The sequence below is a fragment of the Lissotriton vulgaris genome, chromosome 12 (genome assembly GCF_964263255.1).
Source record: "Lissotriton vulgaris chromosome 12, aLisVul1.2, whole genome shotgun sequence".
NCBI classification, from domain to species: domain Eukaryota; kingdom Metazoa; phylum Chordata; class Amphibia; order Caudata; family Salamandridae; genus Lissotriton; species Lissotriton vulgaris.
The window spans coordinates 153,174,277-153,286,748 of record NC_141700.1 but is presented as its reverse complement, the minus strand read 5'-3'; the positions used below and the strand labels follow the sequence as shown (position 1 = coordinate 153,286,748).

The 112,472-nt window shown below is 46.7% G+C and overlaps 1 protein-coding gene across 3 annotated transcripts; it reads left to right on the top strand.

Annotated features, from left to right (window-relative positions):
* Positions 1-33,937: 33,937 nt before the first annotated feature.
* Positions 33,938-96,481, top strand: GPATCH4 (G-patch domain containing 4). 3 transcript variants are annotated; one of them, XM_086947647.1, is made up of 8 exons: positions 33,938-34,046; positions 68,299-68,478; positions 75,647-75,720; positions 77,273-77,365; positions 81,429-81,536; positions 91,474-91,577; positions 95,093-95,143; positions 95,820-96,481. In XM_086947647.1, the coding sequence occupies exons 2-8, from the start codon at positions 68,400-68,402 to the stop codon at positions 96,349-96,351; spliced, it is 1,041 nt and encodes a 346-aa protein (XP_086803773.1). In that variant the 5' UTR covers positions 33,938-34,046; positions 68,299-68,399; the 3' UTR covers positions 96,352-96,481. The 3 variants fall into 3 exon arrangements, with proteins under 3 accessions (XP_086803773.1, XP_086803772.1, XP_086803774.1); XM_086947646.1 differs by having other exon boundaries at positions 33,992-34,637; XM_086947648.1 differs by lacking the exon at positions 33,938-34,046 and adding an exon at positions 48,629-48,840.
* The last annotated feature ends 15,991 nt before the right edge of the window (positions 96,482-112,472 follow it).

The window sequence follows — 112,472 nt, the reverse complement described above, 5'->3', positions numbered from 1 at the left end:
GGGGCACGAGGGGTGAATGGAGAGTGGGTAGTAGAAAGCTGGAAAGGGCGAGTATTGGTACAGAGATGGAGGGAAAAAAGCACCGAAAGAGGCCACTAAAAGATACGCCGCAGACGATCGGCAAAAGCCGAAAAAGGGAGCTAAAGGGGCCACACCAGCAAGTTCAAACACACAACAGCTGATGTTTAAATGTAAATAAACGAGGGGCGAAACGAAGATGAAAGGGAGAGATTCAGAATGTGAAACGATTCAGAATGTGAAACGAAGAAAGCAGACTTCAAAAGGAGAGTGGAGGGACAGAGAAAGAAAAGATAGAGATGGAGGGAGAAGAAGGGACGAGGACAGACCACGGCAGCGGAGAGGGGGAGGCAGACACAGAGAGGGAGGTGGTGTGGGAGAAAGAGGGAGTGAGAAGGACAACCAGGGAGTGGGATAAAACTGCGGGAGTCTCCGCTAGTGATGGAGAAACAAAGACATCCCCAAAGAAAACAAGCTCTCGGCATTGCTGTGGGGTGGGGGGTGAGTGGGTGGGGAGCAGAGCCTTTGATGTCTGATGCGAGGCACAAATGGTGGAATGGTGGTGTGCTTTCAAGTCGGATGGGGGGCGGGGGAGCAGGGGAGAGAGCGGGAGGGAACGAGCATATGGGGTGTAAGTGAGAAGTGAGGCCGAGCGCGCGCTGGCGAAGCTTCGCGCTTGAATGCCTCACATGCATTGGGGAGAATCCGCAATCCAAAACCTCTTGGTAGGATTTGCTTGTGGCCCTCTATATGCCTCGACAGCAATGCGCATGCGCATTGGCAGGTCGAGACCTAAAAATGAAGCTTATACTGTTGTTGTTTTCATGAATGTTCTCATCCTCCAATGGTTCGGTTTTGGAAGTTGGAGTCAGTGCAGAGTCGAACACAAAACCAAAATATTAAACCCTTTGGTCCAAAACATCGAGAGGGCAGGGCTCTTCTTAAACGGATTCTATTAATCACCCTGCTGGTTATGTGGGTATCTCTGACCATATGGTAGGGTATTTGAGGATATTTTATTCAACAATAAAGAAGAACATTGTTCGATGAAACTGGATCCTCCAACGACCGAATAGGTGTATCTTCTGATGTTCTTCCAGTCTAATTCATCCATATTTAAGTATATCTGATTAGACCATTCATACTTTAAGACTGTTACTTCCCAAATGAGGACAATTGCTATATAATTATATCAAAAGCTGATAATACAATTTACTGTTTTCTTGGATTAAAGCATTCAAGCTATAGATTTAGATGTGACAAGACCTTGGAGAGCAAGGGTAATTTCAACAGATGAAAAGCTGCCTATAGGAAAGATTTTGACATCTAATGTCTGGCTTGAATGACAGTTCGAATGCTGCAAAAAGGTGAACATCCCCTCCTGTATTACATCGCCTTATTTCTACTCATCCCTATTCCCAATGTGTGGTAACCACTCCTCCTATATTCTGTGGGACTAAGAGTAGTCTATTTGCTTGAAGGAAAGGAATATGAAATAATCTGTGCAATCCATTCATATTTTTAAAAAGAAAGAAGAGAGCTGGGTATTGAGACAGGAAGTGATTAGATCTATTGAATAAGGAAGAAAGTTGATTGAATACTGGAGGGTGCAATCTTCAGTCTATGGAATCTTGTAGTTGTCTGGAGTACCAGTCTGCTACAACATTTAACCTCCATGGAAGATAAACCGCTCGCCCCGAAAGGTTGTGCTGAAGACAATAATCCCAAAGATATCTGGCCAGATCTGCAAGAATCTTTGACCTTGTACCTCAAAGGTGATTGATATATCTGACCACAGTCAGATTGTCCATACGAATAAGAATGGTGCAGCTGACTGTTTTTGATGAAGGACTGGATGACAAAGGAACCTGATAGCATCTCTAAACTGTAGATATGCAAGAAGGACTCCTTCCGAAACCATACATCTCCAGTCGAGAACTGGCAACATATTGCCCCCAACCTGTCCGACTTGCTTTGGATTCTAATACAAGATGTGGGAGAAAATTGTTCTCCCGTTTCAGGCATCTAGATTTTGGAGCCACCAAAAAAGTTCCTCTTTGGACCCTTGATCGAGGGAAATGGGATCTGAGTAGGCAAGACCTCTGCAAAGATGTTGATTTTTTTTTTTTTTCAAAAACAAAGATGTTGAATTTTTAAGCGTTGATGGGCCCGATAATGAAGAGGGCCAAAAAAGATGGCTTGAATTAAAGAACCCAAAAGGCCAACAAGCCGGGTTAAAGACCCGAGGGCAAAAAACAGGATAGAGATTATGATGAATCTCCTTTTTTATCAAATATACCTTATGAGATGAGAGCTGAAGAATAAAGTGGTAGGTGTTGATGAGAAAATCTAGAAACTCCAGTGAGGGTAACAGGACTGACTTCTGAAGGTTTACCTGAAAACCTAAACGAAAGAGGAGATCCTGACAAAGATGAAGGTGAGATAACAGAAATTCCTCTCCTAGGCCATGATGAGAATATTGTTGAGATAGATGATAATTCGGATACCTTGGGCTCTGACAAAAGCCACCACCGGACGTAGAATCTTGGTGAAACACCAAGGGGTTAAACACAGGACGAAGGAAAGTACAATGTAATGTTAAAAATTACTTTCCCATTGAAGCTGGAGATATTTCCTGTGAGAAGGATGAATGGGGACTGTGAGATAAGCGTCCTGAAGGTCAAGTCTGACCAACCAACCGTTTTGAATAAGAATATCTCTGAGATGTACTATTGTTTCCCTCTTGAAAGGCTGGTACACTAAAATGTTGTTGAAATTCTTTAGATATAAGACCAAACGAAACGTTCTGTTCATTTTCTGCATGAGAAAAATATTGCTGAGAAATCCCAAAGTACCGAAGGGGTGTTGTTGTACTGCCTGTTCGGAAAGCACAGACAGAATATTGCTGCGAAAGAGATTATTTTGTTCTTGGGAAAAACGCAGGGGAAGAGGAAAGTAATGTTGAACCAGGGTTTGGTAGATCTCGATTAGGTACCCCTGAACTGACTGTATGACCCAGGGATCTGTGGGAAGAGAAATCCATGACTCTAGAAATAATGCCAGTCTTCCTTCTTTGGGAGGAAACAAAACAGGTGATGGACAGAATGTGGATCAATGTCACACATTCACCCCAGTCCAAAGATCTGGGCCCAAATCCATCGTTTTTTTGCACTCCACACCACCCTGGGTTAGACAATGGCGATATGCAAATCAGCTCTGACCCTGTGCCCCATGGGAACAGTCCAGTCCGAACTACAAAAGCCATGTCCTTCCCAGAACGGAATCAAGCATCCGAGGACCGGACCGGTTTCGAGGTAACACCTCTCATCAGCCCGGCTAGCTTGACTCCAGTGGTGTGGAGTGCCTGGGACCCACGTCTGAGCATCCCCAGCGCACTTATGGCGGTATTGCAAACAAAGCAGGTGATGGACAGAATGTGGATCAATGTCACACAATCACCCCAGTCCAAAGATCTGGGCCCAAATCCATCGTTTTTTTGCACTCCACACCACCCTGGGTTAGACAATGGCGATATGCAAATCAGCTCTGACCCTGTGCCCCATGGGAACAGTCCAGTCCGAACTACAAAAGCCATGTCCTTCCCAGAACGGAATCAAGCATCCGAGGACCGGACCGGTTTCGAGGTAACACCTCTCATCAGCCCGGCTAGCTTGACTCCAGTGGTGTGGAGTGCCTGGGACCCACGTCTGAGCATCCCCAGCTCACTTATGGCGGTATTGCAAACAAAACAGGTGATGGACAGAATGTTGATCAATGTCACACATTCACCCCAGTCCAAAGATCTGGGCCCAAAGTGAGTGTACTGGGGTAGCTCAGACGTGGGTCCCAGAGCCTCCACACCACTGGAGTCAAGCTAGCCGGGCTGATGAGAGGTGTTACCTCGAAACCGGTCCGGTCCTCGGATGCTTGATTCCGGTCTGGGAAAGATATGGCTGTTGTAGTTCAGACTGGACTGTTCCCATGGGGCACAGGGTCAGAGCTGATTTGCATAAAGCCATTATCTAACCCAGGGTGGTGTGGAGTGCAAAAAACGATGGATTTAGGCCCAGATCCTTGTACTGGGGTGAATGTAAGACATTGATCTACATTCTGTCCATCAAATTGTTTTTTGTAATTACCTCCCTGAGTGTACTGGGGTAGCTCAGACGTGGGTCCCAGAGCCTCCACACCACTGGAGTCAAGCTAGCCGGGCTGATGAGAGGTGTTACCTCGAAACCGGTCCGGTCCTCGGATGCTTGATTCCGGTCTGGGAAAGATATGGCTGTTGTAGTTCGGACTGGACTGTTCCCATGGGGCACAGGGTCAGAGCTGATTTGCATAAAGCCATTATCTAACCCAGGGTGGTGTGGAGTGCAAAAAACGATGGATTTCGGCCCAGATCCTTGTACTGGGGTGAATGTAAGACATTGATCTACATTCTGTCCATCAAATTGTTTTTTGTAATTTTCTCCCTGAGTGTACTGGGGTAACTCAGACGTGGGTCCCAGAGCCTCCACACCACTGGAGTCAAGCTAGCCGGGCTGATGAGAGGTGTTACCTCGAAACCAGTCCGGTCCTCGGATGCTTGATTCCGGTCTGGGAAAGATATGGCTGTTGTAGTTCGGACTGGACTGTTCCCATGGGGCACAGGGTCAGAGCTGATTTGCATAAAGCCATTATCTAACCCAGGGTGGTTTGGAGTGCAAAAAACGATGGATTTAGGCCCAGATCCTTGTACTGGGGTGAATGTAAGACATTGATCTACATTCTGTCCATCAAATTGTTTTTTGTAATTTTCTCCCTGAGTGTACTGGGGTAGCTCAGACGTGGGTCCCAGAGCCTCCACACCACTGGAGTCAAGCTAGCCGGGCTGATGAGAGGTGTTACCTCGAAACCGGTCCGGTCCTCGGATGCTTGATTCCGGTCTGGGAAAGATATGGCTGTTGTAGTTCGGACTGGACTGTTCCCATGGGGCACAGGGTCAGAGCTGATTTGCATAAAGCCATTATCTAACCCAGGGTGGTGTGGAGTGCAAAAAACGATGGATTTAGGCCCAGATCCTTGTACTGGGGTGAATGTAAGACATTGATCTACATTCTGTGCATCAGATTGTTTTTTGTAATTTTCTCCCTGAGTGTACTGGGGTAGCTCAGACGTGGGTCCCAGAGCCTCCACACCACTGGAGTCAAGCTAGCCTGGCTGATGAGAGGTGTTACCTCGAAACCGGTCCGGTTCTCGGATGCTTGATTCCGGTCTGGGAAAGATATGGCTGTTGTAGTTCGGACTGGACTGTTCCCATGGGGCACAGGGTCAGAGCTGATTTGCATAAAGCCATTATCTAACCCAGGGTGGTGTGGAGTGCAAAAAACGATGGATTTAGGCCCAGATCCTTGTACTGGGGTGAATGTAAGACATTGATCTACATTCTGTCCATCAAATTGTTTTTTGTAATTTTCTCCCTGAGTGTACTGGTGTAGCTCAGACGTGAGTCCCAGAGCCTCCTCACCACTGGAGTCAAGCTAGCCGGGCTGATGAGAGGTGTTACCTCGAAACCGGTCCGGTCCTCGGATGCTTGATTCTGGTCTGGGAAAGATATGGCTGTTGTAGTTCGGACTGGACTGTTCCCATGGGGCACAGGGTCAGAGCTGATTTGCATAAAGCCATTATCTAACCCAGGGTGGTGTGGAGTGCAAAAAACGATGGATTTCGGCCCAGATCCTTGTACTGGGCTGAATGTAAGACATTGATCTACATTCTGTCCATCAAATTGTTTTTTGTAATTTTCTCCCTGAGTGTACTGGGGTAGCTCAGACGTGGGTCCCAGAGCCTCCACACCACTGGAGTCAAGCTAGCCGGGCTGATGAGAGGTGTTACCTCGAAACCGGTCCGGTCCTCGGATGCTTGATTCCGGTCTGGGAAAGATATGGCTGTTGTAGTTCGGACTGGACTGTTCCCATGGGGCACAGGGTCAGAGCTAATTTGCATAAAGCCATTATCTAACCCAGGGTGGTGTGGAGTGCAAAAAACGATGGATTTAGGCCCAGATCCTTGTACTGGGGTGAATGTAAGACATTGATCTACATTCTGTCCATCAAATTGTTTTTGTAATTTTCTCCCTGAGTGTACTGGGGTAGCTCAGACGTGGGTCCCAGAGCCTCCACACCACTGGAGTCAAGCTAGCCGGGCTGATGAGAGGTGTTACCTCGAAACCGGTCCGGTCCTCGGATGCTTGATTCCGGTCTGGGAAAGATATGGCTGTTGTAGTTCGGACTGGACTGTTCCCATGGGGCACAGGGTCAGAGCTGATTTGCATAAAGCCATTATCTAACCCAGGGTGGTGTGGAGTGCAAAAAACGATGGATTTAGGCCCAGATCCTTGTACTGGGGTGAATGTAAGACATTGATCTACATTCTGTCCATCACATTGTTTTTTGTAATTTTCTCCCTGAGTGTACTGGTGTAGCTCAGACGTGAGTCCCAGAGCCTCCTCACCACTGGAGTCAAGCTAGCCGGGCTGATGAGAGGTGTTACCTCGAAACCGGTCCGGTCCTCGGATGCTTGATTCCGGTCTGGGAAAGATATGGCTGTTGTAGTTCGGACTGGACTGTTCCCATGGGGCACAGGGTCAGAGCTGATTTGCATAAAGCCATTATCTAACCCAGGGTGGTGTGGAGTGCAAAAAACGATGGATTTAGGCCCAGATCCTTGTACTGGGGTGAATGTAAGACATTGATCTACATTCTGTCCATCAAATTGTTTTTTGTAATTTTCTCCCTGAGTGTACTGGGGTAGCTCAGACGTAGGTCCCAGAGCCTCCACACCACTGGAGTCAAGCTAGCCGGGCTGATGAGAGGTGTTACCTTGAAACCGGTCCGGTCCTCGGATGCTTGATTCCGGTCTGGGAAAGATATGGCTGTTGTAGTTCGGACTGGACTGTTCCCATGGGGCACAGGGTCAGAGCTGATTTGCATAAAGCCATTATCTAACCCAGGGTGGTGTGGAGTGCAAAAAACGATGGATTTAGGCCCAGATCCTTGTACTGTGGTGAATGTAAGACATTGATCTACATTCTGTATATCAAATTGTTTTTTGTAATTTTCTCCCTGAGTGTACTGGGGTAGCTCAGACGTGGGTCCCAGAGCCTCCACACCACTGGAGTCAAGCTAGCCGGGCTGATGAGAGGTGTTACCTCGAAACCGGTCTGGTCCTCGGATGCCTGATTCCGGTCTGGGTAAGATATGGCTGTTGTAGTTCGGACTGGACTGTTCCCATGGGGCACAGGGTCAGAGCTAATTTGCATAAAGCCATTATCTAACCCAGGGTGGTGTGGAGTGCAAAAAACGATGGATTTAGGCCCAGATCCTTGTACTGGGGTGAATGTAAGACATTGATCTACATTCTGTCCATCAAATTGTTTTTTGTAATTTTCTCCCTGAGTGTACTGGGGTAGCTCAGACGTGGGTCCCAGAGCCTCCACACCACTGGAGTCAAGCTAGCCAGGCTGATGAGAGGTGTTACCTCGAAACCGGTCCGGTCCTCGGATGCTTGATTCCGGTCTGGGAAAGATATGGCTGTTGTAGTTCGGACTGGACTGTGCCCATGGGGCACAGGGTCAGAGCTGATTTGCATAAAGCCATTATCTAACCCAGGGTGGTGTGGAGTGCAAAAAACGATGGATTTAGGCCCAGATCCTTGTACTGGGGTGAATGTAAGACATTGATGTACATTCTGTCCATCAAATTGTTTTTTGTAATTTTCTTTGGGAGGAAGGCCGAAATTGGAAGCACTTACCAGAGTATTAATAATAATAATAATAATAATAAAACAGCTTATAGAGCGCCTGGTAACACCTTCACGGCGTGTCCCCGCGCTAGTGAGGAAAAAAACTAGCCAAAAATAACAGAGACTGCCCACCCTTACGTGTACCCTACATCCTATACAGATGAGTTTTTAACAATGCTCTAAATTTGACTTCAGCTCCTTCTAGTCTCATCTCCAAAGGGAGATTGTTCCAGCTCCGTGCCGCAATCACACTAAAAGAGCGCCCACCCATTCTTGCTTTCTTCACTCGAGGAACCACCAGCAAGCCCGTTCCTCCCGAGCGAAGAGCTCCCGAGGGTTCATATGTATGCACCAAGTTTTGCAGGTAAGAAGGAGTCCTATTCCATACAATGCGATGGCAGATCAGGAGGCATTTATAAAGCACTCTCTTCCTGACCGGCAGCCAGTGCAGAGTATCCAGGGCCAGACTGGAGGCTGCTCTCCTAGGCCGCCGCAGAACCAACCGTGTGGCAGAATTTTGCAGGACTTGCAGCCGCCCCAAACTTTTCTCGGTGGCCCCCAGGAATAGAACATTCCCATAGTCCATCCGGGAGGTCACCAGGGCCTGAGTCATGGTCCGTCTGGCTGGCAAGGGCAGGAGGTCAAGCGTTTTATTTAAGATCTTCAAGACTCCAAAACACTTCCCAACTAACCGGCGGATATGCCCTTCATAAGAAGGGGTAGGATTGACCCATACCCCCAAGTTTTTAGCCTCCTCACAGGGTACCGGGGTGGGACCCAAACATGGCGGCCACCACTCGGCTGACCAGCTGCTGGTCTCCCCGCCCACCACCATCACCTCCGTTTTAGAGCCATTCAGTTTTAGGCAATGGGAGTCCATCCAATTCGCCAGAGCCTGCATACAGGCCTTAAAATTGGACGCTGTCATTGCGGGGCCTTGAGATAGGGATAACAGCAGTTAGGTGTCGTCGGCGTAGGATACCAACTCCACTCCATACGCCTGGACGACCCGGGCCAGGGGGGCCATATATAGATTAAATAGAGTGGGGCTCAGGGCAGAGCCCTGAGGCACACCCTGGTCAAGTGCCAGCTCACTAGAGCGGGCAAAGCCCTGCTGGACCTGGAAGTAGCGGCCCGTGAGGAAGGACTTTAGCCAACCCCAAGCAGACCCGGTGACACCACCATCGCTAAGACACTATAGCAGGAAAGAGTGCGCTACAGTGTCAAAAGCGGCACGAAGATCTAGCATAACCAGTGCCATGGTGCGCCCTGCATCTGCTCCCTGTCTCAACGTTTCAGTGGCTCTCAGAAGGGCCGTCTCAGTCGAAAACCCCGACCGGAAGCCCGACTGAGAGGGATGTAAAATCTCAGCCTTCTCCAGGTGCTCCACCAGCTGACGGTTTACAACCTTCTCAGCCACTTTGGCCAAATAAGGGAGAAGAGAAATAGGTCTTAGATTTTCAAGAACCTCCATACCCACATTAGGCTTTTTCCTAATGGGCAGGACTATAGCCTTCTTCCAGTCTGCTGGGAGCTGCTGGGAGGTAAAGGAGACCTGAAGTACAAATCTGAAAAGGGGTTCAAGTATATCCAAGCCCTCAGCAAGCACCCTAGGGGGCGCGGGGTCCTGCGGGGAGCCTGATTTTACACTACGACAGATGCTGCGCAGTTCTTCAGATGGAGGAATGCAGAAGTGCTCCAACCTCTCTGCCGATCCTCTCCATCCCAGTGATTCCATGAACTGAAGGCTACTAACCGGCTGTTTGGAGAAAGAGGCATAAATACTCTTTACTTTGCCAGCAAAGAATTCAGCCACTCGGTTACATTCCCCCACAGAATCGGTAGACTGGAAATTCACGCCAGGTACCAGGGATATTTCTTTAAAAATTTTAAACAGCTCCTTCGAGGAGTTCTCCGCCTCCTCTATCCGGATGTGATAGTAGGCAGCTTTGCCCCTCGCACTTGCTTTTGATATTTCCTCATAGCTAATTTGTAGCAGACCTTACTCCCAGAACAGGATGTTAACCTCCAACTGCGCTCCAGCCGTTTGCATTCCGATTTTACCAGCTGTAAATCTGGTGTGAACCATGGAGCAGTCCTAGCTCTTCTACCACAAGTCTTGGAACTGCTCAGTGGAGCCGTGGAGTTCACGGCGTCTAGGATGCGCTGATCAAGCTTAGAGTTCACACACTCAACATCAGTGCCATCCAGCAGACCCCCTATTTGTATCAGCCTGTTAAAGCTATTTTGTTCTCCTTTGTTCCTTTAGCCTCTGGACCGGAAACCTCTGGCGTGGTATGGATGGAACTGAGGCTTATATCCTGTCTAGGAGTCCAATTGGCCTTGCTGGTTGAAGGAGTCTCTGTTAAAGGAGCAGCCAGCAAATCGACTCCAACCTTTGCCAGCACTTGCAAAAACCAGAGGGAAAAAAATGTTTTAAAGAGCTATTTGAGCTTTGTCCATAGTGGCAAAAGTGGAAACATATTTACCTCAATCTTTAATAAAAAAGTTAGAAAATAAAAGACATTTAGCGCTGAGAAGGACCCTCCTCTTTAGAAGCCAAGAAAACTAATTTGGGGTAAAGTTTTAGTAGAAGGCTATTTCTACTCTCCAAATACATATGTGCATTGGCATTTCTTAAGTTACAAATAGTCTGTTGGGCGCAATTGGAGAGGTTATCAGGGTCTATAATAGTACCCTCCATCTAGGCTTCATCTGCTAAATAAAAAAAATTCTGGTGAGAGGACACACTAAATACAATATTCTATCCTGGTAGTTAGACCAGGCTCTGTCCACTCCCTTTTTTGCCAAATTTGGTAAAAAAACATAAGCATGGTATGGTCAGTAATAGGCATATTGGTTATATTATTAGGGAGGTAAGGACGGCGGCATTCAGATTTTAATTTATTTCTTGATGACTTATCAAGGGCATTACACAAATAAATAGAAACATATTCTGCCACATGGTCAGCAGGGAACCACTCGGTCGAATTAGAATGATGAATTTGTAAGGGATATAACTTAGGATCACTGAGGTGGTCCACTAGTTCTTGAGACACAGGGTGAAACGCACCACCGTCAACAGGAGAAATGTTACGCCTTTTCTACGGAGACCCAGAAGCTTAAGGATCGTTAGACTCAACCAAATTGTCAATGGCATTAACACCATCAACATCAGTGTCTCTCAAATGGGGAATAATGAGGGGGAGGAGGGATGCCCCGATTTTGAAACCTCTCTGGTATGAGGACCAACTCTTATTGAAATACCCTTTGAAGAACTAGTGAGGGCAGATCATAGTATTTGAAACATCAAACATTAAAACAGAAACAGCTTGCTGAACAGAATCTATGATAGAAGATTACAAATTATCTGAAAACTGTTGGTAGTCCTCCTCTTCAGACATATTGAAATATGTTAGACCTGGCAACATTGGCATGGGTCTCCCTTCCTTCATGATTATAGAAGATTACAAATTATCTTTCAACTGTTGGTAGTCCTCCTCTTCAGACATATTGAAATATGTTAGACCTGGCACCATTGGCATGGGTCTCCCTTCCATTTTTCGCTTTTGTCTCCTCTGAGTTGGCTGGTGTTAGAATGATGCTCTGGGTGCTGTGCCAGTGCTATTCAGTGCCACAGCGTGAATGCAACCAATTGTAAATTGACTGTATGAATTGGTATAATCCTAATTGGCCCAAGGAACATGATAGGAAAGTTGAATTTAGTATGCCTGAGTTCCAAACATTAAAGTGCATATTTTAGTGATGAATATTTTTATATTCTGTGTTTACAACTACCACTTTTGGGAAGTAGGTATTTTCTGGCCTAAGCCTTCCCGTGTGCTCCGCTCTTATGTGTTTTGGCTGTCTGGTTTTGGAGGGTCAGGGCAGGCTGAGACCGACCTGGATTGAATGAAGAGATCTGAAGTTGGAGTTTGGGGAGCGATGACCCTTTGATCTGAGCAGGGCTGTGCCTGGCAAAGTGAATGATGGCTCCACCTCCCACTGTGTGTCTGAGGGCAGACCCTCTCCCTGAAAGGCAGGATGCAGCCTCATAAATAAAGTGCTACAGGACGATACCAACAGGTTCTGGCTGAGTTCAGTGATTTGTGACTTTTTTGAGAACAAAGACTTTTGGGGTATAAAGATCTGTGCTAAAACCCCTGCACGGTGTGTGACTTTGGGATGTCAAGACAAACCTCTGTCCGTGTAACTAGATGGAAAGGACTCTGAAACTTTCATCCTTCTTGCTAAAGCAACTACCCAAGGGCCTGATTTGAGCTTTCCTCCTGCCGAAGTCTCAGGGACATTAGACTTCACCCATCAGCCGTCCGATTTCCTATTTGAGGGGGATTCTACTCTCAGTTGAGACCTCTGTTGAGAATTCCAGAGCCTCTGGTTCTACTGCTGGGAACTCGGGCTGAAAGTCCTCGCAATCGCTATTGTGGGCTGCCGCAGCTGAGGAACTGTTGCCACTGAGAGCCTGCATTTGCCTGTGTTACCAAAGTCATCGTGATCGCTATTGTGGGCCACCACAGCTGAGGAGCTGTTACAGAGTGACTGACCGGGTCAGGGCATACCTTAAGGAGGAGGTCTCCAAAATGTTTGCTTTAGGGGTGATTGAGTCCTCTAGCAGTCCCATGGTCCTAGTGACAAAAGCTGCAGCCCCTGGTGCCACCCCAGAACTTCGGTTCTGCGTGGACTACCGAGGTCTCAATTCAGTCACGAAGACTGACGCGCACCCCAGTCCCAGTGCTGATGAGCTCATAGATCGGCTACGTGCTGCACGGTACCTCAGAACGTTTGATTTGACGTCTGGGTATTGGCAGATCGCCTTGACTGATGGGGCAAAGGAGAGGTCAGCATTCTCACACTAGATGGGCACTACCAGTTCCGAGTGATGCCCTTTGGGATGAAGAATGCCCGTGCCACCTTTCAGAGGTTGGTCAACAGGGTGTTGGTTGGGCTGGAAGATTTCAGTGCCACCTACCTGGATGACATTTCAGTGTTTAGTTCCTCATGGGAGGACCCCCTGCACCACCTCTGGGAACTGTTGATGGCACTGTGAAAGGCAGGCCTCACAATCAAAGCAAGTAAGTGCCAGATTGGGCAGGGTTCTGTGGTGTGCTTAAGAACCCAGGTGGGGAGCGGCCAGGTGGCGCCCCTACAGCCCATGATTGAAACCATCCTGGCTTGGTAGCCCCCAAAGACCCAGACACAGGCGAGAGCCTTTTTATGACTCACAGGTTATTACAGGAGGTTTGTCAAAGGGTATGGCAACATTGTTGCACCCTTGACTGAGCTGACTTCCAAGAAGAAGCCAAAGATTGTGAACTGGACTGACACCTGTCAGAAAGCTTTTGATGCCCTGAAGACTGCCATCTGCATGGCACTGGTACTTCAGGCGCCCAACTTTTCAAAATAATTTGTTGTCCAGACAGACGCTTCCGAGCATGGTGTGGGAACCATTGTGTCACAGATCAATGAGGAGGGCCTAGACCAACCTGTAGCCTTCATTAGTAGGAGGTTACTTCCACAGGAACAGAGGTGGACTGCAATTGAGCGTGAAGCATTTGCTGTGGTCTGGGCACTGAAGAAGCTGAGACCATACCTGTTTGGGACTCACTTCTGGGTTCAGACAGACCACAGGCCCCTCAGATGGCTGAATCAGATGAGGGGAGAGAATCCAAAGTTGTTGAGGTGGTCCATTTCCCTACAGGGTATGGACTTTACGGTGGAACACCACCCTGGTACAGAACACGCCCATGCTGATGATCTGTCCAGATTTGTCCGCCTTAGTGATGAAAACTCTCAAGTGGGTGGGCAGTTTCCCCACATTTCAGCTGAAGGTGACGTGTGTTAGACCTGACATCATTGGCGTGGGTCTCCCTTCCATTTTTCACTTTTGTCTCCTTTGTTTGGCTGATGTTAGATGATCTGGGTGCTGTGCCACTGCCATTCAGTGCCACAGTGCGAATGCTCACTATTGTAAATTGACTGTATGAATTGGTATAATCATATTTGGTCCAAGGAACATGATAGGAAAGTCAAATTTAATATGCCGGAGCTCCAAACATTAAAGTGCATCTTTTAGTGACAATTTTTATATTCTGTGTTTAAAACTACCACTTTTGGGAAGTAGGTATTTTCTGTCCTAAGCCTTCCCCTGTGCTCTGCTGTTATGTGTATTGGCTGTCTGGTTTTGGAGGTCAGAACAGGCTGAGACTGACCTGGACTGAATGGAGAAATCTGAAGTTGGAGTATGGGGAGGGGTGACCCTTTGATCTGAGCAGGGCTGTGCCTGGCAAGGTGAATGATGGCTCTACCTCCCACGGTGCGTCTGAGGGCAGACCCCCTCTCCCTGAAAGGCAGGGTGCAGCCTCATAAATAAAGTGCTCCAGGACGACACCAAACTGGTTCTAGCTGGGGTCAGTGATTTGTGACTTTTCTGAGAACAAAGACTTTTGGGGTATAAAGATCTGTGCTAAAACCCCTGCACTGTGTGTTACTTCGGGATGTAAAGACGAACCTCTGTCCGTGAAAAGGACTCTGAAACGTTCATCCTTCTTGCTGAAGCAACTACCCAAGGGCCTGATTTGAGCTTGCCTCCTGCGAAATTCTCAGGGACATTAGACTTCACCCATCAGCAGTGGCGTATCGAACCATGAGGGGGCGCCCCTGCAGGGTACGTGAAGGGACCCCTCCGGACTCAATCTAGAGCTCCCCAGCAGTAGTGCGGTGCAGACGGGGCCCCCCGGAGGGTGAGGGCACCCGCACCGCGGGGGCTGCAGGGTCCTGTGGTACGCCCCTGCCCATCAGCTATTGGGATTCCTATTTGAGGGGGATTCTACTCGCAGGTGAGGCCTCTGTTGAGAATTCCAGAGCCTCTGGTTCTACTGTGGGGAACGCGGGCTGAAAGTCCTCGCAATCGCTATTGTGGGTCACCGCAGCTGAGGAGCTGTTGCCGCTGAGAGCCCGCATTTGCCTATGTTACCAAAGTCATTGTGATCACTATTATGGGCCGCTGCATCTAAGGAGCTGTGCCGCTGAGTGCCCCCATTTGCCAGCCTACAAGAATCCTCGCAATCGCTATTGTGGGCCGCTGCAGCTTAGGAGCTGTGACGCTGCGTGCCCGCATTTGCCGTCCTACGAGAATCATCGCAATCGCTATTGTGGCCCGCTGCAGCTGAGGAGCTGTGCCGCTGAGTGCCCGCACTAGTCACCACTTCGAGGATCTTGTTATCACCTGCGTGTGCCCGCCTTTAACTCCCGTCTCAGGATTATCGTGAGTGCACGCCACGGACCGCTACAGCTGAGAGGTGTGGCCGCAGCAAGTCCCCCTGTCATCACCTCGGGTTCCTTGTGAGGCTACGTGCCGTGCCCCTTTAAATCTCAGGTACAATGTGCATCGCCGGGTCACGTGGACCCCGGCCTAGAACTAAGCTCGTTCCCCACACTTTTTGAATCCTCTATTCATCTTGAAGTGAATCTGTAATTATGTGCATTGTGGTTTCTTGATCGCTTTTGAACCTTGTGTCAAGCCTATATAAAGATACTTATTTTTCTATAGCAACTTGTGTGGTGTCCCTTTGTAGTGTCTTCACTGCGTTATTGTGTATGGTCATAAATGCTTCACACACATAGGCGGAAGGCAGTTGGAAGGCGGTGCGCGAGCACGCGACACGGGCACAGCAATGAAAATAATTAAGGCCACATTGGAAAACATTAATACATGCAAAGTATAAGTGTATGCCACGTCAATAATGATGAAATCTCAGAAACTGGAAAAAAAGGTATTTAACTTGACTGTAAGCAGCACAAAAGAGGACTTGTTACCAGTCGACATAATTATTGGTTCACTCAACATCTGATTGGTGTGTGCTTTATGATGTCATACTGTAAGTTTCTTTTCATTTGTTTTTCTGGGAAACCTAGTTTTTGCTCGAGTACTCTTTACTAAAAGCAAGAAAAGACAGCATATTAGGAGCCTATGTGCCTTGTAATAAAATTTACAACTGAATACATACAATTTTGTTTACAGTCGCATTTTGTATCACATCCAAGCCTTTACAGACTCTTAAAACAACAAATGGCTGGTATTTTTATATTTAAGAAGGGTGGCAGCTCTAGATACCGCATACATCACAAACAAGGTGGAATTTGAGGCCTAAGGTTGCAACATCAGCTAGAACCTGAGTTTCATATAGCCAACCACTACATTTCAGTAAAACAATGATATCACTGTTAATGGTGAAAAATGCATCTTTAGGTCCTTTTCCTAAAATTTGTGCCGACAGGAACATTAAAATACCAGTCAGGCCTGTATACAAAAGGCTAGGTGGCAACCCTACTTATGAGACAACGCTAGCCAGCAGAAAATAAACCAATAGTTGAAGAGAGATGACCCAAAGCCCATCCTAAAGATTTTGTGTTGTATGGTATTTCGTGTTTAGGTCGAGCCTGGGCAGCGCATGCGCTGCTCTGCAAGGCGTGCAGTACTAGGGTATGCCATAGAACCTCCGCTAATTTCACAGCCATCTTTTCAATTGGCTCCTGTTACTGTTCTTGCGAAATAGTTGCTTTTACTTTGTAAATAGTCCTAATAGTTCCTCCTTGGTACCGCCTTGTCTGCATTTGTAATCTCCCTTAACAAACTGGGCTTTTTACTTGTGTCATTAAATGGTCTGCTTTATAAGTTGGTGAGCACTATTTTCTTTAATGATGTTCCCCTATTCCACCCACAACATCACAGCAGATAGCACGCCTTTAGTAATGTATTTATTTATTTATTTATTTATTTATTTATTTATATTACAGTACGGTTCGCTTTAACTATAGCGGCCGCTCTTATTGAATAATTTAATTTACAGTGCGGTCCGCTTTCACTTTAGCGGCAGCGCTTATTTCATGATTGCTTTTACAGCGCAGGCCGCTTTTACTTTAGCGGCTGCGCTTATTTATTTATTTAATTAACAGTGCAGGCCTCTTTCGCTTTGACTCGCTCTTCGCTTTGGCCGGAGTGGTCGCTCCCAGTGCCCCTGGCGTCCACTGGTATCGTTGTGCAACGCTTTTTGTCAATTTCACCTCCTTATTATTGCCTACAGCTCTGCCTGACTGCCGCTTTGCTTTTTATGCGCTTTGGCTTTCTGATAGTTAAATAATCGGCTGTGTTAGCGCGTTCTCCCCAAGCGCTCTGTTGTGCTCCCCCCTCCTCCATTTTGTTTGTTGTTGTCGCCTTGTGCAACCCGCCCCGCCTCCCAGCTGAGCCGCCCTCCCACAGACTACAAACAGCGCTTCCCTACCGAGAAGCGCTGTGACTCGCTCTTCGCTTTGGCCGGAGTGGTCGCTCCCAGTGCCCCTGGCGTCCACTGGTATCGTTGTGCAACGCTTTTTGTCAATTTCACCTCCTTATTATTGCCTACAGCTCTGCCTGGCTGCCGCTTTGCTTTTTATGCGCTTTGGCTTTCTGATAGTTAAATAATCGGCTGTGTTAGCGCGTTCTCCCCAAGCGCTCTGTTGTGCTCCCCCCTCCTCCATTTTGTTTGTTGTTGTCGCCTTGTGCAACCCGCCCCGCCTCCCAGCTGAGCCGCCCTCCCACAGACTACAAACAGCGCTTCCCTACCGAGAAGCGCTGTGACTCGCTCTTCGCTTTGGCCGGAGTGGTCGCTCCCAGTGCCCCTGGCGTCCACTGGTATCGTTGTGCAACGCTTTTTGTCAATTTCACCTCCTTATTATTGCCTACAGCTCTGCCTGGCTGCCGCTTTGCTTTTTATGCGCTTTGGCTTTCTGATAGTTAAATAATCGGCTGTGCTAGCACGTTCTCCCCAAGCGCTCTGTTGTGCTCCCCCCTCCTCCATTTTGTTTGTTGTTGTCGCCTTGTGCAACCCGCCCCGCCTCCCAGCTGAGCCGCCCTCCCACAGACTACAAACAGCGCTTCCCTACCGAGAAGCGCTGTGACTCGCTCTTCGCTTTGGCCGGAGTGGTCGCTCCCAGTGCCCCTGGCGTCCACTGGTATCGTTGTGCAACGCTTTTTGTCAATTTCACCTCCTTATTATTGCCTACAGCTCTGCCTGGCTGCCACTTTGCTTTTTATGCGCTTTGGCTTTCTGATAGTTAAATAATCGGCTGTGTTAGCGCGTTCTCCCCAAGCGCTCTGTTGTGCTCCCCCCTCCTCCATTTTGTTTGTTGTTGTCGCCTTGTGCAACCCGCCCCGCCTCCCAGCTGAGCCGCCCTCCCACAGACTACAAACAGCGCTTCCCTACCGAGAAGTGCTGTGACTCGCTCTTCGCTTTGGCGGGAGTGGTCGCTCCCAGTGCCCCTGGCGTCCACTGGTATCGTTGTGCAACGCTTTTTGTCAATTTCACCTCCTTATTATTGCCTACAGCTCTGCCTGGCTGCCGCTTTGCTTTTTATGCGCTTTGGCTTTCTGATAGTTAAATAATCGGCTGTGTTAGCGCGTTCTCCCCAAGCGCTCTGTTGTGCTCCCCCTCCTCCATTTTGTTTGTTGTTGTCGCCTTGTGCAACCCGCCCCGCCTCCCAGCTGAGCCGCCCTCCCACAGACTACAAACAGCGCTTCCCTACCGAGAAGCGCTGTGACTCGCTCTTCGCTTTGGCCGGAGTGGTCGCTCCCAGTGCCCCTGGCGTCCACTGGTATCGTTGTGCAACGCTTTTTGTCAATTTCACCTCCTTATTATTGCCTACAGCTCTGCCTGGCTGCCGCTTTGCTTTTTATGCGCTTTGGCTTTCTGATAGTTAAATAATCGGCTGTGCTAGCGCGTTCTCCCCAAGCGCTCTGTTGTGCTCCCCCCTCCTCCATTTTGTTTGTTGTTGTCGCCTTGTGCAACCCTCCCCGCCTCCCAGCTGAGCCGCCCTCCCACAGACTACAAACAGCGCTTCCCTACCGAGAAGCGCTGTGACTCGCTCTTCGCTTTGGCCGGAGTGGTCGCTCCCAGTGCCCCTGGCGTCCACTGGTATCGTTGTGCAACGCTTTTTGTCAATTTCACCTCCTTATTATTGCCTACAGCTCTGCCTGGCTGCCGCTTTGCTTTTTATGCGCTTTGGCTTTCTGATAGTTAAATAATCGGCTGTGTTAGCGCGTTCTCCCCAAGCGCTCTGTTGTGCTCCCCCCTCCTCCATTTTGTTTGTTGTTGTCGCCTTGTGCAACCCGCCCCGCCTCCCAGCTGAGCCGCCCTCCCACAGACTACAAACAGCGCTTCCCTACCGAGAAGCGCTGTGACTCGCTCTTCGCTTTGGCCGGAGTGGTCGCTCCCAGTGCCCCTGGCGTCCACTGGTATCGTTGTGCAACGCTTTTTGTCAATTTCACCTCCTTATTATTGCCTACAGCTCTGCCTGGCTGCCGCTTTGCTTTTTATGCGCTTTGGCTTTCTGATAGTTAAATAATCGGCTGTGCTAGCGCGTTCTCCCCAAGCGCTCTGTTGTGCTCCCCCCTCCTCCATTTTGTTTGTTGTTGTCGCCTTGTGCAACCCGCCCCGCCTCCCAGCTGAGCCGCCCTCCCACAGACTACAAACAGCGCTTCCCTACCGAGAAGCGCTGTGACTCGCTCTTCGCTTTGGCCGGAGTGGTCGCTCCCAGTGCCCCTGGCGTCCACTGGCATCGTTGTGCAACGCTTTTTGTCAATTTCACCTCCTTATTATTGCCTACAGCTCTGCCTGGCTGCCGCTTTGCTTTTTATGCGCTTTGGCTTTCTGATAGTTAAATAATCGGCTGTGTTAGCGCGTTCTCCCCAAGCGCTCTGTTGTGCTCCCCCCTCCTCCATTTTGTTTGTTGTTGTCGCCTTGTGCAACCCGCCCCGCCTCCCAGCTGAGCCGCCCTCCCACAGACTACAAACAGCGCTTCCCTACCGAGAAGCGCTGTGACTCGCTCTTCGCTTTGGCCGGAGTGGTCGCTCCCAGTGCCCCTGGCGTCCACTGGTATCGTTGTGCAACGCTTTTTGTCAATTTCACCTCCTTATTATTGCCTACAGCTCTGCCTGGCTGCCGCTTTGCTTTTTATGCGCTTTGGCTTTCTGATAGTTAAATAATCGGCTGTGCTAGCGCGTTCTCCCCAAGCGCTCTGTTGTGCTCCCCCCTCCTCCATTTTGTTTGTTGTTGTCGCCTTGTGCAACCCGCCCCGCCTCCCAGCTGAGCCGCCCTCCCACAGACTACAAACAGCGCTTCCCTACCGAGAAGCGCTGTGACTCGCTCTTCGCTTTGGCCGGAGTGGTCACTCCCAGTGCCCCTGGCGTCCACTGGTATCGTTGTGCAACGCTTTTTGTCAATTTCACCTCCTTATTATTGCCTACAGCTCTGCCTGGCTGCCGCTTTGCTTTTTATGCGCTTTGGCTTTCTGATAGTTAAATAATCGGCTGTGTTAGCGCGTTCTCCCCAAGCGCTCTGTTGTGCTCCCCCCTCCTCCATTTTGTTTGTTGTTGTCGCCTTGTGCAACCCGCCCCGCCTCCCAGCTGAGCCGCCCTCGCCCCTCCCCCTCCACCATCCATATATGACAGGAGTTCCCGCGTGCAGCGTTCACGTGCAGCGACCGTGCCCAATTCGCGCCGAAGGTGCGCCAAAGGTAAGCCCGTCTACGCCCGTCCGCGCCTGGACCGCGCCCAGCGCCAGACCCCCTGCCCCTCGCGCTGCCCAGCCCTCCCGCATTACCTACGATGCCGCCACCCTCCTAGCCCTTAACCCTGGTCGCGCCCCCAACTGCGTCCAAGCCGCTCCTGGACATACCCATGGACCTTTCTCTTGCCACTCCTGCAAATTCATCGGCACCGACAACATCCCCGCTACGACCACACCACAGATTCCCGACCCCAATCACCTACAATGCATCCTTCTCAACACCCGATCGGTCCACAGACACTCCATTGACCTATGGAATCTACTAGACACCATCTCTCCAGACGTCGCCTTCCTAACAGAAACATGGATGAACGCTTCCTCCGCCCCAGACATCACCATTGCCATCCCTGAAGATTATAAGATCACACGCAAGGACCGTACCGGCCACACAGGAGGAGGAATCGCTATCGTCCATAAAAAATCCATCCGCATCTCAACCAGCTCTGACGTCAACCTCGCCAACTCTGAACACCTTCACTTCCAGATCCACATCGACCCCAAGACCACACTCAGAGGCACCCTCCTCTACAGACCACCAGGACCCCGCGCAAAATTCAGTGAAGACATCACGGACTTCATCACTCCACACGCGCTCCCCTCCAAAGATTACATCCTTCTGGGAGACCTCAACTTTCACCTTGAAAAGAACAACGACCGCAACACCACCACCCTCTTGGACAACCTCGCCAACCTCGGACTTAAACAACTGGTCACTTCCCCCACCCACATCGCAGGTCACACACTTGACCCCATCTTCACCTCCAGCAATCATGTCTCCTTGAGCCATACTACGGATCTCCTCTGGACTGACCACAGCTGCGTTCACTTCACCTACAAGAAGCCGAAACCCATCAACCACCTCCAACCAACTCTGCAAAGAAACTGGAACAAAATCACCATCGACCAGATCTCCTCATCGCTCCTTCTAAACACCCCAGCCCACTCTTCTAACCCAGACCAAGCCGCCGCCAACTTCACCCTATGGTTATCCAACACCGCCGACACCTTAGCACCACTGAAAAAACGTCAAAGCAAACCTGGCAGCAAGAAGGCCTCATGGTTCAACGATGATCTTAAGAAGTCCAAGAAACTCTGCCGCTCCCTTGAAAAGGCCTGGAAAAAAGACCCAACCACCAGCACCAAGGACGCCTTCAAAAACGCCACCCGCATACACCACCAACTAATCCGAAAGGCCAAGAAAACAGCATTCAAGGATCGATTAGACAACAACGCCCACAACAGCAAGGAACTTTTCAACATCGTCAAGGAATTTACCAATCCCTCGGCCAACTCCAACGACATCACCCCCTCTCAAGCCCTCTGCGACTCCCTAGCCTCATTCTTCCACAACAAAATTGCAGACATCCACAACAGCTTCGACAACCAACCCGGAGACCAACCCACCCAACCATATGATGAACATTCTCCCCCCTTGAACACCCTTAACGACTGGAACCCAATCTCCACTGAGGACACCATCCGCCTGATGAACTCCATCCACTCAGGATCCCCCATAGACCCATGTCCTCACCACATCTTCAACAAAGCAGACTCCGTCATAGCACCGCACCTCCGAGACGTCATCAACTGCTCCTTCAACTCCGCCACCTTCCCGGAAAGCTGGAAACACGCTGAACTCACCGCCCTTCTGAAAAAACCCACAGCGGACCCCACCGAACTCAAAAATTACCGCCCCATATCACTCCTTCCTTTCCCGGCCAAAGTCATCGAGAAAGCTGTCAACAACCAGCTCGCCGCTTTCCTTGAAGCCAACAAATCCCTCGACTCCTCACAATCTGGCTTCCGAGCAAAACACAGCACTGAGACCGCCCTCATCGCAGCAACAGACGACATTCGAACTCTACTGGACAATGGAGACACAGTCGCCCTCATCCTCCTCGACCTCTCCGCAGCCTTCGACACAGTCTGCCACAGCACCCTTTTACAACGCCTCAGAAACATCGGAATACAAGGAAAAGCACTTGAATGGATCACCTCGTTCCTCACCGGAAGAACCCAGAGAGTCCGCCTTCCACCTTTCAAGTCCGAGGCCTCTGAAGTCATCTGTGGCGTACCACAAGGATCCTCACTCAGTCCCACCCTCTTCAACGTATACATGAGCCCCCTCGCGGCCATCGCACGCCAACACAACCTCAACATCATCTCTTACGCGGATGACACTCAACTGATCCTTTCTCTCACCAATGACCCCAACACCGCAAAACTAACCTACACGAAGGAATGAAAGAAGTTGCCGAATGGATGAAACACAGCGGTCTGAAACTGAACTCAGATAAAACAGAAGTCCTCATCTTAGGTACATCCCCCTCTGCATGGGACGACTCTTGGTGGCCGGAAGCCCTTGGAAAAGCACCCATCCCGACAGACCACGCACGGAACCTAGGCGTTATCCTGGATTCTTCACTTTCAATGAACAGACAAGTCAGCGCCGTATCCTCATCCTGCTTCAACATTCTTCGCATGCTCAAAAAAACATTTCGCTGGATCCCCACCGAAACCAGAAAAACAGTCACCCATGCTCTGGTCACGAGCCGACTGGACTACGAAAACACCCTCTACGCAGGTACTACCGCTAAACTCCAGAAGAAACTCCAACGAATCCAAAACGCCTCAGCCAGGATCATATTAGACATCCCGCGTAACGAACACATCTCTGGTCACCTGAAAGACCTCCACTGGCTACCCGTCAATAAGAGGATCACTTTCCGACTGCTAACCCACGCACACAAATCACTCTACGACATCGGACCAGAATGCCTCAACTCACGACTGTCCTTCTACACCCCCTCCCGCCAACTACGTTCTTCCAGCCAAGCCCTCGCCACTGTACCTCGCATCAACAAGACAACCATGGGAGGCAGATCCTTCTCATACCTGGCTGCTAAAACATGGAACTCACTCCCCACTTACCTTCGCCTTACCCAGAACCACCTAGCATTCAGAAAGCAACTTAAAACGTGGATATTTGACAAGTAATCCTCTTCCCCTCCCTAAGCGCCTTGAGACCCTCTGGGTATGTAGTGCGCTATATAAATTCTTTGACTTGACTTGACTTGACTCTTTCACATTAGCGTTGGTGCTTATTTTTTTATTTAATTGGCCTGCTACCAATACTTTTGTAGTGAGTGGACGGGCACAGAGAGGACTCTTTGAGCCGCACTTCTCCAGCCAATTGAGCCAAACTATTAATTTTGCAGCACGATTTGACTATGTGCGTTTGCTAAAAATAGGCTCTAAGAAGAGTTCTGAAGAGAACTCGTGAACTATTCCAGTAAGGTAATTGGTGAGCATGTGCTGTAAAAAACTGTATTTCATTACATTACTTAAGTGTTTTTCATAGTACCCAGTGATCAAATTACCAATCAACCTCAGATAGGTTTGTAGGCCCTGTAGTAATACAGAAATTGCAGAATATATTTGTGCAGGCCCTATTCCAATTCCAATTATGTGGATACAAGGTTTGCTCCTGTGCAGTGAAACAGCGGATGTTACGTCATTTACACAGGAATGATACCACATGCTCATGAGTGCAATCGATGATCTTAAACCTGACGTCCTTTTCTTAACAGAGACCTGGTTGCAGGATGAAGCTGACCCAGCCATTACCCAGATCCTGCAACCAGGGTACCTAATACACAGAGTGGACCGCAAATCAGGCAGAGGCGGTGGACTAGAAATCATCTTTAACACCTTGGCTGCTAGGTGTTTTCCCCTCCTGTGCTGTTACTTGAGATCCCCCATTGTTCATGACGAGCTCAGCTCGTCATCAGCACAGCTCAACCGTGCATCATGACGAGCTGAGCTCGTCATCAGCATCGAAAGGGTTAAAGACAATTATTTTTGCCGGTCTTCTATGGAAGATCTACCTGATACTGAAAGCATGTAGTTCTCCCTAGAACTCTCATCTACTAATACCTTTACCGGCTTGCTCCTATACCGCCCCCCGGACCCATAGGTCAGTTCCTTAATTCACTCCCAGCTTTCATTGCTGATTCTGCCCTAACCTCCGCTAACTTTACTGTACTAGGCGACCTTAATATCCATCTGGATGACCCGTCTGACCACACGGCTAAAGACTTACTAGCGAGCCTCTCGGCGCTCCAAATTGTACAAAAAGGCTTTGCCCCTAACGCACATCAAGGGCCATCTTCTTTACCAGTGCTCAGCAATGATCAGGCTCTTTCGGCAGGATCTCCCATTCCGCTCCCTTGGACTGATCACCTACTAGTCCCCTTGGTCTGGGAAACTGCTGTCCCTCCCCCTGCGCAGAACTTCGCTCCACGGTTCGAAAGGAAATGGGCAAATCTGTCCCCCAGCCGGTCTGCAATTCTAGTTGCCACTACTCCCGGCGCCGATTCAGATCCAGAAAGGGCAAATAATAATTTTAACTCCTTGATCCAAAATTCACTTGACACTCTTCTTCCAAAAAACGTTGGCTCCTTGGTACTCCCTCAAACTAAGAGAACTCAAACAAATCTGCAGGAAACTCGAAAGGAGATGGAGACAGAACTTAGCAGTTGAAAGGAAAAATGACAATAGAGAGGCAATGAGAAATTACAAGGCTGAAATTAAAATCGCTCAATCCTCCTTTCATGAGGAGAAGATTAGCGCAGCCGCGAATTCACCTAAAGAAATCTTTCGTATTGTTAAATCCCTCACCACCATACCTCAAAAAGTTACCAGTTCAGAAGATGCACAAGCTTGTTGTGCTAATCTGGCTAAATACTTTCATCAAAAAATCCACATGATATCCGAATCCTTCCCTCCCCACCAGAGTGGGTCCACAGTCTCCAGCAACAAGAGTTCCCTCCCTAATCCACTGTGTTCACTAGCCGAGTTTCCTTTTCTAGATGAAACAACGCTGACTACACTCATTTCCAGGGTCACTTCCAGTTCACCTATGGACCCAGCCCCTCCACAACATCTCACTTTAGTCAAGGAAGTCATCTGTCCAACAATTCTGAAGACCCTAAATGCGCCTATCATCATGGGATGGGTACCCTTAGCCTGGAAATGTGCTCAGGTTAGAGCCCTTTTAAAAAACAAACAAATTTAGATCCCTCTAACCTGGCCAATTTCAGACCCATATCCCTTCTTCCTTGGCTGAGTAAGTTGAATGAGAAACACATCAACTCCACCTTACTCCAATATCTGTAATTAAACAATCTTCTTCATGAGTTCCAGACAGGGTTTCGTCCAAAGCACGGGACAGAGACCGCCCTACTGGCAGTAATGGAAGAGTCCAGGAGGGTGGTAGACCAGGCGGCTCAGCAGCAATTATCTTGCTGGATCTCAGTGTCGCTTACGACACTGTTGATCATACCATCCTGCTTGAGCACCTGAAGAACCTTGGAGTGAGGCACAGGGCTCTGGCTTGGTTCAAGTCCTTTTTAGAGTACCGGTTCTTCCAAGTCATTAAGGACATGGCCACATCTAATCAATGGCCTATCACCTGTGGGGTTCCTCTGGGTTCTTCTCTGAGCCCCACACTATTTAACACCTATATGGCCCCACTGGCAGGGATAGTTCTTCCATTTGGCATTCAAATCATCACCTACGCAGATGATACCCAACTGGTGGTGACATTAAACCACCCGGAGGGTTCAACTTGCGCTTTGGGCAACTGCCTAGAGGCGGTAGCCGAATGGATGGAACTATCTCATCTTAAGCTAAATGGGGACAAGGCAGTGCTAATGTTCCTGGGCAAACCATCCTCACCTCCTATGACATTATCCTGGCTGTCCTGTCTTGGCAGCATGCCCATCCCTAAGCAGCAGATTAAGAGCCTTGGCATTTGGCTTGACAGTGCCCTATGTTTCAACCATCAAGCTGCCAAGCTCTCAGCTACCTGTTTTGGTCTGATGAGGATGCTACGGAAAATCTTACCTTTACTTCCTTTTCAGGCGCGCAGGATTATGGTGCAAGCCCTTATCCTGTCCCGATTGGACTACGGGAACGCTCTATATTTGGGCGCTCCTTGTGCTACTATAAAAAAACTTCAAGTAATCCAGAACTGTGCAGCCCACCTACTCTTTCAGATCCCTCGTAGGCAGTCTGCGACTCTCGCTCTGAAAATGCTTCACTGGCTTCCCGTTCAGTCCAGAATACGCTTTAAGGCCATGTGCCTAGCCCATGGAGCTATTCGGAAAACTGGTCCCGCCATTATCTATTCACTGGTGGCTCCATACTTACCCTCTAGGAGTCTCCGCTCTAGTGATGCCTTCCTGGCTACTACAAGGAAGGTACGCAGAACTAGATGGGCGGTCGCTCCTTCTCACTGGATGCTTCCAATCTCTGGAATTCACTTCCCTTCACTTTCCGCAGGGAATCCAACTTACAAATCTTCCGTAAGCTGCTTAAAACTCACCTCTTTAACGCTACTTAACAATCCGGCTATGTTTCCGCCCGTTTGCTCATAAGCGCTATGAGGCCTCCGGGTAGTTACGCGCTATAGAAATTATATTTCATTCATTCATTTGCTTGGTTGTCAGTGCCATATAATAGATATAGGCGCTCACGTAAAAAGACTCCTGAGGGATGTGCTTATGTGTGTGCAAGACATGAGGGAGAGCACAATAAGCATTGACATCAGGGCAGAGGGCACCCTTCGGAGTGTGCAAACGTATGGTAAGACCTAGGGATCTTCCATGCACCCTCCACACAGGTTTTTGTACTGTAGGTGGTGAGTGGTGTGGCTCACTGGTTAGAGGCGGCAGACCTGTAAGCAGAGAACGGCCCGGGACCAGAGTTCAATTCCCGACACGGCAGGGTCTTGGACCAGGGTCAACGGACTCGATAATTGTCGCCTCAGTGCCTACTGTAACCAGGGAACACACTCGGCAACTCTGGGCATTAAGCTTACCTCATCTCCACAACGGCCCCCACAGACGCCGGGGATGCCTGGTTTCACCCTGGAGATACCCAGTAAGGGACCATCTCACAGGGAAAACCAGGACGGGTTCCCCAGCGGTCTATAGCGCCAGGACACTCTGGTAGAGTAACAGTGCGCTTTACAAGTATCCCACACATAGGCCCTTATACCCTTTGATGAGTACAGAGTACTGGCACTTTTTAGGTTTTGACTGGCCATGCGCTTTGCGCATGTGCCAAAAAACCTCTTGAGTTGTGTGTGTGGCTTTGGGTCGGCCCTCGTCATTGATTGGCTGGCTCCGTAAACGGAGCCTTGCCATTGGACGAGGGGCCTGTCCGTCAATGCCGGACCAGACACGGGGGCGTTCCCGAGATTCTTTGGCTTTTGCCGACGTCACGCGACGCCGGGAACGCCCCCGAATCTGTCCCGGCATTGAGCCGGCACCCTTTCCTGCTTGCGTGAGTGCTTTGCCGTCCGTGTCCCCTCCCGACCCCCCCGTGTCCCCTCCCGCCGTCCGTGTCCTCTCTCGTTGCAGACTGCAGGCTGCAGGAACACGGAGCACGGAGCTTCCCCCGCCGCCGAATACACGCAGGCAGGCAGCAGGAGTCTGGAGGCTAAAGGCTGGATGCTGAGTCGCTTCTCACTAAAAGCGAAGGTGAGTGAGATGGTGTCCTCCTCTCCCCACCTCTCCTCGGCTCCTCAGCTCCTTGCCTCGGCTCCTCTGCTCCTCTGCTGGCCTTTGCTCCCCTGCTCCTCGCCTCCGCCTCCTCGCTCCTCGCTCGTTCGATGCTCTGACCCTGCACAGCAAGTATTGAAGAAAACAAGGGCTACCGACAGCCGTCCGTGTCCTCTCCCGCTGCAGACTGCAGGCTGCAGGAACACGGAGCACGGAGCTTCCCCCGCCGCCGAATACACGCAGGCAGGCAGCAGGAGTCTGGAGGCTAAAGGCTGGATGCTGAGTCGCTTCTCACTAAAAGCGAAGGTGAGTGAGATGGTGTCCTCCTCTCCCCACCTCTCCTCGGCTCCTCAGCTCCTTGCCTCGGCTCCTCTGCTCCTCTGCTGGCCTTTGCTCCCCTGCTCCTCGCCTCCGCCTCCTCGCTCCTCGCTCGTTCGATGCTCTGAGAGAAGACTGAGCCACCCTGTGGACCGCTGCATGTCCGTTTCTCCTCCTGATTGGTTGACCCTGGGGTAAGTGAGAGGGTCAGGCCCAACATCGTGCCGCAAAAAAATCAACTAACGGCCTGTTGGGCAGCTGCACCTGTTGCGTGGTTGGACTCCAGACTCTGGTCACAGTGATTCCTAATGCATCTTGTTGCTGTTAGCATGCCTGCCCTCGTACGACACAAATAAATAACTCTTCCCCCCAGCTACCCAGCAGACGGGAAGCCACTCGAAGATGCAGGCAGCGATGGGAGCCCCTGCCTGTTGGCTTCTCTCGTGAAACGCTGGTCACTGTTGATGTAAATGACGCAGTTTCTGCCTCTCGGGGAAGTCCTCCCTCGAGGTCACACTGGCTTGGAGTGCCGATCGTTCCTTCCTGCACCCGAGTTTCAAATAGTTTAACTGGGTGCGAGGCAAGAGTGGACTGTAGGGGCGTCCAGCCCCATAAGTAAATATTGAGCCAGGTTCGAGGGCAGGACCGCAGATAATCTTAGTCTGAACCTGTGTAAACGGTTTTGTAAAAACGCTGAGGCACATGCTGCGACCTGCAGGGGGTGACTCTCTGCGTTACAGCTGGGCCTGGTGCACTGACAGAGCAATTAGCAGCTCACTGACAAGACGGGGGCATTTACATGTATGAGGTTCACATTTTAATCAACAACTGTGCACCTTGGTTGAAAATACATACAGTCACCCATCAGCGCAAAGCAGCACACCAACTCACTGCTAAATGAAGGAAGGAGAAAATGTAGATCAGCGTGTCTTTCCCCTACTAAAAAACGCTGTAAAAAAGACAAAAAAATATTCACTTCAATTTAGCACCAAAACAGACAATTTATTTTATACAATGCACACCTGTCAAATTACTAGCAATGTACGGGTGTCATGCAAGATTTGTTTTAAACACTAGCAAAATGTGCATCTCACCCACAGATTCACTGTCAGGCCTGCTCCTCACTGTAATTTGATGAGAAACACTTCTCTCACAGCTGTGATATAACTCTTACATACACAGCACTATGAGTTAGTGAAACCGAACTGTCACTCCATTGTCCTTTGATTTATAACAGCACCACAACCACCAAGCAATAGGCTGAAACAGTGCCCACACCACAGCGACCCAGTACAGTGAATAGGTTTGTATAGCAGTGTTGCACTTTCAGGCTTCAGTAAACGTCCTGATACATAGCTTAGTTGACTCACTTCCAGGCACTACATGCTGCCTTGAATACCAGAGTTTCAAACTGGGTTGCAATGTCTTTGCCGAGGTAGCTCAAGGGAAGCATTCAAGGAGTAAAATGTGTTTTAAGGAGCACCTGCAGATTCTGCACATATGTCATGCAAACAGAGCATGACTTTCAACGCATTCCACGCAGCAACACTGCGTAATTTGAAGTATACAAACATGTTTCCCCTGGATGCATTGCGACCACGCATAAAGCTGACGTTATCTGGTATTTTGTTAGGTTTTCATTGCACATCTTAAGAGTAGCGGCTGTTGTTTCTTGTTGTTGTGTAGGCGGACACTCTCTGTCCAATGTTCAATATTTTCTGTTAAATCCTGCATTAATTTAAGTAGTTTCTACATTGTCCTGTGAGGTTTATGCTGCAATGAAAACCTGCAGCCGGGCTGGTGAGTGTGGCAGGGCCTGCCTGTTGCTGCGGCTCCAGCTTGCCAGGCTCACAAAAGCAGTAATCGCCTGAGACTGGGTGACAGTAAATTCTCCCAGTTGCACTTGCTATGCTATAAAATGTGCTTTTTAAGCTGGCGAGCAGTCTTGAATGATCATATCAATGAAATCATCTTCTGAGCGGCTGCAGTGCCTGCCTGCCCTCTGTTACTGAGAACTGTAGTCATGCAGTCTGCCTCCAATGAGTGCACTGCCATTTATGGTGCAAGCGCCCCCGCGTGGCTTCAGGTGGTGTCAGGGTCGCAAGCACGTGCCTGCAGGTGGTGCTTTCAGCGCTGTTGGGCAACCTTTCACTGTACACTGCTATAATTTTGTTGCCGTTCGTATTACTTGTTAGATGTCTCAGTGTGAGAGGCCAAGGAGTGTATGATCATGACATCTCCAATCCATGCTTTATGTTTCTGAGTAAGTATGATGTACCCTGGTAGTTAGTGGAGGAAGATAAGAGAAGTGTTGCCAATTCTATTTTGGGTTGAAATAATTATAGCACCAGTGCGTTTAGGTCTAATAGCGGTGGTTTTAATGCACATAATCATTACTTTCAGTAAGGGCATACTACCATTTCGCACTGGTCTCTTTATTTCCGTACTGCAGTGCCCATTATTAGCAATGTTCAAAAAGGCTACTGTACATTTAATGTGTAAGTGCAAGTACGAGAGAACGGTCACTGCTGCGAGGTCAAAAACTGAATGGGCATAGTCTGTCGTATTTAATATGAAAGGTGGGTTCAAACAATAACTTTCAGTGTCAAAGGATTGCACTACTGTGCAGGACATCACATTGTGTTGCTTTCAAGGAAGCCCGCTGCATGTCTTTTCCCATGCCTGATACATACGAGTCTGACACTACTTAACCACCAGCTTAGAAGTAATGTCTAATCAGGGAATCTCGAGTTTACTGTATGGTACAGCCCTTTGTTTCTCCGGGAAGTATGTGCTATATTTGTACAGTTCCATCCTACAGACCTTCCAATCAATGTTTTTTCTGCAAGAGCCCCTTATCTGGAAGGTCGTAGGCAGCGTCCTCTGTATTCCCACCCTCAGGCCATGCATCTGTGTTCTTCGGTTCATGGTTCAAGGTGTAGCGCTAACATGACCATCACAGATCTGTAATGGGGCTTTCAGCCTGCTAGGAAGGTCTGTCTAATAAAACTGGTAAAAACTGTCTGACTACGGGTGTTGCCCTACACCTCAAACCAGAAGTCCACTTAAAGTTATGGCACGAAGCACGCAGATGTCTAGAAGTGCTGGGACCTCTGTAAATGAGTTACAAACGCGAGAATCTGAAATTGTGTCCTTCCTAGCCATTTCTTTGGCACAAGAGGCTGACCTTGGTTGTTCTGGGTGTGTGGGTGTGTGTGGCTCTGGGTGTGTGTGGCTCTGGGTGTGTGGCTCTGGGTGTGTGGGTGTGTGTGGCTCTGGGTGTGTGGGTGTGTGTGTGGCTCTGGGTGTGTGGGTGTGTGTGTGTGGATCTGGGTGTGTGTGTGGCTCTGGGTGTGTGTGTGGCTCTGGGTGGGTGTGTGGGGGGGGGGCTCTGTGTGGCTGTGTGTGTGGGGGGCTCTGTGTGGGTGTGTGTGTGGGGGGGGCTCTGTGTGTGGGGGGGCTCTCTGTGGGTGTTTGTGTGTGTCATTTGCGAGAGAATAAGCTATTGGCATTGTAAATGACAATGACATTTATTTATGTTTAAAAAAACATAAAGAAAAATAATGTCAAGAGCAATGCCAATAGCTCTAACTTTAACAAAGGCAAAACCATTGCATTGTAAATGCTTGTTTATTTTGAGAGGGAGAGTACCAGCACTTCTCAAGACAGACGTTTTACTTTTAATAGGAGAGTACCAGCACTTCTCAGAAACAAGCAGGTACTCTGGTACTGAGTACCTGTACTTCAATGTTCCCATTTTAAGTACTCAAGAACCCTATATTTTGTTTAAACTAATAGTGAAAATGTATTTGTGATATGTGCTGTATAAGTGGTGAGGGGTTTAATTTCAGCATCAACTGAAAACATCACAAACATTGAACGATGCCCATGGTGTTATCCAAAAACCTGTCAAGTGACTCCTGTAAAATCTGTACATTCGGTAAGACCTGCATTTCTAGTCAGGATCGCTCTGCAGCTTGTGATGTCAAACTTTTGAATGGGAAGAGAAAACATGCGTGCAATCTGTCGTAAAAGCCAGAAGTAGATGTAAGTGCCACACATCAGTCACTGTCAGAGCTTAATTTTTTAAAGCAATAATCTTAGTTATTAAATATAAATAGGTGCAGTGGCTCAAAAGTTTTGCTAGGAGGCCACTGAAACTGCCAAATTCCGCAACACTAAAGCTGTCTTGTCCTGATTCCAACTCAGGCCTTCTCCTTCCCCCACCTAACACTACCTGTTTCTGAACCTCCGTCTTCCAGGTTCTTTTTCAGCCCAGCTTTCTCTCTTTCTCACAGTTTCCTTCCTTTTTTTTCTTCATCTTGCCTTTTACCTCTCATGCCATTCTGGGTCAAAGTCTGATGATGAAAATAGTTTCCAGTTCCCCCCAAAAAAATCTAAACTAGGAATGGTTGTAAACCAGTAACCCTCTCCTAGGTTTGGGTGTAAGGTTACCATAGGACTCCAAGTTAGCACAAAAACCTTTAGCCAGTTCTTAGCGTTTATTTAACAATGCATTCTGGGAGTTGTAGTCCTGGTTTACCTTGGTTGAAGCAATTTAACTGCATTTTCAGATTATTAACATGTCTAGAGAATGTAATTGGCTGGACTGAGGTGTCCCGGTGATGTGGAGCTATGTGATACCCGTTACTGTGTCATATGGAGGGAATTGAGGCTAATCTGAAAAAACACTTCTAATATAGCCACCAAACGCCCTACTCCGATAACTGTGTGCAGAACTATCAAGTTTCCCAGGTACGTGCATATCTCATACAGTCGAGGTATTTGCTTTCCATTACGGGACATGTAGAACTGTTTAAACAATTATAAATTCCGAAGTACAAGTCCCAGAATGCAAAGAGAAAAGCATGCACTAGAAGAGCTACTCAGGCATGGATGGACATGGAAAACTTGAGAGTTTGTGTGTGGTATTTACATCCATGGACATCATTTAGGGAGCCCAGCTGCGACCCCTGGCACTTCCTTTGCGACTCCTGGACTCTGAGGTAAACATCAGTACCACGAACACAGGACAGCTTGTGTTTATGGAAGTAGAATGGGGATCCACTGTCATTGTTTTCGGGCAGTTTTTTTAAATTATACTTTTAATGAATAATATATTATTTACTATTAGTAAATAATATCATATTATTCACTATTAGTGTAATAAAAAAATGGAGTACAATTAATTGGAATATTACTCTAAGGGGCTGATGAGGTAAGTAAACAAGCATTTGCAGTCCTGCCAAGCGTCACGCAACAGGTGTGACACTCACGCATTTCAGTGCGGTGATCCGCATCACCGCACTGAATGAATTTGTCACACATTTTCGCCACCTGTGCCAGCGCGCCAGCAGCTCCTGTGCCCGGGCTCTCTCTACAGTTCTGAGAGTGCTGCTCAGCCCCGTGCCTAAACAGTTAACCACCAGACACTGCAGCTGAGCTCCTCTCTGAGCTCGTGAGCGGCGCCGCGCTACAATGTATCTCTCTGCTCTGCCAGAGTCCGACTGTGTTCACTGTTGCCCTGGAAACGAAACTCTAGAGAATGCGATTTGGTGCAGTCTGCAGGGGGGCCGGCGCCCGGGCTGCCCGCTCAGTCGATACAGCCTCAGAGCTGTCAATCACTGTGGCGCACCACAGGGGCCAGGAATAATCTGGATGTGCCGGCCTGGGGTGGGCCGTCACGTCCGGAGGAAGCAGGAAGTTCAGAAGCGGCGGGGGATTAGAGTGCCGGCAGGTAGCGGCGCACGCAGTCTCTCAAGCATGCATCATGGCCACCCGCCGCGGCCCCCTGTGCAGCCCCGCTAAACACAGCTCCCAGCTGAGACCTGCTAAAGCCATTTCCTGTGGTCTGCAGTTCCAGCTAGCAGTCAATGTATCAGCCAAAAGGTGGCGCGGCTTCCTGTGTTGCTATTTTTTACTATCTGGCGCCATCCCACCCACCCCTATTAGTGTCACTGATTACCTTTTGGCGACCGCCTGGGGCAATTATCTGCCGAGGATCACATGGGCATTACTATCTTTAATTGGCGTCCTCAGCTAGAGTGGAACGCTGGTCACGTGGTGAACAGACTCTGATTAAGTTGCACGGTCTGGACTCAGGCAGGAATCAATCATTATGTTATGTCCCCCTTAATTTCCTGCCAATTGACCTGAAGCTGCTGCCGATCGGCAGAAGTTTGATTGTCCTCCCAGTGCCCTCGACATTTCAAGGGGCAGCCACAGCAACAGGATGGTGTAGCACAGAGTTGTGACACTATCGGCTTTGCTTTCCTCGAAGTGCAGGCGCCTTCTTTTTCCAAAATTTTAAGTTGGTTCGATTTCTAAGGTAGGAAACATTTTTCTTTAATAATAGAGTGTTTAACTGTTTGTTGAAGCTGTTGTCTTCTTGAAGTTGTGGTGCAGGGTCCCGCATGTTCAGCACGTCAGGCTTCCCTCTCCTGATGGTGTTCAGTTTGGTTTCACTTTTATTTCTTGCAGACAGTGCAGAGGCTCGTGTGTTCTTTCTATCTGTAAAGCCCAATCACCGTGTGGAGGCCGCAGCTCGGGCGGGTGGCAAATGGTCCCTTAAACACGTCCTCACCTGTTCTCAGCCTGCAGTGCTGCAGCAAGCCCTAGCAGGCCGGAGTGAGGTACTGCCTAGAAGTGTCACCCATCTACAGCCTCCGGACACACAAACATTAGGACTCATCTCCGACCAGGAGGCGGCCCAAGTAGGTATTGTGAGAAGTTGGCCCGATATGCAGCGTTCGCTATTCTAGCGACCGCTATGTATCGTTCCAAACGACCCTTATGATGTTTGGTTGTAAGTCAACCTATAGACCAGCTATCCTAGTAGCGTGGATACGAGCAGTCTAAGGCTAAAGACTCAAGAGGGCGTGTTAAGCCAGCTGTTTACCACACATGTACCCCTTGAACACCAAGTGAAAGGACACCACACAAGTGTTATGAAAATAAACAGGATATTTATTAAGATTCACAACAGCCCTGTACTCTTTATGAGGACAGGGTACTAAGCACAAACCAAATCTCTTAGGAAAATACTTCAAGTGCACAATTAAAACAAGTGTCCGAGGACACGGAAAGTTTAGAGGTCTCGGGCGGACCCGATAAGGCAAGTCGGAAGCGAGGGACTCAGGACCCTAGAGTAAAGAGGCTATGCAGGCACCGAAATGCCGAGTTACCTAGCCACGAGGGCTGCGGCTGCACAAGTCTTACAGGTGTCGGGGTCTTCGCTGACGAGCCAGGAGCCGGAAGAAAAGGAGTTGCTGGCCGGCGACCAGTGATGAATAGTTCGTAGAGATCCAAGCCTGGATCAGAGATCGTTGATACCTGAAAGCAGAGGGGACCAAGTTCGTACTACTAGCCAGTAGTCAGAGGGTACCAGGAGGGCACCGGTTGGCCGTCACCTCGACTAGGTGAGTGGGCGACGCTAGGCTCTGCAGTCTCACGGACCAGGAGGCGTTGTCGGCGACCCGGATGGAGGTGCGAGCTGTCCCACGAAGGATGATGCTGTCGGCGTCGCTGGGCCCAGGATTGGGGCAACAAGCCTTGGCAGATTTCAGGGCCACGTGGTGGGCCTAAAATGGCGTCTTGAGGGGACCAGGAGGGTCCGGGGTGCTTCTCTCAAAGATAGAAGCAAAGGCCAGTCTGGAGCAACCAGACCAGCAGCGTTGGTTGTCGGATGTCGTCACAGGAGGGCACAAGCCAGCGGCTAGTGACCGGACAACGTGTTGAGCAGCGAGCAGAAGGGCCCCACGCAGATCGTGGAGATGCTGGGAGACTGCACTTCGGTGCTGGAGCGGCTCAGGGTCGGGGCTTCTCGGACCCCAGAGCACTCACCAGGGAATTACTTCGATGGTCGTGCTGGTTAAGAGCGTGCAGGTTTTGATGATGGCCGGTCCCTCGAGGTCTCGTCGCACCCACAGATCACAGCTGAGCTGATGACGTGGGTAGAGGTCAGAGGTGCCAGGGAAGCCGGTTCTCGTCGAGCTGGGCCGTCGGATTCCTTGAGGAAGGACTTGCAGCAAACCGCAGAGTTCTTAGATGGTGCCCGCTGATGCAGGGTGACTACTCCTTAGTCACAAGGGAGAAATCTTGAGAAGAGTCTCGAATGTCCTTTCGTAAAAAGTAGTTCTTGATTCAAAGATGATCTAATTTGGAAGGGTCCCCGCTCCGGCCTTTATCCTAAAGAAAGGGGTGGGTACATGACTAGGTCCTGCCCTAAGGGTGGGACCAGGAAGGGGGGTAGTTACACCCCTCTCCCCTGCCGGACTTTCCCCAGGCCAGGGCTGGCGCCCCTGGAACTGGTTCTGACCGGCAGATGCGTAGTGAGCACCGGGGTGCCACTCCGCAGTCACCTTCTCGCAAAAGCCCTACCTACCCAGAATACACAAACCCTGTCTGGGACGGTGCGAACACCGCCCTTGACAGGAAACCCTTTGTCCAAGCGCTCCTCGCTGGAAGGACTCCCAGCAGCAGGAGGTCAGACTCGTGTCTGTGGTGGCAGCATCCATTTTGTGGAGCTGAGGCTTTAGTTAACTTTAACCGGGGTTCACAGTTACGTACATGTCGTATCCCTCTAGAAGGGCGGAATGCTAACCTCGCCGCCAGAATTGGTGAGGGGGCCGCATCCCGATTCGTATGACACCTTACTCGACATGTCTTGATAACGCGACACCGAAGTTACCGATGTGGTACGCGTTATCATGGAACAGCCTTTGGGTCTTTGTTCCGCAAGCTGCAACCGGGCTCGGCTCGGGCCAGAACCTAGTTCACACGAGCCCACGCACTCTGCCTTCAGGATTGTCAAGGCCTGCCATAGGAGTGACTGATAGGAACTCGGGCGTCCATTGTACGGTTAGATATAGGGCCACTATACCTAAAGCAAAGGGTGGTTACACGGCTTTGCCCCAGCTGTCATGCAGCCAGTTGTGTCAAATTTAGGAGGCCAGCCAGGGGTGGCATAATACATGCTGCAGCCCCTGGCGGCCCTGGGTACACCTATGCCCTGCGTTACGGGGTCTGATAGGGTGGCCCAGTACCAATTGGAAATGCACCTAGGGTACATGGAATCCATTTTACAGAGAGAGCAGTAGGCCTGGGGTCCTGATTGGCAGGGCCCCAGGTCGTCTATGTCAAAAAACCAGCTAAAACACAGGGCAAAAAGTTGGGGGCAACCATAGTCAGGAGGTACCTTCCTACACAACCCCCCCCCAAACGAAAGGAGATAAGGCTATCCTTGTCCAGGTAAGCCTCTATTACCTAAGTGGCCATATAAGGAAGGACCAGCTCTGGCTTGGTTTCCCCCTGTGTCATGGTCCACTAGGCAACCCCTCACCCTAAGGGTATCTGAGGGTCTCCACCATAGGGAATCTCTGTCTCTGGTGTGTCTTGGGAAAGAAGAAGGCTGATGCTGGGATGGAGTACTGAAGTGAGGCTCCTCTACCTTTGGGCTCAACTTCCTCCAATCACCATCCATCATGTGTGCCTTTCTTTCTTTAGCTGAGATGCACTGAGCTCTCAGGGTCAGCCTCTGGCTACCTAAAGCTGGAGGCTGAGTCCCTCTGTTTGGCTTACTGGAGGGACAGGTCAGGTCTGGGGTTTTTAGGCCCCATGTTTGGCTGTGCCCAACAGTGTCCAGCTGTGGGAGTTCCCTAACTACTTTTAAGGGGGATCCCTCAGGAGTCTGTTTTATTTTCACTTGGCTAGGTTTACCAGCTTCAGTGATCCTAATCTGCTGATTAAGGGGTTCTTTTGGACAGGGGGCCCTTTGGGGTCCACCACTGGCCTCCCTGATCTCTTCAGCCCTGGGCTGACTGAGGCAGGGTAGAGAGGTGCAGGTTACCTGCTCCAGACTGGGTCCCACCTGGGAAGGGTCCACTGTCATCAGGGGCTCTGCCAGGCTAGGCCTGACTACCTCTGGGGCAGTTCCTTCAACAGGGGTAGAGTCAGTTCCCTGAGGAGGCTGGCTCTCACCTAGTGTCTGGGAGGGGGAAGACTCTTCTTCCTCCTCAATGCTCTCTGTTTGAGTGGAGTGATCCATTGTTTCAGGCTTCACAACCTCACTATCTGTCTGAGTAGAGGCTGAGACCATTTCAACCTTGCCAACCTTTTCAGGAGGGCACTCAGTTTGTGTTTGGGCTGTGACTGTCACAGCCCTCCTATCCTGTTCTGAAAAGTCTGTCTGAGCCTGGGCAGTGGCTACCACTGCCCTTCCAACCTTTTCAGGGAGGAATGATGCTTGGACTGGGGCTGTAGCTATTACTGCCCCACTAACTTGTCTGGATAGGCCTATCATTCTGGAGTGAGTTTCCTGCTCCACCTCAGCCCATGCCGAGAGTTCCAGGTCATTCCCCAGTAAGCAATCTACAGGTAGGTTATCTGTCACTGCCACTCTCATGGGCCCTGTGACATTACCCCAGCTGAGCTTGACTACTGCCATGGGATGCCTTCTCTTCACTCCATGAATGTCTGTCACCTGATAAGTAAAACCAGGGGTCAGTTGAGCAGAGGGGACCAGATGGTCACTCACCATGGTGAGGCTGGCCCCTGTGTCTCTGAATGCCTCAACTTTCTGACCATTCACTAAAACTTCTTGTCTATACTTTCCCAAAATGTGGGGTCCAGTAGTGAAGTTGGCAAACCCCATGCCAGTCTCACAGACAAAAGTGTGGTCGGGGAACCTGGCTAGGCCATAGTCCTCCTGATTGCCCAAAGTAATGCCCACCACATTCTTGGGGGCACTCCCACCACCTGGGGGATTACCACTAGTGGTAACAGGAGGTTTAGGAGTATTACCTGGGGGTATATTTCCCTTATTACCATTTTTAGGGCAACTGGCATCACTTTTGTAATGACCCACCTGTTTACAGGTATGGCAATAAGGTTTCTTCTGTTCTGAAGGAGTGTTCTGGGACCCACCACCCTTGTTGGAGTTTTGGGGCCCTTGGGAAGTCTTCTCTGTGGATTTATCCCCACCCTTCTCTTGAGGCTTGGTTGATTCCTTTTTCTGGTCACCACCCTGGTTTTTAGGCCTAACCCTGGTTCGGACCCATTTGTCTGCCCTCTTACCCAATTCCTGTGGAGAGGTCAGATCAGAGTCTACCAGGTGCTGATGTAATAACTGGTTCTGACAATTATTTAAGATTTGCTCCCTCATAATTAGATTATACAATCCTTTAAAATCAGTAACCTTACTACCCAGTAGCCAGCCTTCAAAAGCCTTAGTGGCACAATCAACAAAGTCAGTCCAATCTTGAGACTGAGTTTTCTGGGTGTCGCTGAACAGCATCCTGTATTGTTCAGTGGTTAAACCAAACCCATCAACCAGTGTATTCTTCAAGATTTGGTAATTGTTAGCATCCTCAACTCTAGTAGTGAGGAGCTTATCTCTACCTTTACCATCAAAGGAGAGCCACAAGATAGCTGCCCACTGACTTTGGGGAACACCCTGCACAGTGCAGGCCCTCTCCAAAGCAGTAATCCATTTGTGGATGTCATCCCCTTCTTTAAAGGGGGGCACTATCTTATTCAGGTGCTTTGTATCAAAACTCCTTTCCCTATTGCTAGGTTTATTGCTGCCACCAGTGGGCTGTAGCCCACATAATTCTTGCTCTCTAGCAAGGGCAAGTCTCTCTTTGGCCAGGGCAAGTTCTTCCCTTTCAATCCTCAGTTTGATTGCCCTTTCTTCAGCTTCATACACTCTCCTCTTAGGGGAAGACATCCCTCTGTGAGAAGAGTTGAGAGAGCCATTGGTTCGAAGGGATCTGTTAGAGCCTCTTGATAGAGACCTAACTCGTCCATTCCCAATGTTAAGCTGACCTGAGAGTGGGCCCAGGAGTCCCCTAGTACCAAGCTCATGTCTGCTTAAGTTGGACCTGGTTAGTCTATTGACTTCTACCTGTCCCTTATCTGCCTCATCCCCTGACAACTGGTCCTCATCCTCATCCTCAGCATCATCTGCTTCCTGGAGGGGATGGTCCTGGCTATCAAAGGGTCCCTGTAAGGAGGGCAAACTTCCTTCTGGATTAGAAGGGTCTGGGTTACCAGCCCTACTGGCATCATAAGCCTCTAAGAGACCAATCAGAAAGGAAGTGGTGGGGTTAGACCCCTGTTTTAGTTTCCTGAGAGTACACACTTGTCTCATCTCATGGAAGCTAAGAGCAGCATATTTTGAAGTAAGGACCTGTGGAGGGTCCACTGACACAAGGGGATACTCAGAGTTTCCTCCTTTGTCTGACATGCTGATTCTAGTGTGGTGTAAGTGATGCACCTACCTACACTATGTGTTTACCTACTGATCCCTTGCTAAGAGTTGCAGCCAAGGTGTGCTAGCCTTGAGGAGCTGCAACAGCTGGTTCAGTAGAACTCAGAGTATTCTAAGCTTAGTTATATGTACTAACAGTACTTATGTGATCTTTCAACAAGATATTCTTAGGATACGTGTGGTAAAACAACAGCAAGCTCAAATCCCAACCGCTGCTCACCAATGTGAGAAGTTGGCCCGATATGCAGCGTTCGCTATTCTAGCGACCGCTATGTATCGTTCCAAACGACCCTTATGATGTTTGGTTGTAAGTCAACCTATAGACCAGCTATCCTAGTAGCGTGGATACGAGCAGTCTAAGGCTAAAGACTCGAGAGGGCGTGTTAAGCCAGCTGTTTACCACACATGTACCCCTTGAACACCAAGTGAAAGGACACCACACAAGTGTTATGAAAATAAACAGGATATTTATTAAGATTCACAACAGCCCTGTACTCTTTATGAGGACAGGGTACTAAGCACAAACCAAATCTCTTAGGAAAATACTACAAGTGCACAATTAAAACAAGTGTCCGAGGACACGGAAAGTTTAGAGGTCTCGGGCGGACCCGATAAGGCAAGTCGGAAGCGAGGGACTCAGGACCCTAGAGTAAAGAGGCTATGCAGGCACCGAAATGCCGAGTTACCTAGCCACGAGGGCTGCGGCTGCACAAGTCTTACAGGCGTCGGGGTCTTCGCTGACGAGCCAGGAGCCGGAAGAAAAGGAGTTGCTGGCCGGCGACCAGTGATGAATAGTTCGTAGAGATCCAAGCCTGGATCAGAGATCGTTGATACCTGAAAGCAGAGGGGACCAAGTTCGTACTACTAGCCAGTAGTCAGAGGGTACCAGGAGGGCACCGGTTGGCCGTCACCTCGACTAGGTGAGTGGGCGACGCTAGGCTCTGCAGTCTCACGGACCAGGAGGCGTTGTCGGCGACCCGGATGGAGGTGCGAGCTGTCCCACGAAGGATGATGCTGTCGGCGTCGCTGGGCCCAGGATTGGGGCAACAAGCCTTGGCAGATTTCAGGGCCACGTGGTGGGCCTAAAATGGCGTCATGAGGGGACCAGGAGGGTCCGGGGTGCTTCTCTCAAAGATAGAAGCAAAGGCCAGTCTGGAGCAACCAGACCAGCAGCGTTGGTTGTCGGATGTCGTCACAGGAGGGCACAAGCCAGCGGCTAGTGACCGGACAACGTGTTGAGCAGCGAGCAGAAGGGCCCCACGCAGATCGTGGAGATGCTGGGAGACTGCACTTCGGTGCTGGAGCGGCTCAGGGTCGGGGCTTCTCGGACCCCAGAGCACTCACCAGGGAATTACTTCGATGGTCGTGCTGGTTAAGAGCGTGCAGGTTTTGATGATGGCCGGTCCCTCGAGGTCTCGTCGCACCCACAGATCACAGCTGAGCTGATGACGTGGGTAGAGGTCAGAGGTGCCAGGGAAGCCGGTTCTCGTCGAGCTGGGCCGTCGGATTCCTTGAGGAAGGACTTGCAGCAAACCGCAGAGTTCTTAGATGGTGCCCGCTGATGCAGGGTGACTACTCCTTAGTCACAAGGGAGAAATCTTGAGAAGAGTCTCGAATGTCCTTTCGTAAAAAGTAGTTCTTGATTCAAAGATGATCTAATTTGGAAGGGTCCCCGCTCCGGCCTTTATCCTAAAGAAAGGGGTGGGTACATGACTAGGTCCTGCCCTAAGGGTGGGACCAGGAAGGGGGGTAGTTACACCCCTCTCCCCTGCCGGACTTTCCCCAGGCCAGGGCTGGCGCCCCTGGAACTGGTTCTGACCGGCAGATGCGTAGTGAGCACCGGGGTGCCACTCCGCAGTCACCTTCTCGCAAAAGCCCTACCTACCCAGAATACACAAACCCTGTCTGGGACGGTGCGAACACCGCCCTTGACAGGAAACCCTTTGTCCAAGCGCTCCTCGCTGGAAGGACTCCCAGCAGCAGGAGGTCAGACTCGTGTCTGTGGTGGCAGCATCCATTTTGTGGAGCTGAGGCTTTAGTTAACTTTAACCGGGGTTCACAGTTACGTACATGTCGTATCCCTCTAGAAGGGCGGAATGCTAACCTCGCCGCCAGAATTGGTGAGGGGGCCGCATCCCGATTCGTATGACACCTTACTCGACATGTCTTGATAACGCGACACCGAAGTTACCGATGTGGTACGCGTTATCATGGAACAGCCATTGGGTCTTTGTTCCGCAAGCTGCAACCGGGCTCGGCTCGGGCCAGAACCTAGTTCACACGAGCCCACGCACTCTGCCTTCAGGATTGTCAAGGCCTGCCATAGGAGTGACTGATAGGAACTCGGGCGTCCATTGTACGGTTAGATATAGGGCTACTATACCTAAAGCAAAGGGTGGTTACACGGCTTTGCCCCAGCTGTCATGCAGCCAGTTGTGTCAAATTTAGGAGGCCAGCCAGGGGTGGCATAATACATGCTGCAGCCCCTGGCGGCCCTGGGTACACCTATGCCCTGCGTTACGGGGTCTGATAGGGTGGCCCAGTACCAATTGGAAATGCACCTAGGGTACATGGAATCCATTTTACAGAGAGAGCAGTAGGCCTGGGGTCCTGATTGGCAGGGCCCCAGGTCGTCTATGTCAAAAAACCAGCTAAAACACAGGGCAAAAAGTTGGGGGCAACCATAGTCAGGAGGTACCTTCCTACAAGTATCATGTCGATATTTCTGGTCCTGGTTCTCCAAATTCTCTGATGCTCCATATTCCCTGATGCTCCATTATTGCCCACTGTGAAGCCCAGTGCCTGTTTATCGCCCTCGTTGGTGGTAGTGCCATATTATTGTCGTGTCCGGAATACCCTCACAGACACTTTGGTATTGTTCTCTTTTAGGCCTTATTAGCCCATTTGAAGACATTATAGCCTCTCTGATTCGCTCCTCTGCCCTCTCAGATGCGCTATTACCACCCAATCTGAAGCACCACTTTAATTCTCTCGGGCGCCGTTATTGTCTTATCTAATTTACTGTTATTCCTGCCACTGGTGCTCTGTTATTGACACCTCTGAGGCCCTATCATTGTCCTTTCTGATGCCATATTAAGCCCCCTGATGCCCTCTTAACACCCCCATTGATGCAGTATTATTGCCATGTTCGAAGTATGATTCCCTTATGTATTGCCCTGTTGAGAAAACTCCAGGTGGCTCAAAACACGGCCGCACGGCTGCTACGCAATGTTCCCAGGAAAGCATCCGCGCTCCCAGCCCTTCGCGATTTGCATTGGCTAGAGATTAAAAATAGAACCAAGTTTAAGGCTTTATGCTATATTTTTAAGATTAAACAGGGCTCTGCCCCCAAATACCTTCAAAGTCTTATTCATGGCTGTACTCCTAGCCGTACCCTTAGATCTGCAGGTAAGGGAGACTTTGTCGTTCCTAGATTCAGGCTGGCGAAGATGGGCGGCCGCTCCTTTTCCCATCTGGCCACCAAATGTGGAATACCTTGCCTGTGAGGCTGAAGTTGGAAACTGATTTGGTTAAGTTCTGCAAGGGATTAAAAACTTGGCTTTTTCAGCAATAGTTCTTCTCAGCATCATTGATTCTCTGAACAGCAGTCCCTTTCTTAAGTCTTGTGGTTTTCTTCTCCAGTCTTTCACTTGGCGCCGGGAAACCCATTGCGGGTAGCTGTGCGCCTTACAAGTTCAAATAAATAAATAAAAATAAATAATTAACCCATTCCATGTTCTATTATTGTCCTGCCTTATGCCGTTTTCTACTGCTCTATCTCTGTGTTAATGCCCCCTGTGATGCCTGATTGCTGCCAACTCGGATGTTACTATTGCCCTCTCTATTGTACAATTAATGCCTCCTCTGATGTCTCATTATTGGCCGCTCTACTCCCTATTAATGCTCCCTCTGATGCCTTCTTATTGCCCCCTCCAATGTTGTTATTACCCTGGCTGAGGTTGTGTTATTTCCTCCTCTGACACCCTGTTATTGCCCCTCCCAGGCTCTGGTACAATGGCCTGTGTCTGGTATGTTTATGTTGTCGCCTCGGGCACGAATTTCAATGAAGGGGGGGAGGGGGGCAAGAGAGGAGTAAGGAGTTTTTAGGTCTCGCGACCTATCGATGTGCGCAAGCGCATCGAGCGGAGCGAGAATTCAAGTGGCGAAAACATCATGAAACCAAAGGGCTTTCAGCCCCGCGGTTTTCATGCAGTTCCCGTGTACATGCACGCGCATCGCATGCAAGCCCAGCCTCTCCCGCCCCCATCCGGCATCAGGCTTCTCCTCCCCTAGCAGCACTCCTCCCAAACCAGCAACTCCCCCCTCCCACACCAGCACCTCCCCTCTCTCTCCCCGCAAACACAGCCTTGCCCTCTCCCACACCAGCACCTCCCCCCTCCCACACCAGCACCTCCCCTCTTTCTCCACGCAATCACAGCCTTTCCCTAGCAGCACTCCTCCCACACCAGCACCTCCCCCCTCCCACAACGCAATCACAGCCTTGCCGCACTGCCGAGCCTGTCCCAACAACACAACCCAGCTCCGTCACATGGCTTCTGCTTTGCTCACTTTCGCTCTCCTCAACCCTTCCACTCTTGGCAGACCGTTCGTTTTCCCTTTTGATCACGTCAGCCAGCACCTCCCACAACGCAATCACAGCCTTGCCGCACTGCCGAGCCTGTCCCAACAACACAACCCAGCTCCGTCACATGGCTTCTGCTTTGCTCACTTTCGCTCTCCTCAACCCTTCCACTCTTGGCAGACCGTTCGTTTTCCCTTTTGATCACGTCAGCCCGACTCACATCCGAACGTCTTTTGGTCCCGTTTCTATATCTACGTACCTAACTCTGCCGCCCACATTCACCACTTCACCGGGCGTCACCCTTGGCGGTCCGGAGAATCTTCTAACTTAAGCAGCAGACCCGTGTTTTTCGGTAAGCCACGTCCCTTTACTGTTTTCGACACCTAGCTCACTCCGCAGTAAGTTTTGTTTTTCCTGCAAGCTAACTCCTGCACATAGCGAGCACCACCCCTCGCTCACTCATTTTGTACATAACGTTCACATATTTCATGATAACACCCAGCATGACGCCTTACTCCCAATTCTCATCTATTCCCATCACCATTGCGCTGTATTTCCTCAAGTTTACTGCTCTTTCATTTTCCCGCTGACCCCAGTATGCAGGCACTCACATTCCCTTCTTTAACACGCCCATATGCATGCAGCACATTCCTCCGTTTAACCCTCGTGTGACGCCCTGAAGAAGAGCCAGCCTAGGCTCAAAATGCATCGGGGTGAACTAATACTGCTTTAAAATGAAGCCCACGCTTGAGTTATCGTTGGCATGAGATACACGATTTGCGACAAAGCAAACTAGAATAATAAACTTCTCCAACCCCTGCCCCAAAACCACCGCTCCCACTTTCCACTAACCCCGCTCTCGTCTTCTCCTGCCCCCAGCGTCTCCCCACCACCGAAGCCCAAGTTCTACCCTCACCCTCCAACGCTACTACTCACAGCCTACCCACGACCACCACAGCCATCTCAACAGCGCGAAAATAAAGGCCACTTTGTAGGTATTCACGTTAATTTAATACATTTTTTTAACACCACACAACATTTCTGCAGGCACACCATTTTTTTCCCCTCCTTCTTTTGTTTGAGGTCACCACAGGAGCCCACGGAGCTTCAAAGTGAGCGCTCTCACCTTCCGGATTGGTGTTCAGCCCTCCCCCACCCTCCGAGCACGAATGCAACGTTTCCCTCAACCCACCCTTCCCCCTGCATAGAGTGCGCAGCCATCCATGTCCTTACCTAGAAGAGGGGAAACTTTTAAGCCCTTTCTGTGGCATCATTGACCAGCTTGCAACACGCACTCATTAAGCTGGACAGGACGCTTTGCAATCAAACTTTTTTAGATGAAGATTTATTTTATTGATAAAGTACCCTGAGCAAAGTTGTATTTTTTATCTATCACTCTATTACTGCATTTGAAGCTTTTATCTCTCCTCCTCTGCGAGCTTTCCAATTGTTCCTGCCCCCCTCCCCCATTTAATTTGTTTCCTGTCTCTTCATTGCTTGCCCGTCCCCCAAACCCTGTGCCTTGCTACGGTTTTCAGACTGCCGATTCTGCTGTGAAACCACTGTTTTGCCCTGCCTGTGTTTATGCTGCATGAGTTCTTTCTAACCCTGCAACAACCTTAATTGCTGGGGGTTATATACAAGGGTATGGTCGGTGCTTAGGGGCTACATGTCTGTGGCCAGCTCACCATGATTAAAAAAATAAATATTCATTAAAAGGGAAATCACCCACGCAAGCCCACTATCACCCACGCAAGCCCACTATCACCCACGCAACACCACACTCACCCACGCAACGCCACTCATCCACGCAACGCCACTCATCCACGCAACCCCACTCATCCACGCAACCCCACTCATCCACGCAACCCCACTCATCAACGCAACCCCACTCACACACGCAACCCCACTCACACACGCCCACTATCACCCACGCAACACCACACTCACCCACGCAACGCCACTCACCCAAGCAACCCCACTCATCCACGCAACCCCACTCATCCACGCAACCCCACTCATCCACGCAACCCCACTCATCCACGCAACCTCACTCACACACGCAACGCCACTCACACACGCTACGCCACTCACACACGCTACGCCACTCACACACGCAACGCCACTCACACACGCAACGCCACTCGCACACGCAACGCCACTCACACACGCAACGCCACTCACACACGCAACGCCACTCACACATGCAACACCACTCACACACGCAACACCACTCACACACGCCCACTATCACCCACGCAACACCACACTCACCCACGCAACGCCACTCACCCAAGCAACCCCACTCATCCACGCAACCCCACTCATCCACGCAACCCCACTCATCCACGCAACCCCACTCATCCACGCAACCCCACTCATCCATGCAACCTCACTCACACACGCAACGCCACTCACACACGCAACGCCACTCACACACGCAACGCCACTCACACACGCAACGCCACTCACACACGCAACGCCACTCACGTTGCCAATAGGTCTCGCAGTAGGAAAGTTGGAACGATTACATTTGCAAATACAATGCCTTTTATTTTTTTTTTCATTTTAAAAACATAAAGGGCTTTGTCATTTACAAAACCAATAGCTCCAACTTTCCTACTGCGAGACCTATTGGCAACGCCAGTGCTTGTTTAAGGTTGTTAATGATGGTGGGGCAGTTGGTTGTTGCAATGAATGAAATAAAATAGATTTTGAATGTTATTTAAAAAATTAGAGGAACCACAGTGCTATGGAACCAGATGCACAACAGCTTTAGAATTCGGAAACTGTCCTATGGTGGATTTGGTGATCTAATCTAGGTGTTACAATACATAGATGATGCTTTGCTGTTTTGTCCCATCCAGGCATTCTTTCTAACTTTTCTTGATAAAATGTAAAATGAGTATAAACATAAAAATGTCACTGGTATGCATGCTAAAAACTTGCCAGCTGTGTGAGTTAATCCAATTCTTGATGCGCTGTACTTGGCAGGGCAGGTGTAATTTCTGATATTGAGACCTTTCCCTCGTCTTCATGGATTGATTTTGCTTGTGAGAAAGTGTCACTCGTAGTCGCTGAAATGTCACTCATAATTACACTGAAATTATGAAAATGTCACACACGGCAGTCTGAAACCTTGGCAGCTATGCATTTGCAATGCAATAGGTCTCGCAATTGCGAGATTTTGAGCTATTGGCATTGTAATTGACAAAGGCTTTTATTTAAGTGCTTAAAAAACCTGCAATAATAAAAGACATTGTCATTTACATAACCATTTGGTCAAAGTTTCTAAAATGCGAGACCTTTTGCATTGGAAATGCTTGTTTATGGTGTGTATAGGAGTGACATGCGACTGTTCCACCAGCTTAAGCGATGTACTAAAACCTAATCAATTATTATTCCGAAATGGCCGAAACACTCCCATATGAAGGGAAACGCATGCGTCGTCCTTCTTTTATTTCAATGCAAGGAGCGACGAAGCCGCTCTCTATGGTAATCTGCATGCCCGGCATCTCTTTCCTCTTTGGTGGTTTCTGCTGGGTCAGGCGCTGAGGCTGGTAGTCAAAGATGGCGGCGTCCAGCGGATGCTGCACGTTGTTTCCTAGAAAAAGAGCTTGATTGCGAGCCTGAAGCATCAGCGTGTACCCCAGTCGTACCTATTTCAAGGGACATAAAAAGGTTAGTGGTAGGCAGGCAGTGTCTCGTGAGTTTGAAGTCCGATTGAAATGTATTTCTCTTTCAATAATTCGCCTCATTCACAGATACCACACATTCTTAAAACGTGACATGGGTTTGTTTACATTAAAACCTAATGTCTTTAACTGCGCGTCATAAAAATCCAATTGGCAAACGTCACTAAATGGGTCACTTGCGTTTCGATCCATAAAGTGTTTTCTTCTCAGTCTCTCCCAACAGCTTTAGTTGTTGAAAAATCAATGCTTTTTAAAACTTTTCAGTAGATTTAAGTTGCCTACTTTAAATGCAGTTAGGTGCTCTAAGGAACTCCTGATAGTTTCGAGATTAGCTACAATTTGATGATTAATCAACCTTTTTTGAGGGCCTTCAACTCCACGGCTACACTTGTTCTTGTGTTTTTAGTAGCTTTTGATCTAGAAACTATTTGATTGTTTGTTTACATTTTCAGATTACGCAGTAAATGATGGATTAGTGGTAAATGTATGGTTTTATGAAAGTTACGTGAATATATGCAAATGAAACACTGTGCTTTCATACACCCGTATTTACCTAAGTTCCAGGAGGTACTGTGTTTGCCCCGTGCCCTCTTGATATAACCCTTTTAAAGAGCTTAGGGATGGCGGAGGCGGAAGGAAGAACAACCCCAGAACGATATAGGGGATATGGAATAAGACAACATTATACCTCATCATGTTGATTATTTGTGTTTCGCATGTTTAACCATGCCATTTGACTTTGAACAAAACCGAGGTGGCGGTTAAATAACTTCTTTGGAAACTGAAACCGGAGCTAGTCCAGCTTGTGTTCACTGCACTGCTGACTGACATTTAAGGGCGGAGTTAGTAAGTGGCCAAGAATGCAGTTTTTCCCCAACATACCTGAGTGCAACTCAAGTGAACAGAGCATGACCCATCTGTCTTTACCGCTGTTCTTTACGAACTCTAATATGACATAATTGCTTCTCGCCTGTGAACCTTCACTTCCCCCTTCAAGACCTGTTCATCGGCCTCATCTGCATTTTTTTTTTAAAAGAAATGTTATTGGTATTTTTGGTAGCAAGACAGAATATTTGAGCGACATGAGGTATACACTACATTTGCAGGATATATCAATAACCTTGTTGGCCCCAAATTTCCCCCATGTACACACTAGATATAAAATATAGTGTAATAGCACAGATATCAATGGATATCTAACTTTGCGCCCTATTATCGTGCATAGTTATCTTGATCCGTCACAATCTCAAGTATGGGTGATTTTAATTTAGCTATCACGTTATTCATTTTCCTATGTGATTGTCTCTTTTCCTAATTGATCATCAACTGTGTAGTGTCTCTCCAAGGAAATGTTCCTGTAGGAAGCCCACCTTTTCTATATTTTGGTGTGTTTCTGCAAGCAAAAGCCTGGGAGTTCCAATACCATTTTATTTATTTATTTTAAAGGTTTTATATAGGGCTGGCTAGACCCGGAGGTATCGGAGCGCTTTACATGAGCATCAGATCATAGTTACAGGTTACATGGTTACACAGTTATTAGAGCATGGCAACATAGTTACTTGTAAGGTTGAGATAAAACAATAAGCACAAATAGGTAAGGGGAAAAGCAGGCAAGGGGAAAGATTCAGGGGAGGAGTATGAGTCCATATTGTTTTCCCAAAGCCTTATATAGGGTGGGGATCTGCCTTCTAGTGCTTGGCAATGTCGCATTTTGCAAGTGTGAGGCTTAAAAATAATAGGTGTCTTTTTATATCTATTGCCCCCTATTCCTTCGGTGCAGTGTAAAAGTGCAGGTTTCAGGGATCTAGGCAAGTCCCATGCTAGCACCTCTGTCAGGCTATTGAATATGCCACAACAAAAACGTTCTAGAACATGAAATGACCAGTTAGTGTGTAGAAAAGTTCCAGCCTCCGAGTGACATCGCAGGCAATGCAGGGAAGCAATTAACCCTGCCAACCATAACCTATGTCTAGTGAAGTACACCTGATACAAGTACTTAAATTGTATGAGTCGGTGGAGATTGGAGTGCCTCAGCCCAATCATCATCAATCGGTCCCATGTCCGTATCCCATGTCGCTCTTAGGGTTTTCGGGGTGGTGGTGACGTTCGTGACATGGGTTTGGTAGATCTTTGATATGTTATGATTCCCTAAGTCGCCCACCAGGAGCTTGCCTTCTCAGAGGTTGAATTCTGGTAGGTCAGTCAGATCTTTAATGTAGGGATGAAGAGCATGCAGTAGCTATATGAATTTATAAAATTGAGAATGGGACATGGAGAAGTCTATTTGAGGATCTTGGAAGGTTTTAAGGATAGGCCCTTCACGACATCACCCGGGGAAAATATGCTGATGCGATTCCAGCCATTGAATCCCTGGAGGTCTGCCAATTGGGGGGGTAGGTGATTTTGCCATAACTGGGTTGCTTCTGTAACGCAGACCTACCTACCCATTCGGCAAAGGGTTAGTCGCCAAGTCAGAATCACTACTCCTGTTGCGGGGTGAAGGGCTTTCGTGTTGGCCCTACTGTAGACAAATGAATATAGGGAGGGATTGCCCATGATCCATTGTTCAACTTTATATGCTGGGTCGTCTCTGGGCCCGTACCACCATTCATTCAGGATTTGCAGATGAGCGGCTGCATGGTAGGCTTGTATATCAGCGGCAGCAATGCCATTGCAGTATGTGGACTGCATACGTGTGTGAGGTGACCCGGGGCGGTACTGCCACCACCCCCTCCTCCCCCTCCCCTTCCTCCCCCTCCCACCACAGCAAGTGTCCCAGAATTGCGTTGATTTATCGGAACCCGGACAAGGGCTAGAGGTGGGACTGTAGTTGATATAGTAGTCTGGGCAGCAAGACCATCTTAAAGAAGGCTGACCTTCTGTAGAGGGATAAGGGGAGTGTGAACCAGTGCTTCACCTCAGTTTTAACTCTTTCTATTGTTGCTTCTAGGTTGTTTTTCCACGAGATTTCTCATCTGTTAGACAAACTCCCAAGTAAGTTACCAGTGTGAGATCTTCCGCCCAACGACTTTCCCTCCAGGTCCCCTCTAATCTGCCAGATCAGTGATTTAGTACTATTAAAATAAATGCCTGATGTCGCGCCAAAGATGCGCATCTCCTGTAGGATTCTAGGGCCTGATCGGTGGGCATCAGTAAGGAAAAATAGGATGTTGTCCGCATATATGGCTATACGGTAAGAGATTTCCGAAGTCCACTCGATGCCTCTATAAAGTGCGTCCCACCTCAACCAGCCTGCGAGAGACTCGATGACCGAGCCTGAATCGGGTGCCCATGTTTAAATATTTCAGCATTATGACCATGTATGTCCAGCTGACAGTCAAATGCCTTGTCCTTATCTGCTAACAGTAGGGCAGATGGTCTTCGAGTCAATCAATAGCAGCAATTGTTATGTCTGGTTGCTCTTTGCGGCATGAAGCCGGCCTGATCTGGGTGAATCAAATCTGTGAGTTGTGGGACAAGTCTATTCGCCAATATCTTGGCCAGAATTTTGGCTTCTACATTTAAGAGAGAGATTGGCCTGTTCGGAACTGAAGCTGAACCGGGGAGTGATCTGACATTCCCCTGGGTAAGATCTCCGTCCCAATCAGTCTATGAATGTGTTCCCTGGTGATTAAAAATGTAGTCTAGCCTAGAGAACGACCCTTGAACAGTTGAGAAGTATGTGTAGCCTACTTTCGCTGGGTGATGAGTTCTCCATGAATCTACCTATCTCTGTGCCTCCACCAGTGGTCGGGACTCTTTGTGCATACTGTAGTGTGGTAGATTGCCATCTCTCAAGGTCAGGATGATTTACATCATTCCAGTCCCCCCTATCATTACTAAGACATCAGGTAGTGAGGCCCAGGTATCAGTAATATGTTCAATGAATGTTTGACTAAGAGGCGGGGGTATATATGCTACCCAATACTATTGATTCACTTCCAATCGTGACAAGAAAGAACAAGTATTTCCCCTGTGTACCGGCCCAGGTGCAGCTATGAGTAAAGGAAATTCTACGAAGGAGTAATATCGCTACTCCCCTGGAGAGACTTGTGAAGCCGGAATGAAAAACGTGTATGATTCTGTATCGGGCAAGACAAGGGGCCTTAGTCCCCATCAAATGGGTTTCTTGTAACAGCAGAACATCCGCCCTTGCCATTTTGCGTATTTGCAGACTGCACCTCGTTTATCTTGTTTAGGAGACCTTGCATGTTCCAGGTGAATACCTTAAGATCCTCCTTTTGTGTTTAGTTATTTTGATGCGTCATAACAGTATAGATTATGGAAGATGTACGGGTGTGCAACATGAGTACCAAGAAGGTCTGTTGTATTGAAGGTGACTAGTATCCACTCAATCTAACAATAACTGTAACTCCTACCCCAATACCTCAAACAACAATTAGGCATCTGTTGCAGATTATATGCAGTTCTCATTCCAGGGGGTGAGGACTGCAACAGTCCAGTTTTTCAGCACCGGGGTCTGTCTTTCAATCTGTGTAAAGAAAAAACATTTATAATAGAGAAACAGAAGAATTTTTTTTTATAAATACATTTTTTCTCTTAGAAAACATATACCAATTAATACTCACCCCACATTCATACCTCCTTCACAGGTACTCTCAGGCCTGAGAGTATGATGTCCCAGATATCAGCATAGCATCCAAGGGTCATTGGTTTTACCCTAAACACACATTTTTGTCCATCTGCGTTTACGATGTTGAACTGGGGAGGTTGAATGTGTATAGTATGAGTCAGTGATACAAGTGTGGTGTATGTGAAGGGGGTATGAATGTGGGGTGAGTGTTTATTGGTGTATGTTTTCTAAGAGAACAAATTTATTTATAAAAAAATATCTTCTATGTCTCTATTATAAATGTTTTTTCTTTACACAGATTGAGATGATTATTTAAGAAATGTATTGTTGAAATTTGTTTATACATGGTCAGGAAAACAAGATTGTTGGAAGAAATTATGACCATGTGAACCAGAATTGTTACTTGGCAGTCTTTTTATAGGCGAATAATGAAATAAAAGATAAAAGTATTTTTTATAAAAATCAAACTTGTGTGGAGAAAGCATGAGTTAATGACCCGCTTCTGTACTATACAGTAGCAAGCATAAAAGCAATTTCGGTCACGTGGGAGGTTGTTCATTGATTTTGGTGTATGTCTGGCGCCAGGAGGAGGCTTAGTCGCGAGTGCTCGATGGGCATGCTCCAGGATGAATCAGGAGGACAGACTACCCCCGAGATCCTAGAATTGAGCCATTGACCAAGGAACGCACACATTTTGGTGTCTTCACACCCCTCTGGCAATCCCACAAATCTCAGAATATTACGACTGGCTCTCCTTTCTCCATCTTAGACTCTTGTCGCGAGTCCCCGTGTTTTCGAGGGCCCTGACTTTCCCCTGCAGTGTGGTTATGGCGTCCTCCACACCAGAAATCCTTGTTTCGGCCTGGGTTACTCGCTCCACTGCGTTATGAAGACCCTGGCGCAACAACTTTACATCTGCTCCGACCACGCCAATTTTGGTATCCAGCATATCTCTCGATTGAGTGATCCCGGCCAGGATTGTGGCATTATCCGGTGTGGTGGATGGGATGTGGTTATATATGGTGAAGCCAGTGCCTCCGCCTGTAATTTTTGTCTGTGTGCTTTGCTTTGTGGCAGGGCCTGTTGTCTGATGTTTGGGCATGTCGGCGGTATGGTGGATGTCAGCTGATTGTGGTGGTTTTGAGGTTGATGATACTGGTACAGAGCGTGGTTTTGTCATGGATCTGCAGGGCTCTTGGGGCCTGTACTTTGGAGAAGGGCTATCAGGGGGGTCTCCCTCACCCGCAAGGCGGCTAGACCTCATTTGCAGAGGTCTAGCCGCCTCTGCAAATGAGGTTACACTCCTCATCTGCATTTTTGTACCTCTTTGCTTACAGGACGTTGTAGGTTCGACAATTTGTGCTTTTAATATTCTTGATGTGTTTGCAAACCACACCATTCCAAACCTTAGCATAGTTTATAATTAACTATAGGCCTGTGTGACATGTAGCTTGGTAATAGAGGACTGGGTGCGGGTGCCGTGTGATTGCACAGCAGGGTGGCGAAAGGGGTGGCCCAGGGTAATCTGACATTGATGCAAGGTTGATGGTTAACAGTGATTCCCTTGGGTGCTCTTGTATTGTCGAACAGGTCATAATGCTGCTGTGGGGCCTGCAAAGTATGGCGGAAATATGAATAGAGTGCACCTGGCACTGTGTGCATTATGTTGGTAATTAACTAGAAATGCAGCTCTCCATTTATGCGCCACAGTGTTCGGCCATCATACTAGGACTGGTACTCACTTTTTTCTCTTCCTTAATTGCATTTTTCCATGGGCCTTTAAGTTTTCAACTAAGCCAGAGTGGTGAACTACGCTCGGTTTGCAGAGTTTTCCGCGCTCCGTGGAGTTCTGAAAAACACTTCTCCGCGGAGCAGAGTTTTTTCCCCTTGATAGCACTCCCCAAAGTCAAGTTGGCGAGTGAGGAAAATCTACCTCCCGGCGAGATTTCTCAACACAGACGGTCGGATTTCTCTATTGAGGATGGTTGGGACTGCTCACATTGAGAAACATTCTGTTCGCGTTGAGAGAGTTGCAGCTCAAGCAGAAACTCTACTTGAACAGCAGAAAAGAAGCAGCGCCCTCTTTCGCTAGGCATGGTGCAATTTGCGTTGATTTTTCCATTTCAGGACAGACCCCGGTGCTGAAAATAAACACCAACATGACCAAGCGCACTCCACCACTTGTGGAAAGGCTGCTTATTGCGGCGAAGGTTTTTGGTCACATTGGAGTTCTGCATAGCAGAACTCTGTGAACTCCACCCTGGCTTAGTTTCAATATTCTGGGTGCTGATGACTCAAAAATGTATATTTGCACAGGTTTTTCATCAAGAAAGGTCAGTTCATTGTTATTCATGTTGAACCTGGGCATTGTATTGTGCAGGTGCTGTACTGTTTGGCCTGGTTTCTCGGTATGGAGGATTGTAGGTTTGGCCTGAGTGCCGTTAATTAGGCTGTACAGTGTTTATGCTGGATGGCGCAGGATGCTCCTTGGTATTTTGTACTATACTGGAGGGCTGGGCAGAGTGTCCCAGAATAAGGTAGTGGAAGACTCCATGGAATATCCCTTTGTGATGTATACAGTGTGGCAAAAAACGTAGCAGTTTGGACCACAGTCGTCTATAATGTTAAGCAGAGTTCTGGGCGTTGAAATTTGAAAAGAATTACAAAACCTGTTTGCATTTAACAAATGATTTGAATTTCTTTCAAGCAAGAGGAGCCGGTCACTAAGTCTGTTCATAACATTAGAAAAGTGACTTTTAAATTCATCCATTTGTAGAGGGAGCTCTGTCACACCATGAAAGTACAGAAATATTTCATGGGTGTACTTTCAGACCACATGACTTTTTGCTGAATTTAAGAGAAATTGTTCTCAAAATGGACCGTTTAACTCCCCTTTTTTACAGTTTTCTTGCTCGAGTTAACAAAAGTGGGCTAAGAGGAACCCAGCCCTTAGCAGTGGGCAGTACCAGTGGTGGTTGCGCGCAGCGGCCAACCAAGAAGTAAAGAATTGGACACATGCAAACAATGCTTCAATTGTGCACAGATGTGTACTGTCAAAGTAAGGTTTTAGTAAACAAACTGACACCGAGGAGGATAAAAACAAGCATTGGAAATGCAATAGGTCTTGCATTAGAAAAGTTGGAGCTATTGGTCTTGTAAATGTAATAATTTTTTGAATTATGTTTGTTTTTATAATAGCAAATGTATTTATTTTGTTATTGTAAATGCCAATATTTATAGAATTAGCAAATGTGACACCTATAGCATTATTAAAGCTAGATGTTTAGTATTCCCCTGTCTTACATGTATTGATATGAAAAATCTTAATGGCTTATAATAATGCAACACCATTAGCTGTAATTTTTAGTAATGTGAGACCTAACTATGCCACTATGGCACAAAATGCACACACAGATGACAGAGCAATGGGAGTTCGTTGTTAGTAAACAAAAGATATGTGATTTCAAACTAGGCCATAGAGACAACGCATATAAAAATGCGAGGCCCGTTGCATTGCAAACGCTTGTTTCCCTCTGGTGTCTAGAGGGGTTTCTGTCCCCTTTGGGGGAGAGGGCAGAAAGATTGTTCCATTTTTCCTCGGGGGAGGAGGGGCACTTGCTCATGCATGGGGTGGCAGCCCACCCCCCATGAAAGCCAATGATTCTTAAGCAGGGGGCTGACACAAAGCTCACTCTAAATCTATACTGGATACAACAGGTCTGTCTGCCAACAGACAACTAAATCAGTCAGTAAGCGAGACCTAAAATATATATCTTTTAAAATAGTAAGTGGGAATCTTTTCAAGTCACAACTGTGCAAGCCCTTACTTCTTTTATAGTTAAATAGGCTACACAGGTAATCACAAACCAACCAACTTTACTCAACTGTGCCAAATTATAACAAGCAGCATCTAGGCACATCACGCTAAATGTTTTGTTTAATAGGGAGTAATTGGGTAAAAGAGAATAGATAGGTCTATGCACTGTTTGCCAGGACTTACAGACAGAAAGGGCTTGTGCACATTACAAAATTATGTCTATCCATAAAACTATGTTTAAGGCAGCCCCACAAACACCTGACCAACGCTGTACACTCCGTCCATCCTGTTCAGTACATGTTTGTTACTTCACGTAGTTATTTTTTTCCCCACCTGGGTGGTATTACGCTACTTTTTACTGTACAGTTAAACGTTAGTCCTGCCTTAGCTCCTGCGGTGTTGTGGGCGCCTTTGGAAAACAGAAAATGCAAAAGAGGGGGCACACTGCTGGACACTTCGCCGCAGGTAGCGTGTAACCGCGGGCAGCGTGTAACTTCTAAAACAGGTGTGTGCTCAATGATATTAACGCAATCCCAGCAAACTTTTGTTTAATAAGCAGTATGTAGGTGAAAAAAATACCATAAGTGTGTGCGCTTTCTGCAGGAGTTACACAGAGAAGGAGCTTATGCACATTGTCTGATTGCACCACTTTCAAAAAAATTGTATCCTTTTTTTCACCACTGTGGTACTATGGTACTTTTTTTTTTGCTTTATAGTTAAGATTTAGCTATGCATTGGGCACTGCGATGTTCTGGACGCTTTTAGAATACAGAGAAGAGAGCAGAGGGCACCCAATGTAAGACACATAGCAGCAGGCACCGTCTAGGGACATCCTGTAAACGTTTTCATCCTCCCTAACACCAACCTGCTACCTCTTCCAACACATACTTCTTACGGGAAAGACGCATGCCCTCCAGCATTTGTTTACTGTCTGATAACCAAGCGTTTGCCATTTGTTAGTAATGAATTAACAGTCGCTGAACACAGCACCCCACTAACAGAGCCCTCAGGGCCAACGTCCTCCAGCAGCAAATGTACGAAAGTACCAGCATCCATTCGTCACTCCCTACATTAGCGATCAAAGCACGATTTCTAAACTTACAGCTATTTATATTTTCTTTTATTTCCAGCTCTACTTATAATGCCATCTGAACATATCTCTTATGTCATGTTGTGTTAGGCTAGGCTGTATTATGTTGTGTTAGGCTAGGCTGTATTATGTTGTGTTAGGCTAGGCTGTGTTATGTCATGTTAGGCTAGGCTGTGTTGTGTTAGGCTAGGCTGTATTATGTTGTGTTAGGCTAGGCTCTGTTATGTTGTGTTAGTCTAGGTTGTGTCGTGTTGTGCTGTGTTTTTGTTATGGTATGTTTTACTGCTGAAATGATATCAGCCTGGGTTTTGTTCTTTTATGTTTTGGGGTCCAGGTAAGATGGGCAGCGAACGAGACTCACCAGATGAGAATGTGTTCAGAGTTACTGGCTGACATGTAAGCTTTCAAACTCTCACTCTGTACTGGGTTGTTTGAGGTGTGCTCCGGGTTTTGTTGGTTGCTTTATTTCACAAATAGTTAGTTACCTTCCAGAAGGAGCAGTGGTGGGTGGGGTTTATTGAACTCTGCGTATTTTCTTTGCCTCACATGGTGTATCGCAAAGATTGCTATATATTTATAATGTTTGCCCTGAGTCTTTGCCATTCACTCTCGAGGTCGTTGACCGACCAGGAGGGCATGGCAGCCTGCCAGATACGAGTGTTCTTTACCTGGGAGCCTCTGGGGTCGGACCTCGACCCACCCTGGAAAGGATGCACTCGGTTAAAGTTTGCCTTCGACACAGAGAGAGGTTTCAGGGAAGAGGTCGGAGTTTCACACTTGGCAACACCAGGGCAGGGCCGGTGCGTGTTTACTGGGGAACCAGGGGAATTCACTGGAGCTTGTCACCATGGCCCCACTGCAATTAGGAAATCTTTGATGTGGGATGGGAAAGGAACGGGTGGGGTGGGGTGGCCGCATCAAGGAGGAGGGACAGGGGTGGAGAGGACGGGAGGCTGTGATCGTTCTACAATGAATTCCACTATATATATGTTTGTGTGTTTTAAGACATGACATTATTTATAGAACCCAAATAATTAACAAAACACTGGTAAAGCATACAAAAAAGGCTGGAAACTGTGTCAGCAAGTTAAAACCTCTCTTGTGTGCAGTCACGAGTTCAAAGCCTGGGGGGCTAACTCAGCTTTTCAGCTTCACGGTGTCGATAAACTGAGCGCCAAAGAGCATACACTAACAAGCATCCTCTGCGGACACTCAATTCAACGCCTATATTCCTGATAATTTACATTAATTTATCTATAAATTAAACTATTGCCTAGAATTTATCTATAAATTAAACTATTGCCTAGCATTCTTCAAATACAGTTGATATGATTATCCAGTGCGCAGAAGAAATTAATTTTTGTTTACATTCTACAGAAATGCAAAACTGCACGTTATTTAAAGCAATAATTAAACGCTCGTTGTAGGAGAGTAGGGTCTGCAATCCTATGATCACCCGGACTTTTTGCTTTTGTTTCACTGGTTTACGACTTCCTCGGGCTGTGGGCCTGCCAATCCGACCCACAGCCTAGCTGTTCTCTCGCTAAATTGATGTGTGTACCCTAGGTGCATTACCCAATTGGAACTGGGCCACCCTGTCAGACCCTGTAACTCAGGGCATCGGTGTACCCGGGGCCTACCAGGGGCTGAAGCATGTATTATGCCACCCCTAGCTGGCCATCTAAAACTGACACAACTGGCTGCACGACAGCTGGGGCAATGTGGCGTACTCGCCCGTTGCTGTAGGTATAGTATCCCTATGCCTAACCTTAAAATGGACACCCGAGTTCCTATCAGTCACTCCTATGGCAGGCCTTGACAATCCTGAAGGCAGAGTGCATGGAACCGTGTGAATTGGGCTCTAGCAAGAGCCGAGCCCGGTTGCAGCTTGCGGAACCAAGACCCAATGGCTGTTCCATGATAACGCGTATCACATCGGTAACTTCGGTATCGCGTTATCAAGACATGTTGAGTAAGGTGTCATACGAATCAGGATGCTGCCCCCTCACCAATTCTGGCGACGAGGTTAGCATTCCGCCCTTCTAGAGGGACACAACATGTACGTAACTGTGAACCCCGGTTAAAGTTAACTGAAGCCTCAGCTCCACAAAATTGACGCTGCCACCACAGACACGAGTCTGACCTCCTGCTGCTGGGAGTCCTTCCAGCGAGGAGAGCCTGGAAAAAGGGTTTCCTGTCAGGGGCGGTGTTTGCACCATCCCAGACAGGGTTTGTGTATTCTGGGTAGGTAGGGCTTTGCAAGAAGGTGACTGCGGAGTGGCACCCCGGTGCTCACTACGCATCTGCCGGCTAGAACCAGTTCAAGGGGCGCGCAGCCCCTGACCTGGGGAAAGCCCGGCAGGGGGAGAGGGGTGTAACTACCCCCTTCCTGGTCCCACCCCTAGGGCAGGACCTAGTCATGTACCCACCCCTTTCTTTAGGATAAAGGCCGGAGCGGGGACCCTTCCAAATTAGATCATCTTTGAATCAAGAACTACTTTCTACGAAAGGACATTCGAGACTCTTCTCAAGATTTCTCCCTTGTGGCTAAGGAGTAGTCACCCTGCATCCGCAGGCACCATCTAAGAACTCTGCGGTTTGCTGCAAGTCCTTCCTCAGGAATCCGACGACCCAGCTCGATGAGAACCGGCTTCCCTGGCACCTCTGACCTCTACCCACATCGTCAGCTCAGCTGAGATCTGTGGGTGCGAGGAGACCTCGAGGGACCGGCCATCATCAGAACCTGCACGCTTTCGTTTGGACCGATGCATAGTGGTCACTAGAATAGTGAACAGTGCATATCGGGCCAACTTCTCTCACTCGTGTCACAGCAATATGGAGCCGGCTTGAAGGTGTCGTCGGACGTCACCCCTTATAAACATATTTACCATTGGGCCATTTTGGAAAGCGCCATCGTAAACAAGTTAAAAGAAAATGCTTTTACGGCCGGCCGGCCGGCCGTGAAACTGAAAGCACGGCCGGCCTTAACCTATATAGTTGTGACACTTTGTCTGTTTGAAGTCTTGGTAGATCACGTACGGCAGGCAGGGGAGGGGGCCGAGCGACGGAGGGAAGGCAAGTAGTAACAATGATCAAACTGTTGCCATCGAACCGTGAACGTTGGACACTTCAGCCTTATCACAGAGTTAATGGCTAACTAAGCTGTTGAAACGTATTCTTCAGTTATGGCGCTGCCGGGAAAACCAATGACACACTATAACTGCACCCGTTGAAGGAAAAGGAAACGTCACAGCTTCACACAGATACTTGCAGCAGGACAGGGCAGTGAGCTCCAGGGCTGAGACAAGCCTGCCACTGCCGCCAGCTTCAGTGGAATTGGGACTAGAAACAGAGAACGCTGCCAGCAGACCAAAAATGAGCCGTAGCCGGCATCGGGCCAAGATCACAGTCTGAGAAGGGGGGGGGGGGGGGAGAAATGCGACAAGGCGGGCAGGGGAGGGGGCGGAGCGGGTAAAAAAAAAAAACAAGACGGAGGGAAGGCAGAGAAGGGGACGGGGGAGGAGAAATGCGACACGGCGGGCAGGGGAGGGGGAGGAGCGGGGAGAGGGTGTGAAAGCAGCAGGGGCCTGGAGTGCGGCTGAGGGAACAGACGGCGATTTGGTGATGTGCACGCGCATTTTAGGTCAATGCGCTTGCGCATTGACCTAAAAGCCACGGGCACATCACCAAATCGCCCAGTTAGTTAAAGTTTGTTTAAAGCCCTATAGTCTCGCTTCTCTATCAATGCGCATGCGCATTGATTGGTCACGAGACCTAACAATGACCTATAGTGCTCATTAATTCCTTTTACAATCTACAAACATGACTTATTGTAGATGGCCCATTGCTTCATGTTTTGTATAATATGAACACATACAGAATCCAACAAATTAGGAAACCGTAACCATACTTACTTTGAAACCTCTCTTCTGCAAAAGTCTTGCAAGCTGACTGAAAAGTGCTCTGTTATAAAAACCCCCAGTAAAGATGTAAAAATCCAATAACTGAAAGAGGCGTGATGGTAATTTCATTTTGGGAAATTATATTAAGTGCGATGTTTTTGTTGGGGTTTTGGTGTAAATACAATAGCTTACAGAGATGTGGTCAAAGAAACAAGCACCAAGAAACAACTTTTTAAGCATACTGTATCTGTAGCATGTGCAGGATATTGCTTTTCAACTCAACATTATTGCAAGTCATTGAAGAGTTCTGAGCATGTAAACGCACAGCGCTACTGTAAAGTACATTTACAAGGTCAAAGTATTCTGAGGTAATAAAATAATATATTTTATAGTAACTGGGGTACCCAACACATCTCTGCTGGCAGACAGCTCAATACTTGTTCGAAGTAAGGAGTACCACCAGTTTTGTTTTATTGTTTGACAACTGGGCCTTATGATTCTTTTACAAATTAAAAAAAATCAGGACTACAAGTCCCAGACTGCAAAGATACAGCAGTCCTGGATGCGCAAGTTGCATTTTTTAATTCCCTATTCTTATTTTTAATCAAGTTCTACCAGCGGTCTTCAGTGTCGCTGATGATCTCTGATGGGTACAGAACATTGAAACTATAATACAACTATAGTTGCCGAGAAATGGAAGTGGGGAAATGCAAGAAAAGGAAAATATAGCAAGCATGTATGTGAACAGAAGAAACTGATACTTTGATACAGAACAATGCACATAGAAAATGGCTACGGGGAGAAACACTCACTGGGGTAAGGACAGGGAATTGAGAACATAGCAGTAAGTGCCATAAACACGCTCAAGGCCTGGAAACGACAATGGGATGGGGAGAATGGAAAGGCACTGGACCCTGGTAATCTGGAAAGACTGAGGACGGGGAAATGCCTACATAGAGACAAGGCATCTATGTAGGAGACAGGAAGCACACCTTCTTTTACGTCTTTTGTCTTTCTTAATTTTGTTTTAGCCAACATATTCCAAATTTGCGTGCAGATTGCTAATAGCGCCAAGCCCCGTGGCACTGAGTTACTAGTTTCACACATGTGGGGCGTGGTCACGTCCCAAGCAAATGCACAGCACATTGTTCTATTGAGCTAATTTGCATACCTGCCGAGTATCGTTAAAATTTCTCCTCTCCCACTGTTTCTTCGACCAAATTCAATATGCAAATTAGCTCAATAGAACTGTCTCACCAGGTAGTGTAACGGAGGGCAATTTAATGATTGTGGGAGATGGAGAAATTAAGTAAACTAGCACCGTGAGCGGGCAGATTAAAAAGATAAACATGGGAGATAAGATTGCAGTTAGGAGGTAGACAGGTAGTGAAAGCAGTAGGGAGATGGGTGGGGCAGAATCAGAGCGAAGGGTAATACACTGTTTGTATATAGTCAGAGCAGCTTAATCTTGATAACGTGATGAGCTTTTGGGATTCAAATTGGGAGGCTGTTTGTTTGATAGTAACAGAGGAGAAATGTGCGCAGAGATAGAATATTATGGAAGACAACTGGGGCGAGGAACACAATCAATACGCACCGTTTGTAACTTTGAATATGTTGAACATGTAGAGATGTGATTTCGCCCTTGAGAGCATAAAACTGAGCATGTACACATAGGGCATGGAAATGATAAATTGTGAATATGTTTGTAAAAGCCAGTTGGTAATGACGTTTTTTTCATGACTTTTTTACAGCGACCCCCGAAGAAGGGCGTAATGCCCGAAATGCATTGGGTTATTTTTTATGAATAAATGCTGCCTGAATTGAACCTAAGCTTCAGTCTTGTTCTTATGGAAGGTCTGGATAGACACAGTTGGAACAATAGAAATTTGAAAATAAGCTATGCATATATAACATGTGGACTCGTGTGAAATAATTGAAAAATGGGACATTATAAAGAGAGAAATGTCAAAAGTGATGACAAGAAAAATTTGGATTAAATATTGAATGGTTGATTATGGACATATACAGGCCTTAACCGGCACAATGTGCTGTGCATTTGCTTGGGACGTGACCACGCCCCACATGTGTGATACATAGAGACAAGGACTTTGGAGGTAGCGCTGGGCATTAGCCAAGACGCCTCGGGAGTAGTGCGCTCTATAAATATTTCATTCATTAATTAGTGCAGAAGATACTTGGCGAGGGGCGCTTGGGACACGGAGACTTGGACAATGGAAATTACAAAGGTGGACAGAGGTACAACGTACAGGGGTGTGGAATTTATTAAAATATCTACTTGTCCATGGGGCAGGTTGCTTCATAAATCTACTTGTCCTGTAACAAAATCCACTTGTCCCTTTGGTGCCTTGTTGTGCGGCGACAAATTATGGCAGCAATCTCATTATATAAGAGCTCTTATACAGCCTCTCTGATTATGCCAGGGCTCATACCATAGTAGTGTTTGAATGCTAGTAATCCCTTTATTTTGCTATGTTTCCGCAGATCTACATGCTGGGACTGAAGGTAGTGGTAAACAATAGTTCCAAGGTTGGAATGTCCTTTTGAGTCTGTGCAAACCTTAACTTGCATGTTTTAAGGGGTTTCAACAACTCTTCTCTAATCTTTTCCAATACTGAAAAATTTTGGAAATTTACTCCTGACAATGACAGACCTAAACCTTCTTCCAGAGTTGGGAAAAAAGTGGTTGGAGGGAAAATAAACTTGCAAACACTCAGGTTTTCGCATGAGCAAATCTACACATGCATATTTGCTCATGCTAAAATGCAGTTCACAAATATCTTCTAGGAGTACTATTTCCTGCCCTACTGCTGTAAATTCTTGTGAATTCATGAAAGCCATATAGCTGCCCTTAATGCAAGGACATAAACCAAGGGTGACCTTTGGAGACTTTCTTTAATAATTGGGCCCCAAATTTGTTCGAGTGTTAACCATGACCTTTTGTGTTTATTAAAATGATCTCTCTGTACCGTCTGGCTTCATGTGAGTGAGAGCATTCTGCTCTTTCATAAGGAGTATATTGGCACACAAAGTAGTTTTTTTCAGTGCCAGTTACTAATGTGGCAGTGTGTGCTTTTTTGAGACCCAAAACTATTTTTTGCTTTTTCCAATGTTTGTTATAATGGTGAGGGTCCGGCAGATCTCACATCAATAAGGTTTTACAAAAACCATGCCAAAACAAGTCACGCATTGCCAAAACTAAAACGGTGACCACCATTTCAGACCTACTGGCTTTGCCAATGCTTGTTTATTTTATGTTTTCCAAAATCTTATTGAAACTGGTTACACTGATTTTCTAATATAAATATTTTGGGGAAATACTAGCCTGCATCAACACATTTTACTAAATGATGCTGCAGAGAAATGGTTCCTGAAATTTTACAGTAGTTTAGCAAAAAAAATGTTTTCCTACTTTAATTTTTTAGGGACATTTTATATTGAAAGCAAATATTCATTAATCTTGCTTTCAAGCTTCTGCAAATATTTGCATCTAATCAGAGAGCATTCTGGGAGCATTATGCATAGCCTCCTATTGCTAAACATTGAAACCGTGTGTCCACATTTTTATACTGGAACCACTGTCAGTAGTGCAATCAGAACTTGAATTTACTGAGAGCGCTAAGCCTAATAATAAAAGGTCTCAATTAATGAACCATAAATACATGTTTGACAGCATTAACATATGCACACAAATATTAACTTAACTGCAGGCAGTGCCCTTCCCTGATCCTTAATGTGGTACTGCAAACTGGCAGCCAAAGGGTCTGTGCTGCAGGGGATTGGGCCTGCTGGTCCCAAGGACAAAATGCACATTACAACTGGTTGCCCTTGACCCCAAACAATATGTCCTGGGCGTCGGGCTATAGGAATTCCACATCCCTGAACGTAGCACACCCTGGGCCAAGAGCACAAGGACAGAGAAAAGAGAGAGTTCCACAATGAATGACTGTCTGTTTTAGGAAGATGTATCTTTACTGCTAGATTCTCTCTGAAAATTCTTAGTCCTGGATACAAGAGGGAGCAGCAGGTCCAGTCCTTCAGACACCAAGGCCAGACCGCTTCTGATCTTCCGTAGGTCCAGAAAGTGTTCTGAAGTCGGTTCCTGGAGGTGTCATATCTATATCTGGCTCTAAATGCTGGTTGGAAATTTCTCGGGCAAGTCCTAAGCAATGGAGCAAAAGTTCCAGGGTCAACCTGGTCTAATTTAGCCATGTTCACAATGACTAAAGCCTTTGGCCTCACTAAACTTGAGCTCTGGGGTTGTATGTGGGGAGTGTACTATGGTATCTCTAAAGTCCTCCCACATCTAACACTAAAATCCAGTTTGAGGCAGCCACTGTACACGCAGTAAACCCAGAGATCTAAGTCTGGTAGGACAAATGTCGAGTCTTTCAGCAACCTGACAGTAGATCCACAAGAATTGTCTTCGCACCCTGCTCTCTCACTTCCATGTAGCCCCAATGGTTATATGTAAATCAACAGACAGAAGTCTGGTAGGACAACAGTAGAGTCCTTAAGCAACCAGTCCGTGGACCCAAAAGGACTGTCTTTGCATCATGTTCTCTCCCCTTTCAAGTGTGCCTCAAGTGTTGTATGTGAAGCCAGCAGACTTGTTAAGCATGATTTGACCCTATAATCTCAAAAAGGATATTGGCTGTCCCCGCCCTTCCTAGTCTGTGGAGTACAGAGTGGTCCTTTGCCCATTCAAGTCAGCCTGTTTGCTCTTGGGAAGCATTTCAACCAAATCCACATGTATTCAATGCTAATTACTGGCTGTGAGAAACAAGAGAATCAAATCAAAATAGCCTCCAGGAAACCCAGGTAGCAAAATGTTACTTTATAAAAGTTACTTTTCCTTGATATTTATTGACAAAAATCTTGCTTCACCAATTAATTGAATTTTTAGTTGTAATTTTCAAGCTTGTCTTGTTCCTGAGATCAAGTATTAGCATTTTTATCCGTTTTCTGATTTTCTGCATAGGACAGCTAGGCCTTCCTCTGAAAATAGCTTTTGGGTGCTAGTCATTGTAAGGACATGTTAACATTTACATTTCTACATGTCCTGCCGTTAAATACCATGCACCGTACCATAATATTTAAAAGGGAGGTTTTCATCTGTCAAAAGGGTGTAACTCCAAGTTTCTCTATTTGACTGTGAAATTTGATTGAAGTGGCATATCATCAAAGCTAAATGTCGACTCCTGTTCACTTTCTCTTTTGCCTTTTCTTCATTTGCTTAAAGATTTGGACTAAAATAAAATTGGGTTGGTACAGGTACTTGTGTGGACTCATAAGAAATACAACTGCTATCATATTTGTTTATGCATAATGGTGTCCGTTTTGTCTCAATCAAAACCTCCGTTTTATAAGCATTTGTGCCGACTGCTCCCCTCCAGTTTCCTCCCAGGATCAGCAGATGGCGTGTATTATAAACGTCTTCATCTAATGCCAAGCACTGATCAATTTAGGAAGGGATCTGTAGCAATGTTGGAATTTACACATCGGCATGCATAAGTACATAATGTTGGGTAATGCTAGATGAGCAACAACCCCCTAGCAATCACACTTTTCTTGCCATGTTTTCTTCTCTGATTTCTGCGACATGTTTGCAGATTTCTTCGGAATTTGACACTATAAAGTTTTATGAACTTCATTTATGACTTTTTAATCGATATAGGAGTATATTGCTCTGCAAGGTATAGAATGTAGATGAATATGATTATTTACGGTAGTGATTCACACACTTTTGACAGAAAAAACAGCAATGAGTAGACGTGATGCTAGGGCAGTGTACTTATCAAAGCAATTATCCACTCCTAAACTGATTAAGAACAGAACTAGTCCGGGGTCCCTTCATCTGAGCAGGCAAGGACAGTGAGTGATGGATAATGAGCAATGGAGCATGTTGCCTAGCCCTTGATTCCTGCTGACATTGGTACATACTTCTTTTGTGAAAACGTGATGTATTGTACGTACCATCAGTACTTGATGCTTGACCTGTTGTATATATTTTTTTCCAGATTGAATTTAACCTTAGGGGCATGTGAATGCACCTATTGTAAAACTGAAGGTTTTGGGTGTTTCCTCAAAGAATATATTGAACAGTTGTTCATTCTCCATTATGAGTGGTCACAAGGGAAGCATGAGCAAGGGGATGAAGTTTGCCGAGCAGCTTATGCAGAATCAAGGCTGGAAAGAAGGTATGATGGTTATATATTTATATTTATAGTAATATTTTTTTTTTCATTTATTTAGAAAAACATTGGTGCAATACAGTGATAAATAGTGACAAAACATAAATTATGTAGAAATTCGTAATGCTTACTCTTGAGGTAGACAAGGCGAGCCTCGTGGTTATGGTAGGAGGTGGGTGGAGGCAAGGGTGGACTTCATTTAGTTTGAACAAGAGTTCAGGATTAGTTGCTTCTGCAGTTGTAGAATTTCACAAGTTTGCCCCTGTACGTTTTCGCTAGATTGTTGCTCTCAGATGTTTTATAAGCTAAAGATGCAAAAAAAGTTGTCTGGCTTGCTGCAGTAGTATGGTGTTGGACATTGCTCTTCTTAGGGGGTTTCCCAAAAACGATTTGCTTTTTTCCCCTCCTGCTTTTTGCTGACTTTATTTTCGAGGCCTTAAGACTCTGCCACTGCAGTACAGTGTGAAAGTGCCCAGTGTGCACGCCCTTCCTACACATGCTGGGAAGAGGTGCCTACTTGATTTGTTTCAATGTTGCACCTGTGAGTGCCCTGTAAAAACGTGCACTACATACCCAGGGCGGGGACTCCACTGGGTAGTAGTGAGATGCAGCACTGAATGTGTCACCCACCGGAGTAGCCTGTCATACATGTATCATGCTCAGGTTGGCCTTTCTCACTCGTTGGCCAACCCGGAGTGGGCCTTTAACTACCACTAGAGCACCCCAAGGTAAGTCTTGAGGGGTGAAGCACACTGTTGGTGAAAGGCAGGGCAGGTGCACATGCATATTCTCTGCCCCATTCGTGAAGAATCCTCATATGGGTTTTCCCATACTAGAAGGTCTGCTCTTCCCATGGGATACCACCGGGGTGTTGCTGATTCTGTTTGTGGCCTCAAGGCTCTGGGCTTTTCCCCACTTTAAATGCAGTGTGAAAGGGCGCATGCGCCTTCCTACACATGGTAGAAAATGTGTTTACCTGACTTTTTAAAAACAGGCAATTTTAGGTCTGTGTGTGCGCAGTTGCAGAAATAATGTTATTAAAAATGTCAAGCCTGCCATTGCAGGCCTGTGTTTGTGTGCGCTTGCACCTCTGGTGTTTTTAAACATGTGTCCAGCCTACCATTGCAGGTCTGTGTGCGCAATTGGCCTTTCTAATTCACTAGCCAATCCTGAGGGGACCTTTCACTTCCACTAGTGGTAGGTGAAAGGCAGGGCAGGTACACATGTATGCTGCCCAGGTCGTGAAGAACACCCATGGGTGTTTTCACTACCTATGAAGTTTGCTCTTCACAGATGCTAACATGAGGGAATGGTTGAATTTACTTAAGGCTGCAATAGTGGATTGCACTGGAGCAGCCTCATAGTGTTTCCTGTCATCGGATTGACACTGACAGACCCTCTCCTGTGGTAAAGAACAAATTGTCATTCTAGCGGTGGCATTTCTAAGCGAGGAAAGGGGTAATTTCTCTGCATTAAAAATCTTTTGCCTTTTAATTTGACTTCATCCCACACTGGAGGCTGGGAGGGCACATCTGTGCATTCCCCAGCGACCGCTATAAACATTGGGCATGCAACTGGAATAACAGACCTGCCATTTGAGGGCCTGTTTAAATAGATTGGAGGGTGAAGGTTTGACACTTGGCCTCCGAGAGCCAGATCATGGCCCTACTAAAGATTAGGATCTGCATTCCCCGATCTTATGACAGAACGGACTAAATTGTAGGAGAGACATCTGTGGTTCAAAGGGAAATCCTCTGAACCGCCACACTTCAAAGGCACACTGCAGTATAACTACTGGTGCCGTTCTTAAGCAGTGGAGAGATACACTTGTGGGGATGTGGGATCGAAGAACCTGGAACTGTGTGGTGCTCACTGCCAGAGGAATCTGTTGTGCACTAGGAGGATTACTGCAAGTGGAAGGTACCGTGCACCCTTCCTTAATAGTGGGTGGCTTGGGCTGACTACCTGCTGCTGTGTGCTCTCCAAGGGCTTGTTGGCTTGCCCCGATTCTTCTGTGGAGGTCTCAAGGACATCAAAGACCTCCTGCAAGGGACCCACACACTCTACTTGTGACACATGAAGAGTGGTGCCCTCTTGACTGCCTACATTGTCGGCTGGATCCCAACTGGTGGTGCAGCGTGGGTGTGGAACTAAGATTTGTGCCTGGAGATCTGATTGCCTTGTGAGTAGCCCCAAAAGAATTGGCTGCATCTAAGTAGTGGGGCCCCTACAACTTGGGGACCTCAACATGTCTTGTTGGTGGTGAGTGGATTCACTGGTTCCTGGATCCAGCGTGACCCGCTTCGTCGATCGTGCCGTATCTTTCTCATGCAACACGCCAGCTTCATACTCAGTGTGTGGTGTTAGATTCACAGGTTGCAATCCTCTTAGGTCAGCGAATAACTATAGTAGTGCCTCATTCTACCTCATGTGGCACTACTTAACGTTTGTCAGGGTGTGACCAGAATTGCCTGGTGCGACCAGTATCAACACGCACCAGATGTTGTGCATCATTTCTAGGGAGGTACTGAGTTTGCGACTCTGCATTGTGTGAGTATGGAATTGTCTAGTGTAACTTGTATCACTGTGCACAAAACGTTGTGCCCGGATTACCTGGGTAATACTCTGATCAATGTATGCCTGACAGGGTGCCTCTTTCTCCTGAGAAGTTCCCCTGCTTCATTCCCCATTCATCGATTGTTCCTTTGGCCCTCAGTGTGGTGAACCAACTGCCACCTCCTCACCTGGCCCCTGACGGCGTTGTGTTGCCAGGTAGTATTGCCCAGATCTGGCCCGTGTAGTGAGAGTTGACTGAGCCAGTGCAATGCTTCCAAGAGTGATTGGAAGCAGGTCAAGAGACTGCATGACATGTCGCACTCCCGCCCCCCCCCACCCCCCCCCCCCCTCCCCTCACCACCCCCCCCCCCCCCCCCCCCTCCCTCTCCAATCACCGCTTCACAGAACTGGGAGGGTGCCGGAAGGCACATTGTGGAACCCTTTTGAGTGACCGACTATCGTCCTCAGCCGACTTATGCTCCGCATCTTGTGGGTCAACATCTAGAGTGGTGGCCAAACCCCCATTTGGCGACTGCCTACCCCCCACCTTCATCCAGGGGACCCTTACTAACTTTAACTTTGGCCTAGTCGATTGGCCTAGTATTCGGGGGAGGGCTGTTTATCTCCAATCCGGGTCGTAGGGTAGTCGGGGTGAGTTGGAAGATGGAAGGAGGCTTGGGCCATGGGGTCTGTAGTGTGCCATCCATTGACCTGCCGGATGTCGTTTGCACTGCATTATGGTTCTGTGTGCCTATGCGCGCGCGAGTGTGTGTTCCATAAGGACCTGCCTGATATCCTTTGCACTGTGTATCAGTGCTGAGTGTATAAATGCCTGCCTGCTGAACGCCTGTGATTCATTACAGCGCCCGTCCGTCTTTCTTTACACACTGCGCCCTTGCCAAAGATATACAACTTTTGACATTGGGTTTTACCCGTGCGGCTTCGGCCCACGGTGCTGTTTAAAAGTGTTGTAGTTCTTTGCATGTACATATTTTTTATATCGTGATCTGGGGTGCACCCTATAACTGTGTGATATTGAATTATAAAAATAACATAAGGGTGCTGGAGGGTAAAGTGGGATCTTTCCCAAGTGTGCTTACTATTTAGGTCATTTTAACACTGCCGGGCCTAATATTGCTAGTAATACTTATGCCTAAAAATACATAATCATGTTTTGTTAATTTATATGTGTTGAATACATGCACCAGGTCTGAAGTCTCTTTTGTGACACTCAATGTATGTATTGTGTGAGTGCTGTGCCAATGCTTCACACATTGCCCCTCTGATAAGCCTGACCCCAAAGTCCCACGCTACCCAAGGGTGGGTGCCGGTTATGTAGTGAGTGTTCACACTCACCCCTGACAGATTTGTAGGTTCTGCCTGGCTAGGTCTTCACCTCAGGCAACCAGAAAGTGCCAGTTCCAATATATGGCAACCTATGTATACAAACATTCTGTGTTACCTGTGCTAGGCTGCATCTAGTAATGTTTCAGCATAATACTCTTTCTGACATTCTCTGCCTGAATGCTCTTTTTTAGGTCTCGCCTAGCGAACGCAGCACAGCTGCTTCGCCTTGGTGAGACTCGATTGTCGCTTTCGTTTGCGAAGGGAGACAAACCATGTGCGTGCCTGGACAGGCGATGTGCACGCTCATGGCGTCTCCTTTGTAGTGATAAGAGCTTTCATACGCTCCCACCGAGCGCTTGATATATTAGCTCTTGTTTGTTCAGCAATAAAGCTTTAGCAGATCGTTTAGCTGCAGGTCTAAATATAGCCACTAGATGCCAGTATGAGCAGACGCCTAGTTGTATAATGTCACGGTTTTTGGTTATAAAATTCTGGTCACCCGAGTCCCCAGGAAACGTCCCCAGTTACTTTCTGCCTATACTGCTGGGCTTCTCAGCTCCCACTAACTCCCCCTGAATGAATAACCAATAATATCCGAGTTTACTATTCATCTCATTCCTCTTCGTGCAGGTACTTTAGGGATTGTCAGGTCCGGGTATCCCCCCGTCGATCCTTGCAGAGTAGAGTCCACTCAGTGCAGTTAAAGTAGGGCTGATCAGTGCCTTGCAATTATGACCGCTAATAATACTACGGAAGAGGTACCATATCCTTCATTGGCTTCTGGCACGGGGGAGACTCCGGTTCAAATGCCTCTTTTAAATGCACTGCGCGGGTCATCCCCTTGTTACCTGTGTAACAAACCCTCCCCATGTTCCTGTGAGAAGAGTGCGGGCGGCTGACCACTCTTCACGCCTCTTACAAAGGGCAGTTTACAGGGTTTTAGGAGCCCTCTTCTGGAATACTCTTACATATCTTACTGGACTCTGATTTTCTTTCCTTCAAACGAAACCGTGAGTCATCCCTCTTTTGGCCTCAGTCAACCTTCACTTAGTACATCTATCTGCTCACAGACATAGAGTTGTATTTACCTTTGTTTGCATTCCCTTCGGTTGGTACCTGACAGTATCAGGACTCCTGGTGTGCTGGTAGTAACACCATTCGCTTAGTGACGAGCAGTGCCATGGGCCCTTGGTCACCAGGTACACTCTCGCAGGGAGCCCTAAAATGCCCAGCCACCGAGATAAATCTATTTTTCTCTTGAACTGCGCGGCTTTCCACCCAGCTTTGAAAACACTAAAATAGAGCTTGAAAGAAGCATGCTGAGAATGCGCCACAGACGTCTTCGCGGTCAGACATCTCCATGGGGGGTATCAGGGCTGATTATCTAATCTCTGTCACAGGCCCTAAACACGGGGCCCGGGCCGAGGAATTCCACCGATAGGAGCAGCTACATGGAGGCAGGGGCTGAGGAGTGATTGAGGGGACTGGGAGTTTTTCATGAACCCCTGGATGGTCTCTCCCTTGGTCAGGAAGAGTCTACTCCAGATTAATTCGAGGGGTCTGAGAAGGCTCGGGGGTTCATGCGTTCACTTTACCTGGGCCTAGTAGGTTGTAATCTTTTAGCGCTCACGAAAGAAAGGTACATGGTTGAGGTACATTGGAGCTAAGTGGGTCACGGGCGCTGGAGTAGCAGGGGGTGTTACCTAGAGATGGGGTGCAATTGCAGAGCTGGTGGTGTGCCCCCTGGATGGCTAGGTGAGCCACTGAGAAGACTTGGCAGAGTTGTGGATTAGGACATGCCAATCTCACCTGGGTGGGAGCATCTGCCGATGACGTCACAGAGCAGTGTGTTGAGGTCCCTCCTACAGGACTTTGCATGGAGTGCTGCAGGCCAGAACTGGGATAAAAAGAACTGTGTGCTGCTCCTAGTGTTGGAAAGCCAGGATGTTCTGCAAGTCAGACTAAGGAGCTTTAGCAGAGCGATGCGTGTGTGAACTCCAGAACTGCATAGTACTGTTTTTGCAGGTCAGGATTGAGGTGTGCAGGCAGAATTGACATTTTATAAGTAGATACCGATGTGGCAGGAAATGACCCATTATCCAATACAGTGCTGTACGTTTTTACAGGACCACGGCGCCTCCTCTTTTATTTATTTATGCAAATGTATACAGGGCGAATAAAACCTATTGGGTATCCATGTGCTTTCTATAAAATCATATAACAAGAGTTTCATAACTGCATTAGGGTAGTTTACTTGTGAACACTTTGACACTATGTTTCACATAACCAACAGTTTCATAACTTCGTTAAAGCAGTGTACATAAGGATAGCTTATCATGAATGTCCCCTTAGTAACTTTTGCATTGTTGCATAAAAACAAAAAGCAACAGGACATATTTCCATACTGTTGCTGTTTGAGAGTGGAGGAGACAGACTCTCTAAATGACAGGCCGGAAAAGGACGAAGTCAAAGTAGGAATTTGAGAAGACCTGCATCAGATGGACGTGTGAAGGGGATGGATCAGAATTAGCAGCTAAACACAATACATAATATATGGTTCGTCAGCAGAGCCTAACACCGCTGACAAGGGGGCTTACCCAAAGTAAACACCCAACCTGTGTTGTGGCGGCTACTGTCCCCTCATCGGAGCTATGACATATTGAAGCATTACCTGGGCCTAGGCGGTTATGTGTAGCTGCTACCTTACATAAGTGTAAGGAAACAGGCTTTTTGCAGATTTGCCTCCCACGTTTTGCCTCCATTTTGACTACTAGGTACTGGTGTAATGGCTCTGAAATGCCTTGAGCCTTCATAAACAAGGCCCAGTGTATGTGCTCTGACCCTTAAAATGGTGTACGTTTAATTGGTTTGTCCTCAATTGGCATAACCTGACTTACTTGTAAGTTCCTAGTATATGGCACCAGGGGTGCCTAGTTTGTTTTCTGGCTGTATTTGTTTCTTGCATATCCCTCCACTTGATATTCGTTTCACTCTTTCCTTTCTGTTTTGGGGTATAGATAAATCTTTCTTTAATTAACCATGATAAATCCCCTTTCTAACATTAAAAAACATCCCTTTTGAAATTCTAGGGTTGTGCACCAGTTTCCCGGTCATGTACAGGTTAGTACTAGAAATGTATTCATACAGCAGTGGCTTACTTTCACATTCAATGTTCTTATGGTCCTATCAATACCTGCTTTGGGTTTAGTATGATCCGAGGGACATTTTATCAATCATGTTTTTTATGCTCATTTTTGTTTACTTTTATTAGGCCAAGGCTTGGGCAAAAAAGAAAATGGAATATCCCAGGCCATCAAGGTGAAAATAAAAAGTGGCAAAGCTGGGGTAAGCTATGATCTTTTGTGAAAACAATTCTGCAGTAGTACTTAGTATTGTAGTGTAAATTACAAAATGTTGATTGGCCAGTTTTAGTCTTTTAGTCAGTTAACTATTGTAATCTAATTATGAAATGCATTACTTTCTAATGTTGTGTCGTTGGAAACATCATCTTTAGTAAAAAAGAAACCCACATTGTAGAATGTTACTTGGTTAGGTGAATTACCTCAAACTGGGAAGAGTGGAGATCGAATTTGAGGGCTGCCTGGTGATCAGGACAGGAAACCTGTTGTCTTCCATATGATTCATATGCCATCAAAAATGTGGTGTGTTTTTTGGTCACAATATTTTTCCTGGTGGCAAATTCTAAGTTTACTACAATTTGCGATAGTAGTATTCCTACAGAATATAGCTGGCTTGTATTCTTCATACAGAGGAGAGTTTGTCTGCGATCCTGTAGGAAAAGGTGAAAGATCTGACCAAACACTACTTAATATGAATACCACTGCTTCAGTGATAGACCCGACCCGTCATTAGTGTGATGTTTGTTTTCTTCTATCCTGCAATGCATACTTCACCCACACCTGAGGGGCCAGGTTTGCGGGGAGTACATTAGTAGTTTGCTGATTAAGTTGTACTGTACACTCAAAATGTAGATGGAGTGAAACCATCAAATTATTTTTTATATTCAGTGCTAGGACCTGAATCCATCCAGAAACAAAAGGAATTCTGAAAAATACTGAAATCTGTTCCAACACGATGATTGGATTTTATACATTCTCCTGAGACTTGTTCCCCCAGATCCAAAAAGTCTATTAATTTCACATGGCCTCCACAGCTGCTCTGCAATCAGTTTCCACCTCTCTCGAGACAACTTTATGTACTGGGAACGTTCTACATTTTCTGCAGTCTGTGCCGTGCAGAAGACATTTTCAAGAGGTATGCCTCTCAGCCATATTCAGTTAGGAAATAGAAATTGCAATGTCTAGGGTTCCTTTGTCACCATGTAAATACTTAATATAGACAAAACCAAGTTGTGTGGATTTTAAAGTCCTTGGCATGAATCCTAGCGTCTCTAGAAGGAAATTGGACCTTTTCCAGTAGACATCGCACTCGGTTGTCTCAGAACCATACAAAAGATTTTGTAGTAGAAGCATGGATGTCTCAACAGATCTATTAATTCCAGATGCAAACTTCCCCCCCTTCCTAAAAAAAGTGAACAATGAGTTTTGCTTTTTGTTTCTGTAATGTAGCACATTTGGTGTTGGTTGAGCATAAGGAAAATGTTAACTGGTTGGATTTTTCCCCATGTACGAGGTAAACTCCTAGCATTCTAGAATCCGACAATTGAAAATGTATTAATTGAAAATGGGCGAGGAGGATTGTAATGGAGCAGGTATTCTTTCATAGACCAAATGTACCTTATCTAGATGAGATAAGGGGTAGTGGTGATTCTACTTTTGGATGTTCTGAAAAGACAATTCTTTGTATCGCCCTTTGGAGTGTGCATTGGAGAACTTGTGATGCCCTATTTGCTCTATTTCATGTTTTCTTTTTGTAGATCGGTCACAATGCTGCAGAGCAGTTCACATTCCACTGGTGGGACCACATCTTTAACAAAACCGCTTCAAGCTACGATGTACAGACTGAAAAGGTAAGCAGGTGTACTTTGCCAAAGTAACCAGTGCAGTAACTTAAAACAGAACCAAGTTGCAATAAGAATATCTTTTTTGTTTTTCCACTGGGATGGGCACTTAAACACAAGGGGTACTCTATACAAGCATAGTCCTTTACATGGCTTTACAATATCTTGCGTAAAAAGAGTCTGTGTGATAAAGTTTCTTTTGTGGTTAAACCTACAAAATGGATTTTCACAAAAACTGTGATTATTCAGAAGCAGCATGAAAACATTTTGCCATCTCTTGATCAGGGCCAGCTGTCTCTTCTCACTTCTCTGAGTTGTTGATTTAAAATAACAAAATCTTCACTTTTCTTGTTGTACTGCTGTATTGTCTGTTGCAAATCGCCTATTTGATGGATTCTTCTGGACTTGTGAGGCTATGTGGTTCATTCCCGCCAGTTCGCAGGTTCTTCAATTTCACTGCTGATGTCTAGATCCCTCTCCTTTCTTACCATTAATGTAATTTTTGCTAATGTTTCTGCTAAGAGGTAATCCTGATTCTGATCAAAGGACTTTTTGAGTGCGGCTCAATACAATTAGATCCAGTTTGATTGTTTTCCAATGATCTGTTTATAAAGGGGTGATTGAAAAGGTGCCATCAAGTCAATAGGCTAGGCTTGGATAACTTTATAGAAAAACAAACCTTGCCCAAGCAAAGCAGAGGACATGCCTTTTTAGGTCTAGCCTAGGCATCCTGCATGTGCTGCCTGCAAGACATGCTGCATGTACAATATAGGCTTAAACCACGCCCATCAATTGCAATTGGTTCTTTGTTGTGCTAATTGAAAATGCTGCCTTTTGATTGGTGCATTTGATGTAATTGTCCCTCCTTTGTGAGCTTGGTTCCCTCTCGGGTGATTCCACTCATTGTTCATTTTGGTTGGCCATCCAACTCGTGTACAGCACCTCCTGGTCAGCCATTATTTGTTGGCCAGGTGTGATTACACTTCTAGAGGAAATGAGTGAGGGCGCCCCGTTTGCTTTCTTCTTCAAGTTAGACTAAACAATGGAGTTGAGTGCACACTCACGTGATTGCTGGGCCGTGTTTTTGTATTGCGCCACCAGGCTCTGTGAAAAGTGGACACTGTTCAGTGTTTGTGATTGACATTAAAACAGTGTTTAACTTCAACATTGCCAAGTTTTGATGACCGGGTAAATATATAAACCCTAGTGTTGATTTTCTTAAAGGCAAATCTCTCAGACTATTATAGTGCACACTTGAGAAGACTATTGAAGCCTCAGGCGAGATTGGGCTAACCCGGCCCTTTTTGCCTTCTCTCTGGATGTGGGACAGGCATTTTTGCCGTGCTGGAAGTTTGCTTCTCCAAGTCTTCCTGCTCTCAAGATCCTGCGCATGCCCCAGGGCTGCACATTTTAATCCCTACAAGACCTTGTATCATCTGAGACGAAAGGAGGACTGCAATGTTCAACTTTTGGGAGGTCTCTCTTCCCTGCCTCTTTTTGGACGTCAGCCAACGATTTCCTAACCGCCCCTAATTAAAATATTTCTTGTTTGCAAGGTCGTCTGACAATTAGCTGCTGTCCGTGTGGCGCAGCATTCATAAGTTAAGGTAACAAATTGTTTATTTAATATCACAAGACATTTCATATTTTATCTCTTATACTCTAGATACACTTGCTTTATTCCAATGAATCGGTTTTGGCTTTGACATTTGTGAAAATGAGGTCCCCAGCTACATGATGGCTTCACTGAAAATAGGGATGTTTGCTATCCATCATCTTGTATTCGTAAACCCATACTGATGCCAGTGTTGGGTTTATCAATACATGCACCCAGAGACAACCTTAGAAGTGCCCCATGGAAACCTACCAGCCTCTGGTGTGCTTGCTGATTGGCGTTTGCCAGTCTGCCACCTGAGATACTGGTCTGACCTCCTAAGGTGAGAGCCTTTGCTCTCAGGAGGCCCCGATCAAAAGCCTGTCTGGGAAGAGGTTGTGACAACCCCTCCCACAGGATGGCCTGCCGATTAGCCTTTCTCCTTGGGCTGGCGAGCTTCAAAGAAGCTTCTGCTTTTGGAAGACTAATGTGGCTCCCCTCATAGGAGAGGAAGCACCCCCTGGTCCAGAGCCCCCTGGACAAGTGGGAAAATTAGCTAGTCAGGTAGGCGTACTAAGGTGGATTACTGTGAGGTAGACACGATTTGTCAGAAATGGCCATCTTTGTGATGGCATACTTAGGCATTCTGGGACATGGTTATGCCCACTTCCCACAGGAAGTGGTCATATAGGGGTGTAATAACCCCAAGGGTCAGTAGCCCATTGGCTACTTCCCTAAACTCCCCATATTCAGTATTTAGGAGAGTCCCAGGCACCACAAAAGCCAATCCCAAAGACCTAAGACGAGAGAAGACACCAATGAGCTGCAAAAGCAGAGAAGAGAGCAGTAGCAGCTGACCTGGTACCAACCCTGCTGGCCTGTCTGCATCCCTAGTCAAACACGTTGCCAAAGTCGACTCATCCTGCACCTGAGTCTCAAACTTGGGAGGATTGCCTGCCTTCGAAAAAGACACCAGACCCCCCATCAACAGTAGACTTATTCTAAAGAACTCCAAAGGAGAGGACTCTGTGGCTGCCATAACAGCTAAAACCAGACACCTGAGGCAACCACTGAACTCTTCGACTCCGGCTGAGGTGAAGTGGGACAGTGGTGCAGGAAAGATTCTCCAGCCCCCCAGAGCTAGAGTCCATTGTGGTTTCACCCCTTGTGGACTTCCAGATGCCGCCTGCATCCTCTGCATGCAGGACCCCCACCCACATTGACTGCTCCTGATAAGCAATCCCAACGCCTAAAGACACCTCTGCATCCGTCGCCCCCGGGCCATGGAGAAGAGGACCCAGTGGTCCCTGAGCATTTCAAGCCTTGGACCCCCCCCCCCCCCCCCCCCCCCTCCCCCTGTTGGTTCACCCAACTGGCCTCCTGGCAAGAGCCTGCACCCTCTGTTTACAGTGACCAATCCCCATTGAAACGCACTGGGCTCCCTGCGCTGATTTGCATCCTGCACCCGATCACCCTCGTGCCGCTGGCTGTGTACTGTTAGTGCTGCCTTGGACCTTGCCCACCACTTACCTTAACTCCTGGAGATTGGTCCTGTAAGTCGGTGTACTATACCTGTTTGCAGAACGTGTTCTTCCTTCCTTGGGATAACATTGCAGAGCCAGAAATTGTACTATGGCTACTTTTTAAAGTTAATAGAATTTCTATTTAAGAATGTAGTTACCTGAACGATTTTTCTCTGCTGCCAAATCATATATAAAGGTACTCTGTATTTTTGTAAATGAATGTAGATCTCCTTGAGTCGTGTTGTAATTTATTAATCATTGCGTGTATTTTGCAGATGTCTTGTACTCCTCTGAGTTACGCCTAACGTTGCTAGACCACACTACCCCCTAACAGAGCACTTTAGGATTGCATAGCAATTCCTGTCCACTTATAAGGGAACCCCTGGACTCCTTACACAGTATATCAGATTATTGATCTATTACATAAATAGCCAGCTTCCTACAGAAACCTAAATGTAAAGTTTATTTAGCAAGGATATACAAGGTTGTTGTTGTAATTCCCCCCCCCCCCCCCCCCCCACCAGCCAAGCACTCTAATTTGTAAATGTTGAAAATACTCTTGAAACAGGCACTGAAGCATCAAAGTGCAATGTATATGTTTTGCAAAGTGATTGTTTTGAAATGAAGAGACATTTTTGGGGTTTACCATTTTTCCAAAATGTTTTTCATTGTTGCAAGATTGTATAGTAAAATGTCATCAGTCACAAAACATGGAAAGCAAAAAATAAGAGGTAGTGTCTTTGAAAAGGCTGCCAAAAATGTTCATTATTTAAAATGAGGATTAACGTAAGAAAATTTTAAATAGATTCATGTGTAACTGTTAGGAAGCGCTTATTTAAAATGAGTAATTTATGACTAAGTCTTCTTGAAGGCTACGCTGGTGCTTTGAAAATATTGTTCCAACATACTGTGCCTGCTGTGTAATCTAAAAATATTTAACTTTATTTTTCCCTAGGATGGTGTTCAAATGAAAAGGCTTACAGAGAAGGATTTGGAGATCACCAATAAAAAGCCGCTCAAAAGCCATAGCAACCCAAACCTGTTGTATGGCCGCTTCATAAAGGTAAACAAAGTGGAGCATGTCTTGCTCAGAGGCGTTTTGTTTAGTGTACCTGGGATGCTGTACTCCTGGTCAATGTAAGCCTAAAATATAGTTCCCCCCACCTCGAATACTTCCAATAAAGATTAAATCAATAGTAATCTGACTGTAAACATTATGTGCCCTGGGTACCTTTGTGTTCCAGGCAAGTATAAAGACGCCAGGGGTAAGGTATTCTTACTTTGTTGGAATGAGAATATGTGCAGTAGAAAAGGCTACTCTTGTCACAGGAGCATCTACTTGTTGATGCCCACATGATTAGTGTTGTGTGCAGAGTTAACCACACTCAGTGTAGTACTTGTTGCCCTCCTCCCCAGATGATCACTGACTACCATACTGTATGATACGGCTCTATAGCAAAGATGAGTTGCTTCCAAAACATGTTCCCTGTGATGTTTTAGGGAACATTTATATTTCAAGTCCAGAATCTCTTCTAAAACCTTCTTGAAACCGGAGTCTTCTATGGTAAAGAGTTTTGAAGAAGAACAGAAACAAACAATAAAAGAACCCTCCTTGGCTTGCACTGCCCAAGGAAATTCAATTCTTGTCATTCCTCCACAAAGGTGCTCAGTTGGCTTACCTCCTGCAGCAGGGTAGAATATAAATGGTTGTCATGAGGGTGGAGATTAACTGTAATGCGAGACGTTATTGTAATGAGTAGTGCATTTTATTTGTTGGGGTGCAATTTGTGATTTGTAGAAAGCCTAAAGCTTCAAATTGCTGGTCCTGCTGTCGGCTATTGCCTTAGCACAAGGTAAAGAAAACATTTATATTGGTATGTATATCTTCTCCAGTATTAGGGGTGTCTTTCATAGATTCACATGCCTGAATCATTCCCCGTCGTCGGAGTGGGAGCCCACGGTACATAAAAAAGTAGTGAAATATACCCTTAGTACATAAGAGATAACAATATACCCAACCAGGAAGTAAAGTAGCCCTAGCTACAGTAAAAGAAACTTCCACATTAGAACCTGTCCATGTCATTATGTATGGACCAAACTGCAGCCAATCAGGCCACAGCTCCCACCAGCAAGCTCTCCCCAGAGACCCAGGCTCTCAGATTTTTTACCGCACGTCGTGTGATAGGGAGTCCTTCTGAGCTCTGCTCAATTCTTCTCTTGGATAAAGTTTCTTCTTCAAGGAAATGTCTTCTTCAAAATCCCTTTTTAGGGCCTGCGACTCGTGTGGAAAGGCGAGACTGTTTAAGGAAGATCCACACACTCGCTGCATCTACTGTTTATACCCTGACCATCAGGTTAAGGACTGCAGCATCTGTCGAAAATTCTCTCCTAAAACCCTCAGGGACAGAGAGGGTCGCCTGTTGCTGTGGCTGCAGAAAATGAAAAATAAAGATGAGCCACTTTCTGAGGTAGGAAGTTTTGCCTCAGAATCTACCAAGGGGTCGAAAAAACGGAGAGCTGAGAGTACTGTGCCTACTCCGAAAGCTAAGGTGTCTAAACACCAGCTCGCCTCACAGGAGCCTTCTACTTCAAAGGCACAGAAATCCTCTGAGAAATCTGTGAAGGTCCCGAGCTCTAAAAGAACGGAGTCTTTGGTGTCCCCCGTGAGACCTATGACTAAGGCACCAACAACGTTGCCAAATTCCAGTCAGGCTGCCTCTGCCATGACTTCTACATTGACTTTCTCCTCACCTAAATCGACCATGGTGATGTCCTCAGCTTCCTCTCCAACTTTTGTTCATGTGCAGGTTCGACCCATCTCGTCGACGAAGGTTTTCACACCTCTCGTCGACGATCAGACATCGACGGCACTGAAGCAGTCGACGAAGAAATCCTCGTCGTCGTCGACGATTGCTCCGTCGACAAAGAAGACCTCACTGTCGTCGACACCATCGTCGATGAAGATGTCGTCGACGGACCCATCGGCGACGAAGAAGACCCCGTCGACGGACACGTCGACGAAGACGTCGTCGACGAAGGTGAGGATTGTCCCGTCGACGGCCCCGTCGACGACCTCGTCGACGATGAAGACTGCTCCGTCGACGGTTCCCTCGTCGACGACGAAATCCAACACGTCGACGAAGGTGACGCCATCTCTAACAACGAGAGAACCATCAGCTTCTTCATCAAAAGCGACGACACAGAGCTTGATTTTGCCAGGCAATCCATCTACGCCAAAATTGTCGTCTTGTACTGACCTACAGGTATGGTCGGCAAAGACCACTGCCATACCTCTTCCTTCTCCAGCCACTACTACGGCTTTGCTGCAAAAGAGGTCCTCTCAAACAACGCCATTATCGCCGCTCCAGATGCCAGATAGGCTGTTAGATTCTGAAGTAGAATCTGGAGATGAACTGTTTCAAGCGGCGGAAAGTCCCTCTGACTTATTAATACATGTAAAGGATCAGGAGGAAGACGAACAGCAAATCCAGGTACCTACATCGGTACCCACTTCTGCGACAGGAATGCAGATGCCGATGGAACTTTACGAGAATCTGCAGTATATGCTGAGCGATTATTATCGCCGATTCCCGCCTTCGGAATCGGGCGATTCGCATATTACCTCCCCTCAGCCTCGCGTGAGTAGAGGTCCAAGGCCTAATAGGCCGGAAGAGGCACAGGCTACCCGACCTGCCACGCCAGTATCTCCCCATCAACAGGAGGTTGGCGATTCTGATGAGGACACCCATGAGGAGGGGGAGTTGATTAGATCGGACTCGTCGGAGTATGAGGACTACCAGGCTGAATCGCCATCCCCAGAGGAACAACCGAAGGCTGACTCACCGCCGGTGGATATAGCGAACTTCCATAGACTTATGGACAAAGCCACTAAAAGATTTCTGGTTTCCATGGAAGCGAAACAAGATGACTGCTTTCTTTATGATTTCAAGACTTTGTCTCAGAAGCAGAGTTGGTCTATTCCCATTATAGACTTTATCTGGAAGGAAGGGCTTAAGATAATGGCCACGCCAAATTCTGCTCCCGCAGTATTGCCGAGAGTCGACAAAAAATATAGGGCGCCAGCCTCTTCACCTGCCTGTCTCATCGGCCAAGCTAAAACGGACTCAGTCATTGCGCAGGCAGCGCAAAAAAGAGCTAGGAACCCCTCAACTCAGGTCTCCATTCCAACGGACAGAGATGGCAGACGCCTCGATTCCATTGGTAAAAAGGTCTCCACTATCGCGGCCACCACGGTTAGAGCTGCTAATTCTTTAGCAATTCTTGGTAGGTATGACAGACAAATGTGGTCTGACATATCCCCATACATCCAAAAATTACCTGAGCCAGACCGCTCTGAGGCCATCAAAATCCTACAAGACGGCGAATGTGCGTCGTCGGAAATTATCGACGCTGCAGTGGACGTAGCGGCCACAGGTTTTAGACAGTTGGCAGGAGCTGCAGTGCTCAGACGAGAAGGATGGTTAAAATCTACGTCTTTTCGCCAGGAGGTACAGGCCAAAGTTTTAAATATGGCTTATGACGGCGAATTCCTGTTTGGCTCGCATGTGGACGAAGCCTTACAGTCCATTAAGAAGGATACAGAAACGGCACGTTCGTTGGGTACTCTGCAGTACCGTAAGTCTTCCTTTCGTGGGGCAAAAGGAAGGGGTAACTTCTCCAACAGAGGGGGCTATTACCAGCAACGCCCATATCAGACCAATCAAAACAACCAAAGGTACCAACCTTACAAACAACAGCCTTATGGCCAAAGGCGGAGCACCTTTACACAATCCAGAGGAAAATCCACTTATCGAGGTAGAGACAACGCCAACAAAAAGTGAGGAAAACATCCTGCCGCCACTCTGCCTATGCCAGCCACGAATTGGAGGAAGAATATCCCTGCATTACTCTCAATGGTCCAAAATTACAACAGACAGATGGGTCTTGGATGTAATCTCAAAGGGTCACGTATTGGAATTTGTAAAAGCCCCTCCAAATTCGCCCCCAAAAGGACCACCCCCAGCACATCTCAAGGAGCTGTTCCTCCAAATCAATGCAATGATTCGGAAAGGGGCAATCGAGAAGGTACCTCAACATCAGAGGGGTCAAGGGTTTTACTCTCGTTTCTTCTTGATACGCAAAAAGTCGGGGGAGTGGCGCCCCATCCTCGACTTGCGTGCCCTCAACAAATTTATCAAGCAATTGACATTCAGAATGTTGTCACTGCAGGAGATCCTCCAGTTTCTGACGGAAGGCGAACATATGGCAACCCTGGACCTACAGGATGCTTACTTCCACGTACCCATCTTCCCCAGGCACAGGAAGTTCCTAAGATTCAGAGTGGCCGGCAGGGACTTTCAGTTCAAGGTCCTTCCCTTCGGGCTACGTTCAGCCCCGAGAGTATTCACCAAGATGTTGGCACCGGTGGCGGCCCACTTACGGTTGCAAGGTATCCAGATTTATCCTTATTTGGACGACTGCCTTATCAAGGCCAATTCCTATGCCACCGCAAGCAGTCACGTCCAAACATGCCTGTCTCTATTTCAAGACTTGGGTTTTTCAATAAATTTCGAGAAATCATACCTGACACCGTCTCAGAAGACGTCTTTCCTGGGAGCGACTCTGGATTCCAGGAAAGCTCAGGTTTTCATTTCAAACGAAAGGCAAGCCAAGATCCAGGACCTGGCGAGAGCACTCCTCAGAAGAGAGTGCGTTTCAGTTCGACGATTAAAATCTTTCCTGGGGATGTTGTCATCATGCATTCTCCTGTCTCCGAACTGTCGTCTGAGAATGAGACCACTGCAAGAGGAACTCGGCCACCAGTGGGTGCAAGTATCCGGTTCCTTCGAAGATGTCATCGTCTTAACACCTCGAATGAAACACGCAATTCGGTGGTGGGCTCTGGCACGCAACCTGCAAGTCGGCCGCGCCTTTCTAGAAGAAGTCCCCAGTTTCGTCGTCACCACGGATGCCTCGCTGGAAGGTTGGGGCGCTCACCTTCAAGGGATGACAATCAGTGGCAAATGGAACGCACAACAAAGGACATGGCACATCAATTTGTTGGAGTTGAGGGCCATTTTCCTCGCCCTGAAATCATTTCAAGTGACTCTGTCAAACTCGTCCGTGTTGATCCGAACAGACAACACGACGAGCATGCACTACCTGAACAAGCAGGGGGGCACAAGATCGGCCCGTTTGTCTCAGCAAGCTCAGGAAATCTGGAATTGGGCCCTGGAACACAATATCAACCTGACGGCAGTTCATGTCCCGGGAGTAGCCAATGTCCTGGCAGACTCCCTAAGCAGATCCAAAAGCAGCACTCACGAGTGGGAACTGCATCAGCCAGCTCTGGACCACATTTTCCTGAGATGGGGTCGCCCCGAGATAGACCTATTCGCGACCTACCACAACAAGAAATGCACCCATTTCGCGAGCTGGACTCCTCACAAGGAGTCGTGTGGGGACGCTCTCTCTCTGAACTGGAAACAAATCTTTGCCTACGCCTTCCCTCCGATCCCTCTGATCCCCAAGGTCATCAACAAAATGAGGAGACAACCGTGTCGTCTGATTCTAATTGCCCCACGGTGGCCCAGACAATACTGGTTCACGCAGCTTCTTCTCCTCTCAGAGTGCGATCCAGTTCAGCTGCCTCAAATTCCGGATCTTCTGACTCTACAAGGCGGAAAAATATATCATCCAGACCCTCATTCTCTAAAATTGTCAGCTTGGCTCCTCAACACCATGAGTTCGCGCATTTGAACATTCCTCAAGACTGTCAGGAGGTCCTGGACAATGCTAGGGCGCCTTCCACGAATAAAACTTACAGGCTCAAGTGGAAGCGGTTTTGTGCTTGGTGCAGGACTGTGGGTTTACATCCTATCCATGCTGAACCAGACAAGATTTTGCCCTTCTTTTTACATCTTGCTAAATCGGGCTTGGCACACTCTACACTCAAGGTGTTCTTAGCGGCAATATCGAGATACCGACAGGACGGTCAAACTTCGCTGTACTCTGCAAGGATTGTCCAGCAATTCTTTAAGGGTTTATTCCGCATGTTTCCACCAGTCCGTAGACCGCCTCCATCCTGGCACTTGAATATTGTATTAGCTCAACTCATGCGCCATCCTTTTGAGCCAATTCATAAAGCTGATCTAAAATTCGTCACCTGGAAGGTGGCTTTGCTACTGGCCTTGACATCTGCCAGAAGGGTCAGTGACATACAGGCATTTTCCTCTAAACCACCTTTCTTGCAATTCACAAATGATTCAGTGATACTGCGCACCAACCCGAGGTACATACCCAAGGTGCCATCGGATTTCCACCTGAATGAGCCAGTCATCCTTAAAACGTTTTTTCCAAGTCCGCAATCTCCAGCGGAACGAACTCTACACACGCTGGACATCAAGCGGTGTCTCAAGTTCTATCTCTCCAGGACAGCTGCCATCAGGAAAACTGATCAGTTATTTGTTGCGCATGGCAAACCACGTCAAGGCAGTGCAGTCACTAAACAAACTATCGCTAGATGGGTCTCTTCAGCGATTGGACTCTGCCATCTACAGGCGGGTAAACCCTTGCCAACCTTGCCCAGAGCACATTCTACGAGAGCAGTTGCTTCCTCAACTGCTTTGTTTGCTGGTGTGCCTCTCCTGCATATCTGCAGAGCTGCTACCTGGTCCAGCAGGCACACATTCACGAGGCATTACTGTCTGGAAGCTTCGAGCGACACCGATGCCTCGGTGGGGAGAGCAGTCCTGCGTAATCTTTTCCAATAAGGTGAGCCTCTGCTATTTCTCTCCCACCTCCTCTTGCTCTTTTACGCCTATTTTATTATTCCTTTGTGGTTTCTGCATTACTGCTATGTGCCTTGGCGTCCAAGAGCTGTATATAATGCTATGACTATTACTGCTCACTACTCTGATTCAGGCATGTGAATCTATGAAAGACACCCCTAATACTGGAGAAGAACAATAGTTACTTACCTGTAATCTGTGGTTCTCCAGTATTGGTGTCTTTCATAGATTCACATGCACCCACCCACCTCCCCTCAGAGGCTCACTTGGCTTTTTTCTTCTATACTTATTCCGGTACACTCCGGTGCTACAAAAATCTGAGAGCCTGGGTCTCTGGGGAGAGCTTGCTGGTGGGAGCTGTGGCCTGATTGGCTGCAGTTTGGTCCATACATAATGACATGGACAGGTTCTAATGTGGAAGTTTCTTTTACTGTAGCTAGGGCTACTTTACTTCCTGGTTGGGTATATTGTTATCTCTTATGTACTAAGGGTATATTTCACTACTTTTTTATGTACCGTGGGCTCCCACTCCGACGACGGGGAATGATTCAGGCATGTGAATCTATGAAAGACACCAATACTGGAGAACCACAGATTACAGGTAAGTAACTATTGTTCGTATTACTATAGTACAAAACTAGCTAAAAGGCAACGGACTACTGTACATGGTCAAAAGCAAGCTTAAAGTCTGTGAGTAATATAGACAGGGAAACTGTTTTGTGGACAGTTACTGCGTTGTGATGTAGTGGTATTAAAGAGGGAAGTCTACTACTCTTCCCTATTTTGGAGCAGCGTTAGTGGTCTAGATGGGATACAGGGATATTCCAGATCCTGTGTGCATCAATGGGGACAAGGCTGTTGCCTCATTACTACTTTTTTTATTTATTTATTTTTTTACATATTTTTGTCTGCAATCCGATGGTGTCCTGGCTGCTGCAGTCTTAAGAACCACCCACTAGAGATGATGGGTTTGTCTGCAACATGCGCAGGGGGGCTGATTGTGATGGCTTTGTAAATGATGATGCTCATGTTGAAGGTGGTGCGGGCTGGCAGCGGAAGCGAATGGAGTTCCATCAGGGTGGGGTGATGTGATATGATACTTCTTCAGACCCTGGATGAGACATGCTGCAGCGTGTGGGGGTGCCAGTGTGGAGTCTGGGAGGCCCTGGCTTTTGGAAGAAGTGTCTTGGTTTTCTTTAAAAGATATAGCTAGTACCAGGCAGTCTTAGTTTTGTTTTGGCTGTGTGTTCTTTAAGGGACAGGTTGGTGTCCAGGGTGAATCCAAGTGAGTTCGGATTTGAAAACCTAAAGGTTCATGTCATTGGGCATGCAAATAATAGTTCTGTCATGGTTGGGTTGAGCTTCAGGTGGGCACTGTACATTCAGGTCTGTATGATGTGCAAAAGGTGTTTAAGATGTTGGATGTCTGAAGTAGATGAGCTTTCAAGTAGAATTATACCTAAATTGCATATTGGTGTATCTTGATGCTTGTTATCTGTGAGTAGAGCACTAAGCAACTCTATGTAGAGGTTGACGATGATAGGAGGCAGTGTGGAACCCTGGGGTACTCCTCTTGTGAGAGGGATCCTTTGTGGCTTGGAGGTTCCCATGTGAACAAACTGGTGTAGACTGGAAAGATTGTAAGAGAGCCAGTGCAGGACATCGCCCATAAATCCCACTTGCGACTCAGGGTGGGTATGAGGGTGAGATAGGCAACTGTATCGGAAGCAGCTGAGAGGTCCAGGAATATCAGTGGGCATTGGTCGTCATAATCTGCGTTCTGGTCCAAGTCTCTGTGCAGCCGTGTGATTTGAAGACTATCAGTTGGGCAGGAGATGGGTACCATGGATATGATCTTAGGGTTGAACTTAGAGTGCTTTTCGGTGATCTTGACGATGAATGTTCGGTGAGAAGACTGTAGTTGGTAAGCTCATCTGGGTCTAGTGCAGGTTTCTTTAGGATTTAGAAAATTTAGATAGAGAGCTTCTGGGCAAATGCATTGAGCGAGGGCGGCATGGAGAATGGGGTAAGAGCGCTTCCTCAGAGCTTTGATGAAGGATGATAGTAAAACATCATCTTCATAAGAATGAGTTTCAAAGATGAGTATGTCAGCCAGATCTGGAAGGAATAGGGCTTTGAAGACTGCCAATTGTCGGATTCTGTGAGAAGGATGGGTGTGACAGAAGAAGCAGGCTTATAATTGTTGGCAAGCTGTTGGATCTTATGTATTTGTTTGCTGAAAAAGAGGTTGATGACATGGTATCTTTTTGTGGAGTGAGGAATAGGTGAGTCTGGCACAGCATTGATGCAGTCCAGTGCTTTGTGTGGAATAGCATTCTGCTGTCGTCGGTGGCTTAATTGATTGTGCACATTCAAGCTTGGATAAATTCGAATTTGCAATCTTTGATATTTAAAGCAATCATCCTCATCAAAATCTTTATTCAGTTTATAAAAACAAACCATAAAAGATGCAAACATTAGACACATTTCATACGAGCAATACACTTAAGTCGATTTGTTCTCTGGGATTGATTCTACAATGGGGAAATGCCCTTCTTTGGATTTAATTTTCGTAGAGTAGTGCCAGGAAGCATAAATTCAGTCCAGAATTACTGCAATTCGAGGCATAGGCCATCAAACTTGGGATGCGAGGAGGTGGAGGGTAGTTAAAGTAAGTTATCTAGAAAGTCGCTTGTGCATGAGCTGTGGGGCTAGAAATGGAAGAAGGCAGTTTACCCTTAGAGCTGTTAAGTGAGCTAGGATGCGCTATGTGGTAACCGCTGGGATTAGTTGGCAAGAATAATTTTCTATCCGCCATAGCTTTATTTGTAGCTAGGCAAAATGCCTGAAAATTGGTTGCCTTACAGAGATTGACAGTAGTTTAAACAGCTGTGTATCACGGAATCTGTCAAATATTGTCTTCTTTGTCTGTAATGTCAGAAATGTCTGTGAACACTTGAAGTCTTGATATCCATTAAGTCTGACTCCGATTTCTTGTAGATCGGCCATGACAAATAAGTCCACTATCATGGCACAGCATATCTTGTTATGAAATAAGATCAGAGCAGTTTTTGTGTCTTTTCTGTCAAAAGGACATGTTCCAAAAATGGAGCTTACTCTGCGTAGTGACACTAATCTTTTGCACTGTTTACATTCGATTATAAGTTTTTGAGAGGTGCTGCTTCCTAATCTGTCTTGTCTTATTTGAAGTCTGCAACATTGCTGTCAGGGGGTGAAGAGCCTGCAGAAAAGCCATCGTCGTCTGACAGCAGTGAAGATGAAGATGAGAAGCTAGACCTGTCGTCTGCCAACAAGTAAGTGAAAAGCTAAGAGGGGATGTGTAGGTAGGCATGGTTAAGAGGCATTAGGAATACCATTTCCAAGTTGCTTTGAGACTAGGAGGATTCCAAGGCAAGCATTGGCAAACCCAATAGGTTTTGCTGTTTGTCTACTTCGGAAGACCCATTGGCAGTGCAAATACATTTTGCAGATGCTGTGTAGCATCAGAAATAAAAGCTAAAAGTGTAATGATGTGTATGCTAACATACATCCTGATGCTACAGTGACCCACTGTGAGGACATCACACGAGTGCGCAATTGACAGGATGCATCCACTTTTCTTATGCATGGTTCTAATACGGCAGACACCAATCTTGGACCTGTAAACAAAAAGCAAAATTGTTATGCGAGTGCATTTTGAACAAGCATTGGCAAGCCTAATAGGTTGCGCCGTTTTTTTAATGATCAAACAGCCAACGGGGGTAGGGGGCATTGAATGGGTTGGAGGGATGAAACAAAGAAACAGCGACAGTGTGAGTGGTTGGTGGGGGTGTGACAGTGAGGGAGGGTGGGGTGGAAATGCAGACACCTGTACTGTATGAGTGCGTTTAATAAATATATAAAATACAATGAAAAAATAGTACCTGGAGGAGCCATATGCGCTGACAGTGACAACCATTCAGTTCATCACATTGTATGGTTTCAGCACAACAAAATTCACAATACTTAACTTGATTTGTTCAAATGCATCACTGCATATAATTTACAATTTTCTTCATGATCTCCCTTAAGCTTCTATCGTCACCAGAGGTGATTCACAAACATGGCATAATATTCATTGTCCCTAGAAACAAGTTTAACTGCTCTTTGTTTTTCAGATTAGGTGCCTGTTCTATGTACCGTTCACCAACTTCATCTTAGGTTTTACCTCTTCCCCAGATAAATACTTTCAATTTTCAACACTGACTCTTCCAGACCTGCCTCACTCAAAGTTCCCAAAACTCTCCTCCACACTTCGTAGTTTCCTACGCAGTCATGTATGCTGCAACAGTATATCTGCCTAAAATATCCAACATCTTCTACCTCTGCAAACATTCTCTTTGTTCTCTACATCCTAACCAATATTTGCCATGACTCCCCACATAAAGCATTCCAGCTGCCTTTCGACCCTTAAATAGTATGTCTGCTTTAAAAATTCTGTGAACAGGAATTTGACCACAAAAATAGTATAGTGGATTTGGAAAAAGCTTTGTCCAGCTCCAAACTGTTTAATTTCTTACATTTTTTCACCTGTTGTGTAATCGGAGCATGAGTCAATTTATTCACACACAACACTAGACTTCCACACCATTCTGTCACTTTTTGATTTTACTTCCTCATACAAATGCTCTAGAAATGTTCCAATTTCTTGCATCACTAATGCAACACACTAAGTGAAGGACAATTACTGGCAAAGGAGAATACCTTGTGCTACCAAGCAATAAAACTTCACTGAAGCTAGTACCTTATCTGTTCTTGCTGAATCCTCTTTTCTTGTTTGTCCATGTTCCTCCCGGGTTATAGGTCCCCATTTTCTGATACTACATTTACAGGACTTATTTCAATGTTGTCCTATTGATTGAATACTTTCATGTATTTTCAAGTGATCTCCATCCTTTTCACAATTTGACTAACCTTGTCCGTAAGTGGCTTTTACATACCAGCCTTGTCCGGAAGTGGCTTTTACATACTCAGGTTTTTTTCTAGCTTTCATGTCATTAGTTCTATTTATTAGATGATCCTTCATTTCCTCCTGTAATTTTCTGAATTTATAAGTGGAAACTAACTTTCGGAACAATAACATAATGCAAATTTGTTTCCCCTGTGTGTTGTCTCTAGTAAAGAACTTACACCACTACAGAACCACATTCACTGCCCAAGTGCTAATTGCTTTTGTAAACTGGTGCCAAATTATCGTCCTCAAGTTCAGTGTCTTCCTCAAAGTAATACTTTATCGGCGATGGGTAGTTGTTCCAAAACCTTTTCCTTCAACTCCAACATCATGTTTTAATAATGCTAACTTATGTTGAAGTGAAAAGTACCCTCCAAACCGCCCCCCCCCATTCTAAATACAGTTCTACAGCAAAACTCCACTCTTACTAACATGTAGGTAGTTAACCTGAAGTTTGAAAAAATTATGCAGGTGCAATAACCACTTAACTCCCACACTGCCTAGAAATTGTATGCACCATTTTAACAGTAGTTCTATATAAGCTATATGGAAAGAAGGGAAGAAAATAAACAAACTAATACGAAAATGGATTGCACTCATGAGTTGTCACTTAAACTCTTTACCTCAGTATCCATATTTTACAGTGCTAATGAAAATGGCTACACCCCCCAACTGTCAACAATAGGCATCCTCTTTAAAATATTAATTTTTATACCAAATAAAGACCATACGCTTATGTAGTAAACATTTTTAACCTTTATCATGATACAGAAGGGAAGAGTATCAGCTGTCACTTGAATGAGCACAGATTCTTCTCACCGTCTTGTGGCACCAAAATGCTCCCACCATTGACCCAAGATGTTAAAATCCAAAACCGTGATTAAAAACAAACAGAAGGAAAATCCATATAAATGAATAAAGAAACACAATGAACCTACTTAAATACTGAGTGGAAGCCTTTTTTACCAAAAAGACGACTATGATGTGTGCCTAAAGGGATGAAACTAGTGATCCACTAGCCTCACTTTCAATTCACGTAATTCAGACGTCGTGGGACTCTCAACGCCACCTTTGGAGCACCAATAAATACAATTAAACTGTTCGACAAACACAAATCAAAACGGCTGTGCATTTGCCCTAGAAATCAACACTTGTTTCCTACAACCTTTAACTAAGGCATACATTGTATTTTATAAGGTAAAATAAGTGATGTGAAAGTATTTCAGCTGTATGATACGCACTGTAGTTGAAATTGCGATATGTTGGGGCACCATACTGCCGTTTCTCCAATCGGGGAGCCTACCTTGTCTTCCCATTTTATTCTCTAAGATCAAATCTTTTGTGTTTGTTACAAGGGGTCAATATAATTGTGAGGTATTACCCTTTCATACAAGTCCAGAATGCCTATGTTAAAATGTAAAAATAGTTATATTTGTTGATAAGCATATGTAGAGGCAGGCAACATTTTGGTCACTGGCTGGGTATGAACTTACTATTTATGTATCCTATGGCATTCAATATCTATTGTTTTTTTTTTAGATAAGATCTAGTGTGTACTGTCTATATTTTAAATAAAACTTAAATGTGTTCAAAGAAACTAGAGCGCTTCAGATTAGACCACAATCGTATGAGAAGGAACAATGATATTAAAGTGTTCTAGACACCCACGGCATGCAAAACACAAACCCGTAATTTTGGTTATCCTTCTGTTCTTCCTCCAACAATAGTGCCCGAGTACCATATAACTATTTTTGCTTCTTACTTCTTCTGTAGTTGTTAGAGTTGCACGTTAAGTTTCAGGCCTGTCATGTTAGTCATTAAACCTTTCTGTTTCAACAGGATTACTGATGATGAGCTAGTCCGAGCCTGTGGCGGTCGCACTGCCCACAAGTAAGCTCTACCTTTATTTTACAACTTATTACATAGCACCAGAATGTTTGAAAGGCAACCATGACCAAAACCCTTGAATGTCCACCCCTGATTCAGGGAGTATTTTGAGCATATAGGTGTGTAGCCTTTACACTTTGTGCATGTAAATTCTCAGTCTGTAAATTGGCACACTCTGGACTACAGTATTTTACATGCTTAAAGTATGTTTGCGGATGCAGATACTATGCTAGAATTCACAAATGTATGAATATGGGTTGAGTTGTGCAGGTTTCATTTGGCCCTAATTGCCAAATGAGATGAAAAACTATGGTTTTTAAGTATTTCTCTGAAAGGAGAATTCCTACAGTTGAAAGGGTCTTCGCCAATGTTGTAATAAAGTAAAACTGCTCCAGTAGAAATCTTCCATGGTTTATTTACACCACTACACTCCCAGTCAGCTGAGGTGATTTTTGGAATCCTTGGGGTGAAGGGGCATTACATCTTCAGGAAATCAGTCTTTTCCTGGAAATCAAGGTGTTAACAAATTAAAAAATGCAAATTGGCTCAATATTATTCCCTCCCAAGAACCAGTAATTTGTATGCTCATGAAAGTACTACTTGCATCAAAACATTCAGCACTATACCATATTTGTAAGACAGTAAAAAAATTGTTTGTTTTTTTCTCCATTGTGTGTAGGGGAGCACGACATGGCCTAACGATGAGTGCCAAACTTGCCCGACTGGAGGAGCAGGAAAGGGAGTTTCTAGCAAAATATGGAAAGAAGGATCAGAAATACGTCCCCAGTGAAAAGCCCCCCAGTAAAGTATCAGAAGAGGCACTTTGTTCAGAAGGTTCTAAAAAGAAAAAGAAATCGAAAAAATCGAAGTCTCAAATGAATGCTTGTCCTTTAGACATCTCTGAGGCAGACACTGCTGTGGATGTACATTCTCCAAATTTAAAGAAGAAACGCAAGAGGAAAGCAAAACATTTGTTTAGTGAAGTAATTGAACAAACCAACACAGAAATAAGGCATCCATTAGAGGAGCCCATGGAGGAAGAATATAATGCCCCAGAGCTGCAAGTTGAAAACCAGGTAAAATCAAAAAAGAGAAAAAAGAAGGAAAAAAAGGAGAAGCTTAAAGACTTATCAGAAGACTGCGAAGAAATCATAGTGAAAAAGTGCAAGAAGAAAAAGAAAAAAAAGAAGTTGCAGGAAGACTCAAACTGATAAACGTACCTCCTTAAACTGTTTTTAAACAATTGGAGTTCTAATTTATTATCTATATCTCCTGCTACTGAATATTCGAGCACCACGTTGATATTAAACTTACTTTTGATGATATAGCTTTGGAGCTTAATTCTGACCTCATGTCTTCTTTGGGTAGCCTCTTTTATCTTGAACTGTATGGTATGTGACGCTTAGTTTTCATTGAATTAGAGAACAGCTATTTGGAGACTATTGTAAATTCCAATTCCTTTATTCAGGCAAGTTCAAACCAAAAGAGGTACATAGTCTGTTGGCCTCACTTGTAAAACACACCAGTCCTGTAAAGTCCTGGCATTCTCAACTCTTCATCTTCTAAGCAATTCACTTTAGCTTATTTAACAAAAATCCTACAGCCACTCAGCTCAAAATGGAGGATTGCTGCTGTAGGAAAGTGAACCTTTTTTCATGGTTGACCCCCACTTTTTGCCTGATGTTGATGCTCTTTGACTAAGTGTGCCCTGGGTTCCTGGAAACCAGGTACCCGGGTCTATATTCTTTCCCTAAAACTGTACTGTTGCACACCCAATTGTCAACTCTCTGGACACATGCAAGTTCCTTGTAAAAGGTACCATGGGTAATGATGGCACTGTGACCATGGAAGGCGTCTAAGGACTGTAGCACATATTGTGCCACCCTTAGAGGCGCTGTGCCTAAGCGCACACACTGCCATTGCAGGCTTCGTGTTTTGGTGCACAGCAAAATGAAGAGTCAACATGGCACATTTCCCTGTGTGCCATACATACAATCCACTGCAAATAGCATATGTAAGCCAATCCTCTAGCTGGGTGCACTAGACCACTGTTGAGGGTACGGGTGCATGAGCCCTGTACCCCTGCATTGTCTAAGTCTATTCTTAGAAACTGTAAGTGGTAAAGCCATAAAAAGTATGTGAACAGGGAGTTTGTCATTACGAACTCCACAGCACCATAATGGCTTTACTGAAATCTTGAAAGTTTGATATCAAACTTCTCAGAACATTAAACCCACACTGATGCCAGTGTGGGATTTAATGCAAAATGCACTTTGAGGGCATCTTAGAGATGCCCCTGAAAAATTACCTAACACTAGTGTCCTGGCTGCTCGCCAGCTGCCACCCCCAGACATGTTTCTGGACCCCTGGGTCGAGAGCCTCCCGCTCCTGTGGTCCTGAAACACAGCACACCCTGGGCAGAGGTGCCAAGCCTCCTCTCCCAGGATGGGCAGGGTCCACGATGTGGAAGCTTCTAAGGCTTGCAAGCCTATGTGAGCTGACTCAGCCATTTGCTGCTCGCAGCAACTAGCCCCCACCGGTTCTGACCCCCACTTTGGGTGGGAGAATCTGCAGGAAAACCAAGCTAGGAGGAGAGATGTGTCCACCTTTGCCAACCCTAGCCCTCAGGTGGGGGAGGCGAAGCACAACTCTGTTCCTGCCATCTTGAAGATGGGGGACCCAGCCAACCAGAGTGAGGCTCATGCCACCCCTCTGGAGGGTGGAATAGGGGTGTACCCACCCCAAGGAAGGGGTCAATTGGTCGCAACCTGTACATACCTGAAATGCCCCTACATTTTGTATTTGGGGGTAACCTCGAACCTTGCCTCAGACAAGAAGAACCGAAGAGCAGTGCTGAAGGCAGAAGAGGACGACACCAACTGACTTGGTCTCAGCCCTACCAGCCTGTCCCTACCTCAACCTGCTCCTTTGGAATGCTGGTTCGTCCTGCAGCTCCCCAGAACCCGGAGGACCTCCCAGCCTTCACTAAAAAGACTTGGTGTCTCGTGAGCACTGTATTTGCTCTCCCAACAGACTCTGGATCTGGCCAAATCCGCGATATGCACTCCACACCCACGGCCCGAGTTTGAGTGGCCCAAAACCACAAGGAGGTGTCCCCGGCAATCCTGACCTGGGTTCTTTTGATTCCTAAGCTACCTCAAGTCTCCCAACTATGCCTGCAGCCCCTATCTGGATATCCCCTCGACCGGAGCCAGTAAGGAATACCCGACGCCAAAAGACACCCCTGCACCCGACACCCCACGGCCTTGGGTGGCCCATTGGGGTTCCAGCATCCCACAACAGTCCAACTTACCTCTCTAACCGGTGGTCTCCTCTAGAAGATCTTCGTGCCTGAGCCTGCAGTGTTTGTTCTGACTGGAGCTTCTCCATTGAAACTAACAGGGCTCCCAATGTCGATTCAGCACCCTGCAACTGCCCTGTGCCACTGTGGGTGCACTTTTGGTGCCATCTTGGATCCCCCTTTGCCCTGAGCTAAACCCTAGAAGCTTTGCTCCCACATCCAAATGGCTTGCCCGTGAGCAGCCACCAACTGGAGGCCATCTGCCCCCTATTGGATAACATTGGGCCTCAGCCCTCCGCACCCGGCCACCCTAGTGCTGCTGAGGGTGCTTTTGAATGCATCCTTGACCCTTTGGGAACCCTTGTTCTAACCCCACAAACTCAACACCAAAGACAGTTTACTTGCCTGCAAACCAATAACCTAATTTTCCTCCATAGAATGTCATTGCCTGGTTCCCTCTAAGAAACTTCTAAGTGTTGAGGGTGTTTGTATGAAAACCTAAAACTGTTTTTATGAAAACTGTTTTACCTACCTTTTATCTAGGAAATGTCCCAGTGTGATATCTATGCATACCACACTGAGTAGTAAAAGTAATCTAAAAAGTAATTACAAAGTGACTCCAAAGTAATTTTAACTATTTCTGAACATTTGACCTACCTTTAACAAAGCTAACTGCATTCAATTGAATACAACTGTATTATTTTTGAAAAGTACTATTTTATTAACTGCACCAAGTTCTGCTTGGTTCTAAAAATGACATACAACTAAGAAATATGTTTGTACAAAACAATTGGTCAGAGTTCAGTCTTATTGTGTGAAATCATTTCTTGCCTAAATGTGTACAATACATGTTTAACGCTACCCTCTGATAAGCCTTACTGCCCCCAAATACCACCGAAAATAGAGAGTAAAGTAATATCTAATCTTACCTCTGTAAGCCTTGGGGATCCACTGGAGCACACTATAACTTTCTTTGGTAAAGTCTATTTAGAATCAGCTTCCTACAGCTTCCATTTTTGGAGAAATGGAAAAATGTTTGAGAGTGCTGGTGATGTCTTTTAGCAATTCTCTGAGAAAAAGGAAGAACGAGAGAGAGTTACCAAGGAGGTTAGAATCCAAGGTAACCAGACCCAGTCCTACATTTATTTGTGATGCCGCTGGTGGAGTTTGTCAAGACCCGAAGGCCAATATTATGTAATGATTCTTTATCGCTGCCACACCCAGCAGCCTCTTTAAAGCTTAGGAACACAGAACTCAACAACATTCCATAAACAATAAAACCCAGCATCGCCAAACCTATTCCTTCTTTTATTATGCTGCTCATGCAGATCAGTAGTGTTATGCGATTGAAGTTTGAGTTAAGTCGAGCGTAAGGGGTGGAAAAGAATGAGTATTTTAAATGTTTAAGAGATGATGCGTGATTGTTATGTAGGATAGGTTTAATTTTCTGTTTAGGACTACGCCTGAAAATTCCCTTGAACTGGATTCACTGGAGAGTTGAAGATTGTTGAAACTATTTAATTTAAAAATCTTTCAGTCTGTCAGGTTAGGGTCTCCACGCGTTTGCTGCTGGTCTCAGTCGAGTCTCTTCCTGAACTGGGTCCGAGATGGTGCAGTATGGAGGGGTAGGGTATTGCGTGTTTTGGCAGCGAGGTAGGAGAAGAAGCATCCTCTGGTGTGGCTGTGACAAATGCGCACATTATCTGCGAGGTGCGCTGAACATATGTTCCTGTGTGGCTGGTGGAAGTGTAGTCGGTGGTTCATGTAGGCAGGACAAGCTAGGTGTCACAGGTGTAGGAAATTTTGATGTAGTGAGATCTGAGGAAGTCCACAAGTGTTGCCATGTAGATGTTGAAGAGGGTAGGGCTGAGGGATAAATCTTATGGTACGCACAAATGTTGTTTGGCCGGTAATGTGAAAGGAGGCGGTTTGACTTTCTTAGTGCATCCCATGAGGAAGGATGTCATCCATTTGAGAGCGTCGTCTGTGATGCTGATCTGTACTAGGTGATTGAGGAGAATGTGGTAGACCGTGTGGAAGGCTGCTGAGAGGTCAAGCAGGATCAGGGTGGCTGATTCTTCTCTGTCCATTAGGATGCGAATGTCGTCCGTTGCGGTGATCAGGGCTGTGTCAGTGGTTGGTTCGTAAACCTGACTGTGAAGGGTCAAGAAGGTTGTTTCTCTCCAGGTGTTTGGTGAGTTAGAGGTGGTGGGCCTTCTCCAGGACTTTGGCGGGGAAGGTGAGCAGTGAGATTGGTTGTTGGTTTAGAGCTCTCTGAGGTCTGCTGAGGGTTCCTTGAGGAGTGGTCTGACCTCGACATGTCCAGGCATCTGAGAAGGTGGCTATGATTTAGGAGGTGTTGAGTGTGGTGGTGAATTGGCTGCTTATCTGGTCTCTGCCGAGGTTGAAGCAGGGGTTGGTGGGTGCTCCTGAGTGTATTGTTTATTAGCTTGGATGTGTCTGGTGTGCTGAGTTGTTTCCATGCGGTGAGTTGGGGTCAGCTGATGGCTGAGGAGGCTGGTGCTTTGGGGGTTTAAGTATTTATAGATGGTTGCTATCTTGTGGAAATGGTCAGCGAGGGCGTCGCAGAATTCCTGTGATGCTGGGATGGCGTTTTCAGTGGCTGGTGGGCAAATCTTTGTAGTTCAAGAACAGGCTGTATGTAGTCTGCTGGCTTACCCGAATGCTTGGAGTTGGTGCACAGGAATGCACATTTTCTAATGGCCGTTAGTAGCGATGAAGGCTCCGGCACACACAGATTTTGGCTGCCATTAGCAGAGTCTATTCTACTGCACAAGCGTGGCATTCGGATTGGGAAGCTAGATCAGGTCTCCTGCTTGTGGGCAACACTTCTTTGGTTTGTACATGCAAACTGAGGCAGCCATTTTAGATTGACCTATGTAGTCTAGCAGTTGGGCAGCCATTTTAGTTTGGTCTGTGTGGTTTGACTGTTTGAATGCTGTTTAGTTGGATATGAAAGATTAATGGTGTTTTGACAGTTGGCTACTCAGTTCTGTGAGGAAGTTTAGATCAATAATAATTCTGGGTTTTTCTATTTTGGAAACGTACACCTTTGGTAGATTGTTTTTATCTGTTCAGTATTTCTAGGCTGTTTGTTAATGAAATCAGGAACATTTTCTCAGGAGACAAATATATAGACTAGGTTTAATAAGGAACTTGAAAGAATTTCAACTGAAATATCCAATAGAATGGAGAATAAGTAAACATGTTTGTAAAAAAAAAAACTAGCCTCTGAGGAAGAGGTTTTTGGTCAGCAGATGAGTCTTAAGTTAAAAACACGAGCTGGGGTAAAGTTACCTACAAGAGCCCATATTAATAATTCATATGGTAATGCAAAGAGGAGGAAATCTACTAAGGCTGACAAGGATTTCTGTGGTCGCACTGATTGTGCGATGCTGAGGTCACACAAGATGGACAAGATAGAGGCCTGATGAGGAAGCAGAGTAGAGAAAAAGAGCATAAACACAAAACTGTTGCCTGTGAGGATTCTTCAGGAAGTGCTGAAATTGAGATCAGCTGTTCCTCTGTTTTGATAACGATTATCAGGATTTGGCCCCACAGTGTAAAAAAAGTTTGGAGCGAGTCTGACAGAGGAAAGGAACAGGATGTTTTAACTGATCCTTGGGGGCAGTGTATGTTTGACCACTTCCTCCAGAATAGCTTCTATCAGATCATGTTGCTGAATATGTTATATACTGGATTAGTAGGGAGATTCCTAAAGAGATTAAAATAAGACCATGGTCGGAGTGCAAAAGAATTTAATTATGCAATAGGATTGGGGTTCCTTCTGAATTCGATGCTAAGATGGTGGCCTTTATAGCCATATAGAGTAGAAACCGTACGGAGGGATTGAATAGGGGTCTCCAGTCCTGTCTGGATTGATAGCTCAATGTGATCGGTCCAGTAACAAAAAGGTTTGACATGACTGAGGAAGCCTGTGTTTTGGATAAGAGTATTGATGTAGAGGATTTGTGCCAATGTAACTTCATGACAGAGTCTGAAGATCTCGCAAACCTTTTGATTGAACGCGGCTATCTTGCGAGGTTGTCAAGAAGGCAACGAAACGCGCTTGGTTTAGCCCCCGAGAAACTCTGTTACAACCTAAAGAACGGAATGACCCCACCAATCAAAGAATGATCTGTGTAAGGACGTTTTCAACCTGAAGCAACGCCATAAGAAAGGTCATAAACAAACATTGGAGTCTTGTGTCGGACGACATAGACCAGGAGGCACCACCCATACATTCATATAAGTAGGCGAAAAGCATTTGTGATCACATAGTTTGATCACTCCAGAGCCAACAACGATACCATCCATCTGGGACACTGTAAAGCATATGGTATGGCCATACAAACTTGAGTACAAACATCTGAAGATAACCCTCAATCTTTTTACAAACTGCAACATGTGCAATGTAATTTATGGTATCATATGTCCGTGTAGCCTGATATACATTGGCCAACCTCAGCAAAAAATCAAGACGAGTATACTACAGCATTGTATTGGGATCCGGTGGGAGCACCACTAGTAGAACACTTCAGGAGATTGGGACATGCCCCCGAATCCCTCCGCTGGCTTGTGCTCGAAAAGGCCACTTTGGGTCCCAGGGGTGGCGACATCCAACTAATACTGAACACCAGGGTGTCCAAATGGATGTCCCTTTTTGATTCGATAAAAAACGGGCTGAATGAAATGGACAGCAGCCATGTCCAACTGGCGACACTGTGCCCATAAATCTTCCAATCTTGTCTGTCTCTGTACTTAGAATTTGACACTCTGTCCTTCTCCAATTTGTTATACTAGGGTCCTACAGATTGTCATTGAATGTGATTATTTCCAGTTGGAATAGACGCTTTACCCTCCTGCGATGAGAGGTACTCGCCTACCAAGTCTATTAATATGCCCCCCTTTTTTAAGCTCTTCACCCTCCTATGCGAGAGGTGCACCTATGAGCATATGGATTTCCCCATGACTTAGTAACACTTAGTCAAACAGTTGTAATATTCACAATTCCATGTGCCTTGCCCACACGGGGCATTTCTACGTTGTAGATTTGGTTCACTATAATGGCCCTGTACTGACGTTTTTCCAAAGCTAGTTCTGTTTCCAATTCCACCTCGGCACCAGTTCGGCAATCTGTTTTTGTCTAATTTATCATTTCGGGTGTCTTATACAGTATAATATACTTTCCCGTCCATCACAGGTCTGTTTTGTAATTTCCTGACCCTTGATGTTTACCATCACCATAGTAACAACATCGACCCGATCTTCATCGGGATCGACGTGCATCCACTTCTCCCTGCCGCGTATCTCCGTCGATGTCATGCATCGAGCGTGACGTGGCGTGCACGCGCCTAGCTGCCACCGGCCGGTCTTATCTATAATCCCTTCTGTCCGCACCTCATTATTGAGGACTTCGGAAACAACAACGGATCTAGATTTCTGGTGAGCAACTGATGTCTGGCTCCCTTCACACTTCACAGTGCTGTTTCACAACCGCGGGTAGTTTTAAATTAAATGTTGGTCCTGTCTTTGCATTTCAGACCCCGTGGCAGGCTGACCGATCCCTGGCTGCGCCCCATTTACAAACGACTGGCGATTGTTACGCCCATAGAGATCAGTGAGTATCCACTTGTTCCCTTGCTACTGACATTGCCTATTTTTTTTTAGGTCTCGCCTGTCAATGCCCTTGCACATTGAGCTTGCGAGAATATAGGGGCTTATGCAGAGGTTAACCAAACTGCCGATTTCATCCAGTGCCCGTGAAAAGCAAGCTCAATGCGCAAGCGCATTGACATAAAGCGCGGGCACGTCCAAGCCAGCCATCTGTTCCCCAGCTCCTCCCCTAATTATTTACGGCCGGCCGGCCGTACTTTTACGGCCGCCAGGCCGTGTCTCGCGTTAATCCTCCCCCCTCCCCCCTTCCCCTCTCCCCACAGTAATGCCAACAGCTTTTACAGCCTGATTCTTTCGCAATCTTCTTTGCTTCTTTCCGCTCACCCTGTTATCTTCTTCTCTCACATTCTCTTCTTTTTGTTAATGCGCCTCCGCCAGTCCCTCTATCCTCAGTCTACACCCCCTTGTGCTAATATTTTCTTTCCTTTGATACTTTCTCATTCTTCCTCTCGCTCCTTTTTGTACCATCGTCCATCTCTTTGTGTTCTCCTGCGCATATCCCCCTCCGAGCCTACCCACCGAACCCACTCTGCTTTCTCCCTTACATCTCCCAAGCTCTGTCTCTCTCGCCTCCATTTCCATTGTTGCCCAAAGTCCGAGGCTGTCTGACATCTTTACTGTGTGAAGATCAGGTGTGTGCAGCTAAATTCAAGGGTAAAATGATGAGTGGCAACAAGGTCATATCAGTAAATACGAGTCTTTATTTCACCCTTGTTTAACTTGTTTTTTCTTTTTAGCTCCGGTCGACATGTGCTGCGTGTTTTTTACAGCTACTTTACACTGCAGGGATGCACCTTCTTGTCGATGGCCCTCGGTCTACCATCAGTTTGCCTCTTGCTTTGTTCGTACCGCACAAGTGGAAGGTTCAGTCTGAGTTTTTGCCCCCTTGGCACAGCCACAAGTAGTCTTTCTTATCGACGGCGCCACCATTTACAACTCATCAATAGCCCCTCGAGCTGCTCACTCTCCTTCTCCCCCGCCCCCCACCCCATCTGACTTGTTTTTCTTTTAACTGTACCCCAACCGAAACAGACTCAGAAGGATGAATGGCTTTTGCATGCGACTACCCAACTCATGCGAGCACCTTCCCCCCCAGTTCTTCCTGCACACTGCCGATTACCACACACCCCGCATTCCTTCACTTCCATTGAACCACGCGGTCCGGGACACAATCCCCCTGCACCCATCCCACTTTAGCCTCCTCCCGAGCCATGCGATCCTCCCCACGTCCCTCACTCATCCAAATTTGAACTCAACCGCCCTTACTGAAACTTCAGCTTCTCTCCCCACTCTCCACCACTAGCCCCTGCTAGCACATCGATCACAGGAGTGAAATATTCAGTTCACACTATTTTTTTGCTGATATCTTCGTTTTCTTAGGTGCAAACCGCGTGCGCATTATAAACACTTTGAATGTCCTCTCTTTAGTGTGTTCTGTTACTTTATATCATTCCTTCCGCTGTTATCTCCCTCTACTTGCATGAAAAGCAAGCGCCCGTCACAAACAGGCTGTCTAGTCTCTCTGGCATGCTGCCAAAGATTGGAATCGTCTTCCCCTTGCTATCAAGAACTGTACCTCAAGACATGGCTCTTCAACCCCGCTAAATCCAGCTCTTGTGACACCAGGACACTGTCTTTTTCCATGGGCATACGCGCGCTTTACAAAACCACAAATCAAATCTTGTTTGCTGGTGCCATTCAATTCACACTATTTGTTTTTCTGCCATCTCCTTCTACTTACATGCAAAGCGAGCGCATACTTCAAACACTTTATATGGCCTCTGTTTAGTCTGCTGTCTACATTAAAATCACACTTGAATTTTAGGTTACCTTCATTTGCTAGTATACACATCGGGCGTGCATTACAAACAGTTGTATATTATATGTAGCTTTTGCGAGCACAAGTGATGTTTTTTACCTATACTTAATGTCGATTAGAGCTGCTTCTCATTAAAATATACGAAAACATTGATAGTATAAGGCATTTATTTTTAATATTTTTCTATGAATCGTCATGTGTAATATAAAAAAAACTGATGTGTATCAACACATGCGCTCAGTGTTACAGTAGCGGACCATATTAATGCAATCTTCCTTGGTCTCATTTTTGCTGAGGCGTTTAAATAGGGTACTCTGTGGTAAAGGACCTTTGTTTTATATATCGTCCGCTTTTATTGTATCAGAATGGGATCTGGCTTGTTAAAAGAACCGTAACAAGAGCTGAGCCATACAAAGATGTTGCGCATAAATCAGGAAACAGTTGTCACGTAAACATACGAGAAAGATCATTCAAAATTAAAAAAGTTATTTATTTTTTAGCATTAGTGGTTTGTTTTGAGGGACATATAGTGAAAGAAATTGTTTCAAATATGAAGCCTTCAAGAAAACCCCTGTACTCTAAAAACATTGCCAAGAGTGAACCGAGAAACAGGTTTCCCTTATGTAACCAGTTGCAAAATCCCACCACCTAGCTCACCCACTGCTCACACCCAATCACAGGCTTCCGCCTCCACTGCTGAGATCCCCTTCCCCGCCGACTTCCTTCCCTGCAAAAGCCCACACTTGGCTGTCGCCATTCACGCTCTCTACCTGCTTCCCCAACCCCTCTAAACGATTTTCCGCACTTGCAAACATGCACACGCAATCCTAGCTCCTTGCACCTTCTCCCCACGACCATCATCCAACCCAATACAATTTATAACTATTGGCATTTCAAATAACAAAATTAATACTTTTATATTTTGCAAAACAAACAAAAATTAAAAAATATTTACATTTACCACACCAAAAGCTCAAACGTTTCTATTGCAAGACCTATTGCATTACAAATGCTATAGGTGTCACATTTGAAAAAGTTTAAAGTATTGGCATTGTAAATGACAAAGCTATTAATTTGGCTATTTTCAAGACCAACACATTAAAAAAAATTGTCATTTACAAAACCAATAGCTCCAACTTTTCTAATGCGAGACCTATTGCATTTCCAATGCTTGTTAAATCATACCGAGACCCTGATTCCGTTTTCTCTTTCGTTTTATTTAATTCAGAGACCCGAGTTGGCTGTCTCTTCTCGCTATTGGAGCCTATGCGCCCACAAACACCATGGAATAATCAACTGTGATACTGACAATCACGGTAATTATTGAATTTCTTTTGGCACATTTGTTATCATTCATTGAGATCTCATTGAGCCACCACGTCTACTGATTATTTATAATTTGTTCTCAGGCTCCCGGCCCCTCCCTCATCCCCTTTTTACTGAAGAAGACCCCCTGCTAAGGTTATACTGTTTACCTAGAACGTGTTTGGGGTCGAAACGTTGACAATAACCCTACCCGCCAACATCGACCTCAGTGCTAATATGTTCACAATGGTTGTTTTATGATGGCTTTGAAGGAATTTAACATTTAATGTTTCAAGTGTGGCTTTATGTTCAAGCCAATGCATTTGTATATATTTTGAGAATCAGGTCGTTTTGACTGTCACTTTCCCTCAAATTCCCATCAATCTTTGCACTGACCCTACCGTCCCCTCTCCTCTCCTCCTGGGGCACTTCTTTGTGTTGTTTTTTTTGCAACAAATAATTAATGATTGAACGAACATGTTAAGTTTCCTTTGTTGCGATTCATTGTGATTAAACAGTGAATCTATGCTTTATGTATTTTTCTTCGAAGTTCTCTTTTTCTTTAATATTCTTTCTTTCTTAAGCATTCTGTGCTGGGTCCCTTTATTAATGTAATATTCAACACCCAGGTCCCAGTGACATTTTGGGTATACCTTTTTGGTAACCCAATGTATTCAATCAGCAGTATGCTTGTTTGGAAATGCTAATATGGCTTTGTCTTTTATGCGGCGTAAGAGCATTTTCTTGAGGATGAATCCAAAGTTAGTAGCTCTGACTAGTAAGGAAGATAGTCCATCAGCTAATAGTTTTCTGTTTGGAGATTATTTCATTAAGGATTTATATAAGTTTGTACAAGCTTTCTGTTCACTGCAGAAATCTCACATTGAAAAGGTTTTTAATGATTTTGTTTTTGGTGCGACCAGGAGAATAAGAGGGCGTGTCCCTGGCCAGGACCAAAGCATCACATGGAGTTCTTTTCCTGTGGATGTAGACCTTTCCAAAGACGTCCATACTACCAGAGTGAGAGCATTTCCCCCCAGAAACAAAGAATCCAGGTTGAAGAGATGTGACAGAGCCTCCACCGATAAGTGCAAACCTTTTTGTTACCCCCTTAAAGCTGAGCAGCAGACTTGCTCAGTTTTATTGGGATTGGGTTTGAATTACAAGAGATCCATGGGTTATAGAAGTGGTCAAGGCTTTCAGATAGTTCGCCGAGGAACAAGTGCAAGTTTGTGTATATTTTTTCGATGATATTCTGTTCATGGATCAGAGTGGCAGTGGGGGGATTTGACCATTAAGTGTTTCATTTTGAAGGATAATGTTTTGGCTGTCTGGTACTTGAACAGGTTGGGAGGTCCGAAGTCAAAGGGTTTGTCGGACCAGGCAAAAATCTTTTGGGATTATTGTCTGGAAAGGAATTTCAGTGTTCAAGCAGACCATATTCCAGGAATGAAGAAGAATGTTGTAGATTGGCGTTCAAGGAATTTCATCGATACATGCGACTGTTGAAAAAAGAGTTTTTCAGGAATTAGGTTGTGGTGGTCCACTTTAGGTGGATCTTTTTGCAAGTAGATGGAATTCTCAGTTGAACAGGTTTTTCATTCACCCCAGTACAGAGATCTGGGCCTAAATCCATTGTTTTTTTGCTCACCATGCCATTCCATTTTGGACACTACCATATGCAAATCAGTCTTTTTTTAAAAATTATTTTTATTGCAGATGCTCAGATGGAAGTAGATCCACATTAACATACATGTTTCAAAATAAACATTAGTACACTTCAGAATAAAACCATGGAGCCCTCCGATCATCTCCAGGACGTACAATAAAAATCAATCTGACAACATCAGTGGTATTCTCTCCACATATCTACAACTTAATAGAGGAGGCACTCATGTGAGCCATCTAGGCAACTGCATTTTCTGTTATCTCCCCCCCCCTCCCCTAGAACAAACATCATAGTATGCATGAAAAATCGTCTTAACAACTCTTGTTCAGAACTTAACTGCGCAGTCGTAGCAGTGGCACCATATAGTTCCTTCAGTCCCCAACCCCCACCCCGCCCGGTAGACATTTAGTATAAAAATGCTCGTCCATCAATGCGTTTCTGTTACATCAGGTTCAACTCATGACGTTCACCTCGGCCCCCTCTCGACCCCCCCCCCCCCTACAGCAGCAGTCATGATCATGGGCCCCCTACTCCCAGCCCTCCATCCAACCCGTGGTAGTGTCTCCATTTCGGCCAGACTTTTTTAAACTTATTCGGACAACCTCTCGCTTTATATGTCACCCGCTCTGCTGCCATGTATAGGTCCAGCCCTCTCCTCCACTCTTCCACAGTAGGGACATTCCCTGCCCCCCAATACTTTGCAATATCACGTTTTGCCACTACCAGCACCAAGGTCAAGAACACCAGCAGAGGTCGTGGGAGATCAACATCATTAGTCATTCCCAGGACGGCCAGCTTGGGCTCCTGTTCAAGCGGCACAGACAAGACATCTTTAAGTTCAGTAAATATGAGGGTCCAGTAGGATTGTATTCTATCACACGTCCACAGTATATGAAAGAAATCCCCTCCCTCACACTGACATCTTAGGCATTTGGCATCCAAGGTTCTCCACATTTTAAACAATCTCACCCTATCTAAGTATGTTCTGTGTAGCACATTGTATTGAATTAGACGGAGCCAGGATTTAATAGCCACCTCCCTGGGGTGCATTAAAACTGTGTCACAATCGATATCCTCAAGTGTGCCTACATCTTTCTCCCAGGTGTTTCTAAGATTCGCCAGGTCCCCCAGCATGTTGTTGGTAAGTGTTTTGTATGTGAGCGATACAGCCTTATTCGGTATCCGTTCCTGTAGTAGTCTACCTTCCAGCGGGGCATACTCTGGAAGGCCTTCTAAAATCAAGGCCTGTGCCCTCCACGCATGTCGCAATTGGGTGTATTTATAAAACTGTGTTCGATGTAGACCATATTCTGCCTGTAAGGTCGCGAAGGGTTTCAATTCACCTCTAGCGATTACATCTCCTATCGTGGATATCCCAATATCATCCCATCTCTTAAATCCGGTAAGTTTATACAGCTCAGGGAGCAACTTGCAGTGCCAGAGCGGAGTCTGCCTGGTAGGCCGTTTATCCCATCCTGTGCGTCTTGTGGCCATTCTCCAGGCTCGGAGTGTGATGTTCGTGGCCGGGAGCAGCGACTTCGTTGCTGATCTGCCATATAAATATGTTAGCAGAGCATGCGGGGATAGTTTGGCCCGTTCCAGTGCATACGTGGGGTGGTCCGCCGGGGCATGGAGCCAGTCGTTAATGGGGGATGCATGTTCCGCCCAGTAGTAGGCTTCAAGATTGGGGAGCGAGATTCCACCACTATACTGATGGCGCTGGAGGGTAGTCAACGCTACTCTCGGCTGTTTGTCCACCCATATAAAAGCTCGAAGGTCTGCATGGACTTTACGTAGTATGCTGTCTGGGAGCAGATAATATTCATTCTGTAAGGCGTAAAGGTATTTGGGTAGTACTATCATTTTATACATCGCTGCTCTGCCCAGAAGTGTCAAGAGGAGCTGTCGCCAGCGATCCATATCCGATGCGGAGTTCACGAGTATTCTCTGTACATTATTGAGGCGCGACAGTTGCCTGTCTAGCGTGATGTATACTCCTAGGTATTGAAAGCCTTCCTCAGATACTACCAGCCTATCCGGAAGCGCCTCCCCGCTTGCAACTCCTCTGGGGTCAAAGAGGACAGATTTGTGCCAGTTAATGGCATAACCGGAGTAGCTGCCATAGCGCTCCAGTTCTCTGAACAATTCGGGCACTGTGGTCTTCGGGTCAGTGATGTATAAAAGGACATCGTCCGCGTATAGGGATAGTTTTTCCTGCGTGTCGTCCGTGTCAGCGACCCGGAAGCCTGAGATCCTGTGGTTTTGCCTAATCCTGGCCGCCAGCACTTCAATTGTTAATGTGAAAAGAAGCGGCGATAGAGGGCAACCCTGTCGGGTGCCTCTTTGGATATTAATTTCGCGAGAGAGCCTACCATTGACCCTCACCCTGGCACGTGGGCTGGTATATAGAAGTCGTATCCACATACGGAATTTTGGACCGAGGCCGAATTTTTCCAGCACGGCCTCTAGGAACGGCCAATGCACCGAGTCAAAGGCCTTCTCGGCATCTAAGGAAAGGAACCAGTGTGGCGGTTCCCTATCTCTCACCTCCTGCAGCCAGTTATGCGTGCGCCTGAGGTTAATATGCAAATCAGTCTTGACCCTGCGCCCTTTAGTATCGCTTTGTTCGTCCTAAGTTGGCAGGGTATGCCCAGACGTGGGTACCTTACTCACTTTGCCATTGGATTCAAGATAGCCTGGCTGATGAGGGTTATGAACCTGAAATCGGTCTTAGGATGCTTGCTTCTGGTCCAGGGAGGACATGGCTTGGCAGTTCGGGCTGGACTGTTCCCATGAGGCACAGGGTCAGACTGATTTGCATAAGGCCATGTCTGAACTGGGGTGGTTGAGTGAGCTAAAGAATGATAATGGATTAAACCCAAATCAGTTGACTGGGGGTGAGTGTTTGATTGGCTCAAACGCTCCGTCCATCATCCCCTTTGGCATATATCAGCCACCCCTCTAGCTGGGTGCACCAAACCAGTTGTGAGGGTACAGGTGCATGAGCCCTGTACTTCTACAGTGTATAAGCCATTTCTTAGTCATTGTAAGTGCAGTAATGCAAATAAGAGTATACGGTGCTGGGAGTTTTATCACAAACTCCACAGTACTATAATGGCTTTACTGAAAACTGGGACGTTTGCTATCAAACTTTACAACACATTAAACCCACCCTGATGCCAGTATGGGATTTAATGAAAAGTGCACACCGAGTGCATCTTAGTATTAACCCCTGCAAAATGAACGAACACTAGTGTCCAGGCTGAGTGGCTGCTCAACAGCTGCCACCACCAGACATGTTTCTTGACCCCTGGGTCGAGAGCCTGCTTCTCTCGGGGTCTGAAACCATGCACATCCTTGGGTGAGGTGCCAAGCCTCCTCCCCCATAATGGGCAGGGTCCACGAAGGGGAAGCTTCAAAGGCTTGCGGCCTTTGTGAGCTTCCCCAGGCCATTTGCTGCTCCCAGCAACTGGTCCCCACTTTGGGCGGGAGAACCGGCGTGAAAGCCAAGTGAGAAAGGGAGGTGTACACACCTTTGCCA

Bases quoted from the DNA above. Each gene is read 5' to 3' on its own strand.
- GPATCH4 (XM_086947647.1), top strand. From the start codon at position 68,400: ATGAGTGGTCACAAGGGAAGCATGAGCAAGGGGATGAAGTTTGCCGAG. The intron at 77,366-81,428 runs GTAAGCAGGTGT...ATTTTTCCCTAG, and splicing joins ACGATGTACAGACTGAAAAG to GATGGTGTTCAAATGAAAAG. The intron at 91,578-95,092 runs GTAAGTGAAAAG...CTGTTTCAACAG, and splicing joins GACCTGTCGTCTGCCAACAA to GATTACTGATGATGAGCTAG.